The 144,179-nt window shown below is 43.4% G+C and overlaps 1 protein-coding gene across 5 annotated transcripts; it reads right to left on the reverse strand.

The window, feature by feature from the left end:
• Positions 1-23,770: 23,770 nt before the first annotated feature.
• BCL11B (BCL11 transcription factor B) lies at positions 23,771-120,620 on the reverse strand. Of its 5 annotated transcripts, none has more exons than XM_055812731.1 (4): positions 119,636-120,620; positions 105,618-105,986; positions 77,323-77,538; positions 23,771-30,961 (listed from the first exon to the last, which is right to left on the reverse strand). In XM_055812731.1, the coding sequence occupies exons 1-4, from the start codon at positions 119,691-119,693 to the stop codon at positions 28,950-28,952; spliced, it is 2,655 nt and encodes an 884-aa protein (XP_055668706.1). In that variant the 5' UTR covers positions 119,694-120,620; the 3' UTR covers positions 23,771-28,949. The 5 variants fall into 5 exon arrangements, with proteins under 5 accessions (XP_055668706.1, XP_055668711.1, XP_055668716.1 ...); XM_055812736.1 differs by having other exon boundaries at positions 105,618-105,983; positions 119,636-120,618; XM_055812741.1 differs by lacking the exon at positions 119,636-120,620 and adding an exon at positions 116,975-117,181 and having other exon boundaries at positions 105,618-105,983.
• Positions 120,621-144,179: the final 23,559 nt, after the last annotated feature.

The raw sequence follows: 144,179 nt of genomic DNA on the forward strand, positions 1-144,179 counted from the left end.
TTGTGATAAGTATCACGCACAGTGATGGAAGCAGTTCAGAGTTTCTGAAGGTAGGGTAAATAGGCTTCCATTAATTGGAAAGAGCACTCTTTAATTACTTTTCTAGCCTGGACTAGCCTATTCTAATATATATCATAATTGAGACTACAGTATACTAACTAACGTCTACAGAATTTTCATTACAAAGGGTGAAGAGCTAACTCTTTTGGAGCCAAAGGTAGTTATGCCATTGATTTTAACAAGGTCAAGAATTCACCACAAATAGATAGTTATTCCTGACTAGCACTCAGTGCTTGTGTAAGCAAAAGCAAGTCACTTCTCCAGGCTCCTGTGGTGTCTTGTTTTTACACACAAGTCCATTAGCACAGAGACTGTCTCCCAGATTTGTTTGACTGGACCTAAGAGGGTGGGAAGAGCAGCACGCAAAAGGTCTAAAGGTGGTAAAAATAAAAAGCTAATAAAAATAACAACATAAATCTAAGATTTCTAAGCACCAGGCACATAAGTACATAAAACTCATCCTGGATCAGACAGCTATCTGCCCAGCCTGTGCCCAGTGATGGATGCCCGGGGAAGAAGCAGAGATGGAGCTCCAGTGTGGGCCTCGTCTCCAGTTTACCTGCCGAGCTTCCCTCAATCAGTTTTAAAGACCCTGTGAAGCAGAGTTTACTTCTGAAACAACAAACACTGGACTTCAATGAATAAGTCTATTTTTTTTAATTCATTTTTACTTTGCATTTCCACTACATCCTATTCTTCATTTTGATCAAGCACTGCACAAGAAAGGAAGGTTTTGTTTGTTTTAAACCTAATAATTTCACTGGATTGTGAAAAACAGAACCTAATCCTTCCCTAGTCACTTTCTCTGCAATATTAGTGCTATTATAGACTTCTCTTATATCCCCTCAGAAGTTCTTTTCCAACCTAGAAAGATCAAACTCTTTCCAGTCCACACTATGGAAAGCACTCCTGCATCTGGGAAAACACATCACATTTCTCTGTATCGTTTTCAGGTTAGATTTATCTCTTTTGAGATAGGATAACCATAACTGCATTCAGTGTTTAAGATACAGATACGTCATGAACATACATAACCATAGAACCATAGAACAGTTTGTGTTGAAAGGGACCTTAAAGATCATCTAGTTCCAACCCCTCTGCCATGGACAAGGACACCAATAATAGCGTAATGATGCTTTCAATTTTTCCCTCTATTCTTTAACTAATCATTCCTAATGTTCCCTTTGCATTTTTTGACCTGATCCTTTTGAACAGATCACCAAAATTATTTCAGCGTCTCTGGGTACCTATACCATGCTGTTCATAGACGTATAGAACATGAACACACAATGTTTTTAGGGAGGATTCCTCCCTCTATGTAACTATTTTGCAGTTACCACCATTGAATTTTGTTTGCCATCTTAAAACACAGTCTATCTGGATTATGGGATACTTCAATCAAAGCTACTAACTGAATGCTAGTCAAAAGTTAATTTTTGCAGATGAAACTTTTAATAATTTTCCTTCATAATAATTGATCTTATTATAACAAACTCAACTCCAACTTATTCAAGAGTCTGACAAGCTTGCAGAGTCCCACTGAGGTTCCCATTGAAAATAAGAAGTAATATTGATGGCACAATAAATCATACTGATGCAATCTTATAGGAGCAGACAGCATACAAGAAGACACAGTTGATGCTCCATGTGGCAATTACAGAATTTAGCTGTAGCACTTCAGTGGAATACTTGTACCATCTCCTAATTGAATGATTCCACTTCACAGGACAGCCATATAGTCCTCTGATTGAGTAAATAAAGGACTGTACAAACTTCCATGATCTTAGCAAAGTTGTTTTTTTTCCTTTTCTTCTTTTCCTTTTAGTCTTATATGATGCCTCTGCTTCCACAACTATCATAAGGCAAGAAATATAAGAATGGAAAACAATTCTGAAGAGTAGGTAACATAAGATGTTATGGAACAAAGCATCCCTGTGGCATGTATATTTTCAAAATAACACCCCAAGATGTCCTTACCTAATTATATGCTAAATTTCTCCTGCTTCTCATTAAAGAAAGATTCCATTCTTTTGAAAAGATTAAGAGATTTTTAGATTTTATATCTATATATCTAGATATAGATATAGATATAGATATAGATATAAAATATCTAGGATAACTGAAGGAGAATATTCTCCCAGCACTGAGCCAAGAAGGGAATCATTTGGTAAGTAATGGCAGGAGCCTCATGCCATCCCTCCACTGCACAGGCTGTGAGCCAAAGAGCACCACACAGCTGCAGTTTTCCAGAATTTTTTTGAATTCTGTGACAATACAAAAAAAACCCTTGTTTTCCACTTGTACTCTAAAGAAGCAAAAGCTTTTCTGACATCTGACATTTTATTAAATTTATAAAAAAACATTCTAAACTCACATATAAACACATTATTTTTTACAAATACAAGCATAATATACACATAAAATATATAGATATACTCTTATAGATAAGAATAAGTATAAGGCCTTATATATATATATAATTTATATAAGGCCTATATAAAAACATAGGGAAATTATCTACTGTAATGTCAGGGACTAAAGGAGTTATGCCCATGATGTCCTGTTATTGAATAATTTTATACGGAACACATCAGGTATTCAGCTAGTAGAAAATCATGAAGACATCATAGTTCTTAACTTACTTGGAAACTATCAATGTATATGACATCCTGACATTCTTAGGCTGTTACTTTAGCATGAAAAAAGAGTAAGCAAAATCCACCTTTTCTGGAACACCACTGAATATGATGGTGGGTGAACTGCCATAGCTTTTCCTTTTCCTACACACCACACAGGGTTCATAGCTTACTGGTAATTTTATTTTAAAACAAGCCTCGTGTTCCATTTGGGATGCATCAGTAATTGCAACTTCTAGTGCGTAGCCTGGGACTGGCTTTGGAAAATTTACCTTGTAAAACTGGAGAACCCCAAAATTAGGTTCTCCTCCTCTGTTTACAAGAGAGAAATTACACATGTGGTTTACAAAATGTTTCCCCAGGAGAGCGCTAAACATCTGAGTAATACATGAGATTTACAAACTAAAGCCTAGGAAAGCGGGTTTCCAAGAGTAGCAATGATTAACACAACCTGTCAGAGCTTTATTTATTAGTTGGGATCTCTGTGCCAACTCCAACCACAGAGTTGGAGGGATGAGCATGCGTGCACTCATGCACACGCGTGCCCATGCACACAGAACACACTTGTTGTTGCAACATGCTATTAAGTTATTTCCTTCCTTTCGTGTAAAAAGCATTACAGAAGATTAACCAGCTCTCCCTTTTCTTCCCAGCACACTGTGATTCTCTAAACTCAGAATTAGTGTAATTCTGAAATTCAAACTGGAGGAGGTTTTCCTCATTCTGTGCAGATCAAAGGCAAAGAGGGAAAAAAACCAAAATTATGCCTCATATACAATGCAAGGGCCTCTTCATTTCTAAGTTATGCAGATGACCCCTCCGCAAAAAATAACAATCTCTAGGAACTTGGAAGAAGAAACTGTAGTCCCAGTTGCTTTGACCTAAATAAAGTGTCTGTGTAATTATCTTCAACAGGGCTTGCCAAAACATCATTTTATACTGTTCAAATGCATATTCTAAGAGGGGATGGAAATTTGAGGGACAGGATGGCAAGCAAAGTACATTTTATTTCTCTGAACAATTAGAAAGATTATAATAATACAGCAAATACTATGCATCCTGCCACTATGTGCCATCTTCCATCCCAAAGGATCTCAAAGGGACTTGTCACTAATTCCATTTTTCTCGTTCCAAAAATAACATGTCAACCTTTAACTATTTTGTTCCATACAGTACAATACATACTTAAATTTCCTACTTCCCTTTTCATTCTCGTGAAATTTCCAATGTGTATTTGTTTGGGGGTTTTTCCCAGTGGCTTGAGATTCCGTGCAGTCTTGATAAACAAGCATCTTTGCTCAAATACAAGCCAAATTTTGCTCATAAATCATACCTTCCTTCCTCATTGCAGACATTTTGCAAATGTTTTACTGAAATATTGGAGATGATTGGGCAATTTTAGTTATGCAATAAGAAAACAGATGAAATCTTATTTTGAAAGGATTTACATGGAAACAAAATCTCAGTTCAGTTGGGGAAAACTGAGGAAATGAGCTGAGAATTCTCTTTTTTTGATGAATTTTTTTAAAAAAATTAACTTTTGATCAAAATGTCTATTAAACAAATCTTTTTTTTAAATGATAATTCATTACACTGGAAAACATGATTTACAGGGTGATATAAGAGTCCAATATCGTAACATCTTTTTTCATGATACAAGTACAGATTCATTTGTGAGATACACACCCCAACAGCTGCCTGAAACAGAAGACATGTAGAAAAACAGGAGAAATATATTCAACATTCCAAAACATTTGCAGATTTTTAATAAAAACTAAAGTTCTGTTTCCTCAAAATTTAGACAAATAGAAAAAAAGGAATAAACATCACGAGCTTTCTCCTCATTACATTAAGCTGACATTTCCTCAACCTGACATCTTAAATTCAAGAGTCTTTAGGACTTGACTGTTTGTAACTTCGAGTGGGATTTTTATAGACAGAAAATTATTCCCTGACTTGGAGTCTGGCCAGGGCACTGCAGAGAGCAGCATCTTGAGAAAAAGCGATCTGGTCAAAACAAGGGATACGCTCATGTTAAACTGTTTAATATAAAACCCTCCTCCTGGAAATGAGACAAACTGTCAGACACTACCACAGTGACCATCCCAAACAAAGCAGTAAAGCATTTCATCACGAATGTTAGCCCACACTGTGTAATTCCAGACAATAGACACTATTTTGCTAGCAATGAGTTTGAGCAATTTACCAGGAAATGTGAAAGCTGGTCAAGTAGAGAAAGGAAAAAATTTCCAGCCTATTACAGAAAACCTCAATGAGAAAAAAAGCAGAGGGAGAGGATCCCACACAAGACCTTACTAGGCTGATATCTAGATGTATGCCAATAGTCCCTGTGTTGTTCGAACTTCATTAAAGTCAACAACAAAAGGATAACTGAGACAAAAATTGGGGGTTCCAAAGCATAGAATAAGTGATGAACTAACAACATCTCAAAACTACCATCAGGAGACCCTGTTAGGATCAAATGTAATGTCAGGAGAAATAATATATTTTTGAGGAAGATACACGTCTTGATCAGATAAAGCTTCAATCATGTAACACAGCAGCGGCTGGGCATATTATTCACAAATATCACACACTTGTTACAAACTCAGAACGTTAACGATGGTGGCACTGAGACTCAGTCAGCAGGATGTGGAAAGGAACAGAGCAGACAGACAACCAGTAAATATCAGAACAGACTTTCAAAACACCCTGCTAACAGAAGAATCAAGTACAAGCCAGCCTCTTATCATCACAAGAATAAATTGCATTGGCACCAACATCAAGACGCCTGCAAGGTAAACACAAGACTTTGTACAATACTGGCATGAAAAAAGTAACTCTCTTAAACCCAGAAGATAACACCTTAATTCTCCAAGCAGGTTGGAAGCTCACAAAAACTATAAAGGAAAGAACTTGGTGTGAAATAGTGTTAAGTTATATAATTGATAAGAATTTTAAGTGTATAAGAAAGTTCTGCTAACCACATTTAATGTTGCTATTTTAAGCACAGTAAAAAGCCCATTAGGAAAGGTGGCTTCCCCAGGAAGGATATTCTGTTTTGATAGGCTGCTTATGTGATACATTTATGTCTGATATCTTCAAGAACTCTGCTTTCAAGAAGTGCCTCATGACAGAGGACACTATACGCGTGGGAAGGACTAAAACCTGAACTATGCACCACTTTGGCTCTCTCTCTTTTTTGTGCCTGAACATCAAACACCAAGGACATCACTTTTAGTTCACCTTTGCAGCCTACCCAATAACCCTAAACACTTCCCTTCAGGGAAGTATAACTTCTAGGTGCTGCCTCCACTCCTTTCTTCCCATGAGTGCAGTAAAGAAGCTACTAATGTCCTTCAAACGAAACGACAACAGCGGTAAAAAAGAAGGCATTGTCTGGGGTTCTGAAGAGACATGTTACTTGTCACCTTCTGCATTACCTGTTAGTGCTGTGCTGACTTCCTGCTTTTTTTCTTTTTAAAGTGGATTTCACATTTTATTCTAGCAGTTTCTTTGGTTTCTGCGGGCCTTTGTTTTGTTGTTTATTTTGTCTTTATCTGCAGGAACAATGCATGCTGGTTTCCCCATAGTGTTTTTGTGCACTGTGACCCCAAAATCTAACACTTCCATGTCTTACTATCTACACCAGAAAACTGCAATATTTTGAATTAACTTTTCTGTTGAGACCAACCTCTGCCCAGCATAGGAACAATCACATAGCATGTCTATATGCTGTATTGTGGGTAGACACGAACACTCTGCCAGTGTGTTAAGCCAACCACACTCCACTCAACCACAGCTAGCAAAGCATTAAACTTGACATAATAAGCCCAGCTGACAATGAATCCAAATATACTGACTGCAAGAAGGCAGACGACTATCCTACTGCTTACGATGTCCCACTTTTTGCAGCTCAGCAGGGTTACGTCCTCCTACATGTCAAATGAGTGTGCAGCTCACACACCATATCAAGGTACCCACCTCCGAGAGGAAGCCAAGCCAATGGATTCATTTCATGTACCTACAGCCACTAAGTATTTGCAGGGAGCTAAAACACACATTCATATTACAGCTTCCCCCTCCTAAGACTCATGTTTAAATAATTTTCTACTTCCTTTTTAATTATATGCCTTAGAGCCCACTTTACAGATTGAATCTTTATGCTAGGCAGACAGGATCTGTGCTAGAACAGCACATCTCATTTCAGCAGGTATCTGGTTGGAGATGTCACCAAGAAAGCTAACTGCAGGGGAGGGTGAAACACAAGAGAACAAAACTGAGGATCTGAGAACCCCAGTACAAGCAAACTGGGTGAGCAGATGTGGGTATGCAGGGCATGCCTACCCAGCAGTGCATCGCCATGGGTGAGCAGAGCCTCTGGTTCCCAGCCCCAGGCAGCAAGGAGAGCTTGCAACAGGAGGGCAACTAGAGCCTGGGTCAGCTTTCTGAAGCCAGAGTTTTCCCTGTGTCAACTTGAATTCAGAGAGAGAAGCAAGGAAGCTGCTGCAAATGTCCTAAATTGTTGGTCTGTCCTTTTAGAACAATGTAAATCGTGTGAGAGGGGTCAGCTGAAGAAGCGAAGGAGACAGGCAGCTCCTGTGCTTACCAATAACCCTGTTCAGGCCTTCCCACTACATATCTCCCCAAGCCCCACCAACTAAGGCAACACCCAGAGGGACAAAGAAAACCATTAATTGTTTTCCCCTGAATATGTCACAAACATCTCTTGCCCAGTGAGCCACTCTCTCCTGTACACCCTGAAAAATTACAAAGCCAGACTATCAGAACTTGTAAAAAGCATTATATTCAACAATCTCTCCAACACTACAATGGCTGAAGATTGGATCTGATATGTCTGATGGTTATGGGCAGCAAATTCCAAAAACCCTTTATCATTTCAGTACTCCCTCTGTTATTTACGTGAGACTGTATTAAATGGTGACTGCTGGTTGCCCAAAGTTTAATTTCCAGAAGGATTCTCTTCAAAGCTCTACTTCCAAAAAGCAACTAAAAAATTTGGTTTCCCCACTGAAAACAGCTCCTGATTTTGGGACGTGTTTGCATTAGTTATTATTAATTCTTCTGTGTGAATATTATCTCCCACAGGCAAGTAGTCACAGTAGGTACCAACAATACGCACCTACAGGCTTCCGATCACTCAATGAGGGAGCAGAACTGAAGAATTTCTTCCTTCGGTCACAATTATTTTTTTCTCTCTGCCTAACTATAGCTTTGTCTGTAAGGAAAGTGGTATTTGCTGTCACAGCTTCAGCCTCACTATGTAAGTTAGAAACATGCCCTGTCTCCATTACATGATTACAGGCAGACTTTCAACTCTGATAGTCTATGAGCTAAAGTCAAGGAACGTGCGCCAGCTGTTACAAAACAGTTTTCCTGGAAAATAGCCACTGGACCAGCAGTCAAACTAGGACATTCTACATACAAGGAAGAATAAAATAATAATAATAAAAAAAGCACAGCAGTACAACACATGATTTTAATAAAGTCAGGAATGCCATGAAATGTCCAGAAGAAAACATGTCTATACTAACCACTAAATTTGATGATCCATGAACATGCACTGCAAGAAGAGTACTGTACACTGAAAGACTCACCCCAGCATCCTCACTTTCCAGTGAAATCTGTTGCAGAGGTTCAGGTGCCTTTCTGTCCTGTCAAAACTTGGATACTTGCTCATCTGAGTATCTGAGGACATCACATTATGTGATGTGTCTCACATCCATCACATGTTCTTTGTTCTCTCATCATCTCCCCATGGAGGAGTATGTGGCGCCAGGCCTCTTGTTTTCCTAGGGTGGTTTTTTTTTCTTCTGGTTTTGTCTGCACATGTTGCTGCATACTGGATAAATCAAGGTCACAAAGCATGTCTCACACTTGGAGTGGAAGACTATGAGGCTTGTGATAGTCCTTAGCTTTTTAGGCTTTTGTTTTAATTGACGGAGAGCTTTCATAAAGCTGTGTTTCCTTCACAGACAAGATTTACCCAAATGGAAGGGTGCTCTCTTGAACTGGAGAAGTAAAACTACTAGTGTGCATCACCAGAATGCCACTTATATAGCTTTCTACAAACTGCAGTGGATAAATCCCAGGTGTCCCCTAGAGAATTCAAGTGAGAAGTTGTGGTTTGGGCCCTTTTCTGATCAGAAATGACTAAGCTTAATGATCCCTATACTATGAACCATGATAACAAGAGAAAATTTAGGCACTGTAGCTTTAACACCCAAACAACCTCTGCAACAAATGTTCACAACATTTAACTTCAGGAGAGAGCTTCGGTGACTAAGACCGAACTCCCATGTGTTCAGAGGCTGGAGGTTCAGAGGTAGGTGCCTGGGCTCTTGTGCCAGTTTCCTTGTGCCTGCATGAACACAGATCACACCAACGCTAACCACAGACCTACTCACAAATAAGAATGAACTTATGGGCTTAGGTCCCTCCAGACCACAACCTTATGTAAAACCCAGGAGGAGCAGTTGCAAGATGTGACAATACCGCGTGGGCATGATTGCTGGCATGCATCATGAGAGGAAGGAGGATGTTTAGTCAGCTTGTCCAGGATGTATTGAGAGCTGTTGGCAGCCAGGAAGGACAGTTTTGGGCAGTCATCAGGGAAATTGCAGGCAGATTAAAAATTTTGCAGGGTCTGGGTATCTCAGTTGCAGGAGGCTGAACAGCTGGGAGGAGAAGGGGACTGTGAGCACTCTCATGGTGGCTGTGAGGTGCTTCTCTGGGACTGTCTCCAGTTGAACCTGTGCATTTTGATGGCAAAGCAAAGCCATCCCACCATGCAGAACTGACGGTGCAGAAGCCAAGGCGCACAGGAGGGCATTGCTACTTGTTTGGGTTTAGCAATTTAGTTATTTTGCTGCAAATTACCTGAAGTTCACAGCGTGGGATTGAAAACCTAAGTCAAGGGGACAAGGGAGAATGTGTGTGTGTATGAATACACGTATTATCTATCCTGAAGATTCAGAACAGGATTAATTGTTCTAGAAGCAAGAAAGATTACATTTAAGACAATTAATAGAATGTCAGGCCACAAGAAAAAACAGAGAATCACATGTTTAGCTTATGCATATCAAGGTTTTTAATGTTATCAGAAGGGAAGTTCTTTCAAGAAATGCAAAGTATCCTGATTTGGCTTGAACACAAGTATTCCCTTAGAAATGCTAATCAGTTAGCTAAAAATCTACAGAAGAATATTTTGTACAGATCTTTTGTCCTAGATATGGGTGAAACAAGAATAATTTAATGATGAGATATCTACTGGGTTCCCCAAACAGGGCATCATTTCTAGCTCTGTCTTCATCCACGAAAGCACCCCTCTCATATTTCTTTTCATTAGTACAGGCATGAACATTTTACTATACATTGCAAGCATTGTTTCAAGGCATCATATCCATGTTGTGCTTCTAAACATGCACAGATGTGTTTGGACAGGGCAATACGGGTTAATTGTAACTTTACCAGTTATATATTGCAAACAAAACACTGACAATAAAACAAGAGACAGAAAATCAATATGGTGTCAGACAAATTAATTATCAATGGTATATGGAGTTAAAAATAATGGAATGAGATCATCCACTTAGTTATCTTCAATGGTCTGCCTCTCTGCAATCCTCTTTTGAGTTTAGAAAATTCTCCATAGGTCTGCAAAAGCAGAATAATCACCTGTTCAATCAAGCTCCTTTCTTCACCTGCTTCTGCAATGAAAACTCAGACACACTTCAGCAGCCCAGCTGATAGCCCTTTGCCTCAGATCATACCACCTCCTGCCTTGCTGGGACCTCTCGGTGCTCTTATGCCTTGTTAACCCAACTGGGAAACTAGTACTTCCGATTTCCAGATCTTTCCCCCTTCTCCCACTCCCCACTCAGGTGCCCAGCACTGAAACTCACCTAATGGCCCCACCTCCCACACCACCCTGCTCCTTCTCACTGCCTTCCCCATCTCCCTGGTCTGGATTCCCTTCCCATGCATTCCTCGTTCTCTCCTTCCTTCTTTCGGTGTACCCCCTATTTTACATCTTCCACATCACTCAGGCCTTCTGAACATTTTCTTCAAAGCTGTTTGAAGGGCTTCCATAGCTCCATCCCACCTGCAGCTCCTATACACTCCTGTGCTTCATGCCTTTAGGCCAGGTTTCCAGCTAGAATGATACAGGCTATCCCTTGCCCAAGACAAAAGCAGATGTCTTGGGGCCAAATCCTGGAGCTGATCCTGATTTCAAGGGAAGGGAGCAGGCTCCGAGCAGCTGAGCAGTTCATATGCAGCTTCGCCCTTGGGGACGGCTGCAGCACATCACACTGAGAACAGAGAAGTTCTCAGTACCTCAACAATGGCTACAGCTAGTCCTGCCTAAAAGCCAAAGACAGGAGCTGGTATATTGTGTTTTTATAGTTGTGGATCATTCACAGTTCTGTCAGATACATAATAAACACAACAGACTTTGTTTGGCTGTTCTCAAAAAGTTGGAATTGCTTGGGGGGAAAGGGGTGAAAAGCAACAAAAGGACTTAATTAAAGCGTATTCACTGAGGTCACCAAGTTATGACACATACATTTGATTAAAAAATTACATTTTTGTTCATTGTCACAAAAACTGGCAGTTCAGATTTACAAGGCCGGTTTCTGTCTGCTGACTCCGCGGGCCTGTCTGGAGTCTCCCCTAGTGCCAGCATCTGAAAGCAGCAGCCTCCCGTAACCAGCGTTCACATTGGATAAGACGTGACTTTTTTGGGTCCTCCTCCCCGCTGGATTACCAACCTTTAATTACAACAGCACTCAGAGGTCAGTAACTCAGACTCTCTGCATTACGAGATCCTTTCATCAACAAATGATGGCTCAGATCATGCCTCCAGGTGCAACCCTGGGACAACAGTAGGTGATGAAGGCAGGTCAGCCCAAGGAGCAGCCCTGGGAAGCCAAGCAGCTCAGAGGCAGCCCCGGTGGCACACAGTCCCCCTCCTGCCCCTTCCTGGGGGCAGAAAGCGCTATCTACCACCAGCCTCGCCTCCCTCCCGGCAGCAGCTCAGCCGTCCCTCCGAGCCACTGCCCACGCACCTGCCTGCGGGAGAGGGAAGCGGCTGAGGATCAACACCCACAGCACCGCACACCTGGGCACAGGCGGGCTCACGATACCCTCACTCCTCTGCACGGACACATAAATCTGCCCCAACAGGTTTCTCTCCCCAGCTGCAAAATGACTGAAATATTCTGCAGATGATAGGTCTCTGCGCAAGAAAAATGAATTAACAGCCAGGGCCAAACCCTCAGCTGGGGAGGTTTAATGCTGCACTGATTTGATGCAATATGAAGATCTGTGCTTTTTTTTTTTTTTTTTTGCTGTTTGTTTTCTCCCCCTATATTTCCCTGCAAACCAAAGCTGTTGTCCAGCAGAATCTTCCTGCAGTTAACTTGGACTAAAGGTTTTTTTATTGCTTTGACCATCCTTCTTTTTCACCCCCTTCTTTTTTTCTTTACACGTTTTAACCTGATAGCTTTTAAATAAAAAATGTCGGTGCTTACATAACTTCCAGTGTGCCACCCTGACTGATGAAAGCCAGCGAGTCTCAGAGTAAAACCTGCCTGAATAATGGTGCTACAAATGAAGAAACAGAAGACACTTAGCAGAAAGTTGCCAAGAGAGGCTGCGAGATGCCAGATAAAAGCCAGGGATGTATCTGAGGAAACAAGGCAACTGCAAGAGATAAGAAGGCAGATATACAGATTTAAGCTTAAGAAATAAAGCAGATTTTTGTAAATCAGGACAATGATATAAAGACAAAGATGAGAGAGGAAACCAGGAAGAACAATATTGAATTTATCAAGATAACACTGAACAAACAAAACAAAACTTGAAAGTACAGTGGTAGGAAGAAAACACCAGAGAGGGAAAATAGCATTTTATTGCAGTGCTGGGGAAAAGACAGAACTCTATAAGTGACAGGGCACAAATCATTAAAAGGACTGGAGTATTCTACAGAGACTTAGAGTCCTGCATTTAGAGCAACTAGCCGAGAAAAGAGGTTTTGCCTTCAAAAAGCACCTCTGAAATCACAAATGAATGAAATGCGTGGCCTGACCAAAGCATACAGTAGGTCAAGGCACTGGCAGGCAGTTGCCTTTGATGATCCATGGAACAGCCTGTCAGACAGCAGTGTGCCCTTTCTGATGTCTGTTTGGTGTCCTGTATAAAAAGAGCTGTTGGTTCCCCTCTCAGGAGATGTTTGTCTTTCTCACAAAAAAACACCAGGGCAGTTGACACAACCGATTGTCTGAGCAGAGATGCTGAGAGCTGACTGGACATAGAGGAATATTATGGTTTTTATAACATGGGCCACAGAAGCTGAGATATTCTGAACAAACTAAAACAGCATCACAGCTGCAAACATACAACATGGCCCCAACTAGGAGGGCCTTTGAAAATAATTTCATAAAATTTTAGAAAAGTGCCATGAAGTGCACACACCAGCCTGTAACATCAGCCATACAGATCTGTCAGCCCCTGAGTATGACCATAGCAGCAATGCGTGGGACCAGAACAAAGATCTGCGTCTTTCTTCAATGGTGCCCAAATACAGGTGCAAATACAACATTTCTCTAAATAGTCTTCCAGTCTCCAGCCCTTTGTGCCTCAGCAACTTTCTAGGCCAGAGTTGGTTCTGTGTACTCAAGAATCAATAGAAGGTTTCTCTTCTGCAAACTTGCAAAGCCTCCCCTTTAAGACATGTAAACCCTTAAAAACATACAGCAAGGAGATCATCAGATTACCTGTACACACAGTGAAAAACCACTCCTGACCTTCCCAAGCCAGCATTACTTCAGCCATCCTTATCCACCCAAATGATTTTACAGACCTCAGGTATCTCTTTCACAGTCTGAAGAGACCTTTTCTTAATTGTCCTCTTTCCCGATCTTGGATCTTTCTTGTGGACCTTCTCCAAATAAGAACCATGCTGAACCATTTGAGAAAGTAAACACCACCACCGATGGTCTTTGTGGCTGATCTGTGGACCAACATAAGGCAGGTTTTTATCAGGGTTAATGGGTGTGGGTGGGTGGGGGTATGTGTCACAACACATGTGTAGATATGCAATGCAGGTGTAACATAACATTTCTGTAATAGAAATGACCTGTACAACCAGAAAGTCATAAGAGCCCTCCCTGACCTTTTTGAAGCCACATGGCTCTGAAGCAGTGCAGCAGAACAGGCAGAAGGTGCCAGGTCTCAGACCAGCCCTTCCTCCCTGCTGTCTTACCACGCTGGTCCAGGTTGCCACTGCAGCAAAAGCCGAAGCCCCTTAAGGATGGCAGCAAAATATGCCTTCCTCCTAACGAGCAGGAGGGCATTTCTGAGCTACCTGGGTAGCTTCATCCCACCCCTTACTCTAACCCTAAATTATTCTCAGAGGAGGTGATTTTGCACTGCCATTATCTTAACCTCCATTAAACCATCCTTAACCTTACAGTGCCCCTTAATTTCAGTGAGATCAATCACAGATTAAAACACTATTCAGTGCAGGAGTGACCCTACCCTCCAGTTTTCCCTCTAAGAATCAAAGCCTGGGAAACTGTTTCACAGCTGATACCTGTTACCTCCCCTAGCAGATATTTATGAGGCCAGTCTATTTGTTTGCAGTATTCATTTGTCCTAGCCTAAGCAATCAAGTGCTATCCTGTCTGGGGAGCACAGCAACACTGGCAGACCACTAATGGACAAACACTCACTGAGAAAAACAAGAGAAAACAAAGGCAAAATGCTTGTAAATCCTTAAATCCTAAACATCACCTGCAGCCCCCTCCCACAAACACCACTGTAATTGCTGACACTGTGGGGATGGGCTCCAGTTAGGCAATCTGCAGAGAGCAAAACACTTGGGCCAGGTCTTGGAGCTTCTGCTGATTTTTAGCAGCTACAGATCTGGCCTGGGATCTGCTGTTTACCCGTGACAAAGGCGAGAAAGAGTATGTTTTATACGTACTGTTAGCATTCGAGCAAACATTGTGTTTAATATTAGAAGCCGGTATGCATGTGGTTGCTTAGGAATGAGAAACATCCCTTCAATATGCCCTCCGATACGCACTGGGTTGCTGTGGGATGTTTTTGTGCATTCTACTTGAGCAGTTACCAGGGTCTGGAGTCCACAGGAACATGACATTGTAATCTTGGTCATGTTTTATTTATGGGGAGTAGTGCAGCAGATAGGGTGTGTTAACAAACAAAGATGATTGCTTCAGGGGCACTCTCTCGTCCTGAGGTAATTAAGACAAAGTAGTTTCACTGGTTGGGGGATTCATACTGCAGACAACCTTTCCCTTGCTAAAATGATCTGCAGCAACCGGGCCAAAAAGGCTAAATCAGAAGCAACATAGGTAGTGTTTTATCTTTGGTTAAAGGTGCATCATTAAATGGCACTGGCATAAATTATACTTCTTAAAAATCCATGTAATATTAAAAACCACTGAGAAGAAAATGTCAGGCTCAGAGATGTGCAGATTTTCAGCTGGAGAAATATCCGAAGAATTGCTGCTGCGGCCCAGCATCTCTTTCACAGCCTGAACTGAAAACAGTGACTGTCACCAAGGCCACCCTAACCACAAACCCTGAGAGATGCTGGCCTGACAAAACATGTAAACTTGGAGTCAGGCTCAGCTGTCAGAGAATCTCAGCATCACGAGGGAAATCTATTCCACCATCAAAGGTCACAACTCAGAGACTTATGGCTGCTCACATTTGTTGGTTATTTGCAAACTGTACGGCTGTGATCACAGCCCGGCAGTACTCGCTCCAGAGGAACTCACAGCAATACACACAAGGCACAGCACAGGTTTCGCCAGGAAATATACTAAGACACTCTTCCTTGCCCACCGCCTCTTCTCCCTCCTTTTGTCTCTAGCCCCACCCTTTCCATTGCAGCAAATCCAGTAGGAAAATTACCCCCATCTCCTTCTCCCTCTCTGTGGCAGGTCAGGCTCTCCCAGTGATGGGCAGGTGTCCATCCTGAAAGTGGAGGATGGCCTTGCCCCTTGCAGTTTTTAGCTGACCCACTGAAGACAATGGGAGATTTTTCACTGACTTGGACAAGCTCTGGGTGAAGTTTGCATGGAAAAACATTTTTTCTTACACCTTCAGATGTTGTTTGCCATAACAACACATCTACCAAAGGATGGATGGTCCTCTGTGACTGAGGAACAAGATCAAAACCCACCAGAGCTGGACTCAGACCTGCGCAAAACTTCTCGTTAATTCACAGAGGTTTTTTGTATGATCTTGAACAAATTACTTAACTTTTCTGTGCTTAACATCCCCATCCATAAAGCTACTATAATAACAATTTTTTGTCTTATTGTTTATATGTGCTGCCCAAAGATAATAAATTTCTCACAAAGCCAGAAGTACCAAGCTCCAGTGTTGCTTTTCTGAGACAGTTATAAGCATATGGGGTATTTCAGAGGTATTTAATTTTCAGGATTCCCCATCTTTCACTAGTAGGCTACATTTGCTGTGTAGGATGCTTACAGCAGTGCTGCTGTCTTCTGTCACCATTAGCCCAGAAGAGTGGTCTGCTCAAATGAGAGACAATTTGAAAGGAAAGAATAAATACACTTAATGAAACCTGACAGGTACCTTTCACACCTTTCCAGGGAAAGACATTAATTGCCCCTTTTGCTTTTAACTGTCCTACGTTGATATTTTAAAATAGATCAATATAGTATAAAACCAGTATCTTGATTGCTTGAACTGTATGTTTAATTAGGCTAATTTACATTTTTCTCTGAGTTAAATTAAGGGCTAAATTCAGGTCTGGTGGAAGATGGAGGAGCTCTTTCAATGGTTATGTTGCACTAGTTTACACCAGGTCTGAATCTGGTCTACAGGTCTCTCCTTATGTTTGATAAATCCTGGGTGAAGGCAAACATTGCCACTAAACTCCCTTGTTTAGTAAAGATTTTTTTAAATCTTTGCTCTTTTAAAATGCCATTCAAGGGAGCCATGGCCACTGATTTGTGAGGAAAAGGAAGGTTTGCCAAGGAAAGGATTTGAGAGCCGCATAAGCTGAAATTCCTAGTGAAGGTGCAGTGGATATGTTTCTTCTTCCAGGTACCATGGAAGGGTATGAAACCATGAAGGGGGAGAACATCTTTAGAACATGTTTTTCCTTACTTGAGAAGAATTATCTCTCTCCTTCACTTTGGCTACTTCTGCTCTATTTTGGAAAAACAATTCAAATTGTTTCAATATTTCCTCATCAAACATACACTCTAGACTTCTGAACACTTCCTTTTCTCCCTTCAGGACAACACCCCAGCTGGCCTACATTTTTCTTGAATTGTAAGAACTGAACCCACAAATAGATGTCCAAAGTCCTCACCAATGCTGGTGAGAGTGAACAGGGAACATCATGTCATTTGCAGACTACTCTCTTGTTGATACATCCTGTGTTGGTACCTGCCACTTTTTTGCAACAGCATATTGTTGCCCCCTGTCACTTGTGATCCTTCATACCTTTTTTTTCTGACCAACGGCTGTTTAGTGAACTTAGTGAGATATTAGAATCTCTTTGAACACCACCACCAGCCTTCAACACACTTCTGATCTCTCTGAACTTGGTTTGGTGTGCTTCTCCAGCCTAGCATCTAAGGTTTTAATGAAACACTGCCAGAACTGCTCCCCGTACTGACCCCTCAAAACCTGTTCCATTTTCAGAGCAGCTCTTCCAAGATGGATTTGTTCCCCTCAGGCTGTATGTCTCTTTCTCTCCCTGAACAGAAAAGGTACCCTGAAGAGAAAATTAGGAGAATGTGGGAATTCAAGCAAAATGAAATACGATGTGAGGCTGGCAGACAGAGAGGCAAGCCAAACAGCACTTTACTTGTAGGTATGCAGGTTGTTCTAGCGTCCTTTGTGCTCACTGGATCTGAATTCATCTTTGCTTAAGATCCTATTTTGCTTAAGCAGCTATCATGTACTGCAGAAGCAGATCACCAGTTCTCTGGGCCAGGAGTGTTTCACAAGAACCAAGAAACTTCCCTTGAGGCACAATTACCTGTACACATTAGTTCACAGTTTAGGGAGAAGCCAATGTCCAGTTTTGCCTGGCCAGAGGAAGAATGACCGAAACCTCATCAGTGGGAAAACAGCATGGTGAAGAGAAACATACTTCTTTTACATTGAGGAATCACTCATCACCAGGGTTAAAGTGGTAACATGAAATCATGTCTGAGTAACAGCTAAAAAAGAAACAGTGTCTGAGTATGGAAAATCATGTGAATTCTGTGGCCAGACTTTCTGCATATCAAGACAAGTACATACTTCTGGGAAAAATTTCTTGAGAGATTACATCACACTAAAGTGAAAAAAAGCTACTTAATTCTTCTGGCTGATCATTCACATACATCTCAGAAGTTCCTCCTGACATGCACCATCTACTTAATTTACCAAGAGCTACTGCTTCCTAATACTCTTTTTGAGGATTGCCTTACTGGGGAATCCACACTCACTGTCACAAAGCAATCAAAGTAACATGGTTTAAAACACTTCTTGCTTTAAAAAATCTGAAGAACATCTTATTCTTTTTGAAAAATATATAAGATATTAAAACCATTTACCAAGCTGAGGTGGATAGCACAAATTTGAAAATAACTCTCAGGTGATAAGTAAGCCTAGGTGCCTTGGCACAACAGAGGAACGCTGATTTACACCAAGCAATGTCCCATTTTGGTTTGCCCCTTCCAAAGTAGAATTAGCAAATGCATTTCCCTAACTGGCTACTAAAGAAAAAAAAATCTGCTTTCAGATCCATATCTGAGAAGAGAATCCACCTTCACAGACATATCCCCATCTCCATATCCTTCTTCTGCATAGATCTGCTGTGGAGTATCGTAGCATCATGGGTGGACAAGACATTCTACAGCCATGGTCAAACATCCACTGCAGAACAAGATGGCCCAATTGAAATTGTCCTGCTGAGGTCCTCTCCTCTTCTCAGACTAGCCTGATCTGTCAGTGCAGAGCTGATTAATCTGCCTGACTTTGCAGTAGAGTGAGTGAGGAGTACCCATGTAAGCTATCCTGCAACTCTTTTATGGAAAAGATAAACTATGGCAGAGGAGTAAACAGTAAAGACTTCACATCTCAAACTTCAAAATTAGCACATACATAGAAGCATTTTCATCAGTAAACATTTTTCATACATAGACATGACTTTTGACTCAAGATGTGTTTTCCTCAACAAGAAAGTTCATGTTGTTAGTCGCTGGGAGTTTGAACAGTTTAAATAGTCACCATTTCATACTATTACTTCAATTACTTCGATCACTACTTTGCAATAAGCCAAATTATGGATCTAAATTTGAACCTTGTTCAGGTAGAGAGGTTTCCATCAGGGTGTCATTCCGAGGGTTTCTCCATAAGACAACTACAACACTTCTGAGCCATATTGAACTGGAAATGGCTCTGCAGTGTTTCTTAACTAGTGAAATGGTTAGACCACTCACTTGGCCAGGTGCTATTTACCCTGAATTTGTGCTACCTGTTGGGCACCTGAAATGTGGGCAGTTAGGAGTTATGTCTCTCTTTAGTCAAGATGAGGCTAAGCCACAAACTGAGACAGGATGAGGCTGTCATTCCAATTTCTTTTTGTTGAAAAATATTCAGACATTAAAAGTAATAATGTAAGCCATTGGAAGATGAGCAGAATAATACCTGTGACAGGAGAATTTTTTTCTAAGGTAACTTTGGACTACTGCCTTATTTTGAAAAGTCATTTGGAAATACAAGGCTTGTTAAAAATCAGTGGGTCTTAGAAATCAAGTTACCTCTAAAATGGGACTTAAACTCCCATTTCACTTAAGTATTTCAAAATGTCTAACAGGATTGATTCATCAATGATCCTCCAACACACTCCTTTCATCTGAACATTATTACAATGTGGAACATGATTTTCTCCCTTGTTTATATCTCTTAGCATCTCCTTCCCTCTCCTCTTCTAATTCTGTAATTGTATCATTTTGTTCTGTCAGTCATTTGGGGGCATTTTGCAAGAACGGTGCTTTCTCAGTAAAGCTGCATTACGCTACATCATTACTAAGAATTCAAAGTATTCTGTGCTAAGTGCCTGGTTTCTGATTGCTGCAGCCACATCCTGAATGATACTACTATTGCTATCAATATAAATTTTCCCTGGCTTTGCTGAGGGTTCACATTGGGAATATATCATATGAAGACTTTATGCCTTTGGCCTCCTTCAACCTCCTACTTGACTCCAAAAATCTTCTCACCGTCACATCACAGAGAGTTAAATTGTGAGAGCTTCTTCTGGAGCGTTTCTATGTCTGCTTGGCTTTTGTAATTTATCTTAGTTTTGCCCACCTCTCCACTTCTGACAGCAGCTGGACGACCCATGCACCATGGCAAGTGAAACCTCACATCCCCCAGACACACAGGTAGTTATATTCATCTTTTCATATAAATTAATAAATACGGTGAGGGAAAAAAAAAATAATTACAAACATACTTCCTAGTGGTACTTTGGTACTGTGAAAACTTCTCATGCCCTATATTAGTCTGGTTAGTCACTGAACTTTGCTTTGTGATCCATCAGTTTCTAGTAAAAATCAGCATCTTAGGGGTTTTAATAGTGTCTACCAGAATGTTATATGGACATTGACCACATGCAATGGCTACTCCAGTCGTGATTTCTAGAGGGGAAGCAATGGGTCTTCATCTATCACTGTAATATCCATTTTAAATCAGATTTGCTGAAGTAACTGGCAATCTTAAAGATATAGTAGTGTGGACTAAAACAAGCTTGGTTACACTTGCCTGTTAATTAGGAGAAATTCAAATGCAATCAATATTATACTCTAGCTTTCTACAAGTACACTTGAAATTTGAATCTAAGTTATGTACATGGAGATGTATACATAGTTTTTGCACACTCACACACATATAACTTGTTAGTCATCAGACATCCATTCTTTATGCTTATATAATTTTTGAAGAGCCATGTTTATTTCCTGCATTATTGTAATTCCTAGCCAGTTTATAGGAATCATTAAAACATGACTGTTTTCCTTCACACTTTTCTTAGCTTTGATGTTCTCTGGTACCTATGACTTCTACCCTAATCAGCACCGGTACTTGCCAACTCTACATGAAAATATGTAAATGGTCTTCTCTTGACAGGAGATACGTCACAGAAGTAAATTAAAAGATACACATAAAAGGAAACCCATGTCTAACTTCTGTGCGGAAAAAGTAATCTGTAAATCAGTACATTGTTTGTATAATGCAGAGTAGTACAGGAAATAGAATTAGAACAACTTTTGGAACTAGCCTTACCCTCAAGCCATAGTCCAACCAAGCCCTGAAGGATGTGTCTGCTCTCAGTTAATGTATTACCATATTGTTATATCCTGTAATTCAACCCATGGGGAAGTGGACAGTGACAAAACTGGATGAAGAATCTTTTTCTTACCAGCCAAACTTTTTTTCAATAAGTAGGTATAAAATTATATTTGATTCTGTTCTGCATGATGTCCTGTTTAGGAAATGTACTAAAAGAAATAATCTTGCATTGGTGATGGACAGGCAAAAGGAATGAATAGGTCTTTTCCATCTCTAACGTATGTGACCCCAGAGAATGGTCTATCATCTGTCAGACAGTGAAATGCATGTTATTGCTGAGTAGCTAAAGGTAAGTGTTTAGCTGAGCTAGGAGAAAAATTCTGAGAAAATCAACTATTAGGCAAATGTTGCCTCTTTTTTGCTTATAAGTTGTCTGCAAATGGATCACAATTTTCTCAAATACATTCATTATTCAGAATTACTTCCCAAATTATTTTGGTGTATAATTATTGGTCTGTTCAAAAGCCTTTCATTCTGAGTGTTGTTTTCATGTTGCTTTAATTGGACCTGCAGATCACATGGTACCTTTCTGTCCTTTGATAGGATAAATATAACTCTTCGACTCCACTTGCTGGTGGAAAGGTCTCAGTTATGGAGTTCAGGTTCAATGGCCACTGCTATTCTGCTATATGTTCTTATGATTTATGTAAATTTTTTGTATGTAAAACCCACTAAGCCAGATTCAACCCCATGAAATACTTCCGTAAATCAGGATTAAACCTATTGAATCCAAAGAGGCTATATAATGTGGAATCAGTGTGAGGAATAAAGCCCATGAGAAATTAAATCACCTTTATAATATGTTTCTTCATTATAATAGTTACAATGCTGACGTTACCTCACTTTTCATACCAAAGTTTGCACTTCATCAGTTTCTTTTGGATTTCACAAAGATTTTTCTAAATCTTTTTTCTCTACTGATTATATTAGAGTTCTTGGGTTACACAAGCATGTGTGAAACCGGAGTATCCAACCCAAGGATGCTACAAAGACACTCATTTGGATTTAGTTGTTTGCAGCCTTGTTTGTGTGATTTCTCCTAATCCTGCTTTTTCCCTCATGCCAATGTGTGTGAGTAATCACAGCTCCGACAGACAAGCTCTAGCAGATCCAGTAGTGATGAGTTAAGGCATTACTACTTCCAGGAGGTCCATGCTTCTCCTTGCCGGCAGATACCACCTCCCCTAGCAGATGCAGTGGACAGAAAGTGCCCTCAAGCAACCAAACCCTCCGGCCCCAGGCAAGGAGGCACAGCAGCCAGCTGCTGCTGCTAAATCTTCAAACACCACATCAACATCTGCAAGGCCTGCAATGACTTTAAAGCTGACAAAATGACACAGCGGTGTAAAGCTCCACTAGAGTGAAGTCATGTTTATGGGGTGTTAAAAACACCCCATTCAAATGCAAACTGTACAAAATTTAGAAGTAAAATGTAACAGCCTTTACGGCTCACTGCAGAAGGCATTCAAAATGAACGTGGCATTTGGGGAATTACAGCGTGAACTATTGCCCAATATAATTGTCAGCATTGGGTTCTGATTTCATTTTCACTGGTTTTTCATGAGTGCAACTTTTCAAAGCCTGTAACTTTTATATCGCTCTGAAGCCTTGATCCAGCAAAGCACTTACACACATACCTAAATTTAGATTGTAGAGTCAGGGAGCCTGAGATCAGGAAGGGACCATCTGTAGGAGCTCTTCTGTAGCACAAACCACTTAGCTTCCCCTCCCGACTTCTGAGTTGAGCCAAATACTTTAAAGTCCAGAAGCAGTTCCTTTGAAATGAATTTCAATTACCCACCTGCTTTGAATCACAAGCCTGTTACATGGTTTGTTGGACCAGGGCCTCCAGGAAATCAGAATCTGGTCTCTGACACTCCAAATCTTTCCTGAGCTTTCCAATAATGGTTTGAATAACAATTCTCTCATTTAAGATTTGCATGCATTTGCTAACAGGTTGGCTTGATAAAGAGTATCAGGACAGTGAACTGCCTGTATCTGTCAGCTCTTATCCTTAGACTGCAAATTGTGCAAAATTCTACCTTTAACTGTGTATGACTTTGTCTCTAGCCAAGAAGGAGGAGCAGATGTTTAGGTGCAGTTACATTTTGGTGCTTCTCACAGAATAATACACAGTCTGTGGCCTAAATTCAGCTCCTGGTTAAATCAGTGTTCTCCCTGTTTGCATTGGCATCCAAGAAGCAAAGCACATCTTAGGTGCATACAGCACCCAGTGAAGTTCATGGGGATGGAAGGAAACACAAGAAGAGCAAAGCCTTCTCACCCTCTGCAGAAAACTATGCTAATTACCCCAAACATAACATAATTTCATATCAGAAATATGACTCTATGCAGCATTATTCTACCATTTTCTCTCAAGAGCCCTACTCATAAAATACTTTAAATTATATTTAAGTCCAAGGGATGTAAGCAGGGCTTGAGCATCTGCTTAGCATCACGCAGGTGCTCACATGGCATCCACAAACAAGAATTCTCTCCTGATTGACCCCCATGAGAACAAACAGAAAATACGGCACAAACTTTATCATCTGCACTGAAGCTTCAACTCCTCACTCTTCTTTTTTCCCCTTCCCACCCCTCAATTTCAAAAAACCAGGAAAGACAAGATTTGGAGATCAAGTCAAATGTCCAATTTATTTTTATAACTTGAAACTGGAACAAACGTTGTTTTGAACGAGCGTACAAATGAAATGGTAGACACATGCTGAACTCAACATTGTGACAATAAGGGAAAAAAAAGAGGCCAAAAATCTTGTACAGAGAATAAAAGGAACAATAAATATTTCACTAAGCCATATTGAAATGACCTCCAGCCATCTCAACATTTTATCCATAATAAAAAAAAAAGTGCTCTCGTTTCTTAAACAGAGCACAAATACCAAGCAATAATAAATAGTTCCAAACTTGTAGTAAAAGACAAAACCTCCAAGTAAACAACAAAAGCTCATACAATAAGTAATAGAAAAAGGTAATAAAAATATTTTGCCTTGCCGGTACAAATGCAAACAACTTAAATCAACGTTACTTTGCTTTGCAGTTCTAAAATACAAAGAGCACCATAAAAATGAGTTTGCCTGTGATAAATAAAACCTTGGACTGTCTTTTACATAGGACTGGGATGAAATGCTGATTTTTTGACCCTTTCCTTAAAAATTGATACTTTTCTTTCTAAAACCAGGTTCTCAGACCTGTCCTGTTGCCAAAGGAGTTGACTGGAGTTTTGCTCTGGACTTCAAAGGCAGCAGGACTAGGCACAATGAAAGTAATAAATTCAACCTTAAAATAATAATAAGAAACTATCTAAATTGTGAAAAAGAACTATGGCAGCATTCTAGCTATTTTATGTCTATGTTATATTGTGCTTATGGCCTAGTAAACTACAGTTCTTCTAAGCAAGAAGGAGGGCCATTTCATAATCACTACAGTCTGCAGAAACACAACCCTTGTGCTTTTGGGTGACTTATTATTAGTTTCAGTGATTTAAGTCACAAAATGAGACAACTGCTGGTGTTAGCTATCCTGGATAATTAAAAACAACAGAGAGACTGGAGCTCCTAAGCAACTTACACTAAAATGAAAAGGGAAATTCTTTCTTAAATCAGCAAATTGTGGACTGAAAATACATGGTTAACTTCCGATCTTCGTTACACTGATACATGTCCAAGGGATTCTGCTGAGTTTTGTGACGTGACTCTGGATTTACACAACTGTCAGAGATCTGAATTTTCACCAAAAAGTGAGAATGTTCCTTTAAGGGACCACATTCCAGCCTCAGCAATGCTGGAGTAACCCAGGACTGAGAGTGATGAATAATTCCTGATTTTTATCAGTTTAATTGAGATCCAGAATTTGTCCAGAAGTCTTAAGGGTATGTTGTTCAAGCCAGGAAGACATATAACTATCTGTTAGATAGCTGGACCGAATTCCCCCTGCTGTCACACCCATGCCTCTCCAATCGCTCCAGCAGTTCTGCACCGACGAAAGCAGCAGCAGGAATTTGACATGGCGATATTTTTTGTTGTTGTTTTTGTTTTAAGTTTTACCGTCATTTCCTGCAAGAGCAGTGAGCATTTTCTCCTCGTCCCCTTCACTAGAGCATCAGTGCCTCTTCTGCCACCTGCCTTCCCCTCGACCCCAAAGGGAGAGAGAGCATGAGAGAGAGAGAGAAAGGACAGCAAAGAAGAGAGATATCGAAAGGCACAGGATTTCATCCCAGTCCCTCAAACATTCAGAAATTTATGGAATGTACAATTAGGAGCGAACAGCAGCAAAGCAGCTAATAACATGGACTGGCAAGACCTGTACACGGAGTAGGTCCTGTTCTGACAGGGAAGAGGAGGGCTGTGCCTGGACCAATTTTACTTTAACCTGGTTACAGCTGTACCAACAGCAGACCATTTTACCGGTTTGTGTCAACATGGATGCAACAGCTCTCACATTTTGCTGTAAAACGACTTTCTTCCAGAGGGCAGTGGCAGGGTGTGGGGAGCAGTGAGTCGGGGGTGGCCAGGAGAGAGAAGATGCGTTGGACATCTTCTTGTTTGGAAGGGGGGGGAAAAAAAATCTCCTCTCTCTCTCTCAAATCTGTGGGGAAGCTGTGGGATGTCACCCCAGATACCTTTAAGGGAACGGAATTTCATTTCACAGGAATAAGCAATAACCATCCAGCCTGGTTCAACCATACCTGGTAAAACCTTGATGCAAGGGGTCCAGGCAGCTTTGAAGTTATTTAGAGCCCTGTGGGAACAGCACTTTTTTGTAGGCCATTTCTGACAAAAAAAAAATATATATACAACTAAAATTATTTGTGAACAACAACAACAAAAAAAATTAAAAATAAAAAAGCACTTAATTATTTTGTTTTGTTTCTTTTACTCAAAGGTCGTCTAACAACCCCCTTTTTTTCCTGTACAATAAGGACTTCACATACAAATTTTTTTTTTTTTATTTTTGCAATATTTTATCCTGCCAAATTAAAAAAATATATTATGGCAGCCTGTTTGTTTGTTTTTATTTTTATTTCCAAATTCACTAACAAAAAGGTACATTAAATCCCTTTAAAAGGACAAGCGTACAGTTAAAAAATTACAAGCTTCAGTAAAAATACAGCAAGTGCCTACATCATATGAATCAACCAATATCAATATCCATTCCAGACGGGGAAGGGAAGGGAGGAAGCGGAGAAAAAAAAGAGAAAAATAGGTACAGGTCAGAAACGTGATTTTTTTTCTGCAAAGCAATAACAATATTAAGCACTTTTTTCTACATACTTTTTCTACATGGTGTAGCAATCACCTTTTAATCCCCAAATACGAGATTCTATACATTTTTTGAAATAAAAATTCAACACCCAAGGCAGAAAAAAATTTACTAAAACTCAAGACTTTACAGTTACAGTGACAAGAACAAATTTATAGACCCACCATTTAAATTTTACTGCAACATTTTCAAGGAAAAAAGAAAATTTTTTTTTTCTTTCTGGTTTTGTAAAATGCCCAGGCATTCTCCATTATTACAAATACTGGTCCACTTTTACAGTAATCAAGAAATTTTAATATATATAATATATACTAAAACCCCGTCACCAAAAGAAAACAATATACACATGGCCATTATGGCATTTTTTTTAATAACCTATTAAGCAAACTTTGAAAAAAAAAAGATTGCTCAAACACACATACACACAATTTCTTTTTTACCCTTGTATGTATTCAATACTGTAAACGTATTTTAAGACAGAGTGCACTAAATTTAACTTTTAAAAAAAATTAGCCATTGTTCCTGAATTGTTTTTTCTCATTCAATGATAACAACTTGTAATTTGTGTCATTTGAGTTTTAATTCAGCAGTAAATCATTTCCATTCCATTTCCTAAGCAGCGTTGTCCTGAAAAAAAAAAAAAGGCTGAGAATAATTCAGCTAATGGATGTCCGAAGTTGTGCTGGGTATACATCTTCATTTGATTGGGTCTTATGGCATTTTCATGTCCACTATCTTCAACCAGTAATTTTTTTTAAGTAAATGTGGCTCTTTTTTTCTAAAGAATGTACTTTTCTTGTTTTACCTTTTTTTTTTTTAAAAGTCTTTCCATTTCACAAAAACATTTTGCATTTGTCTCAAGAGACTCAAATAGGAAGATCAGTTTTCAAGGCACTCACGTCAAATTGAATGGCAGTAGAAAAACTGTCCAATAAATTATTTTTATTTATTTTTCTTTATAGTGCCAGTATTGTGAATGCCATGCTTAGCAACACTGACACTTAATCTCAGCTGTTCCCTTACAGTTTAACCCACCTTTGGGCCAAGTAGAAGAATATGATGTAATTTCTTGTTGAGAAGCCATTTTTCTCTTAACCACAAACAAAAGCTTTAAAGTGCGGGTCAACATAATTAAAATCTCTAACCATAATTTTCCACTGTTTGCTAATATTAGTCATAACAGGCTCTATAAAATTTGGAATTTGAAAGTCAAGCAGGTGCATTTTTCTTCTCTTCACTTTTTTCTGTCATAATGCTTTTGTCTGAATTCAGTTCCATTCTGTTCCTAATTAAGTCAAGGGGAAAACTCTTACTGACTTCAGTAGGAGTGGAATCTTGCCAAGACAGGTAAATCAACTAGAATTTATTTTTCCCTTCCTTATAACAACATCATATAAGATATTTCTAATATTTCTGTCCATAAACCATATGCTTATAAGCTGAGGCTTTTCATTGAGAAATTCACACTTTCCCAACCCCACGTCATTATTTTAACTGCAGCAAATCTCGACTAAAGTAGATGTCCTGAAGCCAAATTTATGATTTTGCTGTTTAAAAAGAAAAAAGATGGCATTTGGCTCCTCCAAGGTTTGAAAATAATATTGCAATACTCAAGATGGTACTTTTTCTGTTTCTGGGAAAAGTCATGGGAGGGGAAGAGGGAGGGAAGGACACCCCAGAAAAATGACAAAGTGGCACCATTATGTTGGCAGAGTTCTTAACAACAAGAAGAAAGTATCCGATAGTAATGCACAATTAAGAATGTTTCTGTTTTTTGAATGTAGCTGCCTTCTGCACCTATGACATTTCGTTGCCCTAACTTTAGTGATGAAATTCATCCAGAAAAGGCCTCTCTATCATCAGCCACATTGTCAGTGCTCCATATTCGATCCAATTCCAAAACAAAGTGCTAATTTTAAAGATTGTTATCCGCTGTACAATTTTGTTTTCCCTAATATTCAAGGTTATTTAAGAAGAGGAAAGGGAAAAAAGAAAGGAAAGAAAAAAGAAATATTTCTGTTCAAATGCTGGCTTCTTCACAAGAAATTACACATGCTTAGCTTAAATTTCAACAAAGCAGCGGCCCAAAAATTATAATTTTAAAAGATATGTTTCTCCCCTACAATGCAAGTAATCTCAGGCTACGACTGGGTAAAATTAAAAAGGGATACCCAACAAAATTTTAAAAGAAATTTAAAGAGAAAGAATAAAAAAAAGTACCTGCACATGCCAAAAAATTACAAAAACCCAATAAATACAGAAATTATTGCACAGTTAAAAGGCTCCACAATTTTTACTGCCTTAATCAACCCTCAGGTTTAATAGAACTTTGTAGACACAGGTTACATTTAAGTGCCAAAGTCTGGCACCTACCATAGTTATGCTAAGTTATGTTTACGGAGGCAAGTTAGGTCATCTTTTCTCAGTTGGCAATAGTTAAACTGTACAAATAAAATGGTACCTAGACCCCTGAAATTTAACCTAGCGGGGGTGGGGAGGGGGTGGGGGGGTGGGGGGGCGGGGGGGTGGGGGGCCTTAGCTTCTTTCTGCCTGCTCAATTTTGACGTCATTTGTCAGCAAATGTTCTCCATGCCACTTTTTCATGTGTTTCTCCAGGGTGCTGTAAACACTGAAGGGCATCTGGCAAATGTCGCAGCGGTAGACCTCCTTCCCTATCTGGCCATGCGTTTTCATATGGCGCGTCAGCTTACTGCTCTGGGCACATGCATAGTTGCAGAGCTCGCATTTGTAAGGCCGCTCTCCAGTGTGGCTCCGACGGTGCACCGTCAAATTGCTGCAGTTCTTAAAGACCTTGCCACAGTACTCACATGTATCGCTCCTGCGCCCTTCCTTCGAACTGGGTCGCCCGGGGCCGGGGCCGCTGATGTGGGGGGTGCTGCCTCCACTCGCTGTGCCGCTGCGCCCTGAGAGCCCCCCGTCCAGCATGTCCCCCGGCGGGGTGGAGAAACGCAGGCTCCCATTCTCCGACGAGTGCTCGGAAGAGGTCGCAAAGGGGGATTGTCGGGAGTCTGTGAATCCGAGGAACGGATCCTTCATGAAGTGCCGCGATGCTGCGTACCCTACCAGCCACTGGGAGTAAACGTTTTCGGAAGGTATTATTGTTGCTGGTGGCAAGTCCAAATCTTTCTCTACCTTTATTCGTTTAGAGGAATTGTTTAAACTGGGGCTCGTGATAGGCGTCGGCTTGCGGGGGAACAAGTTTGGGAAGGGTTCACCCGGGCCAAAGTTTCTTCCGTTGACTGTCCCTTCTTCAGTGCGGTCTAGCTCTCCTACCACTGAGTCTTCATCACCTGGATCTCTCTGGCAGAGATCTCGAGGACACAAGTCTCGCTGGTCAGAAGACCTTTTCATGAAGCTACTCCTCTTCTGTTTTTCAGCTAGCATGTCGTTGTATTGCTGGATGGCACCTAGACTTACATTCTCAATGACTTTTCCCAAGACAAGGGATTTCTCGTCCGGCAGCGACTTGGAGCCATTTTCTCGGTTACGACTCAGCTCCGAGTCCATACTGAAGCTCGACTCTGGCCGGCTCTCGTTTTCGAGCTCCTCTTCCTCCTCCTCCTCCTCTTCCTCTTCTTCATTATCATGGCCCAGGGAAGGATCGCTCTCATTCCTGAAATCTGCCTCACTGGATTTCAGTCCCTCTCCAGTAAGCTCACTTGTGCCCGGCTCGGGGGAACTAGTGGTGGACAGTCCATCATCTGACCTGCCCGTCATGGAGCCAGCTTTATGCATATGCGTTTTCATGTGGCGTTTTAGTTTGCTGGCCTGGGAGCAAGCGTGGTCACAGAGCTGACACTTGTAGGGCTTTTCTCCTGTGTGACTGCGCCGGTGCACAATAAGGTTACTCTGGAACTTGAATGTTTTCCCACAAAATTCACAGGACTTGCTCTTGGCCTGAGGCTGGGGAGGCGTAGTGCTGCTGGGGGGCATGGGAGGCAGTGGTGGGGTGCTCAAAAAAGGTGATTTAGGACTCGGCTGGAAAGGATTCAATAGACGATGCATAGGGTTGGTGCGACTGGGTGAGACTGGCGGAGGGGTGGAACTGTTTCCTGCCAGCTCTCGAAGCCTTCTGGAGAAATCCATCGCTGGGGACTCAATTGCCATGGGGTTTAAACGCATAACTCTGTCAAAGGCACTGGGATGCTGGGCAACTAACCCCATTTCTTCGGCACTAAGGCGATGTGGATCCAGATGATGACGAGGTGGTGGGCTGAACAGCGGAGGCGTGTTTGGGAGCCGACCCTCACCAAAGCCAGGGTGTTCACGCAAGATGGGTCCTGTCATCCGCAAAAGATTGAAAGGGTTGTTGTCACCAAGGAAATTCATCAGCGGGGACTGTGCAACAGTCTCCGGTCCCAGAGGAGGAGGGATGGTGATGCGTGGAGTAAGGGAACTGTTTGAAGGGCTTGTTTCCAGGTAGATGCGGAATCCATGTGTGTTCTGGGCATGCTGAAGCAAGAACCAAGCGCTATTAAAAGGCTGCTTGCATGTTGTGCAAATATAGCTTGAAGGCTCATCTTTACCTATAAAAGAAAAACAGAAAGAACACTCAAAAAATAATACACGGAGAACATTTAAATACAGTTGGCATGAGCTTTATTTTGCTAACACATTTCCTCCTTGGCATTTCTGAAAGAAGGACTTAATTGCAATGTATTGACTGATATAAATTGTTGAACAGCACATTTACTCACCACATTTATTCACTTAACATGTATGACAAATATCACACATACGCATCAGTGCTATACACGTTTATATCCTCTAACTCGCAAATAAAACCTTCCTTTATGATGCATAAGGATCCAAATCCTTTCACGTGTTTATTCCACAAAAAGGAATTTGTTTCAAAAAATTTATGACTACAGACAAAAACCAAGGAAAATGCAGTGTGGTAGGTTTTACAAGGCACCTGCAAGGAGCTTCAGAGTCATTTTCTCTCTTTCATTTTATATTTTTATATACTTCATGCAGCAGTCCCCGGAGATCTTGCTGAATTTAATTTATACATGCTTCAGTCATGCCAGCCCTTCCATTTTTAAAATATTATGTAGGTATTTAGCTGCACAAGTCCTATTCAAGTCAACAAGAGCTTGGAAAACATACCCTTGCATAAACCACTTTGACATTCCTTTTGCCAAAACACCAAGAAGCCACTCAAATGAAACATCCGGTAATCAAAGCCGACAGCACAGTTGCAATTAACAGTAACAAATGTCGGGCCATGCTTGAACTGGGTCCCAAGAATTTCTGAGCCTGAGCCTGCCCTCCAATGCAGAAACACTCACCAGAGCCAAAAACATTGTTCTGTTTGCCTTTCTAGCCTCTTTGAACAACTGCATAAAGGTGGAAAGCATTCCTTTAACCTTGATTCAGCTTTACATAAAGAGCAGGTGTGGACAAGTCTGCACTACAGTCATAATTTGCTAACTAGAAAATTCCAGTCCTGGGCACAATATAAACTATGTGCTATCTTCAAAAAGCACTCCCCCCCCTCCCGCCACCTCCTTTTTTCAATGCCTCTGCAAGACTCTGATAAATTCATAAATATGTGTCAACCTGAAAATCGTGATCCAGGATTTTTGTTGTTGTTGTTGTTGTTGTTTTGTTAGGATTTTTTTTTTTTTAATGAGGAGGAGGTTTCCTGAAATAACAACTACCTATTTTGGAAAATCTAAAATTAATTTCTTGTTTGTTTGTTTTATGAAAGCACGTTTTTTGGCCAGTGATGGCTCCACTACACCTAAAGGCACTAAACTTCCTGAAAGTTCAAAGCCTGAACCAAGCTTCCCGCCTGACCCATACCTGCATAATGACCTGAATGAAGCCTGATCCCAGCCCCTCCGCAGGAGCTGAGACCCGAAGCTGAACTACAGAGCCCTTTACCATATGGAGGGATTGCAATTCACGAAAGCCTCGTGTTTGAGCATGAAAATGAAAGAGTTTATATGGTGAACAGAACCATATTATTGAAACTACCTTTGTAAAGAGGAATGACTCACAGCAGTCAAAAAAAAAAAACCAAAAAACCTAAACTCGGGCACACCAGGCGAAGCAGGATTGCTGCTGACTGAATTCCCCTCTTCTGGCTGTTGCACAAACGGCTGCTGCTAACAAAACCTACAAAACCTTAGACAAGGAGGCTAGAAGATTATCAGCCTACCTATCAGCCTGTCAGTCTATCTAATCTTATCACACAATGAACATCCACAAAAGCGTAAAGGAAAAAGCATCTATCAGATTGAGACTTATTTACAAAAGTAGGTGATAAATGTGGTGCAGATCCTCATGCTTCTATTGATTTAATAGGGCTATTGCTGTGGATAGCAGCTTCAGACCCTGATTTTGGAGAAGCCAGCTCTCCACAGCCAAGAAAAAACGCACACAGCACATCAGGCATCTCCGCCTGGCTGACACGGCCCCTGTGCCCCAGCCCTGCATGCTGCGTCGTACAGGACAGACCCAGCTGCTTTGATTAATCTCTAACAACCGCCATTGGAAAAAAAGCAAGTTTGGGAGCTGTATTCAGCTTGGAAAAAGTGCCCGTAACTGCTATTGACATTAATGAAAGCCACATACAAACACGGAAAGGAACTTATACATTACCTCTTAAAAATCTACTCAGCACTGAGGCAGTTAGGGAATTTTATGTCAGCTCTGCAGCCAAAGCAACAGTAAATGTTCCCATTATTACTTCAAATATTTAAATTTCTGTTTCTTACAGAAATATGATGAAAATGTCTAGATATTTAACTTTTCTTGCACTGCAACATGTGTAGTATAAAAAGTGACAGAAATCACTGAAGCAGACTAAAGTATATAACATACTCTGTCAAAAGCTTTTTTTAACAATATGTTTTACCTCAGCTCACCCTAGAATAGATTTTAATAAAGCCCCTTCTGAAGTGTGATCTAATAGCAAATGAAGTGCAGTATCTTACAAGGTCATATATCTTCAAATTAAAGAGTGCTCTGCACCCTTCACCTTCATTTTATCCACTCTAATTAATCGATTTATTACCCACAGCTGTTCGATTCCTTTCATTTTTAAAGTCACAGCATGCATTCTTTTCTGTTGTGGGGTTTTTTTCTTTAAAAAAATAAAGTGTGTGAGCATGTGTGTGTGTGCATGCATTCTCCTTGCTTAGCTCAAGAGCTGACAGGAGGAAGAAAGCAGCTGTGTATTAGACGATGACGATGACAACAGCAACACGCTTACTTCAGCAAAGGCATATACGTAAGGAGAAAAATTCCTGAGTAGGCTGAGGATCAAGGCCAATCTAAAACTGAAATGGCTGATTAAAAAAATTACCCTCAAAATGGCAGCTGGCTGGATGCTTGCTACGACATGTTACATGGAACTGAGATGTTTTGTTTTGTTCTCCAAAACTTCACCTCCATGAAATTCAAGTGAGAAAAGCAAGTCTCCTTCCTTTTTCGTTTTCTCTCAAATGGAGCAAATTAGTGCTATTAGTGATCTAAGATTTACAAGCTAGTAGTCATAAAACAGTCTTCTTTTTTGTTTTGTTTAGCTTTTATGCTCCTTAACACTCCTTTTCAGGAGAACCCAACACGACAGCAAAATTGACTGCAGGCTACCTGGCTACCAATCTCTGCCTGCTTCACCAGTGTTCGTGTGTGCATGCCCATGCACATAGATATATATATTTTAACTTTCACAACCCTCAAAGACTCTCCCCAGACTCCCTGTTTTAAAAAAAAAAAAAAAAAAAAAAAAATGTTCATTTCCATATTATCACTTCATGGTTATCTTGCCTAGAAGTTGCCCTGAGCACTGTAGATGCTCACTTTTAAGAACAGAACAATGTCAAAAAGTCTTTGAAGATCCACTCCGAACATTTTTATATTCAAAAACTTGCTAAATATTTTAAACATGCCCAGAAACAGCCACATATCGCTCAAGAATGATCCTTATATTTAATAATGCAGTGCACCTACACTATAAAACTCTTTGTTATAAGGCTACTTTTGATATATGGCTATCTTAATCCCTTGCCACCTGCACTGAAGTCTGCCTAAATACCCACTTTATGACAACTAGCTATATAGGCTTTGCCATATGCAGTCTTTATCACTTTAGCATGTGCTTGACTTTGAGCATGTGAGTAATCAACATCAGTGAAACTTAAGCATAGGCTGAAGTGCTCTGTTGGATAGTGATGAAATTATTCATGTGCTTAGAGTTAAGCACAAGCCAAGACTTCATTAATACCGTTCAATGAATTGCACATGGATCCAACCTTACAGTCTGTAACTAGACATGATCTGGGGGGGCTGATGGCTCAAGTGTAATTTTTATCTGTACATTAGCTGGTAGATGTGGTGTAAGTACTGAGATGAGACACCCATGCCACAAGCCCTGAGCAGTCAATAGTAGCTTCAAAGTTGCTCTAAAGCCAAACAAACACTGCCACTAGCCTTCAGACACGAGCCAGGTTTGTAGGGCTGGATGCTACAGAGACACAGGTGTACGGGTTCAGAAATACTGATTTGAAGGCTAGGAAGGACCATGAAATTAAGAATGAGAGGACTTGGATAAACCTTAAGGGTTGTCCTTGTCCTATTGCTGACCCAAGGGATGTCCATATCTATGTATCTATTCATATCTATCACAGATGCTCTATTACACTGCTTCAAATTCCACTTGGATAGTCTACTTCATTCCTTTTCTCATTTACTATCATGAAGGTTCGCCAAATGCGTAATCTAAATCTTTCTTCCTGCAATTGAAGATCATAATATTTTGTCCTACCTATATGTACTTGAAAAATATAGGAAAAAACTTAGTCTGCACCTCACATGCAGATGTCTTTCAGCCCAGTGATTTGCAGTTGAACCACTTCATGCCTTTCAGCACCCCATTCTCCCAACTTGATTTAGAAATGTCAAGTGAGAGAGAATTCACTATGTATTGGAGTAGTCCGTGGCAATGGACTGTTTTCAGTATTTTAACAAAAATGTTTTTTTCTTTCCTATTCAAATTATTGAGTTCCACTGCTGACTATTAGATCTTGTTATGTTTTTATCTGGTAGAGTAAAAATCTCTCTAGTATCTTCTCCCTAAGCAGGTAATTATAAACTATGAACTTATTGAACACTCTTGCCTTTTCTGCATATTCAGACAAAAGATGGTCTTTTCCAGAAATATTAAAATGTGTTCCCTCCATTACTGCATGACAGATTATGTTCCGTTCAAAATGTCAAAGCAATAATGAGCTTTCTCCTCTTTCATGAGCAGCAAAAAACAAAGCTAAATTTAGTTCCTGCCTCTCAAATTCTACCTTTACAGGGGGCAGTGAGAAGACAGGTCATTTTGCCCAGCCCAGCACAAAAGTAGCCTGGGTCTGTGGCCATTCATCCCACTGCACCAGGCAGCCTGAATCCCCTGACTTATCTGTCTTCTGCAGTCTGAGTTGCATCATTTAGTGATACGCAGATCTTCCTTGCCTAGCTGGTACATGACTTTCTATATACTCTGAATGCTGAGCGCCTTTGCCCTGGAGATAAAATTCGCTTAAAATATACTCAGTTATTCTGGATACCATCAAACAATAATCAGTGTGAGATAAGAACTGTTGAGAATTCATTATTTTCTGCTGGACTACAGTGACATCCAGTGCCTTATGAATCCTTCCCTCAGCATGCCTGAATAATTCCATTAACTGTAACAGAGAACAAACTCCCCCCTGCCCCTTTTTAATCACCCACCCATAACCCCTGCCAAGACTGTGGTGAGGAGCTGCAGTCGGGTCCACATAACCACTGCCATTCTTTACCTCTAGCAATGCTTTCCAGATAAATTTTCTGGTTCCCTTTACAAAGTTACAACAGCGGCAATAAAAATGTTAAGGAATTTTGATGCTGCTTTACTGCACCTTTAGAAGTTCAGGAAAAGTAGAAACTTGCAAGCTTTAAAGAAAGGACACCTTTTAATGTAGCACTCAGGAACAGACATGCATCGGGTTCCTACAGTCTTTCCACCAATGTTACTTTCTTCTCCACCACTCAGTTTTTAATGAACATTTTAAAAAATTACTCCTTGTTATTACGATGGTTACTCTAATAATGCCAATAAAGGTAGCGTGGATGCTCCATAAAAAACACACCTTTAATTGAATTATTATTAAATTAAAATGCCATAATTGAGAACACTAGTTTAACAAGTCTCCTTATAAGACCAGCTGACATTAAAGAGAAGGGCATTAAATACTGGAAAGATTTAGTGTTTCATAGTGAAGAAAATATATGGTTATATGTGGTTTGACAGGTCACCTAAACAAGGGCCAAATACTTTCCAGGTGCCTGCAGTGTGGATCTGCAGTACGAACTATATCGGTTCATACCCAATGCTTGACTGGGTATGCAAAATTATCTCTAATATAGGTATTTCTGCTGAAGAGGTTTTATAAGCCACATAACCACTTTAAATTATCCAGGTTAGCAAGAACATTTACCTACATACATTTCTGATTGAATAAACATCCGTTGAGCACACACCCAGTATCATGAGTTTTACCCTCCCTGCACTCCCTGGGCTGTTTGGAAGTACTGCTACCTCCATTTCAGAGGGACTGGCAGCCTCAATAAAATGACAGAAGCGTGAAGCAGGATCCAAGCCTGGGTGAGGATCAGAACTGCCAGTTCAATGCGAGTCACTAGTTTCAAACACCAAACGCAAAGGAACCATTTCTCTTTATACCTCTCTTCATTTTAATTTTGGTTTGATGGCAACATGAGTTGAAGATGTAAAACAAGTGCAGCTCCTCTATCTCCAGAGCTAACAAACTGCATCCATCCCCACACTGCCTTGTCTAAAGAAAGGGCTCAAGAGAGTCTTGCAGCACATCTTGGTGAGGGTGATGGGGGCTACCACCAACGGTTTGTAAAATGAGCATCAACTGGCAACTAAAATTGTTGGTTTATGACTCAGCAAGACGCCTGCAGTCTCACAACCTAAGCGTCTTCCACTCAGACTGTTCTCGTAAAGCTCAGCTGACAAGTGCATCTCAGTCAAGAAGAAGAGATAAAGGTTTAGGTATAAGAGCACAAGCATGAGGAGCCAAAGAGCCTGCCATCATCTGGAAATGGGGAATCTCAGGATGAGGTTGGTGAAAGGAAAGCACGTGACAGGAAAACAAAAATGAAATGTTTTTAAGAGGTGGATGGAAAAATAAGGGTGTCTGAAGAAAGGAAGGGAAGTAACTGAGAAGTGCAATGTGAATATTCCCGAGAGCATCTCCTACCTGTTGAAAGATCTACAGTAGCACTGGTTGACACCAGTATTAAAATATATCAATATTATACTACTATTAGTAATGCACTACTAATTCTTTCTATGCTAAACTGCCAAACTGTCTTTCATGGATTAAACACTGCACCGCTTTTGGGAGCCTAATTTATTTTCTGAAGCCATTTGTGCCTTTTAGCAGTGTTCCTTTTCTATTAGGCAGGACTGAAAATTGTCCACTTATGATTCTTCTAATAATAAATGTATTTTTTGCCAAATGAACTATTTTATCATATGAGTGGAAAACCAAACAGATTAATTACCAATCACTTCGTTGAGAAGTCAAACTGCCATGCTACAGCCAATCCTTTTGTAATCCCAAGAACAAAGAGCATGGATCCTTGAAAGACTTAGAGATATCAGCCTGATACCTCTAAAATCATACTCTTAGCTAAACTCTGATTTGAATTACCCTGCTATGAATTCAAAGTGGCTCCAATAACTATCACTGCAGTCTTTGAATTTTTCCAGATAAGCTATGCCAGGTTATCACAAACAAGGATCTTAACTAGGCTTATATGAATATTCCAAGTTGTGATATTTTTTTTTCATTAAACTTTCCCCAGAAGCATTTTATATGTCCTCTCTGGCATTTATACTTAACAAAAAAGGAGACCGCAGGCAGACTACAGCCATGCATAACACAAACAGATGCTTCCTTCTTCTTAATGGACACAGGCAACCTTTGGCTGAAGATGCAGCTTGTGTTCAATAGTCCCATTTTCTGTAAGACTTAATCATACCTCAGATCTGTACTGCCAGATTCAGATAAATGAGCCAAAAGCACAGCTCAGTTTAATTTCTAGTGCATTACAAAATGGCAATATTATATTTTTAGGTATAAAATGTCAATAGTCGTTTTGGGCGACTTCCTCCTGGATGTCCAGTTTCTCATTCCTTAAAAGAGCTTGTGGCTTACTGCAAGTTAATGTTCAGCCTACAGAAGTATAAGAAGTGCTTTTACTTAGTGCAGAAAAAGAAAGAAAAATATATAGCAAAAGCTGGAACTCATGACACAGGGATTTTGACCCAGAAGTCCTATTAAAATGGAAGATAAAAAACGTGTTTGTCATCTCTGAACACCTTCTTCTAATTGGTGTTAAATTCTAAAATACAAAGGCAATTTATAAAACAGAGAAAGAGAGAAGTGTGAAAAGTAAGGGCCCAACAGGAAAATCAATATTAAAAGATCAATAGTGAATGAGTTAACTTTTAAATTAGCCCTTGTGATATAACAGTTCCAATTGACTCCACCTTTAGCATCTAAACAGCTTTCTGTCTTTTAGTTAGTTTCTCTGAACACAAGACATCAGCTAGCAGATGGACAGGTTGCTTTACAAACCTCCTGTATAAAATAACAAAAACTATCAGTGAAAATGGGGAATGTAGTACTTGGGGGGGGGAGTGGGGGGTGGAGTGGAGTAGGGATCAGGGGGAATGTACCCGCTCCTAAGATGAAAAGACCTTTGGACTACCCATGGCTGGTGTTTTAATATATAGGATCCCATTTACAGCATTCATTAAAAACCCTTGTACTGCTCAAGGACACTTTTAGGCCTTTTCTTTGCATAAGGTATTCAAATGCATTTGAAATAATGTCAGTCTCTTCTACAACATATGAGATATGCCAGCAGCTTCCCTTTAAATCGGTTTCCTGTAAGTAGTTTTGTTTGAAAACTGGCAAGTGCTAGGATTTTTTTTTTCCCACAGACTTTTCTAAGGTGCCATTTTCTCATCTTACAAGCAAGAATTCTCAGTAATCTGAATAGGAACTTAAAGGAGGATACATAAAGGAAATTGTCCATGTCATATAATGGAAAAATAAAGAGTAAATTAGGAAACAATAAAAAAACCCAAAGGTTGAAAACAAATTTTCCTGGTTTTTTCCCCCGGAGTACTTCAGTCTGTTTTACTACAATTATTTCTTAAGGGTATTAGGTGTCTATTCATAGATAGTAAATGAAATAGCATTTTTGTTTTAATTCATTGTTTCTTTAACAAATGCTAACTCCCATCTCTGCTTCTTTAAATCCACAAAATCTCCACATTCAATCCTAAGAACTATTATAAAGGCTGTAAATCTTGTTTTAATGGAATGTACATTTAGCTATGAGGAGATAATTGACGTTATGGAGGGCCTAGATGCTGAATTATATAGGTTATCTAATACAAAGGGGACTCATTACTGAAGCACTACAAACAAGTAGTAATATATGTATATTGTTCTGAGTGGCGTTATAGCAAAAGTGTTCGGGTCTGCAGGGATTTATAAAACACAAGAAAACAGCAGACATGCACTTGTAAATTTGTCTCATTTGTCTCTGAAGTTAAAGGTTATTCCCTTGATCTGAATTTGTAATAAAAACATGCTAGACTAAGGTTTGTAGGGAATGTTTGAATATGTAAATTGTGTATAATGATAGGCAATTATAGGGTAAAAACTGGACCTTATGAATGTTACAGAATTGCATGGAGCATCAAAGTATTTTCCTTCAGATGAAATATTTATCTTTTATGCATGTTATAAGCACTTTTTCAAAGGTATTCAGCAACCTATTTGAGTGGAGAGTTGACAAAAATCAAACCATTACAACCGACTAAGACTGTGGGCTTATGCACAGGAGAAGCCACAGCTTTTTACAGAATATACATAATAAATCTCTTGAACTAATGGTTCCGGAGATGGATCCTCAAGGACAAGTTCCACTGATTTTCACTCCCTTAGATGAAAGCTGGTCAGATGTTTCTGGATTTTTTTTTTTAAGAAGATGTGGGGATGGAAGTGTGGGGAGGGAGACCGGGGAGAATAACTAGGTAAGAATGTGAATTTTCTTGGACTGATTCAATGAAGCCCCATTTCCCCCTTCAGTTCGTTGGCTGCTGTTTCCAGGGAATAATATTTAAAAAAAAAAAAAAAAAAAAAGAAAGAAAGAAAGAAAGGATGCTGCATCGAGATAGAAAGGAGTAAAGCTGAGAGATGATACTGTAGTTTATGCTACTGAAGATAAGGTTTTCTCCTTCTCTGAGCACGACAGTCTGTTCAGGTTAACCAACTGCAGTGTTAGAATAACTCCAGCCGACTTGTCACAGAGTACAAAAGTCATCAGCAACTGAATGTTCTTTTCTGCACCGCAATTAAGACGAATCAATACGACGTGCCACAAATGGTATTTTACTCTCAATAAGAACTCGGGCTGAGTTTATTCAGAATATTTTAGCGCTTCCCCAGGGGATTTTGGTCCGACGCAGATGGCAAATAAAGTACTCAGCCTAGGGCTAGAGCACATTATGCTAATTCTAATGTCAGATGTACTTTAATATACAGCTCTATTTAATCACCCCATTATTTCACATTTCCATATGAAAAACCTGCGGCACTTCTGCAGAGCTTTCACTCTGCGACAATGCCAGCTTCCTTCAACTAGCTCACTGCGAAAGAGAAAAGAAGACTGGTCATTCTCGCCAGTCAAAATGTTACAGTTTCAAAGTTTCAGTATTCCTGAATTTAAAGTGGGTCTTCCAGTGCAATTAGCAAATCGCTCAGCTAGAATGCTGATATGTACAAAATGCTAAGGAGGTGTGACTGAAAAAAAATAAAAATAATAGCCCTCCCTCTCCACTTCATCCGCTCGCACACACAGGCATAGGCAGGCACGTATCCCAAATCTGCTTGCAGAACAGTAATAATAAAAATAATGAAAATATTTTCACAGTGCAAGTCAACCACTATTCTCAACACTTGTCACCAAAACACTGCTATTCCCGGCTGCACGGCTTCCGTTACTTAGAAGAACAGACATGGCTGGCACAGCTGCCAACCTACAGATGTCTCCAAATAAAACCTTCCTTGTGTATCAATAATTTTTGCCTGCAACAAACAACACCTCTAATTAGGTTTAGGAGCCACACACCTTCAGCATGGGCCACTATCCAAATTATCTCCAAATTTACCTTGATGCCTCATCTCTGGCGGCCACAGAATTTGAACCTATGGACTTGAAGGTAAAATGATTCAAAACTGGATTTACATTGAAAGGAACGAAGGAAAAACTTTGCTGTGGAGCTGTTTTTCAAGCCGTGCAGGCTCTTGACATGCAGACAGGGAAAGCAGCAGCAATCCTCAGAGCACCTCTTCAGCATCCAAGCTTTGCCATCAGAGTAATTCTGTGACGGACCCTTAATTCAGCAGTCATGTACAGTCACTAGTGAGATGAGTTTCACAGTCTCGACAAAATCTTTCTTCAGTTTGGCATAATGGGGGGGTCTGTGCCAACAAGTACTGCACATCAGGGGGAGCCACGTCAGGATTGAATGATACTGAGCTGCTATTAGAGGAACGTACAAAGCTTAAGTCGACGAATTTTTTAATCATTGCAGTAAACCTACAATATGAAATATTCACAAAAACAAAAGATCTCTTTAGAAAAAGACCTACTTTTTACTCATCCAATCACCCAATCTGCATCCTTTATAAATTGTTCAGCAATGCGTGCAGCAGCCAGCACCTGGGGCCAGATCTCACCTGGTTTCACTGCTACACATCAACATTTAAAGATACAGAACTGCACTGCTGTGCCTTGACATAGCATATGCCACAACTTCCATGTCCTAATTTGAACACAGCAGATGATATCACTCACATTCAAGGCAGAAATGCTTACATTTTAAGCTTCCTTTTATTTTTATATATATACATATGTGTGTGTATATATATGTGTGTGTGTGTGTGTGTATATGTGTATACATATATGATTTGCTCCCTGTAAGACTGGCTATGAATACAGCACTATGCACAAAGGAGAAGGGGGGCTGAGTACACGTCAGAGATCCGTCCTTCCCCAGCTATTCCAACTAGACCTTCAAAAACACAATTCTGTCTTCAGAGAAGAGTATACAACAGTTTCACCCTGCTGGAAGTTTTGCCTGAATGGTAAATACAGCACAAATTAATTTAGTAAATTAGAGCAACTTTAAGATTTGTTTAAAGCAGGGAGTATCTCACTCTGAAAATGAGCAGTTATATTCAAAAAAAGAAGAGGAAATGAATGTTTAATATCCCAATACAAATGTCACTTAAGTCAACAGAAATCTTTCCACTAGCTTCAATGGGCTCTGGGTGAGGGTCTTCTTCCACATTGGGATTTGTTAGTCTCAAGACACTGTCTTCAAGGTAGGGATAAATCTGGTTTGTGGTGGTGTAGTTAAAAGAGAGCTGAGTTCACAACAGCTATAAGCCTAAAGAACTGAGCTGTAAATATTTAAAAGAAATAAATGGAGACATATCTGGTAAAGTATCTTTTGTACATTTAGTTAAAACAGTTAAAATTTGAGAAATACATAAACTGAAATTAATCCTTGGCAATTCTGTTGCTTTTTCTTAAGCTGATATTATGTTGATGTGGGGAAGTAAAAAAGGATAATAATATTCTCCATAGATCTATCCTACTTCTTTAGCTCACTTTAGATAAACCAACTGCATTCTTAAACTCCGTTATTAAGAATTCTTTGAAAAAAAATTGTAGCTGAGACTAGCAAAACATTTTAAAAAAAAAAATCATATTTATTCTTGGCAATAAACAAATTTGTGGAATCCCATTCAACTTCCATCATTCAAATTTTTTTTGAATGCCAGTATGTCTGCAGAAACATCTTACACTAAAGGGTTCCTACAGGACTCAAAAGTCCTGTAAAGGAAAATCCCAGACTGGGTGAACAAAGAAGCAAAACAAACACAAGCTTTAAAAGCCTAAATATTGGGGGGTGGGGTGGGGTGGGGGGTGTGTGCACACACAAGGGAAGGAGAAATGTATAAGATACTTTAGATGAAAAATAAAAACCATCAATTACAGAAACAGGGATCTTGGGGGTTGCTTTAGATTAAGCAGTTAAATTGCAATCTATGACTATGAAGTTGCAAAAGATGAATCTCCAATCATACTTCCTGAAGTGCAAAGATAAAAATACAATTTTTGCTCCTTAAATAGGTGGTCTTTTATGCCACTGTAATACTGCAGAAAATAATGCCAGTGTTGGCTTAAAAGAAGATCCTAAAAACTTCCTATTTTATTTCTATACAATCCAGACTGATCACCTAATAGAACCATAATTAAACAATGCTAAGCATCCGAACCCCTTTGAGAATGTGCTGCTGAAATATATTTTTAGAACAATCACTGTAGTAATTCTTCTTAGTTGTAGAAACACTCCAAATCAGAAAGTCAATTTTTCCTCTATTTGCAGAAGTGTGCTGGTTTTCACTGGAAAGGCGCCTGTGTTTTGTTTGGCTGCTGTTCATATACTGCCTTGGCAGGATTTCCTTGGATTGCTTACAGTGAATATTGCTCTTGCATACAGTAGCACTCCCATTTTAACCGTCCCAGCCACACGTTTTCTAATAACACACGAAGAGCTGCAAAATCCCTATAAGCACAGCTCTTTAAAGCAGCAACAGAAGGGGGTGGGGGTGGAGGACCAGAGTGGGGGGAGGCTCTGCCTGTTCAAAATCCAGCGCTGCAAACGGAGGGTACTCCTTTTAAAAACAACCAATGCGAATTATGTTTAAGGAGCAGCTTTCCAGGAAAAGAAAAAAACATCTCCAACAACAGGACCTGATTCAGCTGATTCACTGAATCTGATCCGCACTGGCTGAGCTATGAGCATCACCAAACTGGGTCCAAGTACTGTTTATTTTCTTTTTTGAAAATTTTTTCCCGATTTTCTGAAGGGGGGTGCAGACAACTTAATAATTCCTGGTATCACCTTGCACGTTTGAGACCCTGCACCTAAGCCTGTGTTCCTCATGCATCCCAATTTTCCACCCCATCAGGGGAACGTTGGGGTACATGGGGAACACAGGGCTCCACTGTGGGAATCAAACGGGCAGGCAAGATGAAAGAGGAGGACATCTATCTCACTGAAATAGTCGCAGGAAACAAATGCAGCATTTCCACCTACGGCTGAGAGAGAGAGAAAGCCAATAACAAAACCGTTATTCAGCTCCGTGCCCTTTACAAATAGGACTGACTTGTTAGTGGACAGCTGCGGCTCAGCCCCCCTCCATGCCATTCCAACTTGCTGCCTTTGCCACCCTGCTTTTGGAGATCGACAGCAATTTGCATCTCCATGCATCTCATTTCTCGTTAAGTAAGTTGATTAATCTGGGCGAGGGAAGTTGTCATTCAAAAAAACAGAAATTTCCACTGGCATTATTTCTGCCTTTCAAAATTCACCGACCTCCCCCCCACCGGTCCAGCCCCCACTTCACACCTCTCTTTCTCCCTGTCCCTTTCTCCCCCCTTACCACTCCCTCCCTCCCTCTCCCTCTTTCTCTCTGTTGTTTACAAAGGTTTCATTATGTTTTCAACTAATCAGAAAGGCCTACTAATACACAATTAACATGTGACTATAAAAAAAATAGCTTCCAGAAGAAGGAAAAGTAATTAAGTAGAGAATGCTTTTCAGTAAGTGCTCGCTTTAACCCATAGTCAGAGAACAGAGTCTAGGTTAGTCCACAATGGATGGAACAGATGCCAAGGGCAAAATGTTAAAAGCAAATAAAAAAGGACATTATTTTCTCTGGGAATAATAACTATCAATGCCACAAAAACGAACATCACACTGCAGTTGTTTTTATCTGACCTCCTCCTCTTTCCTCCACTTTTCTAAAGTGCCTTTTCTGTGTTTCATTAAAATAAATACAAAAATAAAGGTATCATTTATTGCATCCTTGCTTCCAAGGTGACAGGAAAACAAGTGTCCTGGTTTCAGCTAGGATAGAGTTAATCTTCTTTCTGGTAGCTGGTACAGTGCTGTATTTCGGATTTCGGACGTGTAACACACCGATGTTTTAGTTGCTGCTGAGCAGTGCTTACACTAAGTCAAGGACTTTTCAGCTTCTCATGCTGCTCTGCCAGCAAGCAGGCTGGGGGTGCACAAGAAGCTGGGAGGGGACACAGCCACGACAGCTGACCCCAACTGACCAAAGGGGTATTCCATACCATATGAGGTCATGGTCAGCAAACTAGGGGGAGGTTGGCCAGGGAGCTGTTGGTAGGGAACAAGCTGGGCATCAGTTGGTTGGTGGTAAGCACTGATTTTCATTTCCATCCCTTCTTTTTCTTGGGTTTTATTTCTCTCTCTCTTTGTTATTTTCTTTATTATTATTATTATTATTATTATTATTATTATTATTATTAAACTGTCTTTATCTCAACCCATGTGTTTTCTTCCTTTCACCCTTCCAATCCTCTCTCCCATCCCACCAAGGGGGACTGGGCAAGTGGTTGCATGTAAAAAGATTGTACTCTAAAATATTTTAAGGCTGAATGTACACATAAAATAAGCTCCCAGAAAAGTTGGTAGGAACTCTGCCCAGGCAGTGACAATGGATGTTGAACCCTCTGCAAATTGTGCTGTCTCATCACACAACAAATAAGAACTACAGGAGACAGTTTGAAAGGTTGTAGCTTTTGCAGCACTTCAGTTGTTAACTTTGCATCTATCTGCTGACACTGTCCTCGGCCTGAGAGTTGCCACACAGGTTGGCAGCCTTACAATTCTAGCATATATATAACATACACCATATATGTGTGTGTACATATTGCAGGGGGCTTGAACCGCCTTTTTTTTTTATCGAGGGATTATCAAAATATATGTCCAAATGCTGCCTTTGTTCTTGACGCATTCAGCCAACCTCGACAGCAAAAATGGTTCCCTTTGGAAAAATATATATTCCTTTCAATGTCTGTCCTTGGAATGGAGCATTTGGGCTATTTTTTATTTCTGTTCCCCTCCCTCAAATGAATTCTGAAACAAACAGACACTTAGTTGTGTATTTTGAAAAACAAATTTTGCAAGGAGCTCAGTGTCTTCAGCAAGACGCTAAATACCACTTTGGTCCCACTGAAATCAACGGGGAGATGAGGGGTGTTGGGAGGAACAGGTCCTCCAAAGTCACAAAGGACCACATGCAGTAACAGCTCCTTTTCCTTACATCCCTACCCCCCACCCCATGAATTTATATTCCAAACTGTGTATCACATACAAAGTATTTTTTACTATCCAAAATCCCATTAGTTTCATTGGCACTTTAGGTAATAAGATTTGCATGGTAAAAATTCCATTTCTATTAGATTGGGTCCATAGGACTCACCAGCCTGATATGATTGTCAGAGGAAAGGGAGGATGTGTGGGTTTGTTACAATATGAGGATTTGTCCACACAGAATTTGGCACCAGTTTAATCAAAAGGACTCACTTTAACCAGTGCAAACCCCAGCGTAGCCTCTATTTCTGTCAGCTTAAAACTGGCTACATCAGGAAATTTCTCACTGTGATTTTATATAGGTATGCTAAAACAGGTCAGCTAAACTGGGGTGGCAATCAGTAGAAACAGTCTATACCCTGAAGTATGCTGGATTATCTGTCTGAAAGACCCCTTTAGTTAAAGTAGTGGAAAAGGGTGTTTAGGCCAGACCCAAATGCTGCATTGGCTTCACACAGGAAGCCTGTAAGAGAAATGATGGCATCCTGGGCTGGACTCTTGACGTCTCTTTCAGGCCAGAGTGAAATCAGTGAGATCCCATCAGCCAGACGCTACTGCTCTTGCTCATATAGGAACATAAAATAACTGGGTCACGCCAACAGGCAGGACCCCGTTTTCAACCATGGCTGCCAGCAGAAGCTTAGAGAAAGAGCATATGAATCAAGCTAAGAAAAGGTTCAACCCCATCCAGACCTGTCAGCCCCAAGAAATCAATGGGTTAGAGTCTTTCAGTGCCAGGGGTTGATTCAGACTGGATTAGCATTTTCGGTAACCACCCACCAAGCATTCCTGATTTTACCTAGCCCTTTTCTGAAGCCATTTGTTACTTTCAGCCCCTGTGACATCCTGTGGCTATGAGTTCTACACCTCCATTTGGTGTGAGCAAAAAACGACATCAACTTTAAGTCTGCTGCCTGACTCACAGGGCATTTAATGGAGACACGTGCACTGCCAAATGCAACCCGAGTGTGTCACAGCAGCATACCACGGCAAAATGCTCCCTAGCAATACAGACAGCAAAATCATCCTCAGCTTTTACAGAATTCTTACTTCAGCCAAATCCTTACCAGTTCCACAGGAGACTGACTGCTAACCAACAGCAGATGGAAAACTTCAGGACTGGGCACAAGACAGATATGGCAGCTCTTTCCCAAACCATCCCTTCGTTAGTTTGTTTGCTCTTGATTTCTGATCAACTGTGTAGTTTCTTGTTCTGTTCCCTGTCTAGGTTTAACATCCAATCTAGGTTTAAATGCCTCAAACAAAGGAAATGTAGTCACCAAATGCTAGGAGATGGGTTTATAAGTACTTTACTGAAGCTTGGCATTTTTCCACCTCTTAAGAACACTCTACAACCTGAAAATCAGTCACGGTCTGGAAGTTTTTCCTAATGCTTGTTTCACACATAGGTCAGTTTACCTCTTATTCATAGCTGTAGCTCTCATTCTGAAAATGCACCTGGTGCGTAGCATCAAGCCATTACTGAAGCCCCATTGGCTTCACGGGCTTCATAACGTCACCTCAAGCCTTCTGGAAATGGGGTCTGGAGGGGCTGTCTCACTACTGAATCACCCCAATGTTCCTAGTTACTTGAATCATATTTCCTGTACTTGCTCCTTATTTAACTTGCTCGTATTTTTTTAGTTCTTTTCAACTTTCCCTATGAAACGATCCTGCCAACATTTTCATCATTTTTGTTGTTCTGTGAATTACCTCCAATTTGACAACACCCTCCAATTAGCAAGGTGCACAGAATAATACACAGTCTTGGGTCAGTGTTCTGTGGAAAAATAGTTTCCCGTTTACTCTTGCTGTGTATCAGATTCTTACTTCAAGAGCATCCTGGGATGGTCAAACTGAGGACTGAATTTGGCCCAGGTGCATAACAAAGGCTGACTGAAGTGTACAAATTGAGAAGTAAAGGTATTTTCCACAGCTCACTGTCATTGTCCCTGGATCAAGCAGTGATCAAGAGCATTCCCTCCTCTACAACCCCTGAGACCAGCAGACGAAGCTGAGTGACAAAGGGATTAATTGACAACCTTCACTTTGGACTGTTTTGCCTTTATCAATCTCAGGCAGATGCTTAACTCTACAGAGAAGTTATTTTCTAACCAAAACATCATGGCACACCAGATTTGAAAAAAAATGCAATTGAGGGATATGGGATGCAAAGCAGCAAGAAGGGCCCCAGACATGTACAGAGCAGACAGCAATCAGGCTGACTTATAGCTGGAGTTTGGCGGGAGGCTCCAGATAAGCATCCAGGAGTGTCTGACAGGGGACAGATAGTGAGGATGCCAAGGAATTGTTTGGGGGATCCCACTCGGGTATAACAAGAAGTAATGGGATTTAATTGGGCCATTGACAGTGTAGGCTGATTATCAGCAAAATGTTTCCTAACTCTGAGAACAGCAAATCCTTAAGAGAAGCAAGCCCCAAGCCAGCAGCATCTCAGACAAGGAGGAGCATTTGAGAGTAGACAACAAAAATACAATGTCACATTGCCAGAGTCAGGGCAGCATTATGAAACAGGCATTTTCTGCTTTCTAAATTTATGACCGTGATTCACAAAAATGAATCGGGTTGCTCCAAGTACCCCATTTAGAAACACTGGACTCTGCACAAGCTGCACACACACCCTGCAACCTCAATGGAGTCTGTGCTGTGTGGGAGCCCTGGTGCGCTCCAGAAATGAGTGTTATCAATATCAGTCACCAAGAGATCAGGTCAAAACTGTTAATATTTCATCAGTCACGCGAACTGCATCTCTTTCTCAACACACACCTACGGATTTATTATCAGGGTACTTCAGCTGTTTTGTATTTTTACATAAAGCTGATTCACATACTTTAACACTCATTTTATAATTAAAAACATATGATGGTAAAAGGTTTTTTCCCTAACTCGTTATGAAATATATATGATATATATTTATAAATCACATGTTATCATCTTTTTAGATCTAATGATGTGTGCGGTCTCAGATGAGATGACCTGTTATTCAGGCTAATTGATTCCGTTTCATATGTACAAGCACAAGGTATTTTTATCTAACCTTGGTCATTTGGCTGTATCCATAAAATATGTTCTTTGGGTTTTGCTTGGAGGGGGGATGGGAAGGAAACAAGATTGAACACTTGAGTCAATATTTATCCCTTTGTCAAGATGGATGAGGAATGGATAAATCTGGTGTATATGCTTTGTCTACTGAACTTGGCAACGTGGACTCTGCTCAGCAAACCCGTCAGAGTCAACAAATACTCTCCCAATTAACTAACAGGGAATGCTAGGTACCAGACAAACAGAGAAGTCCTGATTGCTTCAGTGAATAACATGAACTTTCACGATGACAACATGAGCAGCCCTATGCACTCCCCCAAGAGGTGAGATAAACACTCATGAAGTGTTGGGAGAAATAATAAAATAATTTTTGAGGTATCAATTCAACAAAGCCTGTTTCTAAAGCCGCTTTCTCCACCTAGGAAGATCCCCTACATTTATCTTCCAAGCCCCAACACATGCACAATTGTCCTCAACTGCACTCTTGTGCTTGAGGAAAGTGGAGTAACGCATAAACCTTGCATTCCTGAAGACTAAAGTGGGACAGAGGCATGAAAGCTCCCCTAATTCTCTAGCCCTCAAAGCACAAAAAGCGCCTTGCATCTTTTTATTCTTCAAATCAAAGAGGACTCATATCAAAGTGGTCACTCCTGCATCAGCCTACGGGCCTGACCTTCCTCAGAGGTTTGGAGCATTTTGTCACATCTCCTACACAGTGCGGGGTGCTCTGAAAACACAAAGCACCGACCGGCAAAGGCTGGAGCCACATCTCACACGGCTCCACACTGCCAGTTTTTGCTCCCCTGGGTACAACAAAGCGTTTGTGTCAGGATTTTGGGGCTGGAGGCTGACCAAACACAGGCCAAGCTCCTCAGCCAGGCACTGCCCCCCTCACAGCCATAGCCAGCTCTGAAAGGAGGAAAGGCTGTGACCATGGCACACACAATTTCAGCAGGACAGAGCAGGGCTGGGGAGAAGCACGGGGACCATGAAAGGTAATCAGAGGTACCACCCGCAACAAAGCCACTGGGCTCCGATGAGGGAATCCACATGGCAGTGAGGGTGACATCTGAAAGCTGTCTACAGAAAATGACCCCGAATCTTCACTGAAGGTACAGGGAACTAGAGATCTGAATTTCTCCATCCAGATCTCACTCTGTGATACACACACTCCATTCCTATCTTTTTGTCACTAATTATCCTTCCCTCCTTTGCTAACTTCCTCTTTGTTTTACCTCCTATCATCAAGCTCTCTTCTGGTGGCTTCTGTTTAATTTTTCCACTGCTGAAGTACCAGTCAGAAATGAAGCAGGCCAAATTTTGCCCTATTGTAAATCTACCAGAAACTTTTGCCAGAGATAAATGTAGCCCTGCAGATACAATAGGGTGTAACAGAGTAGCAGATGGAGAGATCTAATTTTCATTACTATAAGGGTACAGACAATGCAGTTATGTGGTGATTATTATATAACCCACACCTCTATAATGGACAAACAGGCGTCAAACTTGTGCACTTCAGTAATAAAAGGTTTACAAATGGACCTCTTCTATTAATGTAAATAGTCTTCTCTATTTTATTAAGAACCATCTACCGTACTGAGCTAGCAAGCAATCTTCAGTTGCCACCTCGTGTGTCTGCATTGCATAGTACAATTCCTCCTAGATAAGTATCTCAAGAGAAGCGGGAAAACAATTAAAACTAGAATGTAATAAATGATGAAGAAGCCTATGAACAGCCTGCTGGCCGTCTTCCCAGTCTTCATTCATGCATCAAAAAATCCCATCACTCTGACTCTTTGAGAGGGCAGCTGGACAGTAGGGATGTCCACGGTAATATAAATGGGAATTAGATATGATCGAATGTGCTCATTGCATTTTCAACAGCACATGTAATCTTCTCCCCCCTTCCCTCCAGTTCCCCCACCTCTCACCCTGTTACCAGAATAGATGACAAATGGCCCTGTAACCAAGCAACTGGGCAATTGAAGAGTTTCAAAGTTCCAGTACATGATAGTTTAGCTATGATCATTTCAGTGATCAGGCTCTGACCGGAGATGCCATCCCAGAGTTAAATACCTTTGCTCTCTCCAAACACCTTTACTCTGGCAAGGGGCTGTAAGGGTTGGCAGAGGTAGCATTTTGTCCTCAGAGCTTAACAGCTCTGTCCATTACTTCTGCTGCTCCCTGACACACGCAAGAGGATGATGACCACAGAGGAAATGAAGATGCACCTGCTTGAAAGTCACCTGCGTGGCAGGAATGGAGGCAGCCCAGTTAATACAGCCTTGGTGATACTTCATCAGAGATACTCCAGGGAGATTCTGGCCCCAGCTCTGAATGCTCATAGACAGTCCATCGATAGGCACACTTAGCACGGTTTAATCCACCACCGTTATTCTATTTCTTTGCATACTGCAGTAACATTATTTATAAGAATTAAGTCACTGAAAACATTTTAAAATATCTAAATCTTTTTCATGGGTCTATTCTAACTGCAGCAGCTCTTTCCACTGGGGGATGGATTGTGAGATAATTGATTTTGATGCCACCACGTGTGCCCTTGCTTTAGACTCAGGACACATAATTCACGTGGAGGTCAATTATCTCATAGTAGAATCCCCAGTGGCAGAGTCTATGGCTTAAAAAGATCCTATGCTAGAAAAAGTATACCATTATTACAGTCTGGCATTTTTTTCCAAACAAAAATTTGAGAGAGAGTGTGTGAGAGAGTGTGTGTGTGTGTGCGCGCGCGCATGTGTATAAAGGACATATTGAAGACAAAAGGAATATGTTGAATGCACATCTGTTTGTACAGGTATATCTGTAACTCTCACCACTACAGTATCTTTGATATAGATGTAGAAAAATGTACAGCAAGGATTTCTAACTCTTGCATTGCAAAGAGAGTGTCTATAGTAAGGACATTCAGTTCTACCCATTTGAATAAACAAGGCAAATAAATGTCTTTAAAAGAAATGCAGCCCAGAATCTCCTAATTGTTTTTAAACTTTGAGCTGTATTAAGCCTTCTCAAATCCTTGAGTATCCTGGCAATACTGAGTCAGCATTCACATACCATCCGTAATTCTTAAGTAGTCACTGCAGATGAAGACTTAATAAGACTTAATAATAAATAATTAATAAGATGAAGTAATAAAACTCAACCCTATTAGGTTGACCCAAGATGAAGTTTTCTGGCTGATCACTGTATCAGGGTGGTCAGACATGCATTTGTACATCTCTATTTAGTAACAGGGCCCCAGAAGAATGGGTAGTATTCTAAAGAAAACTAGTCATAGGTAACTAAACCCCCCACAAAAGACTTGGCAAGCCACCCTGCGATCACACTGCCAAATTCCAAAGGGCTTTCCAATGGCCAGCAAGCATTCAGGTTAGACTCTGCAGTGAGGCAGACGTTAAATCCGTATGAAGTAGAGAAAATTGGTGCAAACAGTGACATCTTTACCAGGCCGGGATTCTAGGCTGCGCAGTAAGAGGTAGCTTGCAGGTAAGGGGATACAGCAGGAAAATCAATCAACTGGAAAATATCACATTCCCTTTCTTCACCCCAGCTCCTTGGTGCCTCTCCATAAGCACACTTCCAATCTCAGTTTTTAAGTTACATTCAATTTCTGACCCCAGGTGAATGTTGAAAGTATTAACACCTTACAACTCCATTTGTTTTTTACCACTTTAAACCCACAGAATATAGCCTCAGCCATTTGAATACCTAGTCTCAAGTTAATGTCAGTCCCAGTGAAACATTTGCCAGAGGGACTGAGATGTGCCTCAAAGTGAAGACAGTGAAAGAAATTAGGAAAACTATCTTGGGAATGTGTAACACTGGGACACTTTAAAGCTAAATGAGACCTATGTTCCTTTCCAAAGTCAGACTGAAAATCAAAGAGCTTCAAGTAAGAAAACACACACTTTGGGAAATTAAGAAGTTAGTGCAGCTGGAGTTTTTCATCACTGCTGCTTAGTGTAGGTTTATTGGCCACTTTTAAGTAGAGAAAAGAATGCCTAGCAAAGATCATCTCCAGCACACAGAGCTTCGAAGCTGGAACTATTAACATCCTCTTCAGGGTGAATAATTGCAATCAATAAATTCACCCTCTTCATCCACGTTAGAATTACTGTGGCCCTGGGTAGTGCAGATATGCTGGAGGGATTCGGGAAGTAACCCTCCTCGTTGCACTGCACTCACTGAATTTACACCTCATTGTATTGGGCAGTAATTAAGAAAAACAAAAAGACTTTAAAAGATTTAAAAAAAAAAAGACCACAAAGCCAAAAGAAAAACCCCTCCAGATCTTGTGAACTATGGGAGTGCAGGAGGCCAGGTCCCTGTAGAGTCTAGCTGGTTTAATAACACTAGTAAGAAAACAAGAGTGGTAAAAAGAACGATCAGAGTGTTCAAGAGCAGCGAACAGAATATCAATCACAGCACAACTGCCAAAACGCTGCCCGTTCTCCTTGCTGAGACACTAACTCCAAGCAATTTGCTGCAGCAAAGGAGCAGATTTAATGAAACAACATGGCTGGAAGGGCTGCAGTGGCAGGATGCCCGGCAGACCGTGCTACACGGCGCACAGGCACCGGCACAGGGCAGCGCCTGGGCTCCCACCTCCCTGCAGGGTGCTGGTCCCCTCCACTGCTCCCCAGCGAGATGGCAGCCCCAGCACAGCCATGCAAGAGCCAGAGCCCCAAATCCGCCCTCTCCTGCTCTCTCCCCACCCTTTCTCCTCTGGAGCAAATCCTGAGGAGGCAGCTCGTGCGCTCTTGGGCTAGGCTGGCATTGGAAATGCTGGTGTGGGCTGAAACAGGAGAGGAATAGAGAGCACTCCACTGCCCGCACAGTGAGCGGTGTTGGGAGAGGCCTCATTCTTGCCTTACAAAAACCGTTTGGAAGCCTACACAAATGCTGACTTTGCTCCCCAGAATGGTGTGCTGGTGGTCAGGAAAACCTGTCCCCAGACAAACTGCCCCTTGGCAGGAGCCAGGGTGAAAAGACTCCAGCCCAGAGAGCCCAGCAGAAGTCACTAGAAAATTTTAATACCTCAGCTTTTGTCCCAAAATGTGCCCTCCTAAGTTTTAACAGAAGTGACCAGCATGTCCTACATCTACTATTACGATTCCTGCTTGATTTACAAAATGCTCGGGCTGCCTGAGCGCGCTCCACAGCACCGCATGCTGCATGCAGAACACCATGGGCCCATCAATTCTGCGTGACACGAATTCTCACGGTGGAGTGATGTTTTGCACTGTGCTATTGTCCACAAACCATTATTTGTCAAAAAACAAACAAAAGGGGAACATTGCAGATAGTTTTACATTATACTTTTCTGGTTCCTGAAAATGTAAGATAATGAATAAAAATGTTCATTACAGAATTATTCACTTTTCTCCATGATTCACGTCCCAGTAATTACCGTGACCAGCCTAATAAAAACTGCTACAAAACGAAGGTCAACTAGCAGTTAGAAGTGTTCATTTTCATTTCAATGTATTCATCTCTGGCTCCTAATGGCCTCATTTTCTCCTATGCTCTTTAATAAATACCACTGAATTACAGGTTAAATAGCTAAATTAAATTATTGCAATTACAGTGTGCAGAGCACTGAAACTGGTTTACCTTTCCCAGTTCAATTAGAGGGGAAGTTTCAACAGCCTGAGACTCCTGATTGCTGTCAATATTCTGAATCACTAGGAATCCTCACTAAAGGCCAGGTTATTTGGTTACAGACTGGGTAATTTCTACACCCTTCTTCCCTCCTGTATAAAGAGGAATGACTTGAGTGCTCTCAGCTAAAACAAAATGAAGCAATCAAAGTATTTCGGGGGAAAGCAACCACAACGCATAATTGATTCTTTTTGACTGAAGAGAAGGAAGCCTTGAAGTGGCTCAGGCTGAGGGAGAGTATAGGAAATGACAACCTTCTTCCTCTAAAGGAAAGGCAAGTACATTTTAATAAATATGAATGCTTAACCTGCCATCGGCCCACAATTATTTTACATGTACAAATTAAAGATGTTCTTCATTATTTAAATATATTCCAGCATTTGTTGATGTTGCCCCTTCCACAGGCTTAATTATTTAACATCCCTTTATAAGAATGAATATCTTAATAATAAGGACTGTTGAAAGATAATTTTTTTTAAAAAAAAAGGTTTGTTTCCAAAAGATCCCAGAGCATGCAGCGATATTTGTTGTGGAAGAGCTCCCCCTTACTTCTTCACTCTCGTGTTTGTAAAAGCACCAAAAAAAGCTATCAAGTATGGGGGATTCTTTCCTGCAATGATAACAGGACATGAAACACAGGCACGCTCAAATACGGTTAGAACGAGAGACTGAAATATTTTGACTGCTCAGTGCTATTGCTGTTTCTAGCGTCAAGGGGAGAGGGAATCTGTTTGTCTTCCACCAAAATCCACATGTTCAAAGCCACATGTTCTGTACTGAGCTTAAATGAAGAAAAGATACTGTCACTGTGAGACGAGTGAGGTAGGCCATGTAGGCCATGCAGCTAAATCACTCACAGGCTAAATCGCTCACAGGCCTGGATTATTCCTTCTGAGGACACACCTATGGGAAGTAGCAAGAAAGGGAACTGCTTTGAACGAAGTTGTGGAGCCACATTAAAATGTCTCTACAGCCAAAGTACAAATATATGCTCATTGAGGTAATTTGGAGCATACACAAAATCCTGTTCTTTTATTATCTCATCTTTAATAAATTTTGCCGCTACAGGTATTAATTCCTGATAATCAAATGGGCCTAAGCAAGAGCAGAATACGGCAAACACACCAAAATGCAGTTGGGATTAATATGAAAGTTCAAGAAAGAGACACTGATAGGGAGACAACTGTGAATTAAAAATGCCACCGAGCCCTTGCACGTGCTATATCAAGGCTGTGGAACATAAGTATGATTGTGCCTACTGGATTTTGGGTTGAGGTTCTTTTGGATGTGGACCTTGCTGCAAATAGCCTTAACGAGCCACAGTATGGCACTGGTGTTTGTTCTTAGTAGATTGAGCAGAACTGTATCAGTATCATATTTTCTACAAATTATAAATCAGGCTTCTCATGAACTTGGATAGAGAGACAGACTCCACATGTGAATTGCCAAGAGAAGATCAAATCTACAGCAAGGTAACTTACAGTGTGGGGCAGATCCTGCATGCAGTTTATAACAATGCAAGAGCTAATTAGTGGCAGCACCTAGAGCCCAAAGGAGAGGAAAGCACTGTATAGCACTTTGAGTGACTCAGCAGAGAAAACCAGAAACACAAATAGATAGAAAGTATTACCAGGATCACTATGAAGTCACGAGTGAAGTGTACTAAAGAGCTCAGTGCATGTGTGCGTGGAGGAAGATGATGAAGAGTTCTGAAGGTGTGAATTTCTCAGACTCATCCCTCTAAGCATACTTGATTCTCCACCCACCTTTCCTCAACCTGAGAGCAGGGTTCAGTTCACATAAAACCTTGTGAATTGAACCCTGCAGGGCCTGAACACATCTAGCCAAAACTGTAGCAATGGAAATTAAATGAGTGTTTTGTGATAGCTGGCAAATTAGGTTACATCTCTCCAACTGTGAAGTGCATCCACTCTACAAGGTATGTTTCCAGTGCTTTCCTCTCAGGTCTAAGAGGGCATCTGTAACACCCCAGAGCTAAGTGACCCATGTCTGGACTTGTGGATTCTATTTGGAGTCTAGCTGGGATACACATGGCACGGAAAAGACAATTGGAAGGCTCTTCTTAGGTCTATCACATTAAAAAAAAGCTCTTGGAGGAAAACTGTACCAGCCAAGCAATGTAGTCAGTGTGTAAAGCCCATTCCTTTTCACAGGACACCACAGATCCTATCTTAAGATTTGACTTACATGGTTAAAGTTAAAACAAGTTTGAAGACCGTGGACTAGAGCTGCTCAGAACACTTTTACCAAAGATTCTTGACAGCTAATATGGCCTGTGTTAAGAGCCGAGTTTCAGTGAAATGTCATCAGAAAGACTGCAAGTGGTTAGGGACCGCTTCTGTCAGGCTGCAAATGATCTGTGAGAAAGATGCTGAAACAACACCAATACTGACCCAGAACCCATTGGGTTTGAACCTAAAAAACTGAAAACAAAATTCCATTTCTCAGAAATCTTTGAGTTTCATTTCAACAGGAAGAAAAACACAATTTGAAACTTTAGTAATCAATGCAAAGCGAACGTTCGCTATTCTTCTCAATTCTTAGGACACAAACCCTTATGAGAAACCTGACAGAAGTCACCATGAAGTGTCTAGTGGGTTGAACAGACCACAGTTTCACACCTAGATCATGTGGGGGTATTTTCAGAATATCAGGGTTAGCATCTGAAAAAGTGAAGGAAGGAGAATTTTTCTGGGAAATGTCAAGCTTTTATGTCACTATGAAGTTCAAGTTTCCTCAGCTAGAAGCCAAATAGGAAGGGATACTAGTGCATTAGTAACAGTCAATAAAAGGAAACATAAAATGCACTTCTACAGTTCCTTGAATGACAGAAACCAATCAAAGCTCAGACAAGTTGGAAACTCAAGCCTACACCAGCTTATTTTTTACTCCTTCTGTTTTACTCTGTGAAGCATAATTTGTACCCTCTAGGGTGAAACCTTTACTGTACTCCCTAGGGAAGAAGCACCAGCTTTCTAACACCACTTGTTCTCTTATGGCTGAATTGCCACTCCCTTCTTCAAGGTGAAGAGAAAGGGCGATATCACCATAATGCACTGTCGAGATCTCAACAATTTCAAGAGACTCCAAACCAGCCTCTCAAGCCTGGTGGCAAACTGCATTGCCTGAGGGAGGGTAGCAATAAAGTCTAGAGACTTCTCCAGGGCTGACAACTGTATCACTGTAGTCAGATGCAATTATGGGCTAGAGCAACTAGCAGGAAAGGGAATTGACAGTGACCAAGAGTAGAAAGGCCTGGGAGAAAGCAGACCAAACATTAGTAATGCAAAGTCAATGCCTAGATTGCTAAATCTATGTGTTACACAAAGCACCTCCTTTGGCAACCGCTACTCAAGATGACTAACGTTTGCTCATGCTGACTTCAACAAAAATTAAGTGCCTGAGAAACTGCTACCTAGGGTGAGGAAGGGTATGTCTACATGGTATCTGGCAGCCTGACAAAGGCTCACCCTGCCTGCACTCCAACCTGGCCAGATGCAAGCCAGCACCAAGGCAGAAGACATGTAGCTGTGGTTATTGCAACCCCAAACCCGAGCTAACAAGCCCTGCAGAAAGACAGGGCTGGGGCTCAACATCCTCACTCACACAGCTGTACGGCTTCCTGTGCAGGGCTGGCTTGTGTCCAGTTGGCTTGAAGCATGGGCAGAACAAGCTCATGTCTCCTTGCAAAATACCATGCGCACCTACCTTCACACAGCTCTGACTTTCACCAAAGAGGTTGAAGAAATTAAGAAATCCCACATGAAGCAGCCATTCTGGATTCCTGGCTTCTTCAAAACCCAGAGATCCACACCGCAGTGCCAACCCTGGTTTGTTTGCTTTCCTAGCAGGCTCCAGGTATCAAGTACTTAATCTCAACAAAGTAAAATTAGTTGTATTTAAATCTTTCAGGTCCCCTCTTTTTAAAATGTGTTTCGCACGTTCTCAGTTACGGTAAAGGTTAAAAGCCAAGAAGATCCCATGATTTCATCAGAAATGCTCCAGTGTCTCCATGCATAAGTTTTAGCACTCCTAAGTAGGAAATTTAGACATACTTCTGTCCTGCATTTCAATTCTGACTACCTTGGGCCAAAATACACTTATCTTCTGCAAGATAATTTGATAACTGCTGACCTCGTTTATGGGCCTAATCCAAACTCAAAGCAAATCACCTTCAACCATACATTCATTTTATGCCTGTTGTTCATGTAGCAACATGACCAGACCAGACCTCCAGAGGCTGTGAACTTAGTAACCAAGTCTGTGCCTAAGTCCTTTTTCTTTTTCTGTTTGTAAAATGGTCATACTCACCTGTGAGGGCTGATTAGGAGAAACCACAAAGATGAACTATGCTACACAATCTCAGGCAAGTTGCAGCATTTTGAAGGATTATCACTTCGTTTCTAAACCACCAAAAGACATTTCAGAGAACAGAAGAGTCAAGAAACACTACACTCTCTGACCCCTACACAGCTTAAATTCTTATGAATCTACATGTCAACACGATGGCCACTATTCATAAGTAACAAACCTGGACGCTGTACCCTGGTGCTTTCCAACCAAACCAGATCGCTACACCCATTGCCAAAAATAATGACTAATGAAATGACTAAGAGGGATGGGTAACTGAAAAGCAGAGGCTGCAGGGGTGATACAATACTGTGAAGTATTAATTCTGTCAGGGAGCCTGGCACTGTTTGAGTATTTTATATCCTTTTCTATTTGGGAACACAATGCCAACCTCGTCTGGTCATTTTATTACACAGGAGAGGGGAATTCCTGCTTGCAGCAGGAACCTCATCGCTGCAAAGGAAAAAGTAAAGTCATCCAGAGGAACACCAAAATGTTGAAGCAATCCTGTGTGTTTAAAGCAGGACTCAGAAAGGCAGCAAATGACAACTGAACCAGAATCTTCTCTTGCTACTTACAGTACACAGATATAAGAAGGGAGAGAAGTGAGACAGGAGCATGGCAATGGCAAAAATGAGTGGACTGTGCCAAACTTTCTTTTACTACCCTTGCCAAAACACCCTGTTGTCTCCTGAAATACAATTTAATGGCAGTCAGGGAGCAAGAAGCCTGATCTAATGCTCACTGAATCAATAGCAATTGATTTTTCTGATAACTCCCATGGACTTTGTCTATGCCCTGCCCTGAAAGAGTTCATTTGTTCCCTTGCTATTTGATCATATTTCTTCCTAAAGTGGATCTCCACGGGTTGAATTTCTCTGAACATACAAGTCTATTCACAATAACCCTGTTCAGGTTCTTGCACTGCTCCCATTATCCACATACCTGTTTGCCTCAGACGGAACCTCAGACACCCCCACTACAGAGACACACTGGGGGGAAAGGGAGTTGGCCAGATTCACAGAGGGACTGTGTGGTGGGGGCGGCAGCAAGAAGCCCCAATTTCCACTGGCTTCCCACTTTGGCATCTGTGCTGCAAAACTACCCTTGCTGTAACGACTCAAATTTTATTGTTTATTGTTTGCTCACTCTGCAAATTAGAAGTGCTCTGGGCTCCTTGGGATGAAAGGTTCTAGCCAAGTACTTATTGTTGTTGTTGTTGTTGTTATCATTGACATTATTCACAAATAGAAGTGTCAAGGTAGATTCAGAACAAGTTCTGCTGAGGCTCATATATCTTCCAGGCATCTATCCATGCTGTTATATAGTATTAAGGTGTGAACAGGGAAAACCATGTACACGGTCGGTGCTGTGTTTAAGTGGCCTGCCAATTCCGGCTAATCACCAAGTTATTTACTTCCAGTTTATTAGGCCGAAACTGCCACTAGCTGTTGGCAGCCTCTAATATTTACACCTTACTTTCCTGGGGTCTCTTCAAGCACTGCTGTAATAAAAAAGCCATTTCTTCCAGGTTTAGATGCAAGAATTAACACACAGAGCACCACAAAAGGCCAAGCCAAATTCTGATCTCAGTTACAAATGTGCAACCCCATTGATTTCCAACGGCTTAATTTGCAATGGTCTTGAGCTGCTGTACCTGAGAGCACAATTTGATCCATCGTTTTCACAGAGAGAAGTAACAGCAGTACCTCTTATACACTTGCGAGTATTTTAAGCACAGTAACAGTTGGACAAACATCAATCACCATCAATGGCCCTCAGTCTCACTTTCGTCACATCCAATAAAAGCCAGGACAAGTAATTCCTCAAAAATTAGCCTAAATTATTCTCATTCATTTTATATACTTTATATACTTTAGCATTTGAGTACCTCAGAAACTTCCACATCTTTATCCTCATAATGTCCTCCACTCATCAGAGAGTGAAGAGTTGGAACTCCGTACTGAATCGGTGGGAGACACTGCATGGAGAGATTCAGGGACTTTTCCAAGATCACAGGTAAAAATTCAACTTAGACTTGGATTTAGATTTCCCAGACTGTGGGGAATAGGACATACAATACAAGAATCTTCTTTTATCAATACTTTTCACCGGACAGAAATAAAAACTTACAGCAAATTCTCAAATCCACTCACAATACTTTTTCAGCCTGGATTTTCCTTTTTTAGCCAGATACAGAGTCCTTTCATTGATATCATTGGGGACCCCTGGACAGGAATGCTTTATTTTCTCCCACCTGTAAAGAGAGCCTGTTGTTGGTCTCCCAGAACTGTTTTTCCCAAGGAACGCTCCCTGTGCGGTGTTCTTCTTTGATTTTAGACATGATTAAAACTTGCAGCCATGCCCTCAGTTGTGTAAGGCCAACAGAGTATCTGCCTGTGCAGAGCAAACATGAGATTCCTGATCCCGAGCCTCTGATGTGCATTGAGCTATGTGCTCCATGTGAAGCTCCCAACCCGTTTACACCTTCCTGCTGCCAACACGAGGGAGTTCCACAATTTGCTCAGGGCCAGGCACACCTTTATTCATAGGAATACCTGCTAAGAAGCAGCCAGAGCAAACCAATACTGACTCACAGCACATGTGTACTTGCTCAAGTGACCACTTCCAGAAACAATAAAATACTGCAGACAAGCCCTGTCCTGCAAAAATTACACATCCACAGCTCATTCGACAGGCTGGGTTCATTGCAATGAGAAAAGCCACCATGTTACAAAGGACAGCTTTCTCTACACATTTTCTCAAGGACGCTTTGTCTTACCCCACATAAGGATGTAGGAACAACCAGTCAAGAGACTACACCAAAAGAAACTGCAACATATTTTGCTGACTGCACCGTAAACTGTGCCCCATCTCTTGACTTCAGTCCTGGCTTTCCTCCACAGAAATGGACTTCACCATGCGCTACAGACTAACTAGTAATATCAGCCACATGAGTATCTCACCAGCTTAATTTAGGATAGTCATATTTACATCAATTGCATTCCTTCCCTGTAAGAAAAGAAAGCTAAGAAGAGAGTGGAGAAGAAAAAGAGGAGTAAAGGAAGACAAAAAGCAAGTTTGGGTTATTTTAATAGCTTGAAAGTATGACCTGATAGGGGTAGAGCTACCATTTATTTTATTTTGGTCCACATTCAGACTTCCAGTCACTTTGTGAGGTATATCAGTTGGGAACTGTTGACATTTTAGCACAGTCAGGTAGATACAGGTCAGGAAAAATCATCAGAAACAGTCTTAAAAGGCCAGGTCTTAATCCAGTAAAGTATATCTACTTTAACTGAAAAAGTCTTGCTGCTCAGTTCAGCTCTGCCTATGAAACAAAGCCCAAGGATTTTAGGAAGTAATTATATTTGAAGTTAATGTTGTTATAGTTACATCCCAAATGGAAAAGCCAGCTAAATGTAAAACAAGTATCTCCTCTGCTCTCGCCTGCCCGCTGTATGTAGAGCCCTATTCAGGTCCCAGGGGAACTAAAGGTCCCACTGGAAGTTCTCTGCTGTAATTTTGACATGACTACAGTACGGAAGCTGACATAGCTGGAGCTCTGACATGCCAGTACCTATCCTTCTCCATGACTCCAAGTCCTTTCTCTGTCCTTTTTATCCTCCCTCTCCCCTCCTCTCTCTCTCTTTCCTTCTCTCTCCTGCCATATAAACATCCCAAGTCAGCCTGATTTATAGACAGCAGGGAAGATTTGTGTTGGTCTTTACAACTCCGTCTGTCCATCTGTGAAATAGTTTTCTAGTCATAGATATTACCTGCATAGCTATTCAACAAAAAAATAAAAATGCAAAGGCTATTTCACAAAAAAATCAATATGAGTAAATTTGTTCGGCTATTTTTTCTCTTTTGTTCACAGTAATACTGGCAAACATTTTAAAAGTACAGGAAAGATTTTTAAAAGAGACTTTAAAAAGCAAGCGTGCTGTTTTTTGGAAACACTGACAATTCTACTGCTATTATCAGAAATGCCTGCCCTTGGCCAAAATTTCTCCTCCTCCACTCTGACACGTGCTGGCTGCTAACCTGCTGTTACACACTGGCCGGGAAGGAGTACTCCAACGGCCAAGAGAGAACCCGCTTGTGAAAGGACTGTAAAGCATCATGCATTACTGAACTGGAGATGCCACGCGAAAAGATCCTGATTGTACCTGCTTTTATCTAAAAAGCTGTTGTGCTTATTGTGCACAGGTGAATGTCAAAGTTGGCTGGGCACTACAAAATCTGATCTTGTGCCCAGGCAATTCAGTCTTTCACTCCCTTTACTGTCTGCTCTCCACAGATCTGCATGAACTCAAGCTAGCAAACTCTGAAAACCATTTGGCCTGGCTTGCCAGAAATGCTGGAGCACCTAGCCAGTAAGCAAATAGAAAAAAGAACAGCATCAACAACCTCTTTTTTTTTTTTTTTTTTTTTTTTTAAATGGGTTGAATTAACTTCAGAATCAACACTGCACATGCAATAGCACTGAAAATGGAACTTACCTGCCCTCAGACAACACTACTCCCTGAGTAAAAACTGAGACACAAAGTCCTGGTTGTAAGCAATTCACAGAGCATTCTCCTGAACTGGAGTTTGTCAAGTACTTCTGACAATTTGAGGATAACACTGTCTTATGTATAGCTATTTCTCAAGCAGAGAAAAAAAAATACCTGGGATACGTTATTTGTTAACTGTTCAGTCAGCTCATGATAGGTGTGTGACTCTGAAGTGTATATGGCATCTAACATCTCTCTTTTGATAGATAGCGATATCTCAGCAGCCTGCTCTCTGAGCCAGTGTAGACAAGCAATGGGCAGCACACGTTCATCAAACTAACATCTGCTTTCAATTCTCATTTATAGATGTGGAATCCTTTCAACTGGACATTAATCGCTCTCTACAGCAGCAATTAGATACTTGAGACAGATCAGAACAAATCAAATTAGCTTTATTTATTAAACAACAAAATCCTAAAGACTAAATAAAATAAAATAAAAAAAAACACCAGACCATCCTGTGTGCAACAACATAAAAAGAAAATTAAGATACTAACACGCAGGAGTCTAAAAGCTTTCAGGTGCTATTTTCAAAGCCTCAACTGTAACCAAATAGCAGAGGGCTCTACTGCAGAATGCCTGATGGATTATTTTAGCAATAAGGTATAATTGAAAGGATTATCATGAATGTAATGTTTCCCTTCCAAAAATTCCAGGAATGCAGAAATTACTCTCATCTGCACTGCGTGACTCATGTTTTTAATGCTGGAACTTCATTTTCACTCATGAGGAATTCAAGCTCAGGGAAACGTTACCACAGAAATCCTCATTCAATCAACAAAGGAAAATCTCCCTCTCTTTTGCTGCAGTTGAACAAAGCCTAAGAATCACATCTTTGGAGAGTCTGGCTCGGTTCAGCTTCGGGCAATGGACATCCTGCACACCAAGGAGAGACACTGCTCTCCCCAAGGGATCAAACAGATCACCCTGAGGAGCTCAGATTCTCCAGACTAGCTCAAACCAAGCAGAGAAATTTCCTCTTGCTGGGTTTCCCTGGCTTAACATGGCAAGCAGCTTCCAGCATGCAAGGTGGGGGACACTGCCACATTTGGATGGAAATTAGTAGCAAAACATCTGTAGACCATAAGACAAATCTGGACTGGTCTAGGGGAAGGTGCACAGCTATCCACCAAACACCTGATACCCTCTTTCTCTACCTTTCTTTCCACTGCTTTTTCCCCAAAATTGCTTTTATTTTTTAATGAGGAAATAATTTAATATGTTTGTTACAGAAAACTGGCAATGCCTAAATGAAGAAGAGCTCTCACCATCCAGATTACATGTATCAGCATTTCAGGGTTTTTTTTATAAGGGGAGCTAAATGTTAAACAGATGAGAAGTTTCATGAAAGAATACATCTAAGAACAGCAAGCAGCGTTTGGCTGTCCACACACAAAATGATCCTCATCTGCCTGTGCCATAGATCATGAAGCTGATCATCTGCTCCCATCCAGAAAGCCCCATCCCATGCTGGGCTGCTGTGGCTGCTGGAAAGCACCAGGGTGGGATGAGCATGTCCAGAGGAAACGCAGTTCTGCTGCATGCCCTGAAAAATTGTGCTGCTCTATCGCCTCTCCTCTCAGCACTTATTCAGGGTGTCCATGGGTGGGATAGAGGCTTGCGTGGGAAGGAGGAAGACACTTTTTCCAGTGAACCTGTCAGACCTCTCTTTCTCCTCCTTCGATATCCACAGCCTCCCATGCTGAGCCTTCCCTCTCCCTTCCCCAGCTCCACATACACCTGACTGTAATAACAACAGAGATACCATCTGGGGTTAGCTCATTACATTTTTATTACACTTTTGTTTATTTCTTCATAAATATAAACTGTTGTTACCTGTGCAAGCCTGTGCATCTAGCCCAGTTCTGGTGAGCCTTAAAAGCCCCAAACTGAAAATAGCCTAAAGATGTGAAATCACAGCCCAAAAGGCAGCCAGTTAGCCAAGGTATGGAGAGAGAACTATTGCAACATGCAGAATGTAGGGATGGGTTTATATTTAAGATTTCCTGGCTCGGAGGTACTGTGTTAGCTAGTTAGATGTGGTTATAAATAGAAGCGCTTGCTGACATTAATCACAATAGTTTGGCGATGTGGCTACCAATGTGAAATTACAGAAGAGACAGGTACCTTGCAAACCTAAGCCTAGTTTATCGTCGGCCAGATCATTTATCAGCCAGGGAAAATGACCTTTCCTCCATGTTCTGTGATCTCATGCAAACGGGAGTCTGAGCAAGAAAGGGAGGAAGGGGTCTTGGTTTTTTATTTGATTTGGTTTTTCATTTGGTTTAATGTAACTTTAAGAAATATTAATCTGCTCCTTCATTTAATTTCATCTGTACCACTGGCCAAGAGAAATGCACTAATTTATAAGTTGAAGCAAGCCTTGAGATAATGTCACCCACCATTCATCCAAATTTGTCACTAGCATCCCATTAAAGCCGTAATTATTTTTTAATTAAAACTAAGGAAGCTGGCATGCGTGTGCCTACTTTATACATCTGTTATGGGTTAAAATAGCTTTTAAAAAATGTTTTTTTAGACCGCAGTCTTTTGTGGCCATGGCCTATGCCAAAGAAAACGCAAACTTGCTTATTTTCTCCATGGGGCGCAACACTGCCTATGTGTGCCTGAACAGATTCGACTGGCCGTGAAAAGAATTCTAAATAAAACACAAACATGGAATTTGGCAACGCCACAGAAGCGAGCTTAAGACTAATTCCAGCATGCGGACGGCTCTCACACAGCAAGTCTGGCTCCACTATAAATGAAACCAGGCTCTGTAAAATCGCCAGTAAAGTTTGAGTTAGGATTTAAAGAGACAGCACTCTTATTCCAAGGTTTAAGGGGGAAAAAAAACACACGCGCACAAACACGCATACCCCCGCTTATTAAGGAAATTCATGCTGGCCCAATAAGCCTGTACATTGCAAGCTGTGTTTACTTTCAGCAGTCATTTCCATTTAAAAAAATGTGAAGTTAAAAAAACCCACAAAAAAACCAGCAAATCCACTTTGGACTCAATTTTTAGAAAAAAATGCTGTAATTATTACTGCAGGGACCACTGGCAGTGACAGCAATGAATGAAGGACCTACCTGATGGCAAAGTGAAAATGATATATTAAAAAAAGAAAGAAGTATGAATGCTTGGGGCAGAGCAGGGGAACAGAAAGGTGTGGATGGAGAGAAGCTCCATGGCCGGGGTGGCCACGGACAGAGCAGCTTGTTCCCATCAGATGGCCCAGCAAGCAAGATGGTGACTCACTGGGACTTGCTGGGAGGGAGCTATATGCAATACAGCCCCATTCTGTCATGCAGAGGGGCAAATCTAACCCTGGGGCAATGAAATCCCCTGGCTAATACCTCCCTGGCAGTCCCAGCCAGCCCCAGAGAGCAAAGATACCTGTGAAGAAAGAGCAAGGAGAACGTGGGATATAGCATTCACTCACCTTTACCTATTAAGGAGAAAAAAAAATTTATGAAATCTCAGTTTATAATCACAAGACACAGCCTGGCGAGCCTAGCAGGAAAGGGCAAGGAGCAAAATATTTAAGACAGTGATGGTACTGCCTCCCACACACTCTTTCCCTTACAACTCTGGATGATACCACGCCACAGAATTGAAATTATACCTCAAGTGCCCACATCAACCCCGGACCATCAGGTCTTTCCTCGAAAAGGGGAGAGCAGAAGGAAAGATTTGCTGGCCAGTGGGCTCTAAATACAGGAAGAGCTCAGACATTTATGAGTGTGCTCAACGGCACTAATGAACGTTGACAGTGGTGTGGAGGCAGGGGCTAGCACCGCTGCAAGCTTTCACACCGTTCCTCCTGGAAAATGTGCAGAGAAAGTATGAAGGAAATTGGGAAGGAATTTACAGCAGTTCCACAGAATTATTTTACAACTGCTCTATGTATCTATTGATCATGATAGCGAAGTGTTCGGCTTCAACAGACTACAGAGCTTTTAAGATTCCACCTCAAATTTACAATGGAAGTATTAGTTCAGTTTAAGGGGAAAAAAAAACCAGAAAAAAACAGATAAATAATATTTTTTATCACTGTTATTATATTTTATAAGGTTTTCCAGAAAGGTAAAGTTACTCACTAATCTTGTCCTCACTGTAGGCAAAACCACAGTGATCTTATTCCCAGTTTAATCGATGGTTCACACATTTTTATATAGGATTTGGATTAATCAATCTGTAAACACGCAGACCTAATTTTTGGACAGACTTTGCATTCTAAGCCTGTCTGTACCATAATAAATGAACTTATCTTTGTTCAGCTAGAGAGGAGAAAACAACCCAAATCTCTGTTAGAAGATGCAATCTGAAAAAACAGTTCCCCCGCAGGCAAAGGGCACTGGTATTATGCTGAGGTTTTACAAGGTTCTATGAATTTTTGTTTTTCACCCTGATCACCTGAACAGTTTTACATAGCACATATTTCCCAGCAATATTCTGATCCTTACTTAAATCTCTGTACATCCCCGAATTCCATAGCTCATGTTCACAGCTGGCATAACAATGCCACCGAAGTCAAAAAACACATCCTAGAAAGGGATGCTCAGCTAAGGGTCCCTAGGCAGTCCCTAGCCCCTCAGCAGGCTGCTGGCATAGCGCAGCACACCCTGGAAGCGCCATGCTTGTCACGCAGCCATGGAAAAGACGTAAGGATCAGGTTTAGATCTGGGTCTCACATGAAGTAATCTAGGTCAAAACAGCACATGTAAGGAGACAGTCTGAGACACAAAAAGGATAAGATGCTCCCCCTTGTATTGCCAGGGGATGTGCTGAAATTAATACATTTACAGTTGGCTCCAAATAGCCAAGTGACATTTCAACAAGCATAAAAGCTGCAGGTATGTTGTGCAAACTGGCTTCTCTCTAACCAGAGATTTTTTATGTTAAATAACAAAGAAAATAACTTAGAAAGCACCATTTCATGGCATGATTCCAGTGCCTGTGTCTCCCCACCACCCCGCTTAGCGCCTGCATTAACCTCATTCCAGAAGTGCCAGGACCTCTGACTCTTGCAGCTGAATACCTAAAAAATGTAAGCTTTCTCTATGTGGGATTTTTTGCCTGCTTCCTTCCAAGTGCATGTTTTACTGTCTCATTGAATCTGGCTTCTCCAGTTTGTGCTACTGTGGGTTGCATTAGCTGGAACAGGGACCCATAGAAATGGTTTGATTAAGACAAAAACAAGAGGGAAATAAAGATAGCAAAGGCATGTACCATACTCTAGCCTACCAGATTTCTGTACATACTGCAAAAATGCTTGGAAAAAGCCTGTCCAAAACAAAGCAAACAGCATAAAAGCGTATGTTGCTAACAGTTGCTCAGCTGTTTACTGCTCAGCAGAAAGAAGGACCAACATGCAGCACACAGGAGCCCAGCAGGGCACATGCGAGGTGCATCAGCATGGCTTCTTTGACTTAAATCCCTTTCTGAACATAAAGCGTCCCATCTGAGCACAGAACTCTTCCTTTCATCTATTTTTATGAAGTACTCAGAAAAGAAAAAAGAACCCAGGTCCTCTGAATTAGGCAGCTCTGGAGGGACATGGGGTAATTTTTTTGCAGTTCTCTGGCCTAAACCTGAGCAAACCCAGGAAGAATACGTGATCCAACTCCTCCAAAAAAAATAAGATAAAATAAAATAAAATTATTTCACTGCAAAATGTACAATGCCTCACTATTGCCTCCACCTTCCCACTCTGGCCTGTGAACTAAAGAGTGGTTCTCATCACAACTACCTACACCTTACACCATGGCTCGCCCTACTTCCTTTGGCGCTGAGCATCATATTTGTGCACAAGAGATTTATCTCTGTTCTCACAAACAGCCCAATTCGCTTCCTGGCTCAGACACACAAACACATCCGCATGTATCTGACAGAAAGCGAGAAGAAAAGTGATGGCAAAAAGCTGCTGCTGAAGGGGCAAGAGAAAACTCCATCCTGAATACGCCAGGTGAGGCTGTACAAGTGAACTGTTTAGCATATGCTATGCACAAATGAATGGCAATTTACTGAGAGAAAGAAAGAATAATTGCAAACGTTTATGCCTCATGCATGTGTATTAAAAAAAAAAAAAAATCAGCTCTTAGAAAGCTGGTGTGTTGCCCAACCAAAAGGCAAGGCACCTGACGAACACTACCCCTAATTTTGTTGCTTTGTAGGTGATTGCTTCCTTCCTTCTCTTCGTGCAGTTGATTTCTTCTCTCTTTAGGAAGCGTTCACCAAGAAGCATTCAACTCCCTGAAAAGGGTGGGAAGGAGGTGGCAGCAGGGAGAGGCTGGTCCTATCCTGCAAACCATCCCAGTGGTTACTCTGCTGCGGAAACATGAAAGCTCTGCTTGTGAATACAAACAACGCACCATGCTACAACTTCAAAAATAGGTCTGCTCCTCCTTTGGACAGCCAAGGTGCTTCTGGACATATCGGCTACTGAAAGCTGCACAGTGGTGCCCAAACCTTGCCTACTGCGCACCAGTAAAGCAGTCTTTATCTGTGCTGGTGTCTTCTGGAAACCACTGCACGCCAACAAAAAAAGACGACTGATTTGTTTGGGTCTTCTGTCAAAGCAGCAGGCACCTTGCCATCAGTTGTGCCACTTTGTAACCAAGCTACTCTCTCCTTTCCAAACCACTGATACTCCCAAATATTTAATGAATCAAGGCGGGGGGACGGGGGTTATTATTAACAGGAACAACACGGCACAAGAAAGGAGCCCTGTAAAAAAAAAACTGCTCAGTGAGATAGAAGAGAGATGTCCTTCCCTTGCTTTCTCCTAACCTCCCCTTTTGCCTTATCTCCCACCTGATACCAAAGCCTGTTCATGCTTTAACAAAGATGGATCAGTCACTGTGCAGTCCCAGGTACTTACCTATACTCTGAAGTCACCTACTCATAACCCACCAAACTCCAAAAGGAAATAAATTCATTCATTCCAATAAGCAAATTATAAAATCACCTTCATCCATCTTGTTCCTATATTTTAAAATTTTATTGTGGCCAGAGAATTGCTGGTTAGGCATTACCCTTCCCCCACTCACACATACACACTTTAAAAATGCAAAATCTAGACCTCTATTTCAATATTTCTGATGTCAGTGACCGGTGTCGGCTCTCCCCATACAGTAACTGCTTTAAAGCGCTGCATACAGCACTGCATTAAAAATTAATTACACATGCTATTTTATTGATAGTGCATAATGTAATGAGCACCAGCTGTGCTAAACATCCAAACTCCTTTTTAAGACAGCTATAAAAAAAGAAAGAAACTGCACTTCCAAATGCTTCTCCTGTCAGAGGAGAAAAACAGCAACATCTTGGATGGATTTGAAACAGGATTCTTTGATTTAGCTCTCCATTTGGAGCGTTTGAAGAGTTCAGACTCTCGGGCTCAGCATAGTGGTATGCGATTGAGTTAACTCTCTCAATGTTGGAGCCATTGTCTTTGCAGCAGGCAACGTTGCCTTGAACCTTTTGTCCCAAGATTACCAGATTCAGTTCCACCCGTTAATATTGCAATTAAGGGCTTTTCTTTTTTCCTGGGATGTCTGGAAATGGCAGGCATCCAGTTTAAAGCACCTTTAAATATCGCTGTTGCTCCTGCTGGTTCTTATCTTGACATAATTAGGACTTGCAAAGTTATAGCAATCGGGCGTCTGTCTAGAACAAAGCCTCAGCCACGCTCAAATTGCCAGCACTGCTGCCCCATGCAGCACCCTAATTTTAGCTATCTCTTTGCCATCTTAAGGTCTCTTCACTGCCTCTTGACAAACACACTCTTCAGTCAAAAAATCAGTTTGTGATTAGATCCATCTATTTTGAGTTTGGATCTGATTTTAATATCTGGTGAGACAGAGAGCTGCATAGACAGACAGGTCACATATGATTTTAATACTTGGATAGATGGATGAACACATAGATTGATAGATAGATGAAAAGAGGGATGCATACAGTCAGACTGATGCATTACACTTTTTAGTATATACATCTCTCACACCTCCCTGAACTCTGTGAGTTCTGTCCACAAAGTCAATTCTACTATAGCATGCATTAAATATTTCACTAAAATAAATAAATACAAGCAACCATGACTAATAGGAACATCTCTCCTGAATGTTAGACAGTACTTTATGCAAACCTTTACGCAGCAAAACTAAAAGATACATTTACAAAAGGTCTCAGGGAAACCTTAGATCTTTGCCCTCAGACACATATACCAAATTCCTCTTTCTCATCTCAAAAAAGGACCCAGTGCTGATCAGGAATCAAATTTTAATGGACTTTTCATTAATTTTTTTTGAGATTCCACTCAACAAAAAATGAAGAGTAGAGTATCAGCCATCGTCCTGGGACCTGATGAGTTAGTAGGTTTTTGCTGGATGAGTTTTCATTCTCCACTCTGATTACTGTTTTGTTTTCCATTGATCCTCCTGTGTTAATAAAACCCAGTCTGGAGTGAACAAAAGCTTGCTTCTTGTTCTAGTAAGAAGTGTGCCGAGTGCATACCATATCATTAACATAAAAGTTTTTGAAATAATACTGCTTTCTAGGCAGACTGTATTAATTGCATCAAGGTTTTTGCAGCCGGGTGGTCTAATCTAGCTCTTCTTATTGGCTGAAACCAGTTATAAAACTGACACAAAATGAATATAGTGATACAATTGAAGGAGGGAAAAGTATTCTTTTAAAACCTATTATTTACTTACAGGTACTCCTTTTATCTTTACTGTCACCTTAATCTTTGCCAAGAAAAGACCAGCCGAGTTAAACAATGCATTAAGTAGAAATTCAGTAGCCAAGTAAATTGGTATTAACTTTACAAGATGACACTGATTTTCAGAACATTCTAATGACCAATACAGCTGATTCCTTGAAAAAACAGGAGCTTATTCCTCTCTTCTGAGCTATTGCTCCATGCCTTCCTCTATTTTAGATCCTAAACTTCACAGGCCTCTTCATTAATCACTGCTGTCCATGCACACTTGCTGGTTTTATATATGCAACTAAGTACCATAATTGTTTTCCACCTCTTCCATCGGCCTACATGCAGGAAGGAAGCAGTTTCACTGGTGAGCTGAATATATGTGTATTGGACAGATTTAATTATCTTTACGGAGGTATATAAACCCTCACTTGTGGGCCCAGGTCCAAAGATTTTTGGATCAGGTACATATCTGAATGCACACGTATGGGATAAATTATTGTCTGTGCCATTACAAACCCCTTTGTCTTATGCTGATTGTAATTCCATCTCTGGGGTTTTTGCATGTAGTATCTTCAGGGCAGGGACTTTTTTCTTTGGAGATCACACTGTAAAGTGCCATGCACTTCTGCGCTGAGATTTTCAAAGCTCATTTCTCGTTAACTTTAATGGGAAATGGGCATCCAAATCTCTTAGGCAGCTTTGACAATTTAAGCCTTAATGTACAATATTAATAAATCAGCATCATAAAAAGAGCCTTATGAAGATGTATTGTGAAAAAATAGCCCCACAAAAAGCATTGCAGTGTATGTGTGCACGCATACAGGCATATACTTTTCTTTACATAATTACGTCTCTCAACAATCATTTGCATGCCTCTGTTATGCGAAAAAAAACCTGTGTGTGTTTTACAGTTACTCTGAGCAGTTGCAATTCATTGAAATGAAATAAAAAGCAGGCTCAAAAAAGCACCCTGATCTGGCAAGGGGTAAAGCAAAATGAATGCTTTGCCCATTTGTATTTTAGATCCAAGCTACACAACCCTGTGAATTTCATGACTCTATTCCAACTTCTAATTAAATAGGCACTAAAAACATTTAAATGGGAGAACCCAATTGAACAGACAGAAGCCTCTGAGGCAAAAAATAAATAAATAAAGAGACTGAGAGAGAGATTGTTCCAGGGGTAGATTTTTTTTTTTAAAATCACATGGAAAAACATAGACCTTTACTCCCAAATTCCTCATCCTGTGGTACCCTGAACACAAAGAACTGAACAGAGACAGAAGGGACCATGATCAGCACCAGCCGAGCAACACAGTGGACACCCAAGCAGACTTCCCAGCGTCATTTACTGTGATTGAAACTACTGTCAGCAGTACGTTCTCTAAAGATCGCAAACAGCTCTGGATGAGGCAGCACAGCTTCCCCTGTGCATGACTGAACGCTACTCAGCATGCTGGGCAATTGCTCTTATCTAGGTCGGAGATTTATTTCCAAATGCAGTTTTCACACGTGCATACCCCAAATCCCACCGGCAGCCAGAAGTTTAGATTCTCCAGCACAAAACTGCTGGGACTGTTGAGGGCCCGATATGTGAGTGCTCAGCAGAGATTTGGGAGTACCTGCAACTTCAAGCCTTCAGAGTCACAGCCTGCTTGAGAACTGCATGGAAAAACTCCAGGTCCTGAATTAAATGAATGCTGAAAAACAGGAAAGGTAAGAAATGATGAAGGAGGAGGAGAGGCGGGAACTGTTGATGGCTTTTGTTCAAAGAAGGAAACAATTCCTCAGAAGCAAGAACAGGGCTGACAGAATAAAAGGCTAATCAAGTCAGAAAGACAAGCAGATCTCTAAAGCTGGAGCAAGTGACTGTTGTAAATGTCTATATTAACAAAGAGGGCACAATGCAGGGATCATCACTAGATTATTAGTCAACACAAAGAACTCTTTTTTCTTTTATTTCCACAAAACATTTGGGGGGCTAGAATGATCCCGTAACCCTTACCACAGGGTTTAAACCATGCCCAGGCTCGTATACAGTGAACGCTATAGGAGCTAAGAAAGAGTTAAGTAGACATAATCTCCTTTTTCTAGGGAAGAAAATGTTTCTTTCAAGCAGACCTTGACCAGCTACTGTCATAAACATGTAGCATGCACTTTGATATAACCTATTCTCTAAGTGCTGCAGACTGCAGCAGTAATTACAGGAAGCCATGATAACAAGCCTCTCTCTCCACAGAGCTGGCACCGCTCTCCCAGCAAACAGGCAATACTGAAAACTCACAGTGCACAACTCCAAAGTGAGAACTCAAAGTACGCAAAGTACAAAAGCCTCACCTTCCCACATTTTTTAATATTGCTTCCTTTTCTATTTTTAGTTGTACTTGCTTCCCTCCCTACTATCTGCTGGCATCAGAAGCAACAGGGAAGCAGGGCATCCAGTTCAGTTACAGCTACCTGCCTACCAGAGGCACCTCTGTGCATGCTGCACCAGCAAAGACAGAACAGCAAAACATGAGATCAGTTCCAGCTTGGTTTGCTGGTTACAGGGAGGAGGGAAGGGGGGAGGCAGGGGAGCTATCTCACTTTCTGCTCCAGCGCCTACCATTCAGAAGAGCCCATCTCTACACCCACCTCAGGCCAGTTGGTCAATCTGATGAGGCTGATTAATCCAGCATCGCCCCCATGCTGCGTACAGCAGCTCACATAAGAAATCTGACCAAATGCCCCACACGGTGCATTGCTGCAAGCCCAGTGCCTGCGCCTCAACACAAGTGGCTGGGTGCAGGCTGAGCCTCTCCCAGGCAGCACGGGAGCCTTCCTCACATGCCCTGAGCTTCACCCAGGGTCAAAACAGGACCCTGCAGAATGCTCTCAGCTTCATCTCAAGAATATTTTATCTTTCAAGACCAAGGGTTTCCAAGATGCAAATTTAAATTCCTTTCAAAACTTTTTGTTTCACTTTATTACAGCAATGGGAGATGTACAGGGACATTCTCAGGAGATATAGCGTACTGCAGCCAGGTGGTACCACTTCTTGTGGAAGGAAAAAGCTGAGCACAGCAAAGTTTTGCCAGCTGCAGGGGGACATGAGGAGTCATTTCCCAAAGGCTTTTACTCCTGACAGTCATTGCTGTCTTTCTAAATCCTCTGGTCCTCATGCATTACTTATCCAGCATCATTCTGGCAACTCCCTATTAAAACTTCACACACGTTAGCATGAATGAGGGCTGCAGGATTTGGCCCACCACAGTGAGATTCCATAAACACTTGTGGATTTTGCCACAGCTGTATTTTCTTTTAAGACCTACCCATTTTCACCTCTTCAGCCCGCAGTTCACCATAGACCCAATCTTGCAACTGAGCCATGCTCAGAAACACCCACTGATTTCAAAGAGATCACTGGGTTTTAAATGATGGGGTCTGGCAACAATATGTCCGTGTCCTCTTTGGCTAGCTCGCTGCACCCTCATTTCCACATCACTTTCCCCTCCTCGCGGTGGCAAAAGTCAGGCATCCAAAAGGAATAAAGGAAAGAAAAGCTGATGGGGGAGAGGCAAGGGATGCGTGGCAAGTTACCAAGGAGCGTTTTCTCAAAACAAGGGAGAAAATGGCATGGAGCACATACATCCTGTGTGCACATGGACGCAGAGGAGAGCCTTTAATATGAATGACTGGGGGGGTGGGGGTGGGGAGGGGGGGGGGGATGGGGGAAGGGGGAAAAAAGGAGGGAAAGAAAAAAAAAAACCCTCAGATGTTAAATGTTATCCAATTAAGCTTAAAATAAACAGCCCAGAGAGATGAAATCTTGATACTGGGGTATCATGTTCTGTGAGGAGTCTCAGGCATTTGTTCACAATGTGGCACAAATGGCAGAGTCATGGCTGCCAGTGACAGCTGAAGGTGGGAAGGCAGGAGGGGAGGGATGGGGAAATGGAAGGATTTGCACACCCTTTCCCCCTCCCCATCCTCCACTGGGGTGGAGGGGGAAGGAGGAAGGGGAGAGGGATAGTTTAGGGCATTTTCTCTGCCTTCCCCACGCAACCCAGCAAAGGCAGCTCTCCCACAGCAAAGACGACATCACTTGGCAGCACTACTGACCTTCAGATAGCAACAAAAAAAAAAAAATGTTTCTATTACCTGACAACTGACAATGACATCCAAATGTGCCTGACGTCTCAGTCTGAATCTCAGTCTGAGTCCCGCCAACTGAGACTGCACGTGCACCACAGCAGGGCAGGCTAAGGCAGGGCGGGAGGGAGGCCAGTGCGCGGAGAGGTGACGTGATCACGGATGTGTGAGGGTGGGAGGAGGCAGCTATGGGAGCCCCCGGCAGGTTTGCAGGCCTGGACGGCCCTGGAGAAAAAACAATAGAAAAAACTGTCAGTCGGATCTAAGTTTGAAGGGACAGAGGAGGCATCATCAGGGGAAACAGGTGAGGCGGGGGCTGGCTGCCTAACGCACAACACGCTTGGTCTGAACCCCTCTCTGGTCTGGCTGAGGCTGGCAGGCTCGCGCCGGGCAGGGAAAGAGCAAGAAGAGACCTGGGGGACCCACGAACCAAGGCTGGGGGCCCACGGAGGGCATGGAGAGGCATGAAGTGGAGGGGACAGGCGGCCCTGGCATGGAGCAGAGCTGGAGGGGGGCAGACATCGCCACCGGCACTTGCTCAGGGACCGAATCAAAAGGGGGATTATTGTTTTACGGCTGTGTTAATGCATTGAGCCGACACAAAACTGGGCAGGCTTTCTGCCGAGCCGCCACTGAAGTGGGCTCCACACACCAGCCTGGACAAAGTGCAGTGACTTAGAGCTCAAATGGCTTCAGCGAGGTGCCAGGAGCCGAGCTCCCAGAAGGAAGCATTGGCGGCTGCTGTGCTGCCTTCCCGCTTGAGCTGCGGCCAGTTGTGCATTTTGCATGCCCCGATTATGCAAGCTGCTTCCCTATTGAGCCTGCGAAGAATGGAGCAACCTTTTTCCTGGTAGCTAAAAGAGGATATTGTAACCTCCAACCGTATTATTTATTTTTAACCCCTCTAGGAATCACCTACCATTTAAAAGCTGTATTTAAGAGTTTTCTCCTGCTCCACTAGAAATGCTCGCTCCTCCTGGCACTAGTCCAAACTGAGTTCTGCGGCTTTGAAAAACTAAGATACAAGTCTTAAATATCAATCTAAACCTGCACAAATACAGGCACACACGCGTGCACACACACAGAATCAGGTATGAGTCACATTTTTGGCTGGTGCAAATTAGCAGAGTTTAAAGGGAAGTTGAGCAAATGCCACCACTTTACATCCACAGAGAATCCACCCCCTTCATTTAAAACTATGCCTACCACTTAATTATTAAATAAAGGGTAGCTACTAATCAAGGGCAGTTTCTAAATGAAGATATGTGGTGGAGTGGTCGCCATTAAAAAACTGGCATTTGCCAACAGTTACCGCACAGTGGTAGATCAGAAACCACAGTTTCCCCCTGTATTTAGATCAGGAAATATGTGTGTTAATTGTGGGGTATCTTCTGGCAAATGGTCTTTTTTTTTTTAATGGCGGCAATTCTGGCTGCACATGCATGTGCGCCTTGCAGATACACACAGGCACCGTGGCAGCAAGGAGAAATATTTATCTGTGTTCCTTCCAATATTTTCCAAGGGACCCTTTCCACCTTGAGAGTCCTGATTCGGAAACTAGGCCTGCATGTTGATCTGACAGCTACACATGAGGCAAACAGGGATACTTCATCCTTGGCACAGCATCCAGCACTCCAGTCTGCAAGGACTGCATTTGATTTTGTCGTTTATCTTAAATGGCTAAGAGACCACCAGTGCAAAACATTTGTGTGAAGCTTTTGCCAAAACCACAAGTGAAGAGTCTAAATTCCCTGTGTAAATACTTGAGCTTCAAGCATCACGACAAAATTTGTGCTCTTTTGTGAGGACTGGTTTCAAATAGAAGCCATCTCTGTGGCTTGTGGGACAAGGAAGGATTTTTTATTTTAGGGGACCAGTTCCTTGGCTTTTGTAACTGTTTGATCTCCCTGGAAGTAGTACACAAGCAGTAATGATAACTACCATCCAGACCATACCTATGTTGCATTTTGGGCAGGGTTGTACACTAGGTATGTAGAAACTGATGTCAGACAGAGATTTCTGTGTGTTTATGGACCATTCTACTGTCACTGTAACATGAATGACAAGTTCGGGTTTTTTATAAAACAAGCTAAGACTAACAGATTCCCTCCAATGACTTAATTATATATTATATTCCTAATATTATAAAAATAACTAGGCTAGCATAGGCTATGTCGAGCTGCCTGGGCACTCATCCTTGCTGGGAAAGTTGTGAGCTTGAAATCGGGATTTAGAGTAGGACCACAGGGCAGCAGCTACATCTCACATTACACCTAGACGTGTCTGTGGCCCCACCATGACTAAGGTCCTGCAGTCACTCATCCCTCTGCACGTTGTGGTGCCATACTAGAGGTCTGGAAGGAGCTCATCACACAGAGGAACTATATGAAGCCAGGCAAGCGTACCATCAACCGCAACTGCACGGGGTTTTAATGTGGAAGTGCATGGGTCCTAGCACTCACCACCACCCTGAGAGCAACAGCCTCTCCTCTAGTCCCAGTGGGCTGCACCTGCCCATTGGCAATGAATTTGATACAGTTTGCATAGCCCTGAGGTGTCCAAGAAGATGCTAAGAGCTCACCAAGTGGGTACAGGGAGGCCCTCCCTGCTCTTGTGTAATACATCTCCTCTAGTGTAGAAGGGGAATTAAGGCTTCAAAGAGGAGGTTTCTAATCATCTGGGCAAAGGGATCCTGTAAGAGCCTTCTGACAGAGGTACTGGGGGCAAGCCAGCAATCCACTTTAACAAGGTACCTAACAAATTTATGGGAAGGACTATATGAATGAGCTGCCAATGAATGGTTGGAACTTAACATGTCACTCAGAAGGTGTTTTTATGTCCTTTGATGTATATACAAGGAAATATAAAAAGCACTAACCTATTATTAGAAAGGAAAGGGTTAGTAAGGGAGAGGAAGAATGGACAAAGAGAGACTCCGGCAGATGCTCAGGGAATACCACCACCACTCCTGAGTCCAGCACTAAGAGGCAAAGACTGCGGGGCTACCAGACCAGGTGGCTGAGTCTGCCCCTACAAGCAAAGTCAAATCAGGTGATTCCTCCTCCTCTTTGCCACCACTTTAGGGTTTGCTCCTTTGTCACAAATCAGGACAGTCCTATCTAGAATGAGATCGGTGGCAAATCATGAAGGGGAATCATACCTACTGGCCTCAAGGAAATGCACAGAGAAAAGGGGAGCTCCACCATTAGGTACGTGATACATTTTCATAGCTATAAAAAGAGGAACAGTGGTGCCCAGAAACACTCAGCTTGTGTTTGCTAGCAACATGTTCATGTTTTACCTCTCCAGCTCCTCTTCTGTGGGATTTTTCCGCATAAAGGCTCTATCTAAAGCTGAAAATGAAGACAGGGGCTCTATCATTCTTCAGCTTAATTGCTACAGGTGATGGACAAACACAAAATGAACAAACAGACAAAAAGATAAACAAATACGGATAGGTAGACAGACGGTATCCTAAGGTGGTGCTGAGAGTTTTCTGCCTCAACCCATGCAGCACCAGGCAAGGGAGGGGAGCCAGTCTCTGGCATTCTATGGCAAATTGACCACATCGTCTTGCACAAAGGTTTCAAAAAGCAAACACCCCTGCAAGCCACCCCTGACTGCCGCAAAGTGCACAGCAACAACGAGCACTAAGGGAAAGCAGACCACAAGAACTGCATTGCAATCCTGGAGGCAAATACCCAATCCGGATAGGGTGAACAGGCGCACACATGCAGCTCTGTGTTGCTCAGACATCGCTGACACGATGTGCGAGGCTCGATTTTCCTCTTGGTCAGCCCTGGGAAATCACTCACCTGCACTGCAGATCTCAATTATATATTCTGCATTCAGTCTGCACAGATGTGAAGGGGAGTTTTGCACGTAGCACAAGTGTGAAACATGCACAGGGACTGTCACCATGTAAATAAAAGATCTGCATTGCTGATGGTAAAGGAGAATTTTGTCCTCATGCTTAAACAAACTCAGCGTATACTCAGTGCCTTTACATGGCAGTAGCTCACAGGTTATATTGACTCCTATGCACACAGCTAAGAGTAATATTTTTTTCTCTCTGCTATTTTTAAACTTGCAAAGAAGAAAACAAGGTAAACTGGACATGACCTCAGAAGATGGAAATGAGCATAAGAGCCTAGATGAATGTGACAAAAGCCACAATCAAGGCATAAACTGCATCTTTTTGTTGTCCCTCTCCCTGAGCCTAAGCATAACTGGCTATATGATACGGTATATGTAAACCACCATGCTCCTCTGGCACACCTGCAAGAAAAGTCCCTGAGCAAAGCACAAAGATGAAGCCACAAGCAACTCTCACAATGTCCCACCTCAGCACGGTTTAGACCAGGGGACCCGATTTGAATTTAAGAGAACTTGCTTTACGTCTCACATCACATGTAAATGCAGGCACACGTAGCTGGTGCCTCCCTGGGGGTGCTGTGTGCTTGCAGGGGTGGGTGCCTGGGTGTGTATATATGTGCACAGGCAGACGGGCAGGTGGTGCACAGGCAGACGCGTAAGCCACTTAACAGGGCTTGAACCAAGTTTTTCTGTGTGTCTCTCTGTGCCTGTCTGGTGATGGAAAATCAATCAATAGCTGGTTAGAGACTAAAGCTCAGCTCTATTATTAAAAAACTCTCTTTCAATAAAAAGAAAAACATCTGTTCAAACAGTGTATGGCTACAAATTCAGAGTGCAGGCTGCAGCCTCATCCCTACCCTGTGCAATTCATGTTCAGGGAGAGTACTGCAGATGTTTTGAGATGGGTTTTACATGTACCATTGCAGCAGCTTTGAACAGACACATCCAAAAGTGAAAGACAGATCTATTCACTAATCTTTCCAAAAGATTTTTTCCCAAGCTTTTCCTAAAACTAGTTGTCTCATCTGTATTACACCCTCTCATATGGACCGTTCCCACCTGCTATTATTATCTTTCTACCATGTCTTTTCATACAGATACCAACAAGGCTGACAAAACAAATGTACACAAGCACACGTGTACACACACAGAGCATAGAGACACATGCACAAACGTTTCCAACAGCATCTAGCAGAGCAACGCATGCACACCCTGCAAGCGGCAGACAAACAGCACCCCCCAGGAAAGGCAGAACAACCCAGTGGTATCGGCAGACGTGCTATTATACACACTCGTGCACGGAGCGCGGCGCTCAGCCAGACACACCTGCACACCAGCCTTTTCCTCTTCCCCCAGCACACACACAGCAGTTTTGGTGCAGTTCCCCTGCACCAACTTATGATGCTAAGACTAAAACTTTGCTTGAGCTGGAAATGGAAAGGCTGCACTGGGGAGGGAAGGAGGAGGGCAGGGAAGAGATTTGTTGTATTTTGCTCAGGGATTTTTAGGGGGGGTGGGGGGGAAACAAGGATTCCCTTTGAATTGATACATTTCTTTTTCCCAAGAATTTCAAATGATAATGCATAAATGAGCCACAGATCAAGAACAGCGATGTGGTGAGCAAGAATGAGAGAGTGTGAGTGAGGGGCACTGGCACAGAAATTTGACAGTACCCCAACTCCCCCCCTTCCTCCCCCCATGCCAAGACATTAATTCTCACAAGTCGGAGAAAATTACTATGCATGAATGCAAAAAGCATGATCAGGAGTAATTAACATGGCTTCATATGCAAATTTTATTAATGCAGAAGTACAAAGTCATTATGCAAATGAAACTTACGTCAACTCTCTTGACAAATATTCATCTCTAAAGCTCAAGTTTCTCCCTTCTAATTTTTTTTTTTTAAATTTTTTGGTGTAAAACCAAAAAAAAAAAAGTGACGAGGACTGTTTGACAAGTTTGCAAAGTTGTTTTTCAACGGGATAAATTTATTCTTGCATTGTTGATATTTTTTTTTGTTGTTGTTGTTGGCAGGTACACGACAGCTCATGGAGGAGAGCGGGAGGATGGGGGACGCGGGCTACCAGCAGCAGGCAGCCAATCAAAACGCCAGCGGCTGTAATGAGCGCGATTGATGACTGTTTGGCTTTACTGCAGGGTAATGAACTAGAATCCAGTCTGAGGAGGAAAAAAATATGAATATTCATGAAGCTGTGCTCCTGCCTTTGATGATTAAAGAAATTTTTAATATTCAAATAAGCGCTTGCCAAGTGATTAACAAAGAACAAGCACGCAGGAATATGGAAATGGAGCTGTGGAAGATTTGGGAGTCACAGTCTGTGCAGAAAAGACAGCAGAAATTTCATAAACAAGATAGGCAGATAACCCAATTCAAATCTGAGCAAATAAAGGGGGGAAAAATCTCCTTCTTTTTCATCAGTTTGGGTATTGTATCAGTCACTTTGTTTTAGGGTGCGAAGGAGAACAAAAGCAACCGATGCAATAAGACAGGGGAAAAGTCCAAACCCTGAGAAACCCAACCCAGCAATTACAAAGTAAGAATCCTGGGTGAGAAACCGATAGGAAAATGATGGCTAAGTCCACTGTCTGCTGTGGGCTATTGCTTTTCAAAAGCAGGTGCCTGCCTGATGCTGAGAGCATACCAGCTACTGAGAACCACCAACTTGTTGTATACGACAGGCAGGAGTCGAAAGTGTCCCAAAATAACAGACTGGTCCCTGCAGTTAAACCCCCTTCCTTGGCTAGAGGGTGCACTGTGGGGTTTGACAGTGTCTGGGAGAGGAGGGAGGGAGTATAACAGAAAGAAGAAATATTATTGCTGGGGGGGGACAGGAGACAACAAAAAAAAGTGCAAAAGGAGGATGCAAGAAGGTCTCAGCTGCCCACCCTGGTAATCAGTTGGTAAGAAATGTGTTTTCCACGTCTGAGCCAGAAAAGGTCCTTCACTCCCCACAGGTTTCTGAACAAGGATACAAAAACCCAGCCACATTACAAAATGTCTGATAAGTTCAGGCTCTCACAGTTTAATAGCTTCACTAAGGATTCACACGGAAGCACATAATAACAATATTAGCTGCTAAAATGACTTTGCAGTTAAAATACATCTAATTAGCAGCCAGCGACATCCTTTTTTTTTTGGGGGGGGGGGGGGGGCGGGCAGGGCAGGGGGAGCGGGGTGTGTGTCTTTCTTTGGAAAAACAGTTAACTTCAGGGCTACTTCATACCAGAATGAAATGCTATTGAGCTCTTTCTGTTACTCAAAAGCCAGAGTAAGGCCGTCTTCAAGCTCTTAGGGCACTGGAAAACCAACTCACCTTCTTTGTTATTAGATCCTGCGGTTTCACAGGCCTGTTTGGCTTTTCTGCAGATCTTTAAAATCTCTGGTTAATTATTTCCTATTTTAAAAACCTAAAGAAAGCATAGGCTAGGTACCACTTAATTATTAGCTGGTGTCTTCAGAATGTAACATTTCAACTCTACTTTAAAAAAAAAAATAGTAAAAGTAACAGCATGAGAACAATGCTACAAAATCTAGAAAATGGCCATGACTGGAACCTTCAGAGCTGCCATGAAAACACATCATGGAGCTAATGGGATTTTCCCCCCTATATCTGCTCCATTTTTGGAGATATAAAAATACCCACTATTGATGTACCACAGGAATAGAAAAGGGAAAAACAAAAGGAAAGGGGAAGGAGGGGGAGAAAAAAAAAAAGAAACGCCTAAACACAAGATAAGGTTAAACACCATGCAGGGGTATTGCTGGGAGTCTTTCCTCTGAATAATGCCAAGACCTTTCGAAGATGCCTGTTGTCTCTAGGTGTACGTGGGCGGGTGAAGTGTGATATTACATAACACGCACGCAGCAGCGGCTGTGCACAACCGTACTGATTAAAACGCTTGACTGTGAAACTCAGCTCTCCATTTCCTGGGCTGTTCGTAGCTCGTGTCAGACCCTTGAAACACCATAAATGTTATCCTTTGTCTATGAGAATCCTTGGCTTTATTTTAATCAATGCATTTTCTTTTTTAATGACAGAGAAGCAACTACCAGCTCATACAGTTGGTTTCTTTGAAGCCCTTCTGAAATGGCAGTTGAGTTCTGCCATATAAATGTGAATACTTAATCTTTATGCCACATTTTCTTCCTTTCTTTAAAAGCACCGCATTTACATATTTCTGGAGAATAATGGTACTTCAGCAGGGCAGGTGAACACACATTTCTGCATATGGATTCAATGGGAAAAAGTATTAAGAGTCAATATCATAAAAATCAGCCCCCAAATTTAAGCGGCTTGAATTGAGCGCACAGCTGTGGTTGCCTGTCAGTACTTAGATGCTGTAATAATAATAACAACAACAATAATAACAATAATAATAATAATAAGCCTTTCATGTCTCTAGTGCCTTCCACACAAAGATCTGGAAGCACTTTACAAAGATAAATAAACTGAGCTTGGAACACCCCATGTGGTTAATAAATATCCTAATATATCTAAATATCCTGTTTTGAGCATGCAACTCTTCTCACTGCGTAAAAATCCACATTTTAGGTTGTCCATATATTTGTACATGGTATTTGGAAGGCTGAGACATCCAAGGGCAGGCCGTGGAGATTTTTACTTACCTAAAAGACCATGTGGATTCCCAGAAGTAGCCCACACTATGCCTGCAAGATTGCTCATATAGTGTCAAAACCCATTTTTTAGGAAATGGGAGGGGGGTGTCATCACTGGACCTGCTCAGGCGCCGGGATGGGAGTCTCGCAGGGGCGTCCAGGTGCCACATGGCAGCACTGGCAGCATCCCTGTAAGCCAGGTCCCTGCGGGGGCTCCTGCAGGAGTAGCCATCTCCCGTCCCACCTGATGCTCATCTAAACCAGCTCCTGGCCCCTTGTCTGTGCTTTGAACATGAAGCTAAGGAAAAAACCAGAACAACTTGGCTCACCCCCATTAAACACACATGAAAAAAGGCTCTCGCCTACCCCAAGGCTGCATTCATTGCTTCCTCCTGCTGTGCCCTCTGCCCACCCTACCGACACAAGAGTTTGCCCCAGGATGACCATATCCCTCTGCTATGAGAGCAACCAAGAAGGAGAACAGGGGCAGGACTGGGCCTAAAAACATCATAAGGGATAAGGAAATACAGCATGTTGACAGACGTGACATAAAAGTAACACAGGAAAGCAGGGTGTTTTCTCATCTCAGCAGGGTGGTCTTGCAGACAAGGCTCTGGGCTGGGGAGTGGACTGGGGCACACACCTCAGGGCACAAGCCACCCAGTTACCACACATCCCCTCCTGCAGCGTGGCTCTCCCCATCCCTCTGCCTGTCTGGTCTGTTCAGCCCCAAAATGCTTCCAAGCTCTTGCTCCAGGGGTGCAGAGTGCCTAACACAATGGTGCCCTGATCTGAGTTGCAATGTCCAGAAGCTACCACAATAAACTAACAAATAGCAATAATCACCCTGATTTGTGGAGTATGCTTTCCAAAAGGCATAAAGGGTTGACAATAAACAGTTCATCAATTTTCCCAAGTTTGTTCCCCAACTCTTGTAATTAAGTCCTGGGGAGTTTCAATGGTTGTAAAAATCCTTGTGGGGATTAAAATTTTTAGGCCTGATTATACCATGAATATTTCTATATACCAGCAAATATTCCTGATGTAATTGAAACACATAGCCCCCCCAACAGACAATCGCAGCAATTTAACAAGCCCTGGAATTAATAAAGGAACTCAGCGGATAGAAAGAGCTGTTTCCAAAGGGCAAAATAATATATACAGGCAGCTAGAGAGAGAAATACCACTACAAATAATCAGAGGGCTTGACCACAAACACATGGTCAAGAGGCTAAAAGGAAGGAAGTGAACTGGACACAGAAGAGCCCAGATGGACAGGAGTCAGTAACACTGGTGGACTTCTCTGCCTTCGCCATTTGGGACTGAGCCCAGCTCACACCGGCAGATGCTGCACTGCACACACGTATCCTCAGGCAGAGTATGGCCTCTGGAAAAAGAGAACCGCAGGATTTGCTGCTCAGGTAAGTACCTCTTCCTTGCTCAAAAGTTTGCCTTCAGCTAGTATTTTTGAAATCTGTCCCACAGTGAAAAAAAAAACCAAACCCACACCACACACCACTGATAGAATTAGGCAGGATGAGCCTTTAGCAGCTCCTCAGCTGTTTGGTAGCAAAAACAATTCCTGGAAGGGGAGGGAACTTGGGGAGAGGCAGATGAAGTCACCCTGCTCCTCTGTGCCTCAGTCTCCCCATCTGTGAATATCAGCTAATGACATCCACCTGATTTAGTTAAATGTCCTGGAAACTAAAAAGACTCCATAACAGCAATATGTTAAGCAGTAGCACTGTTAACTGCTTCACTGCTGGAAATGTGAAGGAGGACCATCAGGTGATGCTGATGTCCCTGTAAAGCACAGATAGACAAACTTAATATACAGGCACAATTAGCTTTTGGAGAGAATCACAGCTCCTGTTTTCTTGGCTTACCCTTTGCCAAAGTAGGCATTTTATAAGTGCTATATTCCAATGTGAAAAAACCAGACTACCTGGCTAGTGTGAACACGTACATTACATTTCAAGCAATATAAGTGTGTTTGAGGAGTCCCACTAACATGCATGTTTATGTTTCACAAATTTTCCTTTGTGTATGGAGCATGTTCACACTCAGAGCACTTCACCAACACCAAGCAAACTTAAACAAGCAAAGCAGGGCAAGTGATTAGGGCAGGGCGGGGACACAAGACACAGAGGTTTTTAAGATTATGATTCTTTTTGAATTTTGGATCTCTCAGGGGAAAAGCAATCCAGCTGCATGTGTACAAGCAGGCCCAAGTCTGATAACTGAATCTGTCAAATTAAATGACTGGAGCAATCAAAAAACAATCCACCAAACAAGGGGAACCCTGAGGATCTATCTAAAGCTTCAGTCCTCAATTTACTGGACACCAGCACAACAGAGTAAATAATACTCTCTGAATGGAAAAGAGGCTAGAAAATTAACTAGCTTTTAAATGACAAAAGAAAGCAGACAAATAAATCAGCAACCGGCAATCTAGTTCACACTATAATGTAAGTTAAAACAGGGAACTAATAAACCAATGTTTCATTTGCACAAGGAAGCATGTTGCAAACCTGCGCCCAATCCTGCTGCTAAATAGCACAATGAAAAGTTTCACCCAAAGACTAGGATCCCAGCAGAATTTGGCCCGTCACAAGTGCTAATTAGACAGGATAACTGAACCCTGCACCAGGAGAGGTAATACACAAGTAGGGTATAAAACAAACACCTTACCCCTTTCAGTACAACAAAACTGAGCAAAGCCAGCTACAGGAAACCAAGAACCATTCTACATACAGGACATTTTTTCTAAGTTATATTTTTTCTGGACCAGATTTCCCCATAACTACCGATTCACCCATTCATTTGTACAGAACAGCATCTTTCTCCATAAGATAAAGGGCTTTTTATTATCAGGCCTGCTTGAAATGAAAGCCGAAGTTGATTACCCAGGAAAGTGTATTCAAATAAACAAAAAAAAAGATTGTAACAAAACAGAGATAGTGTACAAACCAAGATGAAGCAAATAATTCCTTCCAACGTCCATGGTCAGGATGAAGAAACAATATTAAATTCATACCTATCACCCCAGTAAAATAAAGGCTAGTAGGGTTTTGTTTTGTTTCTGATGAAAATGTCAATATACTCAAACGGCAGCTTATTGCTGTGTATCAATCTAACCAAATCTTTCTATAACCTCTTGCATTACAAGCAAAATCTCTAAAATGTCACCAACTAAGAAACTGAACTAGCCTGTAATTAGTTTCAACAAAGAAGTCCTTTTAACCCTAATTTTCTAGATGTAGATGGCATTTCTGAAGTAAGTGTTATGAACCTTCCTTAAGGACAAGCAGAATCAAACTGTAAAATCATAAAGAGCCATCTAGTAGTTCTTCCTCTAAGCAAGCCTTTTATTTCCCTGTAATAAATTCAAATCCAGTCTTCAGTCTCTTAATAGGTGATCAGAGAAAATATGCATGCACACCTAAACCGCTACAACAAACCTTATTTTTTAAATAACACTTCAATCACTAATATAATAAAGACTTGTAACACGTTAGCACTGGTATCATTATTCCTTATGATTCAATATTCTAATGACTGACTGTAACAGAGGTTTATGTTCTGCCGAGGTTTATACCACTATTTAATGTAATTAAGCAAACTGGCAGCCAATGCCTCTATGGAAATATCATTTCTATAGTAGAGTATTCCCACCAGAAATTCAGAGGAATCATAACATACAAACTTTGATTCTGTTTATTTTTTCCCCTGTTCTGAAACTGATCTGGCATTTCTTGGACTTAGTAAAGTGGAAGAAGGAATTAATTTGGCTTCTGTAGGCATGTTATTATTGACAATACTAATAATGTATGACAAATAGGCCATCCCCGCTCCTCTATTTCAGCAGGCATTGCAGCCTGTAACATCGCTCTGCAAAACCCTGGAGCTGGACTCTCCTCATGCTGGGAGCCCTGCGAGTGTACCAGCAATGGGGTTTTAAGTAAGCCATTAAAATGCTAATATTCAGCATGGGCCAGATCCCTGTTACCACTGAAAGCAGAACTAAAGCTCCTCTGGAGACAGGATAAGGCCCTTCCAATGTGATCAAAGAGTAAATACATGCAAAGCTCTGATGGGAAAAAGGATCTTTTTTCTAATTTTAAAACCAAACAGGGACAGTCCACCAGGCTCGTAATCCATGTTACAGTCACATCTGGGATCACTGACAACTGGGATAACAGCAGTGAGGAGGATCGGTCCAGGCTGAAAAGTTGCCACCTGAGGTCAAAGAGGAGTGCTTAATATCCAGGACTGCATCAAAACATAGTTTTGGTACATTAGCCTTTTGGGCTACACCCCCCTCCACTCAACACAGCTCTGCCGATGACAGTAGATATGCTGCATATATATACACATAAACCTACAGACATGAACATATAGCTGTGCACAGCTTTGTCACATCTGCATTCACCCTACCTTGCAAAGAGGAGCTCAGCCCCTTCAGCAGCCTTCACTCAAGTAAGAAGTTTATGAAGCCACCCAGGAGAGCAGGGGCAGAATTCAGCCCCAAAACCAGACTTTGCCAGCTGCCCACAACAGCAGAGCTCAAGAGCCAACTTGGTTAAAATAAAGGCTTAGTTACCTCTTTCTCCCAGCTGCAAAGCATTCTGTAAAGGGGAAAAAAAACCCCAACACTGAAACAAAACCCACACCCATCTGGGGGGGCGGGGGTGGGGGGGGTGGGGGTGGGGTGGGGAATGGGACAAGGAATGATAATGAGAAAGTGAAAAAGCCTGGTTCCTATTATTGCTATCTCCAGCTCTTTTACCTCCACAAACAGCTTCAAGGAAAGGAGGGCTTCTGGAACAGAAGTTCAACTTTCCTTAATCTGGGGTTTTAAACTGCTAGGATCTGGTTACATCTTCTCCTTCTCCAGATTTTAATACTTTTCTTTTATATTATAATACTGGGAGGGGGGAAGAAGGGGGAGAATCTCAGTGTCACTGTAAGAAAGAAGTCACCGGGTTTTGCAATCCAGCAGCTTCCTTGGCAGAGGGAACTGCTGGTTGGCATAATCCACTCGTTTGACAAAACTACTATTTCTGGGCACAAGCTCAAAAACAGGTAGGAAGCAAATGCTGAGAAATAAGGAAGTAAAAACAGCCAACAGATTTTTCACTACCAAGAACGCCAAGAGTAAACATGATTTATTTAGCTGTGTTTAACATGTCTCTTCTGCACTAGACTGCAGAAATCTGCTTGCATTTAGAGCAGGAGGAGGAGGAGGAGGCGGGGGGGAGGGGATGAAAAGGGAATCCATTACGGCGCTCCACTGGTACTTTCTGAATTGTTCAGTCACACAGTTTTATTGAGTACAAGTATTTTCTAGCCCAAAATATATTCATGTGTCAGAAGAAAGCAGCACTAATCTGCTGTTAATTAACAAGCTGCTGCTAACAAAAGATGAAGGACCCAATTCATACAAACAATATTTACGTGGGTGTCGCATGATTTTGTCACAGATCTTTTATTTTCCTCTCCCCCACCCCTCTTTTCCCCCCTGCCTCCTCCTCTTCCTCGGCACCCCAGTTGCGGAGATGCAGCATGGAGGAGTCCCTGCTCCTCTTGGGACCAACAGCCACAGTGGAGGTGAGTGTACCCAGACTTACCCGACCCAGCCAAACTCAGACAGGTTCTCGCCTGAGGCACCCAGCTCCGGGGACCCCATCTCCCCATGCAAGGAAGGACCCTATCGTATGCTCTCAAGTGAAATTTCCTTAGATCCTTATTCAATTATGAGGCAGAAGCCATCTTCTGGCACCATGCCCACGGCGGCAATGCTGCCCAGGCTCTGGGAAGTGGCACGAAGCCTGCCTTCCTCACCAGCAGTGTGCAGGCTGCGAGAGGGAATGGGTGAGATTGGTGCCCTCCCCAGCGCTCTGCCTGTGATTTCATATTGTTTCAGTCCAACCGTTTTGCCAAAGAGTTGGAGAGGGGGGAACATGCTAACAGCATGGGAGACCCGGAGGGATTTGGGCTTCTTCAAAAATACCAATGCATACACAGAAGGATAGGGGCTATGAGCAGTGAACCCAGAGGGCAGGGTCTCCCGGCAATACCCCTGCTGCCATCTCCTGCTCCCTGCTGTCACTCTGGATGGCAGCACTTGTGGTACCATCCAGAGGGGTGCTGAGCACAGCAGGCTACCCTGAGCCCCCACCAGATGCAGGCAGACACTTTGGAAAATCACGCCATTCACACCTTTTCTGCCTTATCCAAGAAATGAGAGTGGCTATCTGCACATCTCCTGTGGGTGGTGATTTAAAGCTGGTGCTGGCAAAGAGATGGGAGGGTTAAAACCAACAGAAAGGAGCACTAAAAATTCCTGGATCTGCTCCAGTCCCAGGAACAAAGGTGGGACTGCAGGACTGGAGAAAAGGCTGATGGTCTCCTGCGTTTTACCCAGCAAACCACGAAGACCTGCCCCAGAGAAGGGTTACAGGGGATGGGGTTTAGGCTCTGCTCAGCACTGCCATCACACAGCCATGGCTGGGAGAACTGTAGGGACGCAAGGGTGGGAAACAGAACTATTCAAGCGTGATTTTAGAAGTGCCAGGGTTCTCCCGTGATGGCATGCTGGGGTGATATTTCTGCTAGCACAGTGCTCTGCACACCCCAGTTAGTGTCTCACCTCGAAGGCCACAGTTTCCTCGGTAAGAAACAAACTCCGCTGGAGCGTACACACATCAGGCCTTCCAGGTTTTCTCTCTGTGCCCTTACCCTGTTCCCCAAAACATGGGTTTTTCACTGCAAAAGTCACAGCCACCAGTTCAGCACATTCCCTGAGCACCCTTGCCAGCACCCAGTCCCGCTTGCTGGCCACAGCTCTCCCCCCTGCAGGACCTGCTCTGGGCTCTGCCCTGGCAGGAGCCTCCAAGAGGGACCAGCCTGGAATGTAAACTAGCACCGACTCTTCCCCACATCTTCCATCCTTCCTGCATGTCCAGTCACCTTTGCCATTTCTAGATCAGCATTTTAACAAAGTCCTGGCCTGGGCTTGTTCAAAGATGTATTTTTAAATTTTTTTATTTTTTTTTAACAGTGATACCTGAAACACTGACATTTACCATTTGAAAAGCAAAGCAAACACATTTAAATAAGCATCTTAAAAGAGCTAATGAAAGAGAAACATCTATTGGTATCGCATTCTCCACTTACTATTTCTCAAAAAAATAAACCTTTCCAGACTGCAAGGAAGCCTCCCAACAGCCAAGACAACAGGAGTTCCCAAGCTCCCCACAGAGTGATTGAGGGCAACCGGTGCAGCACCCCACCTAGGTAATGCCTGCTGCAAGCTGCCGGTCGCCCAGCACAAACCCTAGCCTGAGCAGCCCCAAGGCTCCTGCACTAACCGAGACCTCATCACTTCAGCTCATCAGCCCTTCCAAAACATGCAGGTGCATTTGCTAGGGGTCGCTGACAGACGCCGCTGCACCCATAACCTCCCCCTGCTTAAATATGTCTAATGAAAGTTAATTGATGGATAGGGAGCATTGAGGGCTGAGGGTGTTTTTCGTCACCCACAGAGCAGACGTGGTTAGGGTGAGGCCAGTCCAAGTCGATGCATTGCCAAAAGCACCCTGACCTGAAGGATGGGTGTTGCTGGTGTCCAGCAAAGATGTCCTTTGCCCCTGTGCACCTAGCACTGCTAACAGAGAGCTAGCTTGTGCATCCCCTTCAAGAAACAGCTCCGATGGGGTATCCTCAATCAGCTTCAACATGAAAAATAAAGTGCACCATCTTAAATGATGAACTTTGCACAATGAGGATAGCATCCTTCAGTGGAGCCCGAGGAGGCTGGAGTGGGGGCTCAGGGGCTTTTTAGGGGGTTTTGAGGGTTACTGATTTTAACGTCTTTCTGCAAAAAGGCCCTCTACCATAAACATTAATCAACCATTGTATTCTGCCTTTTAGTCTTGAACAATTATAAGTACAGTTTTGTAATCTTTAGCCATATTTACTGATACTCAAAGGCAGATTCTATCTTGTTAGATTGTTATAAATGGGACCCCAGGGAATCAGCACACAGGCGAAGGCAGATGTGAGAGAGCTTTCTCTGAGCTCGGGTGTGCTTCAGTTTTCTACTGCTGAAATTACGAATGTTTTGGAGGAAAAAAAACAACTTTAGTTTCCTCTGCCAGATCATTACATAGACTAAAAAAAAAAGATCCATTTTTCTGAACTTAAGATTCTTTTAAGGTTTACTGTTAAATTTCAAAGTGTGTTTTACATGTGCTGGCCACTTGTATGCATGAAAGTTTTAGAGACAGGCGCAGGAAAGGTTTCTGATTATAAACAAAGAAAGAAACCCACAAATTCTATCTCATTCTCTCTTAGTTAAATAGATTGTTTCTGCTCCAGACCTGTTTCATAATACCATAAAACACAGGCATGTTTCCTACACTAGATTTGAGAAGCTGTCACATTAAAGGTAAACTTTTAATCTGCTATAGACAAACAGCACACATTTTTATTTCCTGAGTAACAGCTCTGGAGAAATGTTTAAACAAGAATTTAAGAGCTTTGTGGTAAAGCCACATATAGGGGTCTCAGACAGCTACTGGGTTTGAGCTTCTTTTCTTTGTTGTTGCCTTTTTTTAATTCTTTAAACAACCTACTCAAAAGTAGACTTCTAGTAGCAGAGTAACCAAGATGCACAGTAAAGTGAACCTCTAGGCTTGCTCTTATTTCTAGTTAATAAAAAGAAATGTTTTAACTGAAACACAGGACCAAATTTCTAGTTATACATCCCCATCTTTTATTTTCTTGAGACTTGGAATCAAATACATTTAAGAAGTTAATTGTGTCACAATTAGTAACACATTAGTTCTCCGATATTTTTAATAGCAATCCAGGTTTTTCCCCAAGGCACTTAAAAATGGCAGCCTTGGCTATACTCTCCGTTTTTTAAAACCCCATGCACTTTCTTCTTTAAAAACCTCCCACATGCATTTCACTTGGGTCTGAAAATACCAGCACAGATCTTAATCCTGCCGACACTTACAGACATACTCAACTTTCTGCACATCAGTAATCCTGCTGACTGCAAAAGGACCGTTGGCATACCTACAGCTTGGTGCAGGCTAAGGATGCAATCCTGCCTTCGCTAAAGCCAGTGGCAAAACCCCCATTGACGTCAATAAGATGATGCTTTAACATCCAGTTTGTTGCAGGACTGGGACCATCCTCATTTCAAGGTACTTTCCCAAACTCTCTTTTGGGGTTGGGGGTTTTTTTTCTCCTTTTTTTCTTCCTGCTCTTTCTCCCCCTCACCTCCCACACTCACTCTTGTGGGGCCCCATATTGAGACCACTTGAAAACTTCTGCCTTTCAAATCCCTCCACAAGGGAAACCCCCCTCACTGAGACAGGAAACATCCTTTGCAGGTAAAGCTGAAAGAAACTATTTTGCCCCGCTGCGTGCGTTTGAGTAAACTAATTAAAACCTGGGAACTTGGGTTCCAAATGATGCCAAGAAGCAATCATTAATATGAGCTGAACTGAAATGGGAAGCTCCAGACATTTAAAATTAGCTGTAAGAAAAGGGTGTGTGTGTGTGTGTGTGTTAAGTGGAGGGCAAAGATTTTTGTTTTTAACTTTGCAGTAAAGCCAACTAAGTGCAGCTTGGGCTGCATGGGGTTAAAATGAATTTGCGGGGGGATGCTGTACAGTGAGGGGTGAAGGTGCTGCTGAAAAACAGGGGAGGGGGAAAGCAGTGGCAGCCGGCTCAGAAGCACGGCAGTGCTGTGAAGAGCAGGTAGAAGTGAGCAAACCAGCTGAACCGCTTGCAGAATTAATCAGTAACAAAGAGGCTGGAGCTGTTGGCGGGCTTCAGCCCTTGAACCTGGACTCTGCTCTATAAATTTCAACTTGGAATGGCTCTCTACTTGTTGAAAGACAGGTTGGCTCCAGGCCAAGCCATAGGGGGAAGGGGAAAAAAAAAAAAGGCCAAAAAAAAATTCCTTCTTGCTCAGGAAACTTCCCTTCAGTTTCTAACTCTTTTTATGAGCTAGTAATAAGGCACTCTAGAAAACGGGAAACGAAAAGCAAGTATTGAAAGGAAAAAATGAGCCAGGAGTTGTTTAATAAAGAAAATAAAACAAGTAGGTGCTAAATTCAAATCTGGATTTTGCCTGCACACAAGTACATCAGCTGTAATAGAAGACTTCAGGGTGCCTTGCCAATAATTCAAAGGAAACTTTTACAGTTACATTAGCTGGCTACAGGTTAGACTCTCAAAATAGTAAATGTCTTAAAAGAAGACTGTTTAATCCCTGTCTGCCATCTCGTCTTGTTCTCTCCTCCCCCAGCACTCCACCTTGTTTAAATGACCATTATGAAAGTAGCATAGTATAAAAAAACATGTAGAACCATCATTTATTCAGCAGCATCTCTTTCTTTTCCTATTTTTCCCCTCTTCAAACAGGGGGGTGCGGGAGAACCAACACTCTCCTCAGCCTCTGCTCATTGCTAAGGCAGTTTCAGCCACAAATACCTTGCCGCCGCAGTGCTTTCCCAGAGTAAGCAGACAAGGAGTGGGCTGGGGCAGAGTGAGGGGCTGGAGTGCGGAGGGGGGAGCTGTCAAAGTGGGAAGAAAGAAGGCAAACATCTATTCAGAAGCCAGACGTGCTGAGCTAGGTCAGCTGCAGGGACACAGCCCCTTGCAGCAGCTATGCAATTATGTCCAAAGTCTGCACAGCACCAAGAGTCCCAAACCTGCATGCCAGGGCTGGACCAGAGGATCTAGGGCAGCTGGAAGAAGGTATATAATGACTTTAATTGCTCTTCAGAGATGCTAAAGGGTAGATGAGATACTCTTTAGCTAGAGCAGAGGGCTGATGCTCTATACCGCTTGCAAGAATACATGCAGATAAAATAGCCTAATGAGAGAGTGGAGAGAGAAATATGGTAAGTGCCAGCCATGATCAAAAGGTGAAATAAAATATCAAAATAAAATGCAGCCTGATCAGAGCATGGAGGACAGGGATACACAATCTCTTCACCGAAAGTGGCTGTTAAGGTAAATTAGATTAATCACTCCTACCTCCCTTCCTCCCTAGACTCTTTTGTTTTTGATGAAGGGGCTTACTCCTGTAATGCTGAATGCTGTCCAAGGCTGCTGGACATTTAAAGCTATATGCTTAACATGACTGCGACACACACATATCCTGTACTTCCACTTTCCAGGAAAACAGGGATCTGCTACTTGGTAGGTCTTTTCCATCTGCAGCTTTTATGACCCTACCGAGAGACCGGAGAGCAGTGTCCCCGTTTTCTCGCTCAAGAAATACGCTACCAAACACCAGAAGAAAGAGCAAGTTTAAGAGCTGTTGGACTTAACCGTGGTTTATGCTGATCATGCTCAAATCTTTCTGCAAAGGCATACATGCAAAGAGGAAAAAACAACAACCGCTAAGTAACCACTTCACATCTGCTATTAAGATTATTAAACTCCTTACAAGCAGTATCTACCCCACCTTCCCCACTACACACAAACATACACACACCCCCAAGCTCTGCAACATGGCAACTAGGAGCCAAGACGGCTCTCCCGGCTGCAGCAACCACATTCATTCCTGTTAAGGGGTTAACGATTCGTTTCCACTACTTCTCTCGAGAAAACCTACAATGAAAACATTGGCTCACGAAAGCGTTCTCACTGCCAGAATGCCACAGCGCGAGTGAAAAGTCCGTTTTGTTTTCATTACATCTCTGGGATTTCCGGCTTAACTCCTGAGCTTAGACACCAAATCCCTAGATACCCCACCCACCCACTTTTTCTTCTTTTTTTTTTTTTTATAACATTTCTATTGCACAGCCCACCAATTACCATTTGGAGGGTGGGAGGGAACAGGGAGAAGGAACCATGCTGAAAAAGATGCTCTTGTCCGAGCGAGTGTGCGTGTCTCCCAAGTCAGGAGCTAACCAGTTTCTCCAGGCTTCCACGGTTGTCTGCTGAGAAACACAGTTTTATTTCTGTACCTGGCCTCTCTCCTCTATTTCTCACCCTCCGGGCTCCCATCTTCCCACTTGGCCACCAAAGCCAGCACTGAAACTCAGCCCCAAATCTATGCCCTTTGAAGTTATGCGACATGACATAGAAATCCAAGCCTTTCTTGTACAAAAAGTATGATTACTTCACAGGGGTTTTTTTCTCCAGTTATGATAGAAAAATGTTCCAATCTCCAAAAAAACCTAGAAAGGTTCAACCTTTAGGTCACAGCCGATTTGGTCACTGTGTGTATAGGCAGCACAGTTCAAACACGGGCTGAAAAAGAAAAACAATCTATGGAAAAGACATGAAGGGAGGAGGCAGCCTCATGCTATAGCAGCACTTCTGTCCTGCTGAAGCAAAGCAACAATTTCTGTGCCTTTATGTATTTATTCACCATCAGAGAGGAACAGCAACTTTTTCTGTCTATATGGGTGCTTTTCTCTTTTGTAATACTTGCACGCAACTGGCTCTCCTTCGGCTACATCCCAGCGCAAAATTCCCCTGCGAATGCACACAGACTCCTTTCTTGCAGTCAATACTCCACTGAGCACAAGCCCATTGCTATTAGTCACATCCAGACAAATGCCAAAGCAGTCTGTAGGATGGTTGGGCACTATTTTTACTTTGCTCCTAACAGCTGCTTGCAAAGTTGTTAAGAAAAAGAAGTAATGACTGGCTGACCAGTGCCTTTTCATCATGTATCATTAGTGTTGCCTAAAAACTCGATCTTTCCATGCTAACAGTAATCGGAGATACACAGATGGTTTCTGGTCTTCCACACATGGTCCAAGTAATTTCACAAGAGGGACTAAATAAAGACAAAAAACCACTTTGTTGGGTGACATTTTTACCAAGCTGTACCTCTGAGTAAGTCCAGAGTCCTTCCACTGAATTAAAAGAGGGTAAGAGAAGTGCCTAGCCAGTGCAAGCAAGCAAGTTTTGCTCTTAAAGAGTGACTCCCAATGCACATCCACCCCAGAGCAACATGGCCACATGCACTGAACAACCACCTTAAATCCCCTCTCATCAGCCTGCAAAACGGCACTTCTGCCAAAAAGGTTTTACCTAGCATTGTCACACATAAAACCAAAGATGACTATAACTAAGAGAGATTAGAGAGAGACAAAATAACAGCAGAGAGCTCCCATTTTGCAGTTCAGTGCCCTGTGCATTCAGGGGCAGGTCCCCGCTTGTGCCGCCCAATCAATCCGGCATGGCACGGACAGTTTCAGGCGAGTTACCCCAGGTGGAAATGGGGCAGAGTGGGGTGATGCTGCCCCTCCAGCACCGACACCTGCCTTCCCCGCCTGGCGGGGTTCCTAACCGCACACAGGGTGCTGAACATAACTTTGAAAAACAGGATGGTAAAAGGAACAAAACAAAAAGCTAAAACCGGCAGGGAGGATCAAGGGCATAATATTCTTCAGCGGTGTTTTTAGCTTGGGTTTTTTTCATTTCATAGTTGACACTGGTAGAGCCTCGGTGCCTGGCAATGTCAGATCCTGGGCAGGACACGGCTGGGGGTGAGCTGAGATGGTGGCAGGGAGAGGGCAGCCGGTGGCCCCTGGGCTGGGGCTGAGCAGAGGGCACTGGAGCTGGGCCACATGGGTGTGGTGGAGTTCAAGCAAGGGAAAGAAAATGTTTTGTAATCGGCAGGTTTCTCACCTTTAACTCCCGCCAGGATTAGCAGGGTGCTTACCGCTGCCTTGGCGGGAGACACAGCCGCAGCCCTGCCATCCCTCCCTGCCAAGCTGCAGGGGCACGCTGACAACAGGCGGCTGCCAAGCCACCCCTGGGCACCCTCCACACCACTCCTTCTTAGGATCCCCCGAAGTGGGAGATCATGTCCCCTGGAGACCCCCACACTGGTCTCCACCTGGCCTCACCGGCAGCCTTAAAACTTTAAGCCCTCAGTATTTCATCAGCCCCTTGTCATGCTTGAAGCCACAGTGAACCAGGGGAGGGCAGCTGCCACCACAGGCCTCAGCCATGGGCAGGGGATGTCCTGTCCCCAGAGGAGAGCCAGGCTCCCTCGACATCCCCCCTGCCCTGCTCCAGGTGCCAGCAGGGCTCTGGGTGAGATCACCCCGGTTTGGTTTTCTCCTCACGACCCAAGTCAGGCCCTCGGTGAGGTCCCCAGGGGCAGGAGGCTTGCTCCTTAACCCAGCTCCCAGGGGAGCGGCAGCTGGCGCTCGCGGGGGTAGGGGGTGGGGGGGGGGTGTGTGTCCCCTCCACAACACCGATTAGAAAAACACATTGCTAAATACTTGATGAAGCAGCAGAGGAGGAGGAGGAGGAGGCCTGGTAACTCCTCCGTGCTCAGGGAAAGCCTGGCAGACGTGAGGGAAGAAACAAGCCTGGAAAAGCCTCACGAAAAGGATTGCAGCTGCAACTCAAGTTTCTCGGGCACTGTTACTACACACTTCTGGAAGCCTCTTCACACCATGTTTTTCCTGGCCTGCCTTAAACAAGTCACTCCTGTGAGACCCACTGCCCTGGGGATGTGCCACGTCGGCCTGGGAAGGGGGATGGCCCCAAGCTCCGTACCAGCTCCTTGCTGCTCAGGACACCGCTCCCCAACCTGCCCAACATCGCTGCCACAGGCCTCGGGTTGTTTCAGTTCATGTTTTCCTCCCCTCACGTGTGAAGGCATCACGATGGCTGTCTGAGTCCTACAGTTAATATGGGTGCGCGGGTCCATAATGGTACATTGTAAGTGAATGTCTCAGGGTAGACAGCAATAATAATTAGCTGTCATGATTTGAAAAAAGGATAATCCATGTCATTGAGTTAACAATCACTCACACAACACACATGGATTTAACTAATCTTAATTTGGAGAAAAATAACAATTCTAAATATATCAAATAGCCTATTTCATGGCAACCTGCAGCGGTGTTTATCTCTGGCTTCCAGCACATACGAGTTATTTAGTTTCTCTCACTGGCAGTTTTACCATTCAAAAGCCTGAAATGAACATTCATGGAGCAGGGGTTGCAGTTAAATCCTACCTCTGACAGGGAGCCTTTTTTCACGATGCACATCTAGTTCAAGTACATAATATATAGAGCCCAGCACTGGCGGCTGGGATGGGATGAATAAGGAATTCAGATCAACCCCCTCCTCTTTCCTGGCACCATCTTTGCAGAAATTAACTACACTGTCTTAATGAACTTCTGCTGCTGGTGTGGTTACCTGTCTGCAAGGGTATGCTACCCCAAATGTGCAGACCAGCCAGTGAAGCTGGAGAAGGTCTGGTCCAAGAGGTGCCTGCCCCACAGAGTCTCTCCTCTCTGCTGGGGTTTTCTGAAACCATCCAGAATTAAAAACAAGCTGTTCAGTAGTTTTTCTTTAATCTGGATTGTTTCAGAGAGTCCTGCTAAACAGCTTGGTGGCCCGCAAGCCCAGCAGCACCATGAGGAGGACAGGAGATACCATTAAAGGACAGCAGGAGCCACCGCCCTGGGGCCTTCTTCAGCCAGGACAGGTCACCTAGTTATGCCCAAGATCTGATAAATATGAAAGACAGAGGTATAAAATAAAACAGTGGTCTAATTTTTTCCAAAATATCTGCCAGCGGTAAAGTGAAAGAAGCAGTGACTGATAACTCCTAGCCAACTCATTGGCCTGGCTGTGTTTTGCTGTGCGACAATCTGGTACATCTGTTTGATACTATCACACCCTCTGTACAAGAGGCAGAACTGATTTTCAAACAGGTCAGCCAATTTGGAAAAAAAAAAAAACAAAACAAAACAACTTCACAGGACAGACTGCTCCTAAGCAGGTCACGTCCTCCAAGTGCCAGCTAACATGTTACCACGCACCTTACGGACAGTGATAACTAAATGAAAGCACCTTGAAAAGCTTGGATTTGCAAGTTACCAGTCAGGAAAAATGACAGATTTCATTATCAGAAGGTCCTTAAAGGCTGACTGTGGAGATAAAGTTGCCTTTGTCTCTACTGATACCTAGAAATGTCAGTTGGAGATTTGCACTGTGTGTATGCAAATTCTTGCAGACTCCTGAACATTACCTGTCTCCCTCCAAGCGGCACAAGGTCTGTTGTGTGGTCAGGAGGCATTCAGTGACCAGAGCAAGCAGAGTTACCAAGAAAGAAGGAAAGAAAGAAAGAGAAAAAAGAAAGAAAGAAGGAAAGAAGGAAAGAAGGAAAGAAAGAAACAAGGAAAGAAAGAAAGAAGGAAAGAAAGAAAGAAAGAAAGAAAGAAAGAAAGAAAGAAAGAAAGAAAGAAAGAAAGAAAGAAAGAAAGAAAGAAAGAAAGAAAGAAAGAAAGAAAGAAAGAAAGAGAAAAAAGAAAGAAAGAAAGAAAGAAAGAAAGAAAGAAAGAAAGGTAAAAAGGAAGAGAGGAGGAAAGACCTCAGTACTGCAGTGCAGCCTGCACCAGAGTGAATGCTCCCCACCTCCTCACAGCCAGAGGGAAGAGGGGTGCAATGGCAGAGCCAACCTCAGCACCTGATGTACCCTCACTGCACTCAGCCATGGGAAGCTGTAAGGTTTGGCAGCTTAGTCACACCACAGAAGGCCACACAAATAATTTCGACCAAATAAGAAGGTCTACAAAAATAACACAAGATCAAGGAGAGGAGCTGAAACCTATTTGAGGGCAGCAGCGGTGGCAGCATATTTCAGGGAGCCCGAGTGGCGAGTGGGTGATTTCTGGCTTCCCTCTTCAAATATAAAGACTCAATTATCTTTGAACAGCTTGCTTTACACATGAATTGACACATTTATTTTACAATAAATAACTGAAAGTTATCTATGTTTCCTTTACTGTTAATCTACACAAAGAAATAATAAACAGAGCTTGTCTACAAAAATGCAACTACTGCAGTCCTCAGAATTCAATTAAGCTAAAATAATTAATGCTTCCACCATATTAAATTACTTTATACATTTGAGCCACTGAATTTTTTTTATTCTTTAATCTTTTTCGTCTTTTTATTTAATAAAAAAAAAGTTAGTTTCAGAGTGGGGCGGGTGCTGGCTAGGAGGGGGAAAAAAAAGAGCATGATTTGCTGTTAAAATGTAATGGTCTCCTTTAGCTGACACAGCATGTAGAGTGTTTTGTGCCTTTGATTAAAATAACATTTTAAATGCTTTGAACAAACATATCTCCCCATACTTCTAAGGGATTATTTTACATATTTCTTGGTGGAATAAAGAAATTCATTCTTCCTGTCGCAGTACAGAAAGGCTAAGAATATCTTTCGTCACATATAAAGTAAAAATACTGTAGGCTGTTGCATTATTACCAAAAAAAAAAAAAAAAAATAAAGAGAGGGGGTGGCGGGGTGGGAGAAAGCTGCCTTAGAGATTAAGTTTCCCTTTTATGAAATCGTATTTAGTCTCTTTTTTTAACAAATCTAACAACAATGCTCTACAGCCGCTCACTGGGAAATACCTTTAATGTTAAATGCAGATTCTGATTTTCTTGGCTAATGCAGAAAGCCTTTCTATTGAAATATAAATAAGGGGTTTGGTATATCCCACTAAAGCCTTTCCAGTGAATGACTTCTGTGGGTTTTTCATGGCTACCCTCCATGGCTGTAATGTGAGGCTTTTATCCTACTATTGAAAACTATCCGCTGCTATTAAAAAAAATATGGAAGGACACTGCACCTTTTTATCTCGGAGCTGGGCTCCTAATTGAGAAAGCATTATTACTGCACTATTTAGTGGATGTCCCTATCTCTGTGCACTGCTGAGAAAATGCCAATCAAATGATAAACCCTTTTATTTCTCTTGATTCAAAATCTTTCCGACATAGTTTCATTTGATATTCAGTTGAGTCTGAAAGAGATTAGGTGCTCCAGATTGGCTTTTAATTTTTTTTTCTATGCTTTTTCCACATGTGAACATCCCCTTCACCCCTTCCCTCAGCAGATTTTCTGCATTTGTTATATCGATGCTGACCCCCAGATGCCGGGATGGGACAGCACCCTGTGGGCTTGGTACGGCAGTTGAGGTATTTACAGACTGACCTTGGGTACAGATTAGTAAAAGATAAGATCTGGACTACAACTACAGCATAGGTCTCCTGGACCAACCTTACTAAGCACTGGGCACTTTCTGCAAGGGGCTGAGCACCATCAGCTCGCACAGAGATCAACAGCTATTGACAGTGCTCAGCACCATCCAGGAGACCTTCAGCAGACTGGCCGAGAAGGTCTTTAATATTTCTCTGCTCCCACCAAATGGGAAGGAAATCTAGCCCTCAGAGCTGCTACCCCATGAGGTAGTCATCTCTGCCAAGAAATGCATTCACAACTGCAAAGGGATGGGGAAAGCTGAAAAAGGATGAGAAAATGACAGGGTCAGGCCTTACAGCAGGGTTGCATACAACACTAGAGCACAGGCTGCCCCCAAAGCTACCGGCTGCCCCATGCCAAGATGGTGACTGCACCCAAAAAAGGATTCCTAGAAGACAACACAGTAGTCAATGAGTGGCATATGCCCTCTCCTAAGAGGCAGATCACCTGGAGATTTGAAGACTGCAGCAGTTCAAAGTTCGCATCCTCACTTATATGATGGCCAAGCCCATCAGAGGTGCTGGGGACTGACTCAGAGACCTCCAATGCTAAAAGCAGGACTCTCTAAAGCTTCAACTGTAAGGATAGCAGCTTCTTACAGGTCTTCTGGGGATCCTGTCATGGGGACATCCCTACTACAGGCAGGATCCTAGACTGTCAGATCTAATCCCATAGGACAGTTCCTAGAGAAATCAGGACAGTGGCAGCAAAGACAAATTGCTACTGGTCTCCTGTATGGGATACAGTCGATTTGAACAAAAAAGGCCTGTTTGAGGGGAGACCCTGCTGTGTAACATAAAACCCCCACTCACTAGCACGGAGCAGAGCCTTCCTTTCACTGCTGCAGAGGAACATGCCGCTGCAGAGGGGAGAAACGCCCTGCACAGCGGAAGCGGCCCCATGCCAGGCGCTCTGCAGGAACCGCTGCACAGCAGCTCGCCCAGGCAGATACCATTGCCCACCTGCCCACCTCTGAGCCGGGAGGTCCGCTGAGTAAATGTGAACTGCACCACGTAGGAGAATTTTAGAAATGCCTGCAGTTTGCTTTACCCAGGCCAGCCCGTGCTCTTGTCTCCTCATTCAAAAGACCCATTTGAGGCACGCACGTGAATGCAGGTGTCGCCCACCCCGACTCCAGCCACCTGCAGAGACCCAGGAGAGGTGGCCCAGGAAGTAATGCAGACCAGGAAGCTGACATCTGTCCCAGCAGAAGGAACAAGCAAGGACTTAACCCCAGCTTTAGCCCACACAACCAAACCTTCTTTCCAGTGCAGTCAGTTGGAAGAAGATTTTTCCACTGACGTCAGTGGGATCAGGATTTGGTCCTTCCCAGTAGGTCTGCATGTGACAAAGGGTATCTGAACTGGACTGAACTGAGCATTTTACTAAAGTCCCCTATCCCTCCACCACTGCAACCTGCTTAAGGATGCTCCTGAAATGGTTTCTGACCCAAACCTTCTGCTTTTTCCTACATGTACAGGCTGCCCCTTGGCCCTCCTGGGGGACTGAAAGGCCGCTTTCTCCAGGAGCTGGCCCTGCACAGATAGCTACATGGATTTACATGTGGGATGGACAGCCCTGCTAAGCCCTGAAGAGCCATGAGGATCCTCCAGACTGATGGCTCCTATAAAGACCTGTGACTGAAGCCTCTGTTTCATGGCACTTTCTAGAGGGCTCTCCTTAAAAGATTACCTAGGCAGTTGATTGAGTGTAAAACATGCTGTACCTGCAATGTTCTCCTGCTTGGGGCAAATTCCTTTTGTAGGCGTGAGAAGACGGTCTTCTTCATCGGGTGTGACTTGGATCCCGATTTCCACTGGCTCTGACACTTTCCTGAGCTCGGCGCGTGAGGAGGGGGGAGGGCTGCTCTTATCCATGCTCTTTTCATAGCAGGCACCACCAGTGCCATTGCACTGTTTTCTCTTGTGCTCTATAAAAACCAAGATGTCTCCCAGCGGGAAGTTCATCTGACACTGTCCACAGGTTAACAAGTCGGGGTCTGTCCCGCCTGCGGCGATGCTGATGCCACCCGGCTCTGCTATTGCCAGGCTCTCATCCTCGTCGGCGAGTGCCGGTTCCACATGGTCAGCCTCTGCTTTACATGGACAAGGAGAAAGAGGGAGGAAAGGGACGAGGGGAGAAGAGAAAGAGATTGCTTTGAATGTTCACAGACTCTGAAGGATGCATCACGAGAGGCCCAGCCTCCCCCCAACCCCCAAAGAAGGCAAGCCTGATTAGATCTTTCTTTTATTTTTCAGCTTTTCCGCTCTCCCAGAATGATTTCAATATATTTCGCAAACAAGCCTGCCTGAAACAAAATGGAAAGGCTGACCTGGCATAGCTTTCCTGACAGCTCCTTCCCACTGCTGCCAGCGCTGCAAGGATATCAGCAAAGAGCCATTTTGCAAATGTTCAAGCCCCAAGTCACTTTCTGAAATAGTTCCTCTCTTTTTATCCCACCTTCTCATTCCCACCACGTCTCTCAGCCATCTGGCCAAGGCCCCATCCAGCAAAGCTCATGCACCCAAATCCCTCCTCCTATTTCAGAGAGAGGGGAAAAGCTTGTGTCCTCCAAACAAGCAGGATCAGGCTCCCTGTGGCATACAAAACTAGTACCACCTTGTCCCATCACAAAGATACTGCCAAGGTTAAATGACCACCCATTAGCATGAATCACAGCAAACTATTTGCAAGAGTAAGGTAAGGAAGATACAGCCTCATGCGAAGTTAAGGGGTTTCAAAAGTGCGTACAGTGGGAAAGAGAATGAGGCACTTATTTAACATACTGGGAATATTGGCTGAGCCTGAAATCTTCCACTCTACTTTCCTGATGTCAAATAACCCTGCAGTTGTTATATAGGTTCATAAAAGTTTTTTGTTTAAATCTTGCCCACAGACCTGATGGATTTCATACCATTACCCCCAAAGACTGGGAAAGTATTTCTGAGTGACCTGCGTCAGTTTCTAAGAAATACATAACTTCTAATTTCACAATTAATAAAACACAGTGTGTTTTTAATGGGTATTTAGAAGATAATGCTTACATTATAAAATAATTATGGATCACAATCCATTTCTGGGGCAAAACGTGTTTTTTGGTTTGTTTTCTCTTGTTCTGCTGTGTAACTGCCAAATCATACAAACCTTGGTCTTTACTCAGGCAAAATTACCAGAGACTTTTGCCTAAGGCTGTTTTGCCTCTGCAAGGACTATAGGATTTGGGCTGAACAAAACAGAGGAACTAACAGTATGTAAATCAGTGAGTGAGACCTCTAATCGAATCAGGATTAAAGGAATAGGAGGAAAAATGTTCACTACTAGCCCGCGCAGTTTGCTTATGTGTTTCCTGGGGAAAGCAAGTCACACAAATATCTCAAAGAAGTAAGACAGAGATAAACAGATGTTATAATCCAGATCTGAATTCTCATCCTGGCTGAAAAACAAAAGGAATTTTTTCCCACTCTTCAGCAAATTGAAAAAGAAAAAAAATACAAAAAACAAACACGCATAGGAAAGAGATAAGAGGTAGAAGGTGAAATGTATTACCTGGCAACAAAAATGGTTGAACCTTGAAAAAGGCAGTTTAGAAAAAGAATTGCCCCCATTTTTGCCTTCCAGAATGAATAATTGATGGGTGTATCTACCAGCTGTATTGCAAGTTTCATCAGACTTCACTAACAGCAAAGCGGAGAGCAGCAGCAGCACCAGTGACAGCAGAAAAGGACAGGGACCTCAGAAAAGTGCTCAGGCATGAACCATCCTGCTGGAGCAGATGATGGGCACGGGAAGGCTTCCTTTTCCTAACTCACACCAAGCTTACCAAATACACAGCAAAATACTCATTCTGAAAACCATGAATTACCTTTTACCCCTTAATCTAAGCTTAAAAGGAGTTTGAAGACAATACTACATGATTAATTCACCAATTTATATCATGAAAAGATGCCTCCTTGCTTTAGTGAAAATGCAGCCATAACCCCACGCTGAACAGGGACTGCTGGGAGGGGAGCGGATGCCTGCGAACAGTGTGTCACGATGCAAAAGGTAATTATTTAGTTCTGCGCTTCCCTTTAATGATCTAACATTGAGCAATATTGTTTATATTGAAGAAAGCTTGCACCTTTAATTACCAATTACATATACATCATTTTAGAGCCAAAAGAAAAAGACTGTGAAAAGGGTCCTTTAGAAATGTGCACGCTATTTGTAGGAAGAATTCCTATTAAGGGGGAGCAGTGTGTCAAAATATTAAAAAAACCCATACAGAGAGGCACACACAGGCATGCAGATACACACGCAGGAGATGGGACAAAGAGCTGGAAAAGACAACACAAAAACAGGAACTGAACCAAGGGTCGTAAGGAAAATGCTTGTTACTAGTTTCACCTAACATTCCTGTAAAGCCTTCAGATTAAAGTCTGTCTCTTAAACGACAAAGGCTGAATTCTGGCATTTATATATATGTAACAAATAAAAAGAAAAGCACAGAACTCAACTTTATTATCTTTTTTATGTGAGGATTTTTTTTTTTTTGCCAGTGATTTAAATTGTGTTCTTCAGAAAATGTAGCAAAAGTGCTGTATTTGATAAGGGTCCTGACCAGGCGTCTGTGGAAACATGAAGAAGGTTTGAATAGCTAAACTGTTGTGAATTCTTTCTTTTCAGTTCTGCACTTCATCTGAATATTAGTTAAATCCACATATGCCTATTCACTTACACTCGCTCACTCTCTCTTTCCAAGGACTCTGCAATGGCACTTTTTTAAAACAACATCTGGTATTCCTTCATATTTTGGCAGTCGTCACATTACCGAAATTCAGCTTTTCGTTTTCTTGGTATGCCGAGCCCTCGTGATCAGTAGTAATTGGGTTTCAAACTATCAAAAGATTTTTTTCCTCGACTCTATTTCTGATTTGAGCTTAATAAATCATCAAGCATGAGACCAGCCATACACCCAACAATGCAGAAGCTATATTACATCCTCTTACTCAGGACGTGGAAAACAGACATAAAAGAATGAAAAACAAAATACTGAAAAGGTCTTCAAATGCATTTTATCCATGTCGATTTGCATTTTTTTTTTACTTGGCATTAAAAAAAAAATAAAAGGCTTCCTATTGACAACTCAATTAAGCCATTAAAAACCTACAGTCAAGTAACATTACAGGAGAGATTTAAAACCCACAAAGGGAAAGAGAAAAAAGCCTGCAAGTCCAGCCCATAACGCATCAGGTCATGCCTGGTTAATACAACAGCCAAGATCTTAGGCTGTTTAAGGAGTCCTTTAATACCAATGGGGCAATTTAGGCCAGTCTCAATCTAAAGTTCTGACTCCACTTGTGTCTGTGGGTTTCAAATGAGTCGCTTCACATTATTTGAATTTAACTCTGTGGTTTTATTGCTGTTTGTTGGTAGCTGGACTTGAGGAGAGGAAGGTGTTTCCTCCCAAGTATTTATTTACAATTAATTTCTTTTTTTTTAAGAAGGAGAGATCAAGCTACACAAAATAGGAGAAGGGAAAACATCTCATCTCCCTTACGTGGGAAAAGGAAAAAAAAAAAAATGCAAACGAGCTATTTCCAGCCAGGACTCGTGCCCTGGTTCTTCCAGGTGTGTTAAGGTGTGCCTGGCATTTTCTCTGCACCCAGAGATTTCTCTGAAGAGGACTGCCTAGGCATTGCCCACCTAGGGAGCACAGCGAGCCGGGGACAGGTGATCTATGGGGACATGAGTGACACTGTTGTTATCCAATGGCTTCATGAAATTAATGCAACCGGACAATCTAAATCATTTGCTTTTCTCTGAAAAGCGTTACACTTGCTGGCTAGACTGTAAGCAGCGTCTCCAAGCTCTCTGGCTGCCAACCACGTCAAAATACAGTGGACAAACTTCTTAATTCCATAAAAGCACTGTCACAAAACCACCAGCACTCCTACTTCAGCGTGGTGACATCATTAGAGCATATGTGCCCCATGCAAACAATACTCTCATGCCCAGTATTAAAGCAAATGCACATGCAACTACTTTCTGCCTGTCAGATGTCTCAGAATCATACCCATTAATAGTGAACAAGACTGTGTTACTAAAAACCATTTCCAAGCCCTCAAAGGACAGAACAGTAGATGCTTGTTCACAGGGTACGGGTGAGGCTGGGTCCGGGCAGCAGTAATTTCTTTTCTTGCCTTTTCATTGCACTGCAGAACCAAGGTAAGAAGGGATCTAAAAGTTGCGAACCTATTATCTTCATTTTCCCTGTTCCACAGTACCAAAAGGAGGCAGAGAAAGGGGAAAAGGGAACGGTTTGGTGCTGGGCCAAAGTATTGCGTGTGAAACCTCCCCTCCACGGTTGGTTTCTGCACAAATCGATAACTGAACGGTTAAGACAAGCGCTGCCAGTGTCTTTGCCACAGAGGTGCTGCTGGGTGCCCTGCCTGCCCTAGCACCCCACCACCGCCTGCCTTTGTGCCCATCTGGGGGGCGAAGCGCAGGCTACCCCAGGGGCCACCCGTCTCTGGGATGAGCTGGGGCTTCCCAGGGTCCCGGTGTCCAGGCACGGAAAGCCACCCGCAAGTGTGCCGCAGTGTGCCGAGCATGCTGTTCTCTGCACACAGTCACTGCTATCTTGAAGGCACATCCAGAAAGAGCTCAGCCTAGCTGGGGAGCGAGCACAAAGAAGTGACTTCAGGGTGTTGCCCCAAAGCAGGCCTGAAAATTATGTCCCTTCAATCAACACCCACATGTTACATTTACTGTAACATCAACATGCTTAACGGAAATGGCTCGGATCACACGCTCTCTGGCTGGGTTATCGCCGAGATCGGTGTCAGGATCCTCGCTGCACAAAGACTAACGCTGCTCAAAGCGGGCGACGCAGCTCCTCACCGTCAAAGTTTATCAATAACCTGTTTCCAGAGCCTCCCCGCAGCTCCCTGCAGCTGCAAGGTGCAGAGTTGATCTTATGCCTACATATTGCATCAGCATCACACTCAGTGGTACTAGGCACCGCTTATCTGCCATCAATTTTTAATTTTTCTGAGGACTGAAAAACAATTCTTTGTAGGTTTTTTTTCTAAATAGAAGTCTGAGTCGGCCAAAAGAGGCAACTTGGTGGGGAAGCCCCAGAAACGCAGGGGCCCACAGCTCTGCTTCACTTTCCCAGCAACTCTCAGGCATGTGCAAAGCGCACAAAGGCAGCCAGAGCAGCAGCCACGCTCCGCCGCACCATGCGTGGCCCCGGTGCCGCTGCCAAGCCGCCGCCATCCGGTCACCCGCCGCCGCACGCCAGCCCCCGTCCCTGCATGCCAGCCGGCAGCATGGCACAGTGGGTGGCGATGGCCCACAGCGGCCAGGATAGAGCCCACCACCCCGGCACAGCCTGCCAAGCCGCCCCTGCTGCGTACCGACAGCCAGGGGACCAGGACGAGAGGATCGGGACCCAGCCGTGCAGGGAGGCTGAGGGGGGAGAACCCGTTTCACTCCAATGCTTGAGCAAGCCCCGCACACAGCTGTGAGTTAGTAGTCAGGCACCTTTTGCAGAAGTAGCCTGAATCCCTCAGAAAGCAGTTTAACCCTCTGTACACACCTGAGATGCAGCAAGCCCAAGCACCGCCACAAAGAGCTGGGCAACACATCAGGGTTTAGGGAAAAGAAGGAAAACTGCACAATAACCACGCCGGACCCAAATGGAACAAAAGCCGAGAATATCCAAGGATCTGTGTGAATCTCCAACACTTGTCAGATGTTATTTCATCAGAAACTATATATAGTGTTAAAGAAGGGAGTGGCGTGTCTCCTCTTAAGTAAACTATATGTTCATAAAAAATTATTTACTGCTTTTGAGAGTGGAAAATACACAGGCTCTTCTATAGACTGCAGAAGCTGTAAATCTCCGCAGATAAAATGGGATGTGATGATGTGATATAAAAGCATTCTTTGTTCCCCAGTGAATACATTTGTTTTATTTAAAACTAAACGACAACCAAGGAGAGAAAGGAGCGCTTGGTGCCACAAAAGGAGAAGGAACAGTATTTGGGTACAGGCTTTTAACTGGCATGGAAAAGGATATTGGAAGCACAGATTCTTACCCAAGAATTTAAAAGGCATGATCAAAATTAAGTAATTAGTTTTGAACATGTATTAAACAACAACAGCTCTGTTCTTTTCTTAAGTATGAGGCTCAAAAGAGACTGTGTTTCTCAATTGTGTATGGCACACTGTTGCTCATATACAATTTTCTTAAGCCTTTTTTTTTACTTTCATTGAAGCATATTCATTATAACATTCAGCGAATTTATGGCTTCTTCCAGTGGCTTAGTAAAAGAGGTCATAAAAAAGTTAAGTAAACCAGTGTGTTTTTTTCCTCTCCCTTAACTTTGGATTCCTTTTTTATACTGTGCTGTCTAGTGCTTAGCCTTTGGAAAGTACCTTGGGCATATCCAGCACATACACAAATTATCAGCTGCTCCAGGAAAAAAAAAAAGAAACACCAGAATTTCTTGCACTGAGGCAACTACACAAAAGACTTGCATATGTCAAAAACACAGAACTAAGTCCCTGTGAATGCTGCACCATTAATCAAATCCCCGATCTGGTGTCACTTTTGCCAGTAAAATGATGATATTCTTCTAACCCCCTTCTACTGGCGCGTGCCTGCAACGCATGAAGTGTGTCCCTCTGCTTTAATTTGTTTTCGAATAGCCTGCTTTAGGCATTTTTTATATATCCTTTGGAAAAAAAAAAAAAAAAAGAAAAAAAAAAGAAAAACAAGAAAGAAAGAAAAAGAAGCTGCTACTTAAAGCTCCAGCAAGGATCTACAGTACCGAGCAAGCAACAGCTTTTCAGGAAGGAGGGCAGGCAACAAGCATATTTGACTGATATTTAGGAGCTGAACACACAACTGCCTCCGAGGCTGTAACCGTGGGTGCAGAGGAACGGTGTGCAGCCTGCCCAGATACATTTTCAGAAAGTAAATAAACACGAAAAGAGGAAGATGCTGTAGTAAGAGCAGCTGAATGAATCATGCATTTATCAATGCATACAGTTATTGATGCTTTTTCCCTCCCTCATTAAAAATATACATATATATAAAGCCGTCTACAGCCAATGCTGATGCTTCACCAAGCGCTTTTACAGTATCGCTAACTTTAAAGCAGGCGATAACCCCCAGCCCCTGTTTATTTTTCTGCGTGTTTTCTCTGGAGGCTACTGAGGGGAGATCAAATTCAATCAACAACTGCAACGCAGCCCTGGCGAAACCAAACTGCAACCGAAAAGAAGGAAATGCTCCAGCAAGGAGGCAGAGAGCCATTTTGGGGTAGTAGGTCTCCGCAGGGAGACTTTTCCACCAGGCTTCGACCTGGATGAGACGAGTGGGAGGCAGAGGAGGGAGCAAGAGGAAGGGGAGCATGGGTGTGCGTGCACTGGGTGGGCAGAGGAGAGGGGAAGGAAGAGAGAGGAATCGTTTCTCTTGGTAAAAGTTAACACTCATGGAATTTTTTCTCTTGGTAAAAGTTAACGCTCACAGAATGGAAGGAAAGCCACAGTCAGCAAAGTCTGAGGTTTCGGAAGGGGAGAAGGGAAGGTTTTCCCCATGGCTGGGGAACACTAGCATCAGCAGCGGCCCGGGCACTGTGCTCTTCAGTTTACCGGTCTGTCAAACGAGCTGGCTCCTGTCTATATGCTTCCAGCTACCTCAATTCAAACATTAAATGAGGTAGAGAAATCATCAGATAAATTGCTGGCCCTCTCTACCCAAGAGTGAAGGGTTTTTGTACAGCTGATGACAGCCCTGATCTTTTGTCTGACCTAATTTACTTCTCTTTCAGGTTAGAATAAAGCATGCTTTCCTGTCGCAGGATAACCTCCGTGCACATATTGCACCCTAAAAATAAGAAGACGCTTGTGCTATGTTAACAATACCATAACTTGATGAATTGCTCAGACTGGGTGAAATCAACATCCCCTGATCGAAGCTTCCCATGTGCACGCCGTGAAATTATATGTTTGGGCGAGAAAGCGTCCCGCTAAAGTCCGTCCACGATGCACAAGCCGACTGCAAGCAGAGAGCAGCACAAGCCTGGCAGAGCAGCCTGTGAGCTGCTCAGCACCAACTTCTATGTGACAGATGTGATTTTGCCTTTATTTCTCTAGGAAAAAAATGCCTATTTCCATAAACTGCAGATTTTTTGCTATAAGGACCTGAAGATCAAAGTACAGTACACTATCTCACATCAGATCCTCTCAGCAGGGGTACATGTGGCTTTCTGACATGTAATCAATGCCAAATTATGTACGTGCATGTCTGCTTTATTGCTGTGCACACTTTTTCCTAGAACTCCAGCTTCCTCGCTCCGTGTTTTTACATCCACTGGAACAAACTAACGGATCTCCGTGGGTTGTTCCGCCCCACACACACACAGACTTGCTCATGTACAGGTATCATTACCCCCCGACTGCCATCATCTGACGAGGACAAATTGAGAATTTAAACTTTGCATGTTGACAATAAAAGGCACTGTTAAAAACTCATTTTAATTAAAAACTCCTGTCCGCCCAAACCAATTAATCAGCCGGGATTTAGCTAAAGAGAGATTTGTCTGGCTCGCAGCCCCTCTCAGCTAGCGCTATATAGATCTCCTCGTGAAAATCGATACTACAACTTTACACTGGGAGCACCGCTCAGCGCCGTGGAGCGCCGGAGCCGCGGCGGCTGTTTCCCGGGGCAGCGCACCGCGCCGCAGCCGCAGCCGGGCAGGGCCGGCCCCGCAGCCCATCACACGGGCTGCGAGCTCCCCCTAGTCGCCAACACCCGCCACTTCTCGCCAGGGGCACAAGGCAGGCTCGCGAGGCGGCTGAGCAAGCCAGCAAAGTTTATTTTGGAAAGTATTTTCCATCAACAAACAAGACGGAGCTCGAAGTAATCCAGGTGGGAAACGGAAGGGGAGCGACCACCTTGTGCGAGGCATTTTTTGAGCGAAGGGGTTCGCTAGCAGCAAGCGCAGCCCTGGGAAGAGCCGCCGAAGAGGTGTCAACTGAAGTCGGTAACTGATATCAATAATTTGTACTACTTCTACGAGCGCATACTCCTCTAAGTCATAATTATTGTCAAATATGCCACAAGACAACCCTTTGTTCTACAGAGAAACGTACATTTTGCGCAAGACAAGGGCTCCAACCGTTCCTGTTAAAGGCAGCCAGGTTGTAAAATCTTCAAGACCTTTATTTCTCAATATTTAAATTAGCCTGACAAAATATGCTCTGCATCTGCCGACCAGCAAAAAAATGCAAAATTATTTCTCACCCACTGTACATCCATTTAAGCCCCTGAGCACATCAACCAAAAAGGACAGAACAACCCACATCCACAATCTAGTTACTCTGCACTAGATTTTGTAAAATATTTTAAAAGATCAGAAACTATGAAAATTTGCTTTATTTTTCTTTTTTATCTTGAAAGTCCAATACAAATATATTCAAATGAAAGGCAACCTGGAAGTCAACAGCACACAACCATTTTTGGGCTTTTTTCCTGCCCTATTTAAAGCCAACACATGTAATGTCTTTTAAGAGCATGTTAAGCTTTTCTGTGCACAGCTAGGCAGATATGAAAAATGCAGCCATCTCCAAAATAATAATAATTTCCTCTAATTCTTCAGTCACAGCTTACATTCTCTTCGTATTAGAGTTGATTACATGGGGGGGGGGGGGAAGGGGTGTCATCTGTAGGAAAAGTACCTTAATTGCACTAAATCTAAATTCATTTTAAGAAAACCTCCTTGAAGGAATTTGCAAAACTTTGACATGCAAAAATTCATAGGGGTTTTTTTATAATTATTTTTAATGACTACACACAAATACAAAGTGATAAAGGAAATTACTACTCTTCCTATGGAACCTGTTGACCAGGTAGTGAGGACCCTCCTTGGGAAACCTGGTTCTCTACCTGGAATTTTATGATTTTACTGTGCCTTTCCCTCCCAATCTTTGCTGTTGCTCTACAGAAATGTTCTTGGTTTGCCACCTTCTGCAAAACTGCTACCAGTGAGCTTTTCACATGCTCTTGCCTTTCACATGTCCTTCAAATGCAAAATGCAAGGCTAGTTTGAAACCAGATTTCTCAAGTTAAAAACAGAAGATCTGAAGCTGGAAACTCAGCAACTTGAATCAAACCAAAGTAACGTTTCTTTGCACAGAACAGCTTAACAGCTCAGCCTCCTCTTCCCTACGTGATCGCCTCTTCTGCTTTGTCCACCCATTAAAATGAGCTCGGCTACCAAGTTTGTTCTGTCCACCACCACTGAAGAAAAGTCCAGAGCTGCTCTTTTCTCTGCATGTGTTTCCTCTCTTTTTGTCCTGCACATGCATCCCTTACAAGGCTGCCTGGGAAAGACTGGCAAGGAGAAACAGGCCACTCCGTTTTGCAGTCTTAAAGACCACTGTGCTAATGAGACGCTGCAACTCTGGAGCATAACTACGTTGCAGCCTCTCTGCTTTTTGTGTTTGTTTGTTTGTCTTACACTCAGGATCTAAACGTTTCTCTGAACACCAAGAGCATGAAACCCAATAAACTCCAGCTGAGCAGTGTCAGAAAACCCTTCTCTCTCCCTCTCCCTCACCCACCCCCACCACCCTCCATCTCTCTCCCAATCTCTCTGTCCTTGCCTGGCACAGACCTCCAATCCATCCTGAAATGCAACTCTCCTGACAGACGCCAAAAAGGGAGAAAGAGGGGGGGGGGGGGGGAAGCCCATGCTAAACATGACATAAATACAAGATTTCTGAAAACTGCATCAATTCATCCCAGCTTTGGGAGCTTGGCTTGGGGTTGGCTTTACTTTGTTGAAAGTGTTTCGGTTTCCCATTCCATTGCCCGCTACTTTCCAAACTCCCCCTTACAGAGAACAGTCTCCTTGGCTCCTTTTCCCCCCACGAATGACACCTTCCTGAGGAGTGCGGAGATTGCGAAACCCCCCTCCTGCAAGCCCGCAGCTGAGGCTCAGTGCCTGTGCGCTGCAATGCCTGTGCTTCCTGCTCCCCAGCCCCAGCCGCAGCCCCCCGGCCCCCACCACCTCCTCCCCTGGATACCTTAATTTTTTTCTGCCACTGTTCAGTATGCAGCGTGATTTCTCCGCCAGCTTCCTCAGGATGGAGAGATAAATAAATACAGGAGGAGAGGGAGGGAAGCGGCGTACCGCTCTGCTCTCCATTCCTCCCCAGCCTCCCCGCTAAACCCATTGTACACGCAGATCCTCGGCACCTTTTAATGCTCTCCTGTCTCATTATTTACTTTCAAGTAAAGCGATCAGAAAAGGAGATCAAATTGGAAGAACAAACCTACCTGGCTCTCTTCTCCACCCCACCTCCCCCCCCCCCCCCCAGCAGCAACAGCAGCAAGAAATGTTTCACCCCTTTAAACAAAATCAGACGTGCACACAAACCAGATTTTCCGCACACCCCCTTTCAACACCCCACATCTCCTTGCAAGTGAGACAAGAGAAGTGGGAGAAATTGCACTGGGCGATTTAGAGGGTTGTTGATGCTTTTTCTTAAAAAATAAAAACATATATAAATTTAAAAAAAAGGGGGGGGGGGGTGGGGGGGGTGGGAAGAAGCCATCAACAAAAAGGGAAATGCATTTTCCAAACCGGATGGTTAAAAACAAAAATGCAGTTAACGAAGGGGAGGGAATTGAGGAGGGGGGGAAATCCACCTTTTATGGTGATGCAAATCTGGTTCCAAAATAACAATGAATTAAAAAGAAACCCCCCAGAAAGAGCTGAATACCAGATGCATCTTCATTTGTGTTCCACCAGCTGATGGGCTGGGGCGGGAGGGGGGATGGGGGGGGAAAGGAGGAACGGGTTAAAAAATAAAGGCGCACACCAAGAAAAAAAAAAAAAAAAGGGAGGGGGGGGGGGGGAAAGGAAAGACAGAGCGAAAGAAATTGAAATTTCGGGACCCAAACCGTCCCCCCACAACCCTCCTCTACGAAAAGAAAAACAACCTCACAGGAGGTGGAAAAATTATATACATATCTCGATTCCCAAGGAAATCTTACAAACAGAAATTTATCACCGGTAACAAAGAAAGAGAGGAGCTCGCAAGCACCAAATGCTCCTGGCAGATGGCTCCTATTCTTGGCTTTCAGGGGAGGGGAGAGAAGCCGGGGGAATATTTTATTTATTTATTTAAATTCTTTAAAATCTCAACATAAATATTCGGATCCGCCGCGGCTCAGGCTCAGCCCCGGGCTGGCTCCATGCGCACCGCCGCCCCCCGCAGCACAGCAACTTGCGGACTTGGGGGGGGGGGGGGGGGAGCCGGCCTTCCCGGCGGGGTGCGGGGCCCCATCCTGGTCCCCGCCCCCCCAAACCTCGAAACCTCGCCGGGCATTTTCTACCAGCCCCCCAAACGGGTCAGATGCTATAGGAGGTAAACTGGGACCTCCCTGACCTGACCTCCCCCCCCGCCCCGCCCCGGTGGCGGCGGCGCAGTGGGGAGCTCTGAGGGTCCCGCGCCCCGGGAGGCGCCCCCCCTCCCCCCCCAGCGGTAAAAGCCCCACGGGGACGGGAGCGGCGGAGCAGCGGAGCGGGGCGCCCGGCGCGGAGGTCTGCCCCCTACTCTGCCTGCAGGCGGTCGCCCCTCTCCCGGGGCTGGAGGGGGTGGGAACGGGGAGGAGGGGGGATGCTGGAGCTGGAGGGAGGGGGGGCGTCTCCTTCCCTCCCCCCGCTTTATTTTTTCCTTCCCTATTGGGGGGGGAGAGTAATGTGTGTGTTTTCATTTCACGATGGGGGCTTCAGCAAAGTGCAGCCTCTGCTCCCTGCCCGGGCACCCGAGCCGGTGCCGCTGCCCGGCATTTCGTGCCCTCCAGCCCCGTCCCCCGCCTTAGCTCTCTCCGCGTCCCCCGCCACCGATAGACACCCCCGTCCGTCCCCAGCCCTCTGCAGCCTTGCCTCTAGCCCCAACCGAGTTCATCCTGCCTTCCCTTCCCCTCTTGGAGGAGAGTTATCTCCCCCCGCCGGCGATGCACCTGGGGCGGGCAGGGTGCAGCCTGCCCATCTACCTGCCCCGCGCCCCCGCGCCGGGGGGCTCGGCGCCCGCCGCTGCCGGCCCGCCTGCCCCGGCCGGCCCACTGCCTCCGTGTGCTTCCCGTTAAGTCCCCCCTGGCCGCTCCGCTTTCCCCCCCTCGCTACCCACCTCGGTCCGCCCCCCCCCCCCCCCCCCCGTACACACACCTCCCGGCCGGGCTGTCACGCCGAGGCAAGGCGCTTAGCCAACTTTTCCCACCGCTCCGCGCTGCCCCCGGAGCAGGGAACGAAGAGCAGGGCCGGGGGCGAGCGGCGGAGCCCCGCGGGGTGGCCCGGCCCGGCGCGCCCCTCTCCGCCGCCCCCCGCGCCCGCTCCCGGGGGAGCTCCGCGCCCCCCGCGCCGCGCCGCGCTCTCCCCGCCGGCAGCGCCTTCTCCGCTCCACGCCGCCCGCCTGCCCGCCCGCCTCACCTCCGCACCGCTGCAAAAACGCACAGCAAACTTCGGGCTTCTCCCCCCCTCCACCCCCAGCCCATCCCCCAGCCACACACCCCCCTCCCCTCTTTAATTCCCTTCTCCTCTCCCTCTCTCTGAAGTCATTTACCAGCTTTGGTTGCTCCTGGAGTCTCCCCCCCCCCCCACCCCCCCCCCAACCGCTTCCTCCCCTTCCCTAATTTTGCTCCTCGATTTCGGCTCGGTTTGGTTCCAAGTTCAAACTTACGTGTGATAATCTCTCTTTGTGACAAGTGCTGCGGGTTTCCCTGCTTGCGACGGGACATTGCCCTGGCATTTACACTGGCATCGCCTGGAGAGCTGCACTGGTTTGGGGGGATGTGCTGGGGGGGCGATCCTCCTCCTCTTTTTTTTTTTTTTTTTTCCTCTTTCTTCTTCTTCTTTATCGAGTTCTTCTTCTTTCAAAAAAAAAAAAAAGAAAGAAAAGGAAAAAAAGCCTCCTTTTTGTTGCTGCTGTGGTGCACTGGATGGGATCCCCTCTCAATTAAAAATCATCATCATCAGGAAAAGCTCTTTCTCGCTCTTTTTTCTCTCTCTTTCACACACTCTGTCTTTTCTCCACTGCTTCTGCCACTTGGACTTCCAGATCTCTTCTTGAACTTAGGAGGATATGCACCGCCAGTGACACTTTTCTCTTTCCCTCTTTCCAGAGTGCTTGGCAAATTGGCAAGTGCGCTTTTCCACCAGGAGGGTAAAAAAAAAAAAAAAAAAAAAAAAAAAAAAAAAAAAAAAGAGAGAGAGAAAATAAAACAAAATAAAGGAAAAAAAAGCAGAAATATAAAAAAAAGTACTAGAATTGGGATTGCCCCCACACAAAAAAAAAAATGCCAAAAAAAATGTTTTTCAGAGATTGACCCTTGCTGGGTAGATATATAGAGAGAATTTTTTTGAAAAGGGGTAGCCAAAACTGTGTCTCCTCTTTCCCAGTTCAAGTGGCACTGCTTTGCCCTGGTGCTTTTGGATTGCCAGTGCTCCTGCACCACTTTGCACTCTTCCCCCCTCGCCTGGCACTGGGACTGGAAGGAAGGAAGCCCCCAGTGCAGCTGGGCTGGTGCTGGCTATTACTATTATATATTGCAATGTGAAGATGGCGGAGTCCTGGTTCTCTGGGAGCGCTCTGTCTCTCTATGGCTGGGGCTGCCTCTGTACAATGGGATAAAATTCAAGTTCAAGTGCGGACGTGACGTTTAATCTGCACTAGAGACAAAAAGACCCAGAGAGTAGGAGCACTGGGGGCGACTAGCGGTGGCTTTTTAACATTGTACCCTGCAAGAGAACAAGAAACGCCACTCGCACACACCGCACACACCCGCACTCACACACACTCGCGCACACCCGCTCGCACGCAGCCTACAGCGCAGCGGGGCTGGGGACCGCGCCGGGCTTTGTGCAGCGCCGCGTTCCCGGGGACGCGGGGTGCCGGCGGCGGGGGGAGCGGGGGCAGGCATGGATCCGCATCCTCACGCACGGCCAAACTTCCCCGAGCCCGGCGCCGGCCGCGGCGGGGGCGGCTGGGGCGGGGGCGGCGGGGCGGCCCGGCCGCGCTCGGGGCCGGAGCGGCTGCCGGGGCCCGCGCTGCGCCGCGCCGGGCTCCGCGGCCGAAGGCGGCGCGGGCGGGAGGCTGCGGCGCGCTGCCCGCCGGTGCCGCCGCCTCGCCGTTACTCATCGCGGCTCCGCCGGCCAGGCTCGGCGCTGGGTCGTGCTCCCCGCCGTCCGCGCCCGGCGGCGGCGGCTCCCGAGGGGTCTCGGGCTGCTCTTCCCTCCAGGCGCCGCCGCAGCAGCTCCTCGGCGGCGAGCACGTCCCCCCTGCATTTCTTTCAAACAGTTTTACAACAACACAAATATCTGTGTGGGCTGGGGAGAGGTTTTTTTTTTTCTCCCTCCTCTCTCCCTACCCGAAGTGTGATGGTAGCGGGACACGCGCGCACACCCGATCCGCACACGCACACACGCTCCGACCTTCTTCTCCCACCCCCCTACCCCCCTTCCCTTAAAATCCTGGCAGAGAAGATTTTTCCTTGGAGGAATTAAGTCTCAGCCACGAATCGAGAGACGCCGGGCTCCCAGGGACTGCAGCTCGGTGCACTTGTCCTCCTATTTCACACGCAGGTAAATGCTCACAACTGCGTGCGCTTCTAACTTAGGAGATTCTTGGAAACCAACTTTTCCCCTCTGCCTCCGCTCTCCCAGCTCATCTCCTGCGATTATTTTTTCCTCTCTCCGTCTCTCCCCCCAGACAAGGAAGCTGCTCGGTGCAAACAGCTTTTCAGCACCAGGTGTGGACAGGGCGAGGGGAATGGAGAGGAGGGGGAGGGCTGGGGGCTCGGAGGCAGATGGAGCAGAAACCCAAGAAACCCAGCCTCCATTCGGAGTACGCTAGGAGAGCTGCTCTGCAGTCGTGTCATTCACTTTCCACGTTAAATGAATATTTTTTGTATTAAATCGCCTGAAAGCTTTGAGGGGGACCAGAATTCATCTCGGTGCCCTTAATCAGCTTTGTGAGAAATTTGGCTAAACAGCATCGCTCTCGCCTCCTCCACTAAAACTGCCTTTCCCTCCCTACACCCGCCCGACCGCTCCCAGCTCGCGTTTCGGCGCTGCCAGACCCCGGCCCCCCGCAGCCCGGCCCGACGGCGCGCCCAGGGCAGCGGCCCCCCCTGGTCCGCGGCCGGGCGGTGGGCGCCGGGCCAGCCTGGCAGTGCCCTCCTCTGCCCCGGCTCTGCCTTCCTCCGCCTCTGTTAACGCACGGCAAATACGCAAAAGACATTTAACGGCGCTTAAGCCGTTTAGATTCTTTGCCGTGCGTGTTCTGGTTTGTTTAGCCGGGTCCTGCAAAGGAAAATGAGCGCGGCGATGGCAGGGGCTCCGCGCCGCCGGGCAGGCGAAGGGCAGGCGCCGCGGGTCGGCATGAGGCACCCTCGGGGGGGCGGAGGGAAGGGGCTCCCCTTCGCTGGCCCCCGCACCCGCGGGGAAGGGGGTCCGGGCAGGCCGGCGGGGACGGGGCTGCCCTTGCCCCCCTGCCCGCTTTGATCCCTCCTCCACTCCCGGCTGGCGAGGCCACACAAAGTGGCCGTGCCCGCCGGGCGAAGCGCGGCCCGACCCCGGGGCCGCTCCGCGGGGCTGCGGCCCTGGTGGCGGGGAATGTGGGGGGGTCACTTTCCACCCTCGGGGGTGCAAAGTCCGGCTCGCAGCGGCTGCGGCCCTTTCTCGGCGAGCTGCAGGAAGCTGCACCCCTTCGGAGCGCAGCTTATCGGGAAGTTACTGGGCATCATCTGTTGATTAACCAGTGTCTTCCAGTGGGCACTGAGCGCGGCAGATAAGGGCCGGCAATGATTGACCAGGCGGCCGCCCCGCCGGCCTGGGGCGGCAGGGCCGCCGGAGCCCCACGGCCGCCCTCACCGCCTGGCCGGCTGCGGGCAGGGCTGCGGGGGCTGAGCCCCCAGCCTGCCTCCCCCCCTCCGAAAATACATCCCAGTGGGGAGGGGGGGGAGAAATTCCAAAGTGATTTCTCAGTCTCCTCTTTCCTCCCTTGTCTGGCACTTGTGATCATTAGCACTGAAAGCTGTTAATGTCTTGTCTCACAGCTCCCCCTTTAGTCTCTCTGCTCTCCCTGTCTCGCGTTCAAAGCCAGATCAATAGCAAGCTCCTTCTAACCTTGACCTATCCCTCGACCCGCCTCCATCTGCAGCTGGCCCCGCGCTTGTCTCTCCTCTCCCCGCCCCCCCGCCCCCGGCGCAGCCGGTGGTAGCAGCCCCGCAAGAGGGGCCGGGGTCCCCGGGGGCTGCCCGGGCGGCAGCGGCGGCCCCCGACATCGCCCCGCTTTGTCCCGGGCTGCCGCCGAGCGCCCCCCCGGCCCAGCGCCGGCCCCGCCGCCTGCAAACCTGGGGCCGCGTAACAACCGCAGCAAAAACCGCGACCAACCACGCAAAAAATATCCCCCGAAAGAAAGGAAAAAACAGGCGAAACGGGAGCATAACCTGCAACAAGAGCACAAGCGTTTTTTGCTAGCTGTGAAGACGCTATAATCCCCTGGTTTAAATTAGGGGGGAGAGTCTTGCACAAAATAACTTGTATCAAGGTAATAATCTTTCCTGTCTTCATAATATCCAGGGATTTGAGGAGTTCTCATCTAGAAACACTGTCCTTACCACAGGGGAAAACAAGCTAATATAATGTTAAGTATTCAGTTTTATCCTACATACAACAAGGCATGATGAGTCAAGAACTCTCCGCACACACATGTTCAGCTTCTGGGTTTCTTTTTTATCATTTTTTTTCAATCGTGCAAAGTCTTTAGCTAAAATTTGGCATGGATATAGATACATAAATAACAGTGGCTTCAGTGTAAAGAGGGAGTCCCAATATCCTCACAGAGGATAAGCCTGATGTGTCACTTGGACACATTTCGAATGAATTTCCACTTTCTCCCCATTTGCTCAAATAACTTTTCAGTGCAAGAAAAATTGGAGCTGCAAATTCTGTGTGATGTGATTTTAGTTTTTTCCCAGTCTTTACTGAGAAAGCTCATGCTAAGTTAGAAGTAAATTGGTTTTGATACAGATCTGGGAGTTGGGGGGGGTGGGGGGAAGAGAAGGAAGGAAGGGAGGGAAGGAAGAGAGGAGGAAGGAAGGAAGGGAGGGAGGAAGGAAGGGAGGAAGGAAGGAAGGAAGGGAGGAAGGAAGGGAGGAAGGAACGACGTTTGAGACAATCTTGACATAAATGAGGCTGCTGTCCTCATTCTCTTTGAATCTTTAAATGTTGCTGCTTGGGCAGAAAAAAAAAATAAACACAGGGCGTTGATCTGATCAGCTTAGCCGCTCCACCTTGTGAAAAGACACAGAAACACAGGATCTAACCAGATCATATTTACATACATATTAATAAAGCTCCCGAGGTGGCAGTTCAGCCTTCACATACAGTGCAAGGATCTCTGCGAGTTCTCATTTTAGACCCATAAAAAAAGATAAAAAGAGGTCTTTTGGGCTTCCCTGAATATTTTTCTGCAGCGGTTTTATATCATTTCTGAAAATTACATAGTTAAGTGGCATCAAATTTCTGGGTGATATAATAACTCAAAATGTGTGATTTTTTTGTATCAAATCACTTTGCAGCCATAAACAGAGCTTCAGAACCTCAATCAGAGGAATGATTTGGTGGGGTTTTTCATTTATGGCAAACAGTAAAATTGTTCTTGTTATCTATTCAAATATATATAAATTGCAACGTTCATCCACTTGATTTTCTTTTCCATGACACTAGCCTATTTGAGGGTTCAGTGAAATGAAGGCTTAAGAGGATAATGTGTTATCCCCTGTCCCATTCCCAAGACTTCTTGGAGAGAGCAAAAGCAATGCAGATTTTGCTGTGTTTTCAAGACGTTTGGTGTCCCCTTATTTTTGGCATCTGTCTCTTGCAGTTGTTTCCAGGAGTGAATTTAGAAAATGAGATTTTCTCAACATTTACATCCTAAACCTTCCCTGGAGTCCCCTGCTCAGTCTATGGTCTGTGGGGTTCTTTGAGCTTTTTTTTTTTTTTTTTCTGTTTTTTTTTTTTCCCTGCAGCGCCTCTCGTTTTCCCAACTCTTTCCAAGTGTTAAACGTGCTAGGTAACAGTACAAATGATGGGGCCCAGTTTTCTCCCACACCTTTTTCAATTAAAACAAAATCAAAACAATACCTCTGCCCCCACCCAAAAAAATAAAATAATGGGACCAGTAAGCCAGAGCAGAAGAAAAACTATTTTTTTTTCTTAATCAAATAAAATGCAGTATTTGGCCCTGTATTTTCCTTCTTCAGTTTAAAGGGTGCATTCCTAAAGGCAGAATTTGGTCTGTTTAAGCTTCAGACTTTCCAACAGTAGAGATTCAGTTGTGTCCCCACTGAAATCATTTTCAGGACCCTCAGGGACTGCAGTGAGAGCAAGACCTGCCCCTACATTTGTAACTTGAGGGTCTTTCTAAAAGCCAGATCATTCTCTCCAGCACCTTCTCTTATCCTGCAAAGGTCTGCCTGCATCTGCGTGCACATGCAGGCAAAAGCAGAGGGGAACACACTTTCCAAGCATCCAAAGTAAGTAAGAGTCAAGCATCCCATCTGCTATATATGTTCTGTCCCACTATGAATGTCATTTGGACATCCATGTTACACCCAGGTTAGGACTGTTATTTGGAGGGAAAAAAGAAAAAGAAAAAGAGAAAAAAAGATGGAAAAAATCCACTGTTGCTGGGGAGGCTTTTTTTAAAAAAGCTGGCACATCTTCCCCAACAACTTCAATCCAAGGATTGTTTGTGTCTTTGGAAAACAAATGCCATCATTGCTTGGTGCAATAAACTGAGTTTTGTGAACCAGCACTAGTTTTGCTGTTAAAAAAAAATCCCTGAAAAACTCCTAGAATTTGAGGGATATTTTTGTCTGAAGAGGTACTTATAAAGCTTGCTCCATTATGGAAATGCATAACTTTGTCAAAAGAAAGAGAGAGAGATTCATGTGCAACTTGGTTTGCATGTGGAGGGAACAAAGAACCCCTCCTCTCTCCACAGATGCTCCTCAGAACTTAACCTGAAATTTGGGATCCATACAGCTCTCCTCTGCTTTCAAGTGCAAGTTTCAACCAATTTCTTCTCTTTCCCTTCTCAGATGATTTTAAGAGGATTTGAAATCTTTGGATTGTTTAAATAACAAAGGCCTCTAAGCTCTGAATGTGGCAATGAAATCTTCAGCTTGAACTCGTGACAGAAACGTTCCAGCCTGTCTCTTGTGAATCATGAAAATCTGAGTCTGAACAGCAGAAGAGAATGTCACCTCACTCATTCTTGTTCTTTATCCCTCTGTGTTCTTCCTATTTTATTTTATCTAAATAAGGTATATCCATAGTAACGTATTAGCATTGTAATTATTATTATTTTTATTATTTTAACTTGGCCAATGGAACTCAAACAGGGAAATTCATCAGTTTCTAGGTTCAGTACCAGCCTCTGCAGTTTCATTATTCCTGTTGACAATTACGGATCGCAGAAGTGCAGATGCCTGGCCGGGGAGTGCTTGTGTATTGCACCCAAATTACACATTCCTGTTCATAAAGAGTGGAGCAAAGTATGAGTGTGAACGTCATTGCTTGTGTCTCAGGCAACTACTCACATCTTAATTGAAAATGATCAAATAACAGCATTCCCTTCAACAAACAAACGACATTGTATTGCCACACTCATTGAAGATGGTTGAGCTGAAAAGCCAGGGGCAACAGCTGGTATTGGCCGTTACATGCACGCCCCAGACCTGGATTGTGTTTCCTTCCAGCTCGGTTCCTTCAAGGATGCTGCTCCTGACTCCAGGATCGCACACACCACTTGTTCACATGCCCAGTTTTGATTTTGCCTTCTCAGGCACCACACTTCTGCTTCTGCTTCCCCATGTGAGCTGCAGGTCGGTGCCACGATGATAGATCTGTTGTAGCTCTCGCCTCCCTTTGAAATGTAATTTAGGATGATCAGGCCACTTCAGTGCTGGGTGGACCAGAGATTTGATAGCACCCTAGTCAAAGGCCACAGAGATGCTAAGCATCTACAGAGCAGCGAACAAGTCTTTTCTGAGCCAACTGTTCCACCTGGACCCCACAACAAATTATTGTTTTCAATTACCACCTGTATACTCCTTCCCATGCAACTTATTGATGTAAAATTACAACAACACTGGTATAAATAAGTTATGCTGCGGTTGTAAAATGGAAGAAATTTTGTTGTAGCAATTATGTTCAGCAAGATGACAAAATAAATTTCCAGTGCTGTGCTTGCAGTAACCTGGGGAATTTAAACCTCATAATTTCCATTCATTTCAGATAATTTGGAGTAATTTCTATATGTAATAACTTTGTAATGAAAAACACAGCAGTACTGAAGTGATTTCAACTCTTTTTTTTTTCCTATGGTATACATGGCACAAAATAAATAATAAAAATAATATTTCCTTTTTGTATGTGTTCGGTAATTCTTTCAGCAAAATCATAAACTAATACCAGGACTAAATCTCTGTCCATGAAATGAAAAATAAATTGAGTTAAAGAAAGTGAAAAAGTATGAGAGGCCTTGGATGTTTTATTGTGACTTTATTAAATTGTATCATCTCTATGCTCTATGGTATCCCCAGGGGTTACTGTTCTGGGGAAGGGCAGAGAGAGCTAGATAGGTACATGTCCCCAGATCAAAAGCAGAGATGGCTGGAGTAAATTCATAAGAAAGTGTTTAATTCAACCCTTTAATTTTTAAAATGGAGACTGGAAGTAATAATAAAAAAATTATAAATGAGAGAGGTGTGGGACAGTACAGGACAAAAGGCACAAGTCGCTTTGGGGCACCGATTTTCATTAGTGTATTTGGTGGTAAGTTACTTAGAGACTGTAAACATGTGTAATCACAGAATATGTTCCAATACAAGGGAATAGCATTTAATTAAAGATAAGAAAGAGTACTGTACATCACTGAAAAGCTGTATCTGTGTCCTACTTACCATCACAACACAAGGCTATTACTACACAATAAACAAGAAATCATGTGCCCTGCTTTGTGGAAAACAGCGATTTCCTTGGGAAAAATAATAATACAATACCAATAATACTATTTTTGCATTTATGTCTCACTTGCATCTCCAGGTGATTCATAAAGGTGGATAACGATTGAGATACTTCTAGTAATGAGCAAAAAAAGGCATAAAAGGTGTTACTATAACCTTGAAGGGTTACCCAGCCAAGCTGTGGGACAGAAGCAAGAGTGCAAGATTAAAAAGTCCAAAAGCCAGTTCCCTTTAACCGCTAAAAATCCGTCTCCCAATAGTACCTCTATCTCTCTTCTTCAACAAGAGCAATATTAAAATATCATGTTATTACTCAGTATTAGGCTACCGAGCTGTACAAGGAGAGGGTCAGTCTGAGTAAGTTCCCCCAATGTCACGTGTGGATGGTACTCGAGGTTTGTGCCTATCCCTGCACACCATGAATCTGCAGGGTCTCACTCCCTTGCTGGCTGCCCCACGGCCTCAGCTGTAACCCAGGCTGCCTGAAGACAACATGAAATGCAAGAGGACTGAAGATTTATGACAGCCCACTGGAAATATTGTCCAGAGATCATACAGCAGCAGTGTGGGAATAACCAGAACCACTGTCTGCTCAGTGGGGAGGAAAGAAAAAGGCAGTATAGAAAAAACTGATTTTGAAGGGGATGCATCAAGCCACAGAAAAAAAAAAATGCACAGATTCTCAGTTTGGGGCTTACCAGCTACCGAAATCAGTGGTCCTTACGTGCCTAAACAATTCTTGAGGCTCTGTTGCCAATTTGATCAGGTCAGGATTTGCCACACAAGTTTGTGTCTCAGATCACCAGGATATGTGGGTCCAGAGGCCATACTCCAGCAGATACTTTGGACAATTCAGATCTAGAAACACAAGAGGAAATGTAAGGGAGGTAAAAGTCAGCCACAGTACAACAGCACACAGCAGCTGGCACCAAGGTTTTAAAAATACAGATTCCCATCCCCAACCTTCACACTAAAGAAATGGAAACAAAGTTCTAAAAGCTAGAAGCAGCTAGAGGTCAACAGCAACATGTAGTGGCAGGGAGCTGAAAAACTCTGATCCCTTCATCAAAAGCAGCCTCAAAAGTAAGGACCAAAATAGAACCCACTTGTGGTTGTGAAGTTGAGGGGCTACATTTGAATAGTGACTCCTGTGTCTCTGTGTAATGGTGTTGCAGCTACTGAGAAGAGGGAGCAGGCTGCTGCTGCTCAGAGCCTCGGTACCAAAGCACAGGAATGTTTTTGGAAATCTGTTTTTTAAACACACTTATATATATATATGTATGTGTGTGTGTGTGTCTATATATATGTGTGTCTATTCTGCTTTTTATGAATTTTCTAATCCCCCTTCAGAATTACAGGTAATTGCACCGCTTTCCACTAACTTGCTCAAAAATTCAATAGATGCCTTCCCAAATATAATTTTTTAAGAGAGCAAGTTAATGCCTATAAGGAAAGCAAACAATCATCTACTGAAGTACATACCTAAATCCTTCTGAGTCAAGTTAAGACAAATCTTTCCAAATGGCAATGTCCTTGTGTATCAACCACCATTCAAAGCCTGACCCTTTCTGAGCCTTTCCTGCTAGAGAGGGTGTCTTATATTGAAACTTAGCTGGAACAGGGCACAAGTGGATTTTATTTGCTTTACTGAATCTATGTAGATGAGGTCAGCCTCTGATATCTAAAAAAAACCCCAAAAACACCACGCTATCTCTTCTGTATTCAGATTTTGAGATACTGAGCTTAAACTAGCTATTTAGAAGGAAAAGTATACCAGGAGGGGGAAGGAAAGAGAGATGAAGACAAAAGTAGGTGTCACTTTAAGTATATTATTAAGTCCTCTTGCTTTTTATATTATAGATGTGTTTGCAGAATCAAGGCCTTAGACTAAAGGACACCCAAGGCCACGTTTGCCTATATGCACAGCGATGAGCACACTCCCAGCTTTTGCCATGCAAAGGAGCACATCGAATAAGAATAAAACAATGCCAACAAAATCCCCCTCACCCCATGCGCAAATTAAATTCATGATGAGCAGGCCTGAGGGAGGGAAGCAGCAGTGGAGGCCTGGCATGCCATGTTAAACTGAATCTCCCTTCTGCCTACTCCTCCACCTCTTTCTTTTCCTCCTCCTCGCCATGTGGCATCCTACTCTCCTGCTGCTTGCCTGCTACGCCTCTGCATCCCCTCCGTGAAGCACCGTACGGTAGCAGTAGCAGCAGCAGGAGCACGCTGCCAGTCCCTGCCTAATCATCCCCACCGTGCTGTCCAGGGAGACCTGCTCACCCCCTCAGCCTCCTGTCCCACCGACCATCACGCAACTAATTGAGGGAAGTCAGGCGCTAGCACTGCAGCAGGGACACTTGGGTGCCTTCTGGCCTTGCTGCGGTTGAGGGCACAAGCATTAGGCAGCTGACAGATATTCTCCCCTTGCAAAGACCCCACACCAAGCCTGTTGCTGCTGCCGCACCTGCAGTTTATCAGGCAATCTGGAAAGGGAATCTCAAGCAGCCTCCATGAGGCACTTGGACCTACTATCCCCTGTCCTCTGCAGCAGCAGATATTGGGATATTGAGCTGTTCTGCACCCTTTTTCAGGATGAAACCTCACAGACACGCTCCTCAGGTGGGTTTTACTGTGGTTGACCCCATGCCAGTCACCCATGGCGATGGCTGCTGCTTTATCACTCTCTATCGCAGCCACGCCTCTTGGACAGTTCCTGGTGGTGGTGGGTGAACTTCGCTGAACTTCCCCTTTGGCTGCGGGGAAAGATGAAGGAGGAGCCATGGGACTAGCAGGAGGAGCCATGGGGTGCTCCAGACCACAGCTACAGGCCAGCAATACCAGTGATAATATTTTTACCACTGACAAACTAAGAGACACCTTATCTCTGAACCGAAGTACAGCATATCTGTTTGCTGCAGGCTGGACATTGTTCTGAGATGACCAACCCATGCAAATCAATTTACGGTTTCAGTGTGATACATTCTGCTGATATTATAAAGGGTATAAAATATGAACACAGTAAAACCATCGTGCCTAAAAGCCTCTCTGTACGTTAACTTTCCCCAGACAAAACCTGCAAACATTCTCACCCCTGTACATGCACCTTCTTCGTGTTCGCAGGAGGTGTTCAAACATGCTGAGGGGTGGGCATGCCTGTGGGCTCTCTGCACAGACAGCTTCTGCCTGTAATACAGCCCTGTTGGGCAAACACTGCTCTTCCAGTGCAGGGATGGACAATCCTGCTGGAGACACTGGGCTTACAAGCCACAAAGCCTTCTAGACTCACAGTGCTGCGCTGTGAGACCTTACAGACTTAGCTTAGCAGTGGGTTGGGGATGGCTTCTTTGTATGACACAAACCTGCCCTAGAAGCTGTAGCCGTAGCCCTGCTACTGTTTTGTTACTGCCACCTTCAGATTTTATTAAGATTTGGGCTTTTTTTTTTTTGTGGAAAAAAAAGTTCACCGCTAAAAAAAGGGCTTTTCCTAACTGCAGAGGGGGGAAAAAAAAAAACCCACAAACCAAAAAACCACAAACCCTAAATGTGCCAAAAGCCCAAACTGTGCCAACCAAAAGGCTCAGCATTCCACAGAAAAAAAGGACACTTCACTAAGCACAATAAAAGGAACTAAAACAGCAAATGCTTCTTCAGTCACATGCACAGCACTCAGGCTTACCTCATGAATCCTAAGTGCCTGTGGTTATCATCTTGCTCTTCTGTATCAGCTCAGGCTTCGTGTGCTTTCAAAAGCATGAACCCTGAAACCATTCCCCCACTGGCCAACATCCACCAGGACAGAAACCTGCGGGGAGGCTTTAGCTGACCAGAAACCATCTTCTGGGGCACTGCAATTAGGAGTGCAGCAATGAAGCTGCAGTAAAAGCCTGATGGGTTGCATGAGAGGTCAAACTTTAGCCATGCTCCTCTCACCTGGCAGTGTTCAGAGGGTGAGCTTCAGTGCAGGAAGGCAGATGGGAGGCCCAAGGCTGGCCTGGCACAGCCTGGCGTTGACCTGGTTTTGGCTTCTCCAGCTGCTTGCATTGCGCAGTGCTGGGCAGAAACATCTGCTGCTCCCTGATGCAGAATACCTGTGCTTGGGTGCTGCTGGTGTCACTTGGATTTAGCCTTGTGTCACCACAGGCATATTCGCATATGCTTGAGGTCTTAATTTTTCTGATGAATACGGTGAAACATTTGGATTCCCCAAGGAGGCTCATTTGGGACATTTGGTATTCAAACTGCATGTCTCTGGGGCATGTGCCATTCAAACCTTTCAACTTTCAGAGATCTGCCCATTGCTCTTGAGTACATGGATTAGTTGGTTTGAAGGCCAGAGGCCACCTGCATAATGCAGGCAGCAGAACCTCACCCAGGCTTTGGAGCAACCAAACCCACATCTCCCATTTCAATTGTAGAAAGCCACCCAGTCTTGAATTAAGGACAAGCCCACAACAGTCCTAAGTGAATTGTTTCAATAATGTATTGTTTCTCCTAGTAAAAAGCCAATGCACTTTATTGCCAACCTGAATTTTTCCAGCTTCAGCTTCCAACTGACATGATGTTGCTAACTGATCCATTCTAGGACAGAGAACTGAATCCTTTTCCCAATACTGCTCATTCCTGATTTCTGTCACAAAATTTCTGCTTTCTCACCTATACACAGTTGTAGTCCCTCAATAAAAGGTGCAGAATCAGGAATCCAAATCACCTCCTTAGCTCTTTTCTAAACTTTTTCCAGCACTCACAAAATTACACAAGACTTCCTTTACAGTGTTAAAAAGAAACAAAGCTGGTGTTCTCACCTCGTTTGCAGAGCCAAAAAAAATCAGTCATCAGGAACCAAAATAGATTATTGTGCATAACAGACCTAGAGAGCTGCTTGTGTTTATTTAAGTGGACCAGTGAAGAAAGGACATTCAAAGCCCATTTTAGAACCAGAGCTGTGCTATAACCAGTCTGCATCAAAGGCAGATTTACTGAGGAGGATGAAAAGGCTCAACCCTCGTCCTCCCTAATTAGCTCTAATCAGTGAGAGATATTCCTGCCACAGGCTAAGGGAATTGCCACATCATTGCAGAGCCCTCATATCCTTATCACTGCTCTCTCACACCCTGGTAGTTTCACTGTTTTTACCCTTGTCCTCCTTCTCCTTTGGTTATTATCTTCACTTTGCTTCAAACCAGAGGATGCCCAGAATTTTTCTGTTTCTACTGAAACAGATATCAGCCAGGAACTTCTGCCTTTTGAAGACTCCACTGAGGTATTAATCACATTTTAAGGGACACATACACCTTTCAAAAACTTGCTGGCCAGAACAGGAGGCTGAGACTCATGAGAGGCAGGTGCACTTACTTACAACCACTATCAGCATCAGCATCCAGCTTAACCAGCTTCTCCTTTCTCCCCCTCCCTTAGATCCCAGCTTAAATATTACTTGGAGGAGAATGAAGTGACTGTCCTCAGTACGCAAGAAAATGGTTTGTGCTGTGTAAGCACTTTCTGCAAGGGATTGTCTTCTTGGATTTTGCTTGTACTTTGCCAGCACAAAAAAAATCTGCAATTCCCCATTGAAAAATATGGTGAAGCAAAACCTTTCAAAGAGAATTAAACACTGTATTTTTTCTACAGTTGTTGCACAGATGTCTTATCTCAAGTTGTGCTTCAAAAATTGTGTTTACAAAAGAAATACACATTTAAATATCTGTTTTATGCTTTACCTACTATGTGTTGGAATAAAAAAGCAGATGTTCAATGAGGCCGTGTTTTAAGGCTAGGTCATCTGTACTGTCTTATATCTATGGGAGAGAATGTCCAGCTTAAAATCTCTGCCTATTCTTCTGCTGTTATTTCTCGACAATTCTTAACAGGTCAACTGAGCTATTGTGATAGTGAGAGACAAACTTCACATAGGTAAGGTTTCATTACTCATTTTCATTAAAAGAAGGGCAGAGATGATTCCTCTGAAATTTCAGCTGTCAGGAAGTGATGATTATTGTGTAAGTTATCTTTCTTTTATTGATAATTCTAACATGTCAGTTACTTCAAAACATATAGATACCTGCATAGGAAGTGTCAGATATTTATACATCCTGATGCCAAACAAAGAGGCAGTTGGTCCCACTGTGATTGCACTTGAGCTCGTGTAGATGGAATTGCTTCAGCTGTAGGATGGCACCACTGGTTTTAGAATTTGACCCTATAGTCTGCAAGGAGATGTGTGAAAGCATGTGGCCACATGCCAGGCACTTGGCACAGTAGGCAAACCACAAATTTAGCCATCTCTTAAAAATACAAGCTGAAGAAATAATTTTTGATGATTATTTAAATTAGCGGTGTAAGATCTATTGTAAAGTATTATAATGCACTTTTTGAAACCGGAACATATAAGTTCTGGACCTGATCCATCTCTGTCCGGTACCTTGCGCAGGCATTCAGATGTGTCCAAAAATGAGTGCCCAAAGCTGCCAGGTCAGGAGAGAGTATTTTATCCCCCCTTTAGCCTTTATACATGATGCACAGGGATGTACAATAAGGAGGTCTCTGCAGTGCAGACAGTGGCTGGGCCAGATTCTCTGGGAGATGTTACCTCTTCTGACATGGCACAGGGAACAGAGCTATGCCCTTTAGTCCTGTTCAGATCCTGGACATGTCCCACAGAGACTGTCTCCTTGTAAATGCGGAGGGTACTGGGGGTTTGTACTGTGACCGGAGGAAGGCTGTGCACTGCCCCGGTGCTCTGCCCTGGGTGGTGATCTTGAATGTCAACTGTTGTAAACTCTGAGCAATAATATCTCATTCCGTGGATTTATTATCAACAGCCTTCATTGCCCATTGACCTCAAGGTGGTTTTATTGTACATCACTGTGATGTGGTCACATTTCTCCAGGTTAGAATTGCTGCTTATTGCTTCTTTCAACAACATCGCAGCTTTATGTCCCAGGTGGCTCTGACCTGGCTGTTGATGTAAGGACAGATGTGGGATCCAAAGGCTGGTGGCCACGCTGTGCTGGGTGTGTGGACCCCAAAGTCCTTCTGCTGAAGCCATGCTGTGGGTATCTGAAAGGCAATCCGCTTTATCATTCCTTAGGAGTTGCAGGATGGAGGCAAATGTTCTGCTTCTCTACCTCTCTTGCATCTTTGCCCTTGCCAAATACTTTTTTTTCAGCCTTTCTTGTTGTTTCACTACAGAGCTCCCACACTGGCCTCTGCTGCCTGCATTATTGGTAGGCTGTTCCCTCCCGCTTTGCTGCCTTCCTTTGCTGTATTGGTTTGACCTTTTCCTGGGATAGCTAGCTGTTCCCTTGCTATCTGGAGGTGTTTCTCCAGGGCTAGGTCTCCTCTTTTTATGCTTTTCTGTAAGAGGGACTCATGTGTCCTACAGATGATCTTGGCTCTATTTAGGGAGTGTGTAACATCTCCAGAGCTATAGATTTTGCAGCTCGGCAAGGCGGGTGTCTATCTCAGCTCCTTCTTCTTGAGGTGGGGTAAAAGATACAATATTTCTCCAGAGTCTCATTCTGTCTGCAGGGTCATGAGTCTAATCAAACACCTTTATCAGCTATTCCAGTGTTTCAGGCATTATTCCTGGCAACAGCATCTCACATGCTTCTTGTCCTTTAATTCCCAGTGAGACAGTAAAAATCTTTACCTGCGTTTTCTCATCTTTATCTCTCATGGTCAGCTCTGCATACAGACTTGTTTCTGGTTTCCCTGCTACTATATGGGTGGGTTTTGTCTCCCTTCACATTACTTGTTTGCTCCCTTTCTAGCTGCTGCTCTATAAACTTGCTTTTCCTTGCTTGCTGTGGATACACTACCTGGGTTCATGTACCACATGCTGTGTGATCCCGTGAGAGGACTGTAATACTTCTAGGTGTGGCTCTCTGTTAAGACAATTTCTTTGTTGATGCTGATATGCCACAGACACTGGTTTCCTGGTGCCAATAAACTCTTCAGTCCTTCAATTCCTTGTAATTCCCTTCTTTCTTCATCAAAAGAAGCAGAATATCTCCAGAATGGAGATAGCATGAAGTGACTTTTTAGGAAAGAAGGATGCTTAGAGAAATAACCCAGGGAAGAATACTGATTTGCTCTGTTTTGCTGGGAGAAGGATAATAAATCCTTGCTCTGTTTTACTTAAAAAAGGTGAAAACTCTGGTGTTTGCTGCAAATATTCAGGGTCCAGCTCTTCTGTGCTGCAGACTTTGATGTGGTTGCTACTTTTCTTTACTCAGTGCAGCTATCCCAGTATAAGACTAGCAACAGAACACAGAACAGGCCATGTAGTTTTTGAAAAATAGATGAGGAAAATAGATGAATGAAAAGCCCTGCTCTCCTGGTGTTAATGGAAGCCTTCTTTGTATTTAATACTGTGGAGAAAATTTGTCCAAGAGCAATTCAGCCAAATGTAAATATTGCCCCCTACTAGTACTGCCAAGATCAATGAGAAGCTGGATTATCTGCCTCATAAGTGCTACCATTTACGTTAGATCAATGCTGGGGCTGGGTACATGTATGCACCTGATTTTCCAGTACTTTTCTTTTATGATTTTTTTTTTTTTGTAATTTCCTCTCAGTGAATGCAATGCTGATGAAAGCTCTCAGGTTGAAATCTCTGGAAAGCGAAGTCATCTGGTTATCAGCAGAGCAGCCTCAGGTATGGCACCAGCCTGTCCCTGGGGTGTTTTCAGGAGACACCCCCCAGGTGGTTCCAGTCTGATGCCCTCTGGGCAGTTGGTCAGTCTGACAAAGGCACTTACATGAGTGCAAACTGCAGGATATGTCTGTACCCCAAGGTTTTCTCACTCAGGATAAAAAGCTGCAGAGATCATTGCTCACTGTTCATGTAAACTTAGGTCCTCATTACTATGTTGAGTTGTTTGGTGAACATGATAAAGAAGTGGAAATTAATTTTCATTGCATACTCACACATTTGAATTAATTTCCCACAAACATTTATAGAGGAAATGTTTTTGTTTCCTCCTTCCAAGAGCATCCCCAGAAAGTGAAAGTCTTGCAGTATTGCAGTATCTAGCAAGAAAGTTGCACCCCGATCCAGCAAAGCAACTAAGCATGTGCTTAAAATTACAAACTATCCCACTGACTGAAGCACTCTGCCAGAACCAGGACATCTTTTTCCAGTCCTGATTTTTACATTTTGTGGTTATAAATCATCTGAGTAACAAAAGACAAGGCCGGTGACACAGCGTAGGCTTATACCACAAATGTACAAGTGTCATCCCCCACAACCAACCCCAGAAGCAGCTAGTCGGGGCCTAGAAAGCACATTTGTACTTTGTCTCGCTCCCAGATCCAAACTCTAAAGTCCGCGTAGCACTGCCCGCCCCAGCCTCCGACGGGACCCTGTGAGCTCTGCCCAAGCACCCATGGATGGCACAGACCCTATGCTCGTGCGGGATTTTCCTTGGGGGGGATTCCTACAAATAGACCAGAGGCAGATCAACACCAATTCCTTGGAAAAATTCCTGTGAGAAGGGATCCCTACAGCTTCAGTACAGCCACAGCAACGTTTTTGAGCAGCTCGGGCTGCAAGCAGCAGTGCCAAAGCTTTACAGGAAAGCTGTACTGCACGGAGCAAAAATGGTTCAGGACACCCTGAGGAGCCTTAAAGCAATATGACATTTTGTCAAATTTAATCCAATTCCACATATTTTGCCAGTGCTTTCCAAACTTCGTTGTCCTATGAATTTGGCAACTCTTCCTTGTCTACCCTTACAAAACAGGATCAGCTTTCAAAGAGAAATGTGCCCAAGCAAAATCTGCATCTTCCTTGCCAGCAACTATGGGAACATTTTCCATCTCCTTTGCCTTTCTGTAAGAGCCATCTCCCTCCCATTCAGCATAGACTTTATAGGACATTCAGTTCTTCACCCTGATGTCCTCTAGAAGGACTTTCTAGCTAAGGAATTTCCAGAGCTTTCTCTTTTGGAAGCTGAATCTCCTTCAAGAAAATGAACAGTTTGGAAAATGTGTTTTTACTTACTGCTGAGACAAAGTATCCATCTTCCATAGCAGGGGTGAAGAGGTGGTATCTCTGACAAGGGTAAAAGAACCAAACAACACTCATACAGTCTGATAATAGCTGAAAGAGCAGTGGGTTATATACGTGCACGCTCACAGGTGCATTCATACCTTGCCATCTGCTTAACAGAACCTGAACTGTCAAGTTGTGTTGCCTAAAAGTGCTAAGAATTAAAGGAAATTTTCCTTTGGCTCATGTTGTCTGAGTGTTTGTCCTGAGAATTTGAGAACTAGGACCACTGTTGTCACAGTATAGCAGCAAGTCTGAAGATTCAATGAGCCTATACTGTTGCAATAGTTTGTATTTTTAGTGCTTTTTCTTGTGGAGTTGTTTTTTTTTTCAAATACCATCGGTGAAGAGGTTAGGTGGGGTGAGGGGAGAGATAACTATCGAAGAAAGTAAGGATATACATCTGTGAGTCATCACTTGTCTTAACAGACCAGTCCTGAGAGCAAAGAGTGCTATAGAAATGTCTATTTTAGTCCAATAGAAAAAAAAAAAAAAAGTTTGGAGAAGTGAACATTTCTGCACAGATTGTCACTACTTTGTGAATACTCACTGAAAAAGCCATGAATCTGGTACAGCTCTACAGCAGACAACTTTGGAGGAAAGCTTATTCTCCGGCCGTGAATTATGCACAGATAATTATACTGTTCTTTTTTGGCAGCCCACTCTGTGGTTCCCATCTTGGCACATCATCTTCTGTTCCAAGTCGTACATCCATTAGCTCAAGCCTGAGAGCCCTTCCCCAGGTCACACGCACAACACCCTCTGAAGGAGTGGAACCATGATGACAATTTGTCAGATATGATAACCAACAAATTAGTGCCTCACGTCGCCGTCAACGTTTGGGGTTTCTGATACAGTGCGTGTAGAGCTATTCATTAGGCATGTTTGACAGAGGGTGGGAGTGGAGAGGTTGTTTTGTCTTCCTTCACTTTTAATTCTGACAATTGCAAATACGCTGCAGGCTTCTCAGCTCAAACGCTCATTGCACTACCCTGGCTAAATCCTAGTGAGGAGAAGAAATGAGCTCTCTTGGGTGACCACTCCAGTGTGTAGGAGTGAAGCATCCTTTTCATATTCTGTCAGCGCTACAGTAAAAGCAAAAATCTTTCAAAACATCCTTCATGTATATATTCAGATTCCTCATACTTTTATTCCACTTTAGAAACATAAGATCGTTGGAGACGTCCTAGTTCTAACAAGTATTGTGGAAATACATTGTCAAAGCCTTTTAAAACGTTTCCCTTAGATACCTCATCTTAAGAGGCAGCCAAGCTTTCAGCAGCTGTGAGGTACTGTAGTTAGCTACAACTGCTACAATTTGTTGCAGCTCAGCCTCCTGGAATAATTCCTGTCAATGAATCATTATGGATTAGGCCATACTTAAAAGGTTAATTTATATACAACTGCTGGAGCTTGTATTGACCCTTCTTACATTGGTCTAAGGCGCTGAATGTTTTATTGCCTCTCTGTATAAACAAAAGTTCCAGATAGCTGCATATCCTTGACAAGATGTTCTTAACTCTTTCAGCAATGGGCAGCCTTTCTGAGACAGCTCTGCCCATGAGGACACCAGGAACAGCGTGTTCGGGGTCGTAGCGACACCTCCTCTTTGGGATTCCTGCTGTGCTGGCAAAGGCTGTCCCACTACATCATGGCAGTGCCAAACTGGATTTTGTAGTTTTATATCCCTGATAAAAATATGAGAAAGGAAAGCTGTGCAAGGAGAGCTGAAATCTTTCATTAGAGGAAAGGATGTGATTTAAGGGATGTGCGTATTGTTTGTGGCTCTTGCTTCTGCCTGGAAGAAGGAGTTGTGTGCCTGGGAGGTTGTCCACTTCTTTTCAAGTCTATCACCTTTCTAGTGAAAGCGTGATTCATCCTTACAAACCTCATGTCACCTGATGCATGCTTCCCCACAGCACAGGTAGATGTTAGAGCCTGAATAAAGTTAACCCTATGCCCTGCACATTTCTCTGCACCGTAGCCACAAGATGACAGGTACTGTTCAGGTACTCAAGGTATGGTTTAATCCCCAGATATACACAGTGCTAATATGGCTTGGCAAAACAGTAAAAGCACACTGCAATAAAAGCTCAACGGTGGTTTAAATGTCTGCAGTTGCTCTGTGCAGTAGAGACTGTGTTTGCAATCCTTCGCGGTGCAACCATATGTTATGGGAACGGAGGCTGATCTCAGCCATCTTCTCTGTGTGTCAGCTGCTACAGCTCTGCAGCCTGACCCTCCGCACCAAAATGCCTGTCAGTACTGCGGCCAGGACCTCTGCCACCCTGAAATGACTGCAGCAGAAAAATCAGATGGGAGACTCCCTAGGCTGCATTCACCATGGGCATTTCACATTTCCAGATACTACTGGAACCTGCAACCCCATCCCAGCTGGAGTACCCCTTGCTGTAACATCTGTCCCACAGCTCTTTGTGCTACACAGATTGAGACTTGTCAGCACACCTTAGGCATGGTATGCCTCACATAATACCTGATCTCATTGTATGTATAGCACTCTCCACCATGCGTACTCTCAGCCATCCATTACTCAGGCATCCACTACCCACATATGAAAACAACCTCCTTGTTGCTGCTTGCCTTCCCAAGGTTTGAGAGGCAAAGACATGGGATGCATGACTTTGTCAGGTTTTTCCTAGATGGAGAGACCTAGCCCTTCCGAAGCCATTTCAGCCCATATTCGCCAGAAATGTTTCCATCATTTCTTCCTTCTAACATGGACCAGGATAACTATGATCTACAGTTTTTTCACAACTTGGGATGGTTTTGGTGGGAAAAATGCGTCACCTTCTTTTGCCGAAGAGATACCAGTCATCACAGTGTTGGGGTACAGTGAATTCTGTTGCTGCCATGGGTTGTGTGGCTATAGCTGGGTGCTGAGGTCCCCAGGCTCCTGTGAGACAGATGTTTCAGAGCTAGACAAAGGAGCTTCTAAGGCAGCCTGTATCCATCTCTGTATATCTGGGCAGTACGGCCACAAGCATCCCGGTTTCCTGGGATGGCAGGAAATGTGCATGGCCACCTGCAGATGTATGGCTCAGAGCTAAAATGGAAGTACTCTTAACATATAACACTTTGGGCTGCTCAGGTTAAACTGAGCTACCTTATCAGTACTCATAAACCCTACCCTGACATATCTAACAGTAGTTCTCCCTTCTGCCAAGACAGTAGAGCATTGTTCTCCAGGGACGAAGGACATAAGCAAGACCTCTGTCTCCCCTTTCCAAGTACCCAGAAAGCACACAGGGCCCTGCTGTAAAACATAAACACCATCCCTCAAACAAAGCCTGTCCTCTTCTCCCCACAACCATCCTGAATATATAGAAAAAGTTTTTTGTCTCTCCCAAAGAAACATGTTTCCCAAGTCCCATGCTAAGAGGTTTCCCTCCTTCATCTATGAGATTACCAAAGGGCTAAAGAGCCTTTTCTGCAAAAGCCATGTGTTAGTCATACGTAGTGGAAGGCCTCTGTTAAGCGCAGCTCTAAAGCTCCCCGGGCAGGCTATCAGTACCTCTTTGTTGGTGCTTGCCCCGTATCTGTCTCTCCTCTGTGTAGAGATCCTGTGTCTCCCCCAGGCTCAAGCAACACTGCAGCCCACTGCTGTCCTTCCTGGGGGTACTCACCCAAGCAAACAGGGAAATGAAGAAATCAAACGGACCTCCCTGGGTCCTCAGATGTAAGGAGGTGGCACACCACTTTATACCAAAATGTACATTTAATATCAACTGTACACTTAGATCAGATAAAACCTGCAAGCCTGGCTTAAAAATAAATGCAATGACAACCCAGACAACAACAAAACCAACTCGGCATGCCCGGGATGCCCAGTTGTGGCATCTTGCTGCTGTTAGACCCCTAGCAGAGCTGGGTGGGCTGGTGGCTGGGACAAGCATTTGAGAGATTTTGTTATGGGAGTGTGACTGAGCAAACACAAAAATGCCTCTTGATCCTGCTTCAGTTCCTGCTTCTCCTGCTCTGGGTAGTGGGGACATGAGATGCCTGGTGGGGTCAGTTTTGCTTAGGAAGGGTTCACTCACTGCTTATTGCCATGTCCACGCCCAGCTGTTGGCTGCCAGAAATGATTTGTGATGTGGTGGGTTATTTTTGATGAAAAGAGATATTTCTGCTAGGAAGAGAAAATGGATCTAGCTCCTGCCCCACAAAAGCAGATAAGGATCCATCTCTGTTTGAAACTAGGGGCTGCTGTAGAAGCCTAAAGCAGGTCAGCCTTTTCTCGTAAAGCCTATGTGGAGGGAAAAAAAAAGTCTCCTCCCATATCCCCTGGACAGAGATGCAGCACAGAAGGGAAGGCTTGCTTTCCTCTTACCATTCTGCCTGAGCTCAAGGCCAGGTTTCCCCCAAGAAGAGGCCCAATCCACCATACACTGTTTTCAGCAGTCAGACTTCTCTTGCAGAAAGCTCTTCCACTTGTTGTACATAATAAAATATTTATTTGCCCAGAGATTCGGTCCTCTCTTCCTTATTTCACATTAGCGTGCTAATCTCTGGCAGCAGAGCAAGTCTCTCTCCCCCTCACACGTGCACAAGTGCTCTCCTCTTCCAGTTCAATGGGTATTTATTTTTCATATAAAGCAGACTAACTGGAAAACCAGAGTATCTGATTACCTGGGGGCAGTGCACAGTGCTGAGATGACATGCAGTGGGCAGGCAAAGAGTTTAAAAGGTGGTCTCTGCTTCCCGTTTTAAATGGCATGGTTGCCATGGGGTAAAATGGGATACCTGTATGCCTTAGCAGCCTTAGGCCCATATACAGTGGGCATCAAAAGTTTCAAACGTAACTCTCCTTCTCTAAAGGACTTCCTTCAATGTCAGGTCCCTCTGATGGGACATTTGGCTAATATCGAACTTTGTGAAAACCCAAATCCACAACCACCTCATCCCTCTTGGCTTAGACAATACCTCTCTCCAAAACAGAAAAATTTCCAGCCCATTTTTTCCTTCTGACGCACACCTCATTCTGGAGAATTGCAGGGGTTTTTTGTCTAAGAATTTATGTTATTGAATTCTTGAGTCCAAGACTGGCAAAGAAAGAAGCTCTCAAAGACCTTTCTGAAATTCCCCTGCATTTGTGAACTTGAAAATAAACAGAAATCTCAACTGTATCATGAATGCTGAGCTCTCCTTCATACTCAATAATCTTAGAAGTCTCACGGGACGACTTACATGAGTGGACAATTACAAATCCAAGCAAGAAGACCACATTTTGTCTTCTAGAAAATCTTTCAAACTTTGACAGGGGGGAAGCCCTACCCCTTATCACCCTTCCCCAAAGAAATCAGCCAATGTAACTACCTTGAAAGTTGACTGTACCTAGAATGCTACTGAGAGCATTTTTCCAACATTGCAAAAAAAATTGTCATGACAACATATTATTAATAACTAAACCTGCTACTGTTTTTCCTCTGTGGCACCAAAATGCTAGAAACTACTTAAAGCAGAAAAGATAATAATCTGTTTAATAAACATGTTTGATTGTGGAAGACAGTGCTTCTAAAGCTTTTCTATTTGAAGAATCACCTAATCTGTATAAAAAAAAAAAAAGACAACAGGGGAAATCTAAGAACTTCTGGAAATGAAGTTCATTTATTTTTGTCAAACTCTTTTGTTTGAAGGTTTGTGAATGAGAGAAAGCACATATTCGAGAATGTAAGTTTATTTTTGCAGTATGCCTCTGACCAGCGTGGACCAGAGTGTGGGCTCCTGGGCCGGATAGTGAAGGTTCTGTGGCTTGGCCGACAGGATGCTTCGGTGATGAGAATTACTGATGCTTTTTGCCTCAGTTACTGGTTCCAACACAGCCGTTTTGTAACTGCCCACCTCCAACAGCTGCTCTCGATAAACTGCTTGGTATCTCAGACACGACCAGCACTAGGACTGCCTTACTTAAAGCTCCACAAACCAGTATGGCTCTAAGGTGCTTCTTTTCAGTGCAGACCAGCAAAGCCATGACTACTGTTAATGACTGACCACCCATGCAAATCTCACCTAATCTTGGTCTCTGCACCAGGAAGTGTGCTGGTGGCCACCTGCAGCTTCAGCCTCTAATGTACACAGGACATGAGGGCACTACCTCTTGCATAAGCAGCCCT

This window comes from Falco peregrinus, chromosome 1 (genome assembly GCF_023634155.1).
Source record: "Falco peregrinus isolate bFalPer1 chromosome 1, bFalPer1.pri, whole genome shotgun sequence".
Lineage (NCBI taxonomy): Eukaryota > Metazoa > Chordata > Aves > Falconiformes > Falconidae > Falco > Falco peregrinus.

Bases quoted from the DNA above. Each gene is read 5' to 3' on its own strand.
- BCL11B (XM_055812731.1), bottom strand. From the start codon at position 119,693: ATGTCCCGTCGCAAGCAGGGAAACCCGCAGCACTTGTCACAAAGAGAG. The intron at 105,987-119,635 runs GTAAGTTTGAAC...GTCCATGTAAAG, and splicing joins ACAAAGAGAGATTATCACAC to CAGAGGCTGACCATGTGGAA. The intron at 30,962-77,322 runs GTAATAGAAACA...TTTCTTTTATAG, and splicing joins ATGTCATTGTCAGTTGTCAG to GTAAAGATGAGCCTTCAAGC.